The sequence below is a fragment of the Peromyscus californicus genome, unplaced genomic scaffold (assembly GCF_007827085.1).
Source record: "Peromyscus californicus insignis strain IS unplaced genomic scaffold, ASM782708v3 Scaffold_17__1_contigs__length_78620276, whole genome shotgun sequence".
Lineage (NCBI taxonomy): Eukaryota > Metazoa > Chordata > Mammalia > Rodentia > Cricetidae > Peromyscus > Peromyscus californicus.
This window is the reverse complement of record NW_026294469.1, coordinates 11,656,100-11,800,278: the sequence shown is the minus strand read 5'-3', so window position 1 is coordinate 11,800,278 and position 144,179 is coordinate 11,656,100. Positions and strand designations below refer to the sequence as shown.

General features: G+C 41.8%; 1 protein-coding gene across 1 annotated transcript; it reads left to right on the top strand.

Annotated features, from left to right (window-relative positions):
* Positions 1-33,080: 33,080 nt before the first annotated feature.
* On the top strand, positions 33,081-142,691 carry Klhl14 (kelch like family member 14). The gene is made up of 9 exons (XM_052741631.1): positions 33,081-33,789; positions 35,748-36,743; positions 64,992-65,113; positions 118,539-118,628; positions 125,744-125,822; positions 134,203-134,393; positions 134,474-134,632; positions 137,853-138,010; positions 140,459-142,691. The coding sequence occupies exons 2-9, from the start codon at positions 35,791-35,793 to the stop codon at positions 140,597-140,599; spliced, it is 1,893 nt and encodes a 630-aa protein (XP_052597591.1). The 5' UTR covers positions 33,081-33,789; positions 35,748-35,790; the 3' UTR covers positions 140,600-142,691.
* The last annotated feature ends 1,488 nt before the right edge of the window (positions 142,692-144,179 follow it).

Sequence of the window (144,179 nt, the reverse complement as noted above, 5' to 3'; positions counted from 1 at the left end):
TCAATGACAGCAGACTGAAACACTTTCATCTGTACTTACTCTGAAAGTCTTTATGTTCTAAATACTTGCTGACAAAATAATTGTTTTTGAGACCTGATGGCATGTAGCCCAGGCTGGCCCTAATTCTCTATGTAGCAAAAGATGTCCTTGAACTTCTGATCCTCCTGCCACCACCTCCTGCTGGGATTACCAGCTGGTCCCACCAAACCTGGTTTCTTGTGATGTTTGAGGACTGAACTGAGAGCTTCATGGATGCCAGGCAAACACTCTTCCAACTGAGCTACAACCACAGCCTCCAAAACAATTATGTTAAAAACTAAACTGTAATTTATGTAGTTGCATGTGTTTATATAGCATTTGATATAAATCAAAGCACAGGACTAATTCTCCAAACTTATGTTTATGGACAGTTTAATATGTGAAATGTAAAAAATGCACAATAAAAGTAGGGGCAGAGTATGATCACATCACAATCAGAGTGTGTGTGTGTGTGTGTGTGTGTGTGTGTGTGTGTGTGTGTGTGTGTGTGTAAAATAAACATTATCCTTGCCAGCTAGTGATGGAGAGCCAATTATTGATGATTAATTCCAACAAATTCATGCTTCATTTGCAATTAGCAGTGTTTATTTGCATAAAAGTAATTGAAGTAAAATCCACAAACATTGTGTCCTTCCAGTCTCTGGCACTGTACTCTGTGCTCTGGAAGTCATACAGAATGTGGTGTGGTAACCCTGTGCTCAGGAGCAGCTATTCTGAGGCACTAAGACCGTAACACACTGATCAAAGCAAAAGTACAAACCAAGACGACAGAGATATAAGCAAACAAAACAAGATTAATTTTATGATAATTTGTAGAGGCAACCATTGCTTTGGGAATTTAGTGCAGGGTAAGCACATTGTCAGGATGCAACAAAACCCATGAAGAAGAGTACTTGGAGCCACAGGAAAAGCCCAGTGGGAGCCAACACCAGATCAACTATAAGATAGCCCAAGACCTCTGCCCCAGACAGGTTCAATTCAGTCCAACAGGAGGAAGTCTTTTTACCATTGACATAAAAGCATCACCCAAACTCTCAGATAGGCAGAAATGTACAAGTTTAGAACTTTAACAAAATCTTGGTAAATCAATGTAATTTTCAGTAATTTTATAGATGAAATGTACCAAAGCTATATGGGAATCATTCCGGTGGAAAAGGTAAGTTTTTAGAGGGGATTTTGAGAGAGCGGCACCTGTGGAAGATATTGCATATATATGTCCATGAACAGTATTAAAATTCAGGCTAAAAAGTCTAGACTTAATATTTTCTGTGTACTTAAAGCCAATGCTTGCTTTTAGGTGGGTTACAGGTGATTAATGTTTTAGGGACATTTGTCCATTGCAATGCAATAACCAAAACAGAGAAGTGAGAGGATCTGTTCAGAGCATCTCACTGGGGTGCCACTGTAATAGTCCAGGCATGATGACTAAAGAGTATGGTCTAGGGCAACAAAATCTGGAATAGAAAGAAAAATACAAGAAAAGAGTGCAAAATAAGTGGAAAACTAAGATAAAAATAAGAAAGTCTGGAGGAAAAGAGATTTAGATTGCAATCAGAATTTTTTTTCATTTTGTGTGTGTGTGTACGTGTGCGTGTCTATACACACATGTGTGGGTGAACATGCACATAGGTGGAAGGACCTGTGAAGACCCAAGGTTAATGTTTGGAATTATCTTCAATCACTATTCTACCTTGTTCAATGATGCAGGTCTCTCAGTCAAACCCAGAGCTCACTGATACGGCTAGTCTCATTAGCCAGCTTGCTCTAGGACCCCCTGTCTCCCCTTCCCCAGTTCTGGGATCACACTCTGCAATGCCTGGCTTTTTATGTGGGTTCTGAGGATCTGAATTCCAGTCCTCACACTTATGAGACAAGTCTTTTCACCACTGAGCAATCTTCCTGGCCCTCCAGTAAAGACAGTTTAGCACTTAAAAGCAAACTTTCTTCTTTGGGTAAGTCATTTAATATTCTCTTTCTATACTGAACTAACTTGTTCAGCTTTTTTCTTTTTTTCTTAATAGAATGAACACAGATTTCCCTAGCTCTTGAAAACAAAAATCTCCAAAATGCTATTTGAGGGTAAAGGGTTGAGGTTTCACAGTGTTGTATGATGGTTATCAGCATGACATCTGGAACCAGACTTTTAGCTTTACATCACAGGCCATCACTTACGAATTACATGACCTCAGCCTTAGATAAGGTGCCTAGTTCCCTGTACGAGTCTTGATAACCTGTAAGAGAAGAGCAGCCATCGATCTCTTCACTCAATTATCATGAGCAATGAGCTAAACCTGAGCAGAAGATACTAAATGTGTGGCTAAAGTCTCTCTTCATTTCCGGTCTCTGCACTATCACGGGGAGCTGAGAAAATGCCCATAGCAAAAGCTTGGAAACAATGTTTCTTTTTCTCTGCATTTTTTCCAAATAATTCTAGAAGTCATAATCAGGACTCCCTAAGTTACCAAGATGGCCAAGCCCCTTCCACTGTCAGTGGCTTGTGAAGGAAGGACATTGAAGAGGTGAAAGCAGAGATGGAGAAACCAGGCAGAAAGCTAATCCAGGAGAGAGAAAACACGGTCTGAACCTGAGCTCTAATGGTGGAAGTGGCTATGGATGATGTAGGGAGAGATGAAATGATGCATGTGTCTCACCGCTGCACATCAGAGGCTCTGTAGTCACTACCACTGGTGACCAGATACATAACAATGTGCCCAGGTCCAACACTGAGGACTTTGAAAAGACACCATCGACACCAGCCACTGTTAGTGACTACCACTGCTTCCCCTACCTCAATGCTATCTCTAATACTGCCCCAACTCCTGTGGTCATCACCAACATGGCCACTGATGTCAACGATTCCTCCACCTAGTGGTCTTACTATCCCTCACAGATAGAAAAAAATGGGTCATCTTACTTTTATGTGGTCGTCCCTTTCTGTTTCCCCACCCTAAGGATTCAGGTTTAAGTCTTGATAACCAGCCTACAGACTCCTCTGTTAGACAGGCTCCATGCCACACTCAGAATTACCCCTCCCACTTGAAATCCACCTTTAATGTTTGGAGATCTTTGGGGAGACTGTTTGAAATCTCACTTTATCATAGAGGACATAGGGTAGATTCTGGCAGCTATACTTCCAGAAGTAAGTGAGATGTTCACTACAGTATGAGCTCAAGTTGGAATTCCTTGTCCAGGTAGTTAGGGACAGGGATGGGGCAGAGAAAGAGTTAAGCACAGTGGTAATCTTAGCACTTGGGAGGCCAAGGTCAGAGCATCATGTAGCCTGGGCTACCCAGCGAAATTCTGCCTCTTTCTAAAACTGACAAAATACTTACAAGCAAATATTAATGTGAGGATGTGTGCTTGCTATGACAGAAAGCTAGGCAGTGAACGAAAGGAGGGGAGGGTGGAAGTATTTAGGTAAATAAAAGAAATTAATGTGATGTAGTTTCAGTCCCCAGAGAGTGAGTGATAGATCACAGAACCGGAATCAGATGGTTGGTTGTCTCCAAGTGCCTTGGGAAAGTATTTCCTCCCGCAGCTTGTGGAACCATCAACAGGACCAGAGGCTATTCTGGACTTGGGCCAAGAAAATGAAAGAAGGTAAAATGAGTATTGTTAACATGGAAGCTAATAAACCCTTAGGGGAAAGTTATAACATCACAGATTGGAACACACTTCTGAGAATATTTGTGAATGGTAATAGAAGTATAAAAAATATTGGAAACGTGGAATGAGGTTGTTTTTTAAGTTGATTGGAATAAACTGTAATGGAAAGGTATGTAGTGCTGAGAGCAAACACCCCATGTTCACCGTCCTGAGATTCGATTCTAATAAGAGAAGTCAGTGTGGTCTCATAGAAATGCAGCAGCAGAAATAAAAAACAATTTCCTTATTTAAAAATACTATCTGCTTTGATGTGGAATTGGATTCCAGAGAATGATATGAGGGAAAGTAGCCATAGAAACTTCAAAGATGTATTTAAAATGTAGCTTCAAAAGACTCTATGTGGAATTACAGAGAGGAGAGATTGGGCCTCCATTTCTCCTGCTAAGTGGTCATGTTTTTCTTGGAGCCCTGTCCATACAAAGGCACACAAACATCTATTTTAACAGGGCCACTATCCTCAGTATCTATCAGAACAAAGTGTCCACATCGCTTATGGCACAGGACAGGGGCTCTGTAAATCAGCTTCCACTCCCTCTGTCTTTCACATTTCCTTGGCAACAGTGTGTCGGACATTAGCTCTCTCTCTCCCGTTTTCTTCCTCCTGTCACTAAAATAGTAAGATCTTCATCACCAAGTGAACTGTTAATATCCAGTGTGGCCACTAAGGAAGACGGGAAAATCAACATGGCCTAGAGAGATCTCTTGCTAAAAACCAACCAAACAACAACAATGAACAGAAACCCAGGCAAATAACCTACAGTGTAAGAAGCACTTTTCACCACTGAGAGAACATCAGTCCACACTGGAGTTGTAATTCTAACATTTAGACCACACAAGAAGTAGGCATGGGGGCCAGGGCCATAGCTCAGATGGTATAGCATGCTCACCTGATACACCGGAAGCCCCACATTTGATCACCAATACTGCTTAAAACCTGGTCATGGCAGCACAGTCCTGTAACCTCAGTACGCTATGCTACATAAGCTTGAGGCCAGCCTGAGATGCTGAAGGTCTGTCTCAAAGAAAAAGTTTCAAGACTGGGGCAAGTTCCCAGTGAAATGGTGATTTTTCTCAGTCTAGTGGGGGAAATGCAGACATCAGAAGACCGACGGATTCTTAAGTGTTTTTCAACCATGTTCTCGTGGAACTAGCCAAAGTGGTGGCTTGTTCTCTCTAACCAGGCTCCCTTGAAGCACAGTCTGGAATTCTATGGCATCTAAAGCACCAGCACACAGGCAGCACACAGGGGTGACCCTGAAAAGACACCAGAGTTGGGTATTTTTAATGCGAGAGCCCTGCTTGTATTCTTGGCTGACACAGTGAACTCAACAGAACCCCGTATCTGCCATTTTATAAGCTTCAGGTAAAATCAAAATGTAATGTTGGCCTCCTTTGTTCATAAAAAGCACTCTTAGCAGGGAAAGTTTCTTCTCCCACTGAAAATATCATTCGCCAGTTCTTTCCCACAGCATTTGCTGCTCTGAATACCATGGTCTCAAGACAGACCCTACTGATAGCAAAAAAGAAAACACATACACACACACACACACACACACACACACACACACCCCACTCAGCCCTATCAGGTGGGTCCTTCTTCCTCCTTGTACACCCTCAGTCTCTTACTCCTTTGGCTGTGCTTGCTAGCCCTGGTTTCTGAACACTCTCAAACTGTAGCACAGTAAGGCAGAGACAGAGGAGTATGTGGGGCATTCTGATGTGTTTATGTTGTTATAAACTTCATGTTACCTGGCTAGAAGATGCTTAAGCTGCTCTTCCTGTGGCTCTAGAGGCTACATCTGATGAGTACCCCTGGTCTCTTCCGACCACAGCTCTACCTTGTACTTATCCTTGACTGCCCTGACTTCTTCCCATCGATCCTCACCCCCAGCCCATTCCTACCTCCACTACGGCTGCTCAGGTGATCCGTTCTATACAGATTCTTTTATGCTGGAAGACCATAGTCTCACCCAGGACAAATTCTTTGTCTGGATATAGAGTAGGTTCAGGCCTCTATTCCTATGGAAAATTCCTCTCTGGTCCCTTAGAGGTCCTCTGTCCACAAGTGGCAAGAGACAGCAGTAGTTTCTGAATACAGTATAATTCACCTCCACTCAGCAGCCAAGCCAGCTTCTCCAACACACCTCTGCACACCTTTCCACTTCCCTGCAAGCTCGCAAAACCCCTTTGCTTCAGCGTTCTCCTGCCAGCTCCAAAAGTCCTGAGAAGAACCTTGCTTCAAAAGGTACATCTCAGTACAGAACTGCCTTTGGAATACAGTGTTCATTGCATAATAAAACCTTGTTCAAAACTGGTATTTGTTCACTCTGTTTCATTGGATGCAGCTAAAAGAAAAAAAGGAACTAGGAAGAGAACGTGATTTCAGGGTTTGAGGAATGTTGTGACAGGTTTGGGGAGCTATTCTACTCTAAAACATTTAGACGGCCATGTATTCACCCATTCATTCATTCATTCATTTATCAACATTGACAGACTATGCACCACATGAAGGCACTATATTCACCTCTGAAAACACACCAGTGAAGACAGAGTCATATCCCTGACGATGTACTTGACATACCATCTCCGAGGAAGACATCTGTTCTGTTCCCCTTTTCTTTTACCTCCAGACATTACTAAGCTCTTGTTTAGAGTTCAACATAGAAAATACAACATTGTCTTCCATAGCAGCCTGTGCAAGTGTACAAGGCAATTACACGTATAGGTGTGTGTGAGTGTGTGTGTAGCACACGTACATTGAAAACCAGTCCCTGCCAAAAAGAACTGCAATGTATGATATGAGATTGTCACTGAAGCAAAGTCCTTGCCGAGGCTCTGTGCTATGGAACCTGAAAGTTCACTTCATCACAAGTGTTCCTTGTTGAGCAGCACGGGTCACTAGGTGAGGCAATGGTGTGGAAAGGACACTGGGAACATGAATTTTAATTTGGTTCTGCCACTGACTGTGACCTTGATCAAGTCTCCACACTTGTGTCTCAGTTTCCCTGCTATAAAAGCAGAAGGGTTACTGTAAAAGCGGGTGAGTGCTGCTGTGGTGCTGTTTGCTTTTCATATAGAGGAGACATTGACACAGGCTTTGCAGACAAAGTAAGGTAAGGAGGCGAGCAGAGAGAGGAAAGGGGAGAGCAGAAAGGAGAAGACAGAGAGAGAGAGAGAGAGAGAGAGAGAGAGAGAGAGAGAGAGAGAGAAGGAGGGTGGGGAGAGAATGTTTCTGGATGCAGCCAGAGATTCAAGAGCCATCCAAAAGCTGGAACTGAGCATGTATAACTCTAATCTCTTACCTTGTTAAGTTCCTGGCAGTGTTAAATAGGAATTCAGTTTGAGTGTTTCTGATCTCATCTCCCTTCAACTGTCTTTCACAAAACAGCTCTGCCCTGATGTCCTCCATCCTACAGTTGAAAAAAATGTACATACATACACACACACACACACACACACACACACACACACACACACACACGCATACAAGCAGAGGGGGGGGAGAGAGAGAGAGAGAGAGAGAGAGAGAGAGAGAGAGAGAGAGAGAGACTTTTTCAGCACTGGGGATCAAATCCAAGACCTTACAAAGGATAGATAAGCGCTCTCCCGCTGAGGTCCATCCTCATCCCTTTGTCTCTGACACATGGTATCCAGGCTAGCCTCTTCCTTCCTTACCCTCTGGAACACACCTGGCTATAAGCTGCCTTTTGAATTACAAAATACAAAATTCAAAAATTGAGTATTTTTTTGCTGTGTAGCTTAAAAGGGTAGCACAGTGAGGTGGAACAAAACTTGTTTTGAGGCCCACTGGGTGCCAGTCACTATGTACAAGACAGTAAGATAGGCACTGAACGTGTGAAACACTAAGACAGTCACTATTACAACACAGTAAGATAGACACTGAACGTATGAAACACTAAGATAGCCACGTTATGGAAGGTCTACAACATGCAGGTTGTTCTTGTAAAATTTTCTTTTAACTCTCAAAGTAACTTCTCAGAGATAATGATTGCTCAGAGTGGTTAAAAATCTCCCCTAAGCTCGGACAAGTGAAAAAAGCAGAGATTTCCCCCAAAGCTTCCAACCCCAGAGTCCATACTCCTCACCACCAACTTACTCTGCCTTCCAAAGATGAATAAGATTAGACAGAACCTCCTGTGAAGAGGTTCACGGATGGATGAAGGAGAAAGATTCATAACTAACTACTACGGGAGTACAGAGAAACGCACAGCCAGATTCATGCAGGGCTGGAGCAAATGGGTCTGTAGGAAAGTGTCACAAAGTGGGGGAGACATGCGAACGTGGAAGACCAATGAGGGGTCCTAAATGGACGTCCAGAGAACCCAGCAAAGAGGTGAAGCCCATGAGTTTGTAAAGTATGTTAAGCTCAGGGTGGCTGCCACACAGCACCATCAGTTCCTTCTTTCTTAGGAGTCTCAGAGTGACCTAGAACCTGAGTGTGGACCTGAGGGTTCCCAGCCCTCTGTCCATGGGGGATCTACACCAGAGAAAGTATTGTCCATTTCACATCAGCCTCTGAGAACACACTCATGTGACCTGCTCCGTGCATCCATAGTCCAAGTCCCACCCTCGCTTATGTTTAAATCCCCAAGATGGCCTGTGTAATCCATACGTGAAAGAATTTTCATCCATTCTGGAACCAGCCAGATTGATTCGGACAATCCTCTGTCTCCCAGTATCCCAGCTGACTCCATACTGCAGACGATGCCAACATACAGGCAACACATGAGCTAGGGTTAGAAATGGAGCTGAAGAACTGGAGGTCAAGCCAGCAGACCAAGGAGGCAGCATCAGAATGCAGGTATAATGGCTGGGATGCGGGAAACAGCCTTTCAAAATTAGTTCTCAAAGGCGCATAATGGGTTCAGGCCTAGGCTGGAAAGTGTAATTTTATTCTTTAGTTGACATTGTTTTCACATATTTAATAGGATTGTAGAAGACTAATGCGAAGGGGGAAGAAAATGGATTTTATTTTTGTAACAACATCCATCAGTTTCTGTCCCAGTCTCCAGTTATAACTATATTTTCAATTGTAGCACAGGAGGGTTATTATAATAGTAACTAAATCAAAATATATTCAGAATGAATCCATAGTTGAGTACCTTTGTGTGTGTGTGTCTTTGTGTGTTGCGTTGTGTAGTATATCTATTGCGTGTATGTGTGTGATTTATGTACTAGTTAACGTGGGTGTGTGTACCCATGCATGTGTGTGCATGTGGTGTATGTACTTGTTAGTGTGGGTGTGTATATGTGTGTGTTTACAGGTGAACACATGTTTGTGTGTGTGTGTGTGTGTGTGTGTGTGTGTGTGTGTGTGTGTGTGTAAGTCAGAGGTTGAAGTTGAGCATCTTTCCTCAGTCAATTTTCACCTGTATCTTTTGAGATAGGATCTCTCACTGAACCTGAAGCTGAGTACACTCAAAATGAGTGTTGTTAACTTGATTTTCATATAGGGAATCCAATAACTCAGATAGGCACTTTTTTGTGGTTTTGAGTGTAGTCATGGTGTAATATTTTTATTCCATCACAAGTCATGCTTTAAACAAGATAAACAAAGACCTAGGTATTTCTATCCCTAGACATTCAGTCTGTTGCCGCCTCAACACAGGTTACTACATCAGCACACTTCTCAAAATGTAAGCCTAGAGATGTTGTCTACAGGATGTTTAAGTATATTTCCCATGAACCTGTGTTATTGTAGCCGATCAGGTCTAATAAGTAAAACAAACAAAAGAGATTAAGTGATCTATTCTAAAAAAAAATGCATCAATGTAGTACCCAAGCTGTTAATATTATAAAAGAGATACTCTTTGCATTCTCAAAGGGAAGGTATTAGAGGATAAAATGCCTAACTGAAAAGAAAAACCCAGGTTTGTAATGAGAATTATAATAATTCTATAACTAATAATTTTCATCTGTTATTTTCAAATGTTGAGTAGTTTGTGCTTTGAAAGAGGTATTTTCCTCATTTCTGTCTTGAAGAAACCATGCCTTTGGAAGGTTAGGTGCCTTTTCTGAGTACATGCAGCTAAGAAATAACATAACATGGACTTAAACTCAAATCAGCACGTTTTAAGGCCGGGTTCCAGTATTATACTTACCATCTGATAGTAAACAGGTAATAATGTTACACTCAGAAATATAAGTTTGCAGACTGCTTCCAAATACTACATTTTAATGCTCTCCCCAAACCCCCAGTTCTCTGTCCGATTCTCTCACAAGCTGGTCTACTTGTGTACTCAGAGAAAACCTTCCTTCCAGGCTTAGTTCAGAGCTGAGAGTCACACGTCATCAAACTCATGCATTCTGTTTGCTTTCTATGTTCAGATATCTTTATTGACTCCTAATCTTTTGATGTGTGTTGGTGGGTGTGTGTGCTGTTGTTGTTACTGTTGTTGTTGTTGTTGTGTATGTGTGCTCCCGTGTGTGTAAGAAGGTTGGTTCTGACTTGGACCCATGAACCCATGTGGCAAAAGAACCCTCTTTTGTACCCTGTGAACTTGTGTGTTCGGAATCCTAACCACACTGTCTGACTCTGGTACTTGTCTCCCTGGATATCAGGCTAATCTCTTGCTAATCTCTCCTTAGCAGACCTCACTGGAATTAATCAGTGATCCACCCGCCGGGTGGACCTTTTGTGCTGAACCAATAGCTCCCAGTCTTTGACTCCCTGGCTTTATCTCTGGTCCATTGTCTCCAAGGCTTTGAAGAACTGGTTTGATTTTTCAAAGGCCCCAAATCACTGTGAAGCTTTTTACAACATGTACCGAACTGCCCGAGTGAAGATGGTGATGTGTTGATTCCATGTCCACAGATCATGTCGTGAGTCACAAGAGGAAGGGAGTGGTGGGGAGCACTAGGCCCCTTGGATGCCTTACACTGTCAAAGTTGTCTTATCATTCCTAACTTGAAGCTCTTCAACAGAGATCTGTGCTTCTCTTCATCTTAGAATCTGCACAACACTCAACACAGAGCCTGGTCATTCAACCTCAACATTTACTGAAGTAGTTGAGTTAATTGACTAATGCTGGAGCAGCTGACAAGTGGGCTTTTCACCCCTGGTCCTCTTCACCCCGCCCATAAACAGGTAAATAATGAATATCTGTTGCCTTCTATAAACAAACATTGTCTGTCTCTGAGCCTTCTGAGTTTTAGAACCCTGTCAAGGACTGAAAATGATTGTCTTGGGGTCTGACAGTCATTGAGACTTCTGCCAAGGGAAAAATAAATAATAACCTAAAGACAGATAGAGAGAATAAGGCAGTTGTCCATATTGTTTAAGCAATTTTATGACAGTCTTTCCAGCTATATCTGGGCAGGTAAAAGTGAATTACAACTCATGGGACCAAGAAAAGAGCAAAGAACATTCTCAGTTGTAATATGCCTTTAGAATGAATGAGAAACAACACTGAGCTTGGCAAAGGACAAGGCTGGCCCTGAGCACTTCAAGATAGACTAGCCTTCCTCTGCCTAAACAATGGCACCTGACCACCAAAGAGATAGGGGGACACATGCATCTTTGAGAGTCCCTGATGTGTGCCTAAGTGAGGTAGGGGGCTTAGATGGGGGACTTAAAAGAAGACTTATATTGTTCACAGAGCCTTTCAAGCATGGGAGGGGTGGAATTCCATCTGTTAGTTCAGCTCGGTTCACTGAACCGGTTCAGTCTGAATGGTTCACTGGGTTGTGACACTGGGTAGAAATTACAACTAATGTTTAAAACAACCTTTATGCTATCACTTATGAAACTCTGTGGATGGGATTATTGTAAAGTTTTCAGCTCCCTGTCTTGCTATCTGTTTCCAGGGCGTCTCTCCTCTTGTTGAAGATAAGTAAATAAAAAGTTTGAAAAAAAAACTGTAAAAGAGGAATATATTTGCTGAGCTCTGTTTTGCACACGGACTTGATTTGTGCATGACTTCAGACAAGCACAGGAAGTTACTGAGCTTTCAACCAGGGTTTTCATTTAACTTGGTCTCCTGACCAAGAGCTCTTTGCACGTAGAAGTTGCTGTGGGGGCCTGACAGCCTTTGCAGCAACTTAGCAGATACTCTGCCTTGAGGAACAGGTAGAATTCCACTCTGTTCACTTGAACGACTCCCTGAACAATACCAACTTAATATGCTTTTCAGTACTGGGACGGTGATGGGGGAGGGCATGGTATTTGATATGTGCCCAATGGCAGCTAGGTAAGGTCTGTGGCTGGCCTTTGCAGGTGGCCAAAACCTGATCTGAAATGATCATGATCTTAGTCAGCTTATCATTTCCATTCACCTGAAGAAGAAGAAAAGAAACAGCAAGCTCACCCGTGATGTGAAGTGGCAGTTCCTTGTGGTTCATTTTGCACACAGCCCATGGGACAGCATGAAGCAGGCCCTGTTCCCACTGCACTTTTCAGAGCCCACCTCAAAAGTGCCAGATGTAATTTTTACAGGGTAAAGGAAGCATGTGACCTATACAGAGGGAAGTAATGACAAAGACAGCTTCAGGAGAATGTCCACCACATGTACTGAAGATCTGAGCAGGATGTAAGGCAGTATCTAAGGCAGATACTACAGCGAGAGGAGGTCCAAAGGCCTGGCCACATCAGTGATCAGACATTCACCACAATCACATGCAACTTAGGCTTTGTTCTTATCGGTAAAGTGCTCGCTGTGCAGGTGTTCAAGAACACCTGAGTTCAACCACAGAACGCAAGTTAAAAATCTTGCTGATATGTGCTCAGGAACCCCAGAGCTGGGAAGCCAGAGACAAGCAGATGCCTGGGGCTTGACAACCTGATTTGTGAGGCCCAGGTCCCAGGAAGAAACCCTGTCTCAAAAAAACAATGACACCAGAGGTCCTTCACACACACACAGACACACACATACACTTACACACATACACACACAGACACATACACACACACACACAGACACATACACTTATACACATACACACAGACACATACACTTACACACATACACACAGACACACACAGACACATACACTTACACACATACACACACAGACACATACACTTACACACATACACACACAGACACATACACTTACACACATACACACACAGACACATACACTTATACACATACACACAGACACACACACAGACACACACACACAGACACACACGCACATACACACACACATGCACACACCCTAAATTTGTTTACCAACAATGGAAAGATTGCAGTTGAAATGGAGAGCTTATAAAGGGGTATTTTGCCACCTCTCACTTCCGTTCGTCTCTGAGACTGCTGTATTTATTCTGATGTTGACTTTCCCATATTACTCCCAAGACTTGCCCTTTCCAACTCTGTCTCATCTTCCTTCAACACCACCCAAGGTGCCATCGCAGCCACACCAAAGAAGTTGGGCTCACAGTAGTGCGCCCATATCTGAAGCAATCTGCTTTCCTGAGGCTCATTCCTATTTCCACAGCAGTTCTTGCCTCTGGACTTGTGCTGTTGGCTGTCAGATAGATTTGTCTTGGCCTGGTCTGCTCGCATTTGACTCAAGCTCAACTCTCTTAATTGTACATTTCTCCATCAGAGAGACTGGCTGAGCAGTTTTCGACACTAGGAAGACAGGTTAGCAGCATAGTCTTTATTAATGCTGAGAGCACTCTATATTGTCAGTCTTAATTAATTTGTATTGTGTTTTCTCTTTTATTAATCTTCTTCCCTTCCAAAGCTTCTCATTTCACATAGCAAATTGTTGGTCAAAGTAATTTTTGTCAGGTGGGAGCTAGGTGATCTGTAAAGTCACTCATCTACTAACTGTGGACTGTGTACATTTCTACTTTTTTATTAAAAATTTTTATTCTGTTTTACATTTATGTGTGGATATGTATGTCCACATGTGTGTAGATGTGGGCATAGACCAGAGGAGGGTAGTGTAGGATCCCCTAAAGCTGTAGTTTCAGACAGTTGTGAGCTGCCCAACATGAGTGCTAAGATCTGAACCCAGGTCCTCTGCAATAGCAGAAAGTGCTCTTAACTGTTCAGCCATCTCTCCAGAACCTCTTTAAAAAAAATACTGCAAGATGCTTTGCATGCTAACTACTCCAGCAACCAAAAAATACCAGAAAAAAATCAAAATATATGATAGTTAGGTATGACTTTGTGTTAAAAGTCATAACAAAAAGAAATGCTTCTGTAGACCACAGGACTACCAGGAGAAAGTGATGAAACAGTCTCAGTGAGAGGCTCCAAGAACCCCCTGAAAATCACCGATCAGACACTGAGGTGTCTGCTGCTTAACTCTCGACTGTTTCCAAAGCTGAGCTGGTGACATTTAGGAAATCACAGCATGTTCAAAGATCGCCGGCAAGCTTTACAAGAAGAAAGGCAAAGGGAAGGAGGGTCACACCCCACCAGCTTCTTGGAATTTCTGGAAGACAGGACTGACCACGGTGACCAGCAGAAAACAATGAGCACTCTATCCTCTGAATGTGTCTTTTGTGGGAAAGTATTTGATGATAGCATGCATTAAATATTACACAAAGTTTTAAGACAGGTAAACTCATTAAGGTGTAGTGAAGAGGTTAGAAAATGTTGGATCGTTTTTTAAAGAAAAAAAAATTAAATGGGGCCCATTTGCCCATTCAAAATATAACACATGTCTAGATGTCTGAAACCTTCTGAATAGAAAATGGAAACGGACACTTTCCTGGACACCTCCTGTGTTCTAGGCATGCCACACACTTAACTCTCATTGAATCTCCACTCAGCCCTGTAAGGTAGATACGATTGTCCTCATTTGCTACGTGAGGAGGCTGATGCTCACAGAGATTAAACAGATCGCCTCGAGTCACTCAGCTGGGAAGCAAGAAGGCAAACGGAGGTTCAAGTTGAGTCCAGTTGCCGGGTGCCCATGCTCTCACCAGCTCGACACCGGGGCTCCTGGAGAAACCACCGCAGCGTCTCTGACCCTCACACCCTTCAAGCTTTCCTTCCCCATAGGCACGGGCCTCTACCTCTGAGCCACCTTCAAGTTCTGCCTCCCTGCTTTTCAGATCCCTACAGAGCAGATCCTGGATTTCTTCCCTCCCAGCAAGGTACCACATTTTATGCTACTGCTTTGTAGGTATTTGGATTTCCCCCAAGTGTCCAGCCTTAAGGTGAAGGGCCTGGGGGGCAGAAGGGGGAACTCTGGAGGAAAGAGGTTTCCCTGCTCTTTGAGCCATGCCCAGCTCTGCACAAGATATCCCTAGTGCATATGTACCTTTAAAGACGGGTGTGCAGTGAACCGTGCAGACTTCAGCAGCATCTTTTGACTAACTAGCTGACATTTTGGTGCTTAATAAAAGTGGACAGAGCCTGGGGGAGTCAGTTACAATAAAGGTACTGAGCTAGAACTTCACGGGAAAGGGAGAAGAAAAACAAAACAAAAAAGAAGTAAGTAGAGAGTTGAAGGAAAAGTGTAACAAGTCCACTTCAGTAGTCATTAGCTCCTATCATAACTAAAGCTCCTGCAACCTGTCCATGTCATAAAGTCCACATTATGACGGCTAGTATATTCTATACACCATATGTAGGTGGGTATACACACACACACACACACACACACACACACACACACACACACACACACGTCTAAAACGAAACCATAAGTTCAATGTTGATAAATATTTTTAAAATTGAAGTAAATTAAAGTTCCTTGACACTAAGTTTTTTATAATCATCCCTGGAGGTAGTTTTTACATCCTGAGGTATCGCAAAATCAAAGCACCTCGCGCTCCAGTGGTAGGGCTATTTCGGCCTTCAGAGAATAAATGGCCCGAGGAGTTTCCCAGAGGCACTTGCCCATAAGACAATCACTTCCTGGGGATCCACATGAAGCCCATTGGTGATTTCCATCACCGCCCCAGAGGGATCCTGATATTCAGCACAGCCCTGGCAGGCTTCTACATGACATTTATCCAACACGTTGTGATTCTGTGAAGAGAAGGTTGGGAAATCTAAATGTGACCTGGGGGTGTAGTTCAGTTCGGTGGTGTTTTTTTTTTTTTTTTCTAAAATACAGGAAGCTCTGGTTCCATCCCCAGCCCAGTATAAACCAGCTATGGTGGTACACTAGAATCCTAGCACCTGGGAGGTGGAGCATCTTCTTCCCTTCCTGCATAAAGAGAATTGGAGGTCAGCCTGGCCTACATATACATGAGATATAAAAGGGCCTTCAAATTGTTACCAACAGTCATTTTCTTGTACTTCATACTACTGCTTTTCCTTCCTTTTGCTTCAAGATACTTTTACATTCAAAAGATGCTGGGAGTCTGGGTGTGACGGCACACGCCTTTGATCCCAACACTTGGGAAGGCAGATCTCCTTGAGCTCTAGACCAGCCGGTACCACACAGTGAGACTCTGTCTCAGAAAGAAAACAAAACAAAGACTGAGTGTTTCAGAGTAATTTGATTAGATGCTTACTGATGTTTACTAGAAATAGAAGGAAGATATTTTAAAAATAAATTCGTTTAAAGGTAATAAACCTACTATATGTTAAAATAAATTACACTTCTATGAAAAGTAACTACACTACCAGAAGCAGTTGATCAGAAACATGGTATTATTTTCATCTGACCAAATAGATGGTAACTGTACTGGATTTTCATGTTCATTTTTATATTCATTTTAATATGTTACTATAGTAGGAGCACATAAAGACACATAGAAATGGAAAGGCCACTTTAATAGCCATGTCAAAAAATATTAGATATCTTTTTGATACAGTTCCAAAAGTCATCATGTCATCACCTCCTGGATACCCCACATCATGTGTAATGTGAAATCATAGTATTAATTAATACTTTATACTCTTATGTTAATACTTGGCCTTGCTTTTCATGAGCCTTTTGCCATTGTGTAATGTGATGTGTGTGTGAGAGAGAGAGGGTGAAAGAGAGACAGAGAGAGAGAGAGAGAGAGAGAGAGAGAGAGAGAGAGAGAGAGAGAGAGAGACTGTGTCTGTACAATCAAGTACTCATTTTTAGAAAAGACTGGGATACTATTCAATGGCAGAGCACTTACCTAACATACAGGAATCCCTACTATTACATGGGGAGGAGGGAGGATTTCTTCACTAATCTGTGCAAAGGTCCTAATACTGACATGCATCATTATACAACATAAAAAAATTACCCATTAATAATGTCCTCAATCTCATTAGAAAATACTTAAATAGAATTCATTGTGAAATACAAGTTTTCTGGGATTTTATGTATCATTGGTGATAAAGCTGTTAGTGTTATCCTTACAGTGGCAGGTTCATTTGTGGGAGAAAATAGTCTGAATAGCTTTCAGTCATAAAATCAAACAAAATCATCCTCTGTGAAGAGTGGTTAGTTTAGCTTGCAACTCCAAATGCACAACTATTTTTGGTTTTGTTTTTAACCAGACAACCACTAAATGTCAGTATACAGTAAAACTCCTTATATTTTTCCACACATAAATTAAAAAGTTATATATTAAAGGTCAAAATTTAACAAAGTGAATAAGTAATACTGAACTTCCTAGCGTGAAACTGACAGTTTCTTTACATTGTAAATGCACAGCACAACACTAAAGAATACAATGAAAACTCACTTGGTGAGTGACGTTGCTCTACTTTCCCATCAAGTCTATTGCAACTTCTTTTATTGTTTCATTAAAAAATAAAACTCAGGAGTTAAGTATTAGGGAATAAACCTGAGAGATCCAGGTTTATTGGATCACCTGCTCTCTGCTCCACCTTCCCTAATCAAAAAGTCTGCTCATCACCTTAGACCCCTCCTTATTCCTCCTGTGTGTCTCTCTAGCTTCCTCTGAGTGGGACAGAAAACTCTATGGTCCACTCTGGGCACCTTAGTGTGGACTACGCCCTCTGACTCCAGGTCCTACTCCATCGGCAGTCTGGGAGCGGCAACCAAACAAATCTCCCACAGCACAAGTCGCCAGCAATTTTTCCATCATTGCTTTTCCACAATCAATACAAATGTAAACCCAGGGAAAAGGCAAAGAAAACCCTTACACTGTTTTTATAAAAAGTTTGATCTCACGAATCCCTGATAAGATTTCAAGTACTTCTAGGTATCTATAGCCTATGGATTGAGAGCCAGAGCTCTGTAAGAAGAATCCCACTTCAGAAACAGTAGGACCCCGCAGCAGAAGCTCGGACTCCTTGTGTTTAAGCCTTTTCTTCTTGTGTCCTCTGTGCTGCCCCGTACACGGTATGCGTGCTTTAGGTGTTGCTGGGGAAGCGTGTAGCACTGTTTTGTCTGCCGGCTGCTGTCCCTGCCTGGTTTTAGGTCCTTAGCCAATAATTGCTTAAGTTCTTATCTGTCCTCTTGTGTCCAGCAAAGTTGGATTGCTGAACTGTCCCAGAGCAAATACTGTGTCTCATTCATCAAAATCCTATCACAGGAGACAGGGCAGGTTTAATGAAATAAATAATAAGAGAAGTGTTGGCTTCCAAAAAACTGAAATTCTGAACAAAGTTCATCTTCATTTTATGATTGCCATTGCTGTTTTAGGGAGAATACTGGAAGCTAATGGGAAGAAATCTAAGAGCCACAAATAGGGTTACTTGCAGAGACCACCATCCACTTACTCTACTCACTTTATTTCTCTCTTTAAAGACGTACTACCACCCTCCTCGTACTGAGAGACATATGGGCTTTATGAATACTCTTCCTAGTTCCTATTCTCTTACTACATCGAGGTCAAGGGCTTGCCTTTGAGTCACCAGAAACTGGTAAAGGACTTCCCACATACCAATGGACCTGGGAATTATCTCAGCTCTCATATGTCTTCAGCTGCATGAACTAAATAAAGTCATGTGATCAAACTGATTTAAATTCACCTAAACAGATGCTTTTACAAGATTCTTCAGCTATAAGTTGGTTTCCTTTGTTTCAGGTGAAAACTAACACATCATCCAGTATTTACACACCTTCGTGTGTTTTATAAATTTTTTATACCAACTTCCACTCCCTTTCATAATCATAACTCCTGTCTCTAGGGAACTTCTTTGCCAGTCATTGGGCTAGGGAACCGACACAATTCCTTCTGATGTTAACAAACACTTGTAAGCATAGTCACTCCCCACTTACAGATGAGGGGACTGAGACCTAGCGGGGACATGTAACCTGGCCATATAGCAGTAAGTCACAGAGGTAGGACTTGAGCATAGTTTTCTAACTCCAGAGTTTGAGTCTTTTCCACTACAGCACACTCTTGGAAATTTAATTTTTATTCTTCTTATTGAAAATATTCCAAATTCTTTATCAGAAGTTTGCCTCGAAACACTGTGGTTTGCGATTTGCTGTTTTTGGAAAGCTTACGAAAAGATTAAGAGTCTTAGGATTGATGTTATTTTTTTAAGAGTCTCAGAGCTAAAAGAAAGTGTCATCAAACCCTGAAATATTTGGTGAGAGTGACAACCCTGAAAAACTGCTTGGTTGATGCCTTTAATAAGCTGGTCTCTGGACTAGGTGCTAGGTTACTGAAAGATGTTTAGATTTATTGTTCCTCATAACCCAAGAATATTTTTATTTTTATTTTCATATAGTCTATTCAAAATATTACTCAAGCTGTATTTAGTAAACTACTGAAATCTAATATCCTGATTCATATCACAAGCATAATAAAAATGTCTTCAAGAATTTTTTAAGTAAATTTGTAAAGACTATAGCTGTATTCTTGGGAAAAAAATCTATTCTCCTTCTGTTGATATTTAATGGTGACGTAGAAAGAATATCGGCCTTGTAATTGTGATCCAATAGCTCTCTGGGTTCATGTGTTTTATTAAAATGAAGACAAGTCAATCCTTGCAGTGTATCTGTAGGTCAGTATTAACCTTTGTCAAATGTCTTGGTATTAAATTTTTAGTCAGAAGTTGAAACTTTTTTAATAAACTCCTTTCTCTGTGGAAATGAGTTTGACTTAAAACTCCTGTTGATTTTATCCCAACATCATTAATAAATCACATTTAAAATATTATTCACTTAAGCATTCATTTATTAACTATTTCTTTTGCAAACTATAGTTTTTGATGCAAGATAAGCAGCAATATAGAGGCAAAGAAAACAATAAAACACGATTTGGCGAGTGTTTGTGTCTATTGCCCTGTTCTTACAGTTAGCTTGCATTCACTCAGATGGGACATTTGAATCTACTGCATAATCAAAGCAGGTTTCAGGTGTCAGCACTTTGAAGAGTGAAAACAGGTATGATTATTAATGCTAAGACTGAGTCATGATGGTAGCTGACCCAGTTATCTGCAGACTAAAGATGCATGAGATAAAAGTTACATACCTAAATGTTCAATTGCCAACATCTGGAAATCTCACTAGTCTTTCACTTGGGTGAGTACATTAAGGAATAGTAACTTTCAAGCATTCTTAGTGTGCTGATGTGAAGATGTGACTGGACTCCTTCTAGAACACTGGTTCTCAGATGTGAACCATCATCACAGTTACCTAGATGGTTTTAAAAACGTAAACGGTTGCCCTCCTTTACCTCTTCCAGAGGTGCTAACTCAGTAGATGTGGGAGAGAGTCCAAGACTCTGCATTTCTACAGGTTTGGGATGATACTATCACTGATGGCCCAGTGTGGAGGACACTTTGATCATCTCTACTCTAATAAAACAAAAATCATACTAGATGGTGAGTTGCAATAATGCATCACTTATTCAAGTGAACTGTTACCAAAACATTAGTAAGTGTAGCAGTGAAGGTACTTGTACCTACAGCAGAATTGAGGGAAGAAGAAAAGAGGGACCAAAACCTCTATAAATGGCTTCAATAATGGAGCAAACACAAGAAGAGGAAAGAGAAGATCTCCATCAGCCCATTGTATTTCCACATCATCTCTTACGGTCATGAGGATGAGTGTCAGTGTGTCATCCCTGCACATGTCTTCATGGCGTCAGATTTGGATATAGAGGAAATAAAAAAATACTGACCGAATAAAAGAAACACGAAAGCTGAGGTTACACCTAAGTTTGAAGGTGCTTGCAGAGCAAACATGAGGACATGAGGACCTGAGTTCAGTTCCCCAGGAAGCCATGTATAAAACTGGATACAATAGCAGGCATCTATAATCCCAGCACTATAGAGGCTGAGGCAAAGAGACCTCCAGTGTTCACAGTCCAGCCAAATCAGTGAGCTCCAGACTCAGTGTGAGACTCTGTCTCAAAAAAGGTGGGAAGTGATCCAGGATGGCACCTGGCATTGATCTCTAGCCTCCACACATACGTGTACACATGTGCATATGTACCTGCTTATATCCAGGCACCTATGTACACAGATACACACACCACACACAGCGAGAGAGAGAGAGAGAGAGAGAGAGAGAGAGAGAGAGAGAGAGAGAGAGAGAGAGAGAGAGACTCTTCTTTCCCAAGCTAAAAAGGCTTTGGATAAGCGCTTTGAAGAACTTTAAGACACTGCCCTGCCTTTCACCCATGTGTAATAGTCCTAAGCTTAAGTCTGATGAAGGTTAGCTTCATGGAGCATGGACGACATCACTAAATGATCAATTGCTAGAAGAGATAGTCTAGATCCGTGCCTGCCCAGCTCTCTTTGGGGCTGCAGCCCTCCTAGATATCTTCATCCAGCTAGCCACACAAACACATCTGCTGTCTGTAAGTAATGGCAGGATGTACACTCCCTTTCTGAAACTGGAACTGATACCGAAGTTACTCTAATTCCTACCAGCACAGAAACTTACAATCAGTCCTCGTGTTCAGACACACCTCTCACAGCCACAGTCAGTAACACCTGGGGAAAGGCAATGTTGACCGAAACAATCCCAACATCCTAAATGAGTTCTCAATCAGTCAGAGATCTTTTTCAGCTATGGATTACAACAAACAAAATTCATCCTGATAAGAAATAAAATTTTTTGGTTGTGAGCCTAGCCTTTAATGGCTGAGCCATCTCTCCAGCCGGGCGGTGGTGGCGCACGCCTTAAATCCCAGCACTCGGGAGGCAGAGGCAGGCGGATCTCTGTGAGTTTGAGGCCAGCCTGGTCTACAGAGTGAGTTCCAGGAAAGGCACAAAACTACACAGAGAACCCCTGTCTCGAAAAACCATAAAAAAAAAAAAAAGAAAGAAAAATATTTTAAGTTCAATTTGTTAGGTAAAAGAGGCAGTCCAGAACCAGGGCAGTGGTTTCTGAACTCATCAGGAGCCCAGATCCCTTCCAGCTTCAGGACTGACCATCACAAGTGTCAGGCCTGTGTTTGTGATCTTGATTGTGCTGCTGCTGCTGCTGCTGGGCACCGGCTGATGAGAGGCGCTCTCTAGAGCACATTGGAGGACGGAACAAAGGGTGTGTTCCTAGTCCTGTTTAAAGAGACTTCCTACGTCTCCCACAGAAGCCCCTCTTGGACTCAGCTGTTGGGAAGCTTAGGAAATGTTAACTTTCAGCAAGAAACCCAAGCAAAAATTAAAATTCTGTTAGTAAAGGGAAGACAATATTAGATACTAACAGATACAAAGAAATTAATTTTTTTTTCTTTCCAAGACAGGGTTTCTCTGTGTAGCTTTGCACCTTTCCTGGAACTCACTCTGTAGCCCAGGCTGGCCTTGAACTCACAGAGATCCTCCTGGCTCTGCCTCCCGAGTGCTGGGATTAAAGGCGTGTGCCACCACCGCCCGGCTAGAAATTAAAATTCTTACTTTCCACCATAGAAAGTGATTGAGGCGCCCCTCCCCCTACCCCCAATCACACAGCAATATCACACGGCACAGAGTCTCACTGTTTGTGGAACACAAGAGCTCCAAAGGAATGGAAAATTCAGAGACCTGGTACCCTGGGACTCCAATTTAGCACTCCAGGTGGTGCTATTGACTGAGGGCTTGTGGAGACCACTGTCTGAGGGGCTCTACAACTTTGTTACCATTTGTCAGCCAGCTTTGTGCTGCCGGCTGGCATATTGTTGATCATCCCCTATTTAAAAACAAAGAACAACAACAACCAAAAAAAAACCACCTGCTTTGTTCCTCTTTAAGTCTTTTACTCTCCATAATTATTTCTGGCAGATGGGCATTGTCTCACTCCCTCAAGTGCTTGTTTCATTGATACAGAAAAGTCAGATCAATGATAGACGAATTTCAGGAATGTACTTAAGTCCTTCTTTGAAGGCAGGCAATAGCAAACTTCCCCCAGGAGGAGCTAACCTGAGCTCCAGGTTGGATCCAAGCCTTCTATGACTCCAGTGGCTAGAAATGGCCAGGGTCAGGCACCTCGGTCAATCTAACAGTGAGTGATTAACAGCTAAGTGCGGTCTCCAGTGCTTTATTCCAAGCCCCTGCTCTGCCTCCTCTTTAACACTCAGGTAAATGTCAAAAACGCACCCAGGGATTATATCTGACAGGGGGAAAAGCCTTCATGTTGTCCTCCAAAGGTTAGGGTGCCCCAGGCCCAGTTGGAAGCCCCAATCTCCAATAACCATTAATCCACTCTTTTCTGGTGGGAGTGAGCATATTTATGGCTGCACTCACTAAAGGGTGAAATAAAGATTAGTTTTTAGTTAGGAACGCAAAGCTTCTGAGATCAATACAAACTCACTGCTGAAATCAATCTAAAGTTTGGAATTTTTAAGTAAAGATTTACTAGGCTTCCTTGTACATTTAATTTTCCAAAGGGAAAATAAGCCCAGAAATGTAACATAGTAATCAAATCGAGTAAACACCAGCCACTCTGTAAGCTGACCTGGCTTATACACACATCAAATAAGTGAGAAAAGCAATAAAAGTGTCCATAATGTAGATTGTAAATTCTCTAATAAACAGGTAAAACAAAAACACACACATAGATTTACATGATAAGAATCCGAGCAGATCCACTTGTCTACTCAAAAATGTACATAATCAATAGACATTAATAATGAGGTTATTCATGCATTTCCTTATTACTGTGCATATTAAGTATTTCAATTATTTGCACATAGTTAGATAGATAGATGTACAGCAGTATTTTTACAAAAGCTTTCAGAAAGATGTAGAGTTTTCCTGAAAAACAAAAGCTACTGTTTGGCTGAAAGAGTAAGTGGACTGGAAACACATGGCTTGTTATAGTCCTCTGCTGTTCATGTTTGATGCATGTATACAATTTATTATGCAATTTCTTGAGATTTGACAAAGTAATTGTCTGGCAAACCATAGCTTTAATGACTTTTTTTCTGTTTCATATAAAAAGACTGTAGGTATTTTAGGAAAATGGCTTAATAGATCAACGTCAATAACTCCTCATCTGCTTGTTACATGTCTGTAGGTTAGGGAGATTCGGAGATTTTTCAGAGGACTATGATTCCATGTAGTAAATTTATTTCTTCAGCAAAGTGCATGAGGCTTACAGTAAGCTATAACTTCAGAAATTATTTAAACTACCCTTGAGCCTTTAGAGCAGAACTGCATTTCTTCTCAGTAGAGTGTGGAAGAGTGAGAGTAACCCCCTCTTCCGCCCCTCAACCTGTAGAGGATACCAGCAACAGAGAATCCCAGAAGTAGAGTTCATGGAAGTGGATGATAGCAGGTGTGGATGTACATATGCGGGCAAACACTTCATTGTTGACTGGGCTATTGTGATAAGAGCTGTGTACTGTCTGCAATTATTGGACTGTAAGATTATCAAATCACTTTCATCAGCTCTGCTGCCAAGATTTGTTTGGGACTGTTTGCCTGACACCGGAGTCAGGTTTCAAAGCCCTTTGTCTACAGTGTGTTCTGTCCACTCCCAGGACAGGTATTCTTATTCATGGGACAGTTGCTGCTCTCTCTGAAATATTTAGGGGGTAATACACTGCAGATGCTTTGTGTTAATATTGGCATCTCCTACCCGCTGCTACACTCTTTGGAGAATTCCAAAGCCCTGGAGAAAGCATGGGTGTATGTGCTTAAATGGGAGAATCTACACAGGTCGTAGGATATATGTGATACTGTTTGCTTCAGTAAAACACCGCTACATGGTGTTAAAATTATATTTTAACTGATGTCACTCACCAAAGATGGGTAAAGTACAACTTAAGTTTTACAAATTTCATGTACACATTATTTCCACATAGTACATATAGGAGAATACACACCAAGTAGTCTCATAAATATGTATATTTTCAATATTTGTACATATCCATATATTGTAATAAATTCCTTTTTACCAGAAGGTTCATGTTACAACCAAGATCCACTCACACACTCTGGAGGTTGATGTCACGGGGCCATCACAATAGAACAACCTGGAGAGAAGGTGATTGGTTGCCATCGTCAACCTGGGGATCTTAGGAAACAGGTTAGGAATTCCCATACCAAAAGAATATCTGGACTTCTGTGAATCTCTGAGCCATACTTAATGATGAGTCTCAGTGATTAAGCCTCATAACACCACATGCTCTTCCAGTATACAAAAGTCAAAGCATTCCTTCTAGGACTCAATCTATGATCACCTGAATTATGTAACACACACTGGATATTTTTGATGAATGAGTGTGTTGGAGAATCTTTATGTATCAGCCCAGTTGGAAACGCAAATCCAACTTTCCTGTCCCAGCAGTGACAGGTTCACTTCCCAAGTGGCTCCAACTAGTAAGTTGGACCATTGCAAGCCACACCATTTTCCAGGCCAGACAGGGAAGGAGATTTGCAAACAGAAGGAAGTAAAAAGAACAGAAGCAAGACCCCCAAAGAAGAGGAAAACTCTGAAAGAACAACTCCAAGAGAACCAAATTCATACTTCATAAGCGAATGTTCCTGAACTATAGAGTTCAAAAGAAAATTGATATTTAGTCCTATTTCTTTATGCATCCAAAAGATCCATCTATTTCCATGGGTACTTGTGAGAGACTTGGTAGTCTTCTCAAAGAGACAATGTGCCATAGACACATGGACAGATACATATTCTCTGTTACTTAATAAATTAAAAAGCTAGCATTACAGCGAGCATCACAAAAACCAGGAAAGTAGCATAAGGTCAACCAGTTAACTACCTGATGCAGGTCAACAACAATCTTTTCTTTCAATTTGACTATGTCTTCTTTGATTACTCAAAACTTTGTCATGCCATTTCCCAGGAGAAAATAAAACATAAATAAGTTTATTTTTCTTCTGACATGATTCATCTATTTTTATTATTAATACTTTGGAGCATTTATTTTTAATATTAATATTTTTATTATTAATAGTTTGGAACATTTCTCTCAGTTTCTCATCAGTAACGTGATGTATTTGAAAATACTTTCCTCCCATGCGAACTGTGAGATTTCAAATTTTCAGGGATGGGGAAGCATCTTAAATACCTCCATATTCTTCAAGGGATTTTGCAATAGCTGTACACAATCATGTCAGAACAAACAGCTCCCTGTCCTACACTTTCTTATCTTGATGATGTGTGAGTCGGCAAGTCCCAACAGTGATAAGTCAGAATAGATCATTTGTATGAGAGGCAAAAGGGAGGGAAGGGGACAGGATCAAGAGGGGTAAAAAAGTATCTGGCTTCATGTGACTGTCCGTAACACAACCACATTTATTTCTATAATTGAGCTTTGTTCAATATTAAGACAAAATGAAACTATTCAAATTCATATCTGTCATGTTGTATTAGCCATGACTGAATGTTACTGTGGGATTTTAATTTTTTTTTTAAAAAAGCAACATTTAGTTCATGAATTGCCTTTTAAAAAATCAAATGAGATACTCAACTTAATTCCTTATTAACTCAATCCACTAATACTTAAAGTGTATACCTGCTTTCAGATAATACTTCTACAGCATGACACTACTAAATATAGAATTTGAATAGCTTAAATAAAGTTCTATGAGTGTGCCATTATGAAACCAACGGTAGAGCAGGGGTGGAATAGATAGCTAAGAAAGATACAATGAAGAGACAGAAGAAACCAGATATTATGAAAATGGAAGGTGGAAGAAGTTTACAGTAACATGAAAGGAGTCATGAGCACACACAAAACTCTAAGATATAAACAGGTCTCCTTGGATCTAGTGTCCCAATGAAAGTGACTAATTCTGTAATATTATTTGATTATTAGCCTCAAAACTATTTCACTAAAAAATTTAGATGATTACTTTCCATGAACTATAAAAATTACTAGTGGATATTCTGACAGAGAGATACACATCTTCATTTTTTAAGAATGAGTAAAGGAGGGAAAATATTGTCACAAATAAAAAGAAAAATTTGAGGGTGGAGAAGTTGATTAGAATAATTTGCAACTTTGGGTGATAATTCTTTATGATAAAAATATGTTGTCCTGGGTATGAGGGGAACATTCCATGCTTTTTAATGAGCATTCAGAATTTGGCATACCTACAGTAAAATATTCTACAATCTTTAAGAACTTTTGATTTATGTAAAACAAATTTGGAAAATACACGATTTCTGTTTATACACTCAGAATACTCCCACATCCTCAATCTGCCGTCCGAATATGACCTAATTCTAAAGTGGTGACTGGGTGAATCCCTCTGGTCTCCAGCCTCCACGTTATTTTCAAGAGAGAATAAATACACTTTTCCCTCTCCCTCAACCTAAACTTTCAGCTTATTTTACTAAGGAAGTTCCCAACTGACCTTTGGGGACTGTTTTGTTTTTTTATTGTATTGTTTTGTATAGCCATTTATCTTCAGTTGAGTCCAAGAGAAGTAGTTAGATGAAGGGTATGCTCTATGTAACCCCACATGCAGGGAAACTGAGGCAAGCCCTGGAACAGGAAAATGACGTGTGTAGAGTCACAAGTGACATGAGAGCCAGAAGCCGGAAGGCATCACATTCTCTCCTGCCATGGTCACTGGCATAAAGATGAGTTGGCAGCAAGCTGCTTTTCAGAGTCAGGAATAAGATCATCATCCCACCATTAATAATAAATAGCCTTAATTTTTAAAGAGCTGAATTACTTAAGGCAAATATGAGCCGTCACTGTTGTCAAAGGTAAAGGAGTGATGACTCTAAACAGATAATAAACATGTAAAACATATACTATTGAAGAGCAAAGTCAAAAAATAGCGATACTTTTGTTAAAGGGATCAGTCACCCTTGGAATAGAATCATAAATTATTGCTACCCAAGGAAAAGCAGATAGACGTATTGTATCTTCTACCTAGTAATTATCGAACACAAGACAGAAAAGAAATAAAAGGAAAACCAAGACAGAATTCCCTAGCTGTGCCTGGATTTCGTTGTAGTTGTTTTGGATTTTTGTTGATGCTGTTGTTTAGTGTTGTTGTTTACTTATTTAGCAATCACCCATATGACACTCTCTAAGAAAGTGTCTGTTCTATATAACACATCCTTGCAAAAGTCCAACATCATAAAATCTTTTGAGGTAGGCACTGAGACAATCCTCTTCCTGAGGATGTTTAAATGCTAAATTATACAATGCAAAGTGCCAGACCCAAGGCTCAAATCTGGGGGTTCAAAACATTCTCAGAATGCAGCACTGAATTAAGTCTTAGAAGTAACTGTTCCCTAAAATCTCAGAGTGTTTGCTGGATGATTCAAAGATTCCTGAAGGTCCCATCAGGTGCCTCTGCACGTGCTGTCAGCAAAAGTTTCATGAAATAATAAACTTTTTTTTAGCTGTAAGACAACAGATCAATATAGTAAAGAGTTTGACTAATGCCACTCTGGTCAGATGCCTTAACCAATCTCTTTAACTGTAAAACGTTACCCATACGTTATTTCTTTCTGATAAATTTGAAAGCTCACTTTTAATAATCCAGTAACATGTTTATTGAATAACTATTTTGCATATAATACAGAGCTATGAACTGGGGAAGTTTTTTGCCAATTATGATACTTTCTATTTTGAAGATGGTAGTTTAGTTGTTATGGTAAAATAGATTTCCCTAAATAAGTAACTAACAAATAAGTAAATAATAAATAGAAAAAATACACAGATAGCACTAAGAAGAAATTACAGACTATCTTTTCTCTGCTACCCCAGTTTCTTATACATATATTAATTATTAATTTTAGTTATTCACTTACTTGTGTCTCATTTCCCTGTTTCCTTTACTAGAATGTTAACTCCTTGAGAACAAGAATCAGTTTTATTCATTATTCTATATTCAGTATTTGGTATGTTATTTGATATATAATAAATCTTTGATCTATACTTGATAGATGAAAGACCAAAAGAAAATAAATAATGAATGTTCGTGGGGCAGTGTTTAATGTAGTAGATTGGCTAACCTATCAAATCAGCATGTATTGGTTATAATCTCAAGTCTACCTTTGAAAATAGAAGATTCTGAAATTTATATCTGTTTTCTCTATTTTGGATTATCATCATTAAAATGATAATGGTATCTGTCCCTATCTGCTGATCTCACTAAGAACAAATCACCCTAAATAGTAATGACTTGAAACGACATGATGCTATTTAGCTGAGGGTTATATGGTTAAACATTCCAGGCCATCCTAAGTCTATTGCTTTGCCCTGGCTCTTTTGTGCATCTGTGTTCAGTTACTGGATGAGCTGAAGAATGTTTAGCTCATGTAGGGTCTCACCTTCCAACCAAGCTAGACTGGACTTTTTCACATGGCAGCTGTTAGAGCTAAAGTGTTGAACTAGAGAGAGTTAAAAGCATATAATGTCTCTTAAGGCCTAGACTCAGCACAAAGTCACTTCCAGCACATTCAGTTGGTCTAAGCAAATAACAAAGGCATCTCACATTCAAGGAATGGGAAATAGATCCAGTCCTCATGGAAGCAGGGATGCTTTTGCAATCTACCAAACTCAGGATTAGCCAGAGGATTAAGAAACCAAGACTTCTGAAGGATGCATAACAGTGTCCATCACACAGATCACAAATTCAATAAGCAATATTGGTTGTTACTACTTGAAGCTGCCTTCAAAAAGGAGAGCTAGCTGAGAGTTCAACATGGAGGACTGAAATCCTCTTCTAAGAATAAAACCTAGCCATAGGTGCTTTACACATGAGTCCGGAGTGTACAGAGAGCAGCTAGCAGTGGGCAACATCCCCAGAGGAGCTAGAACTGCATCCATACCTAGAACTAGAATGCCTAGAGCCAAGTCCTTGGAGCAACAGTAAACCTTTGGCTTTTGGGGAAATGCTAGCCAACAGCACCACTGATTTTACTGTATCTCAGGAACTCTTTGCTCTTCAGTACACCGCAGGTTGCTGATGACTTTGGGATATCTCAGACCATGTCTAACCGAGATTTAAAATTTTTAAAACCTAGAAAGCTTTGAATTGTGTTGGGTTTCTCCTTTCATCTTGAGGGAGCTGTGTGGTCCTTCTTTTACTGAATTTTATTCCATCTGTAACATGGAACATCATTTCCCCATTTTTGCAGGCATTCCACATGGCAACAATCTCTAGGACCAGATCTCATGAAGCAGTATTCATTACTAACAGACACAGAGGAGGCCAGGCGCTGATGTTTATACAATTTGAGGATCACTCAGGAATCTGAATTAGAAAAATCAAGAGGCAGGAAAATAGTTTCAGCACAGCGACCCCTCATGCTAGGCACCCAAACACGGCTAGAATAGCTTCACAGATATTCCTTATCCATCCAGCCCAACAAAATGGCTGTGGGCAACTGGAGATCCCATAAGCCTGGATCTCTGCCACGTCAGAAACTGACCAAAGCGCTCAGAGCTGTGACCGCTCTCTTAAGAAGTCAATGGTGGGTATTTCTGGGTCTTTTCACTGTACATAATTTAGTGCAGAATCTCTGATGAAGAATTTTGATAATTCTGCCAAAGTATGAAGACTGCTTAGATTAGATGACTGTATGATTGGATGTTTGTTATTATTGTGGTCGTTTTTTTTTTTTTCAAAGACAATCCTTGCTCCTCTTCTGCCATGCAAAATCTATCCTGCTGAGTGTTCTTGAAGAGTCACGACGCCCTTCCTGCCATTTTAAAAACAATGGTGGCAGAGTTGCCAGCCGCTGATAGTGCTCAGCAGGATAGATCAAACACACAGACTCAATTTCTGTATGCTGAACAGTGAAGTAGGATAAAATTCAAATACTTACAATTGCTTAGAAGCTACCATCTGATTGCTGTAAATTGAATCTTTCATAACAGGATTTATTGTAAACAGTGTCGTAGCATTTGTGGGTCCAGCAACCATTGCAGTCAAAGCCTATGCAAGACATTAGAGGTATGAGGTTTACATGATATACGTGTTCATTTGTGCACAGAGTACGAGGGGAGTTTTTTGGTTTGGGCATTCTTGGTTGCTTACAGAAGAGCTGTAGTTATTATTTTGCCTCTGAAAGTTTAAACATCATCAAATGTGGTAACTTTAAGATGCAGGAGAAAATGCGTCAAGCACTCCATCTCAACCCCTGCTTCCCAATGAGACATCCCCACCTCTGCTTCCTCTCTCTTCCAGCTAGACGCTAGATAAACAAAATCACAGATAGACACAAATTCTTAAAATGTGCTTTTTATGCTGCTGGGAAGCATGAAGACTCTAACACTCATAATTAGTGACTTATATATATATTAGTAGTAAAAAGAAAAAAAAGAATTCAGAAACTCGAAAGGAATTTGATCCTTACAAAATAGACTTTAATTCCTCTGTGATGCAACAGGAAGAAGGCTGTAATTTAAATTATCTGTCATTATTCATTGTTGAGTTGAGTTCCAAATATCTACTGGAAGTCCATAAAAGTCCAAAAAAAAAAAAAAAACATAAGGTGAGCATGCACTGTGCATGCATGAGAATTTGGTTAACACCCACATAGTTAGTACCTTTAACTCTTAATGACATAGAACCCCCAAAAGCACTGTGTTACAGTCATGTGGTCTTCCTTAGCAAGACCCACATAATAGAAGTTCAAAAATGAAAAGAACTTTGGAAGTGGTAGGACCAGACAACTTGAATCTGTTTTCCTTCTGTCCTTGGTCCTAAAGAGCAATGACAATAACCAAAAGAACCTGTCTTTTGTCTTACTGTGAGTTCGGTTTCACTGTTAAGTGGGAGAGGAGAATGCAGGACCTCAGCTAGATCAGAATAAAGAAGTCTCCTCTCAAATAACCCAGGAACCTGGGCAGCAAAGGGCCTGCCTTTGTAGGGGCTTTGGCTCCTTCCCCTCATTTATTTGCGTAAGTATCCCATATGCATGTTAATGTTATCATTCTAGCTGGGAAGTCCCCTGTTTCTAAGCTTCAAATGTTTCAGCCCCCCCCCACACACACACACACATACACACTTAAGCAGGTGTCTTTCCATCTCTCACAAATCAAGGGTGTGTGTGTAAAAAGACAATGCTTGGGTGATATACTTTAATAAGTTTACTACCCAGAGTACATTATAGTGAATCATTCTATATTTATTGACAAAACTCAAGTCAATTCATATCCAGTTTTCTTTTATATTCATTTTATTCAAGGGCATGCCTTTCTTTTTCTGTTCCCCTCCCAGTGTGCATGTATGTTGTGTGTGTGTGTGTGTGTGTGTGTGTGTGTGTGTGTGTGTGTGTGTGTGTTTCTTGGACACCTCCAGCTCTCATTGATAACTTAAATGAGGGGACCATATGTGATGAGATAAGTCTGGAGAACATATCCTCTACTAAAATGCTCATGTCTTTCTGGTGCAGCCGAAGTCCTAAGACTGAGGTTCATTCTGAATGCTAAGCAGGGTCAACAATGTGAGCCCTATGGGATGGCCCTTATTTATCAAGTGAACTCTGAAGTTGAAAGGTTACATTTGTAAAATTACAGCTGGGTCCCCTAACAGTTAATACTAGCTCCTGCTAACCAAAGACTCTTAATTGAAATACAAATCTGACAATATGATAATGTGTTAATAAAAAGCATGGTTTCTGTACTCTTATGTGTCAAAAGCTGACAGAGAACTTCAAAAGAGGTTGTTTAACCAGACAAAAATAATGAGAGAAAAATATGTTTTCCAACAAGATCATAAAGCTTGAATAGTACAGAGAGAAAAAATCCAAGGCCTGTCCTCTGTTCTCCCAGCTGGACTTCCCCCACCCCTGGTGTGTGTCCTCAGCCCTCCTAGGGTGAGGGCTGGTATCTTCCAAGTCAGTCCCACACCCTAGATACCAAGACAGGCTAAAGTGGCATCCTAGCATACTTTGAGATCAGGCAGCTTCTGCATTTGAGAGTGTGTGGGGGCTGGGGGTGGGAGGGAAAACCCAGCATACCGATGTTGTGGAAGCTGCAAACAACAGCATATACACAGACACAAAAAAAGTTTGCATATTGCACAGAGCGCTTGAAGATCATAAATCTATGCATGAGAAAGATGTAGTGGAAATTTTGGGGGGGATTAGAGTTTATTTTTGTCATCTCTGTGAGACAGCTACTCATTCATCCAGATCACAGCTAAGAAAAAAGCTGGTCACAGAAATTAGCAGTTTCAGCTCAGCAGCGAAGTCGCCAGCCTGTGAAGGCAGAGAGAAATTGACTAATTAGCAATGCGCACTAAAACTTGACGGTTCTTTATAGAGAGAAGAGAAGAGAGAGGGAGAGAGAGGGAGAGGGAGGGAGGGGGGGCTCGCTTTTTCCCCTTCTTTCTTCCAAAGATGTTTGAAATCGCAGTCATTTACGCTCGACAATTTTTACAATAGCCTTGAGCCATAATTTTGCGAGTCTCTCCAGCATCCATCCCCCTGTATGGTCTCTCTCTACTGGCCAAGCACGACCATTTCTCTCCCCAACCGTGGATTTCCTATTACTCTCGTTACGACTCACTGAGCCCCAGGCCCAAGGATAATGATGTGTTGTTTCTTGGTAGCATAATTTGTCACACGTACATTTTTTCTTCTTCTTCTCTTGCAGAAAGCTCTGCTCCCTCTCTCTCTCTCTCCCTCTCTCTCCTCTCTCTCTCCCTCTCTCTTTCTCTCTTTTCTCCCTCTCCTCCTATATTTTCTTGCTGTTGCTAATTCATGGTGATCAAATGATGTACGACAAAATAAATTGTACAGAGTGACTGCCTGGAGTTGGGAGCCAGAAGGTGTGTTCCCCTCCCAAGGAGAGAGCAAACCTTTAAAAAGGAAGGACAATTGATTTTGGGGGGAGCTTAAGTGAGCCCTGACTTTGCAGCTGGCTGACAGCAGGTAAGTTTCTGGCCTTGGGTCTACCTTGCCTGTATTTTCCTTGTCTTTTGGGTTGTTGTGGGGTGGGGGGAGACTTATGGGGGGGAGGGTTGTGGCACACGCTTATAAAGAATAAAACTCCCATTGCAAGAAATAAGCAGATGGGGGGGTGGAAGCAAAGGAGGAGAACAAGAAGGAAAAAGACTAGGAAAAGATGGGGGGGGGGGCGAGACAACGAAGCGGGGCGAGCTGGAGAGAGGTATGACCGGGGCCACTTCCAGGGAGGACTCAAGTGTTTCCCCCGCCAGCTCGAGCTTTAGGGGAGGGGGCTGCTGCCGGGGGAGGGAGGTTAGGGTCCACCTGGAACAGGATGGGAAAGTGAGTGGAGAGGAGCCGAGTCTGGTTGGAACGAGAAGCCGGCGATCCAGAAGCGGCGCCGGGCAAGGCAGAGTGAGCCGCAGCGGAAGGGGCAGGTCCGGCGGGTCCCTCGGAGCCGGGCGGCGGCGGCGGCGACGGCGGCGGCGGCGGTGGTCCCGGCGGGCGCGCGGCGGGACGCGGGCAGAGGGTCCCTTCCCGTTCAGCCCTGAAAGGTGCAATTACAGATTAAGGACTCGGCGTGTGGATTTCACCTGGCCTCCCCCTCCCCGGCCTCCTAGCCCCTAGAAGCGGGCGGCTCAGACTTTTTACAGAAGTACTTCCAGGGCTGGGGGAGTGGGGGTGCCCGAGTGGGGGACCTCTGGAGCTGAACCCCGGGGGTCGCGGGGATGCTGTGCCTACCCAAAATCCTTTTGGGTGTGGAGCAGAGACCCCCCGCACCGGACCGCGCCCCCACCCCCACCCCCACTCCACGGCCGCCACCCCTCCCCCAACACCTGCCTTCTAACTTGAACTTCTCATAGTTCCTCCAGTTAAAGCGACTGCTCCCGGTGCTCGAGAGGGAGACCGGTCCACACCAATCCCTCCTGGCCTCTAGTCTCCTGCTCTAAATCCAGCCTGGCACCCCAACTTGCCCCCCAGTCTTCCCCGGTGCCGCCCCGCACTGGAAGGGGAACTAGATGTCTGAACTTCCGTGCTCTGAAATAGCAAAGGTGCAGGGAGAAGGGGGTCAGGGGTGGGTGGGTGGTGTGGGTGGAAGGATTCTCTCTCTGGCCAGGTTTAAAGGCGTCTCTGGAAAATTAGCAAAACGGGGTGGCGGCGAGGGAAACCAACAGTTTGCGAAGCGGGGAAGCGGGCAGGGCCGGGCTGAGCGAAATGAGCTAGAATTGATAAGGACAGCTCCCGCCTCTGCCGAGTCCACTGAGCGGGTCCCCATCGCGCTCCGCTGCACTTCCCCGGGAGAAGAAAGGGCTTTATCTCCTCCCTCAGACTGTGAGCCTAGGACTTTTTCGGGGCAGCGCGGATAATCGAAGGTGTCCCCAGCTTTTAGAGAGCTAAGAATCGCCCACTCGCACGCCCGTGTTACCCCCCTTTTCCCACCCCACCCCCAAACTGGGCCAACTAAGAAAAGCAAAGCTTCCAGCACCAGTTGACCTGGAACCGCCGCCGTCGGTCGCTTCTGAGCTCTCGGGGCACCCCCTGACTCCCCACTCCCGGCCTTTCCCTTCATCCAGCCGGGCATGGACACGAGCCCACGAGGTGTCACGGCCTCAGCCTCCACTTTTGCCGCCGCTGCTGTCACCGCTGTCGCTGCCAAGAGAGGAGCCTGGGTGCTTTTAGGAAAGTGAGGGGTGAAGTGTGTAAGAGGTAGCAGGGAGCAGAACCGGCGTCCCGACCCCAGACGAGGACCCTTCAGGAGGCGCTCAGGATCCCGCGCCTTCACACCTTCCTCTTAGGGTCGGGTCCTGAGCGCACAGAGAGGGAGCCAAGCGGGGCTTTGATTGTTGTTCCTCTCTCCCCTCCACACCCTTCCCCACCCCGGCCACACCCCACCCCCCTACACCACCCTACTCCCCCTCCCATCCCCCACCCCTGTCTGCCAGGTTGGAGGAGGGTTTAAAGCCAGGTGCGCCGAGTCAGCTCGCCATGTCCAGATCCGGGGACAGGACCTCCACCTTCGACCCCAGCCACAGTGACAACCTGCTGCACGGCCTCAACCTGCTGTGGAGGAAGCAGCTCTTTTGCGACGTGACCCTGACGGCCCAGGGCCAACAGTTCCACTGCCACAAGGCCGTGCTGGCCTCCTGCTCGCAGTACTTCCGATCACTCTTCTCCAGCCACCCCCCTCTCGGGGGAGGGGTCGGCGGCCAGGACGGCCTGGGGGCCCCCAAGGACCAGCAGCAGCAGCAGCAGCCGCAGCAGCAGCCTCCACAGCAGCAGCAGCCACCGCCACAGGAGGAGCCCGGGACTCCTTCCTCCTCCCCCGACGACAAGCTGCTGACCAGTCCCCGAGCCATCAACAACCTCGTGCTGCAGGGCTGCTCGTCCATCGGGCTGCGCCTAGTGCTCGAATACCTCTACACGGCCAACGTGACCCTCTCCCTGGACACCGTGGAGGAGGTGCTGTCGGTCAGCAAGATCCTGCATATCCCTCAGGTCACCAAGCTCTGCGTTCAGTTCCTCAACGACCAGATCTCGGTGCAGAACTACAAGCAGGTGTGCAAGATCGCCGCCCTGCACGGCCTGGAGGAGACCAAGAAGCTGGCCAACAAGTACCTGGTGGAGGATGTGCTGTTGCTTAACTTCGAGGAGATGCGTGCCCTGCTGGACTCGCTGCCGCCCCCCGTGGAGTCGGAGCTGGCACTTTTCCAGATGTCCGTGCTGTGGCTGGAGCACGACCGCGAGACCCGCATGCAGTACGCGCCTGACCTCATGAAGCGCCTCCGCTTCGCGCTCATCCCCGCCCCGGAGCTGGTAGAGCGGGTCCAGTCGGTGGATTTCATGCGCACCGACCCGGTCTGCCAGAAGCTGCTGCTGGACGCCATGAACTACCACCTGATGCCCTTCAGACAGCACTGCAGGCAGAGCCTGGCCAGCAGGTAGGAGACAACAAAGAGGAAGGCGGGGTGGGATTGGGGGGTGGGGGAGAGCTGGAGAGGCCGGAGGGAGGGGAGGGGGCAGAGAGGAGGGGAGAACTGGGTGGGCTGGGCCGGAGGCTCCTGCACGCTGAAAAACCATCTCAAACAATTCAGCTGGCGAAGGGAAAGTTGATTTTAGAGTGTCAGAAGGGACAACAGGAACCTGGCCTAACAGCATGCCCGAGCGCTTGAACGCCCAGGTTCCCAAATCTTCAGGTCAGGAAACGTTGAAGGTTGCAGACTAGGGTTAAAGCTGAACAAGTAGGTGGGGCCCAAAGGCCTGGGCAGTTCAGAAGAGCAGCTCTGGACACATTTGCCAGTCAGGTCTCATTGCACTTCAAGGTGGACTTGTTCAAGGAGAGGGAGCCTGTGGTGACGACCTTCCTCTTTCCTGCTTTGGGCCAGGAGGAACTCCCAGACAGTGCCAGCCAAAGAGAGAGAACTTCATAGTGTTTCTGCCATGCACTCAAGTTTTTATTGTTTGTTTTGGTTCTGTCTGTGACTGGGGTCTGCTCTCTTCGTAGCCTGGAACTCCCAAAAGGCTTTGTCCATTCCTGTTGTTTGTTGCAACGCTGGGCATCCTGTGGCCAAGCAAACTTTTCTATCCTGCGGAAAGCTCTCCCTCTTCACTTTTTAAAGGAGAGCAAAGCTAACCATTTTAGGGTGGTGGGGTGAACCTTGCCTGCTAACTCTTGTCCCCAAGAAGAGGGAATTGACAGTTGGTGGTTGAGAAGGGCTGGGAGCAGAGTCCTGTACCTCCCTCCAGTTGATCTGTGTGCCTAGCGGGAGTCACAGGGAAGTTAGGGAACTGTTGATGCTGTCTGCCCTTGCCAGTTAGAAAGTGTCTGCAAACAGCATCTCATGTCCAAAGAGAGAGAAATGATGCTTTTGGAAAGTGTCGCAGATGCAAAGACTGCAGAAACTGGCAATGGTGTTTGATTGGCTCCCGTTTAAAAACCCTTCTAAAGGAGCCCTAGCAAAAGGCTCCTTTCTGGTTTTGGAGAAGAGCACGGTATCCCCTGCTTTTCATGATTAGGCATCTGGATTTCTGATGCCAGGCCACTGAGACCAGTGTAAACCTTCAAGTAGTACATAACAAAAGGGCATGGCTTGACAATCTGCCAAGGCATAGTCCCATGCAGATAGATGCCTGGGGTATGGGGAGCACTCCGGGCAACCTTAGGAGAGTAGATGTTTGGATTCTTTTTTTTCATGATGTTTCTACCAGTCTGAGGAAAAAAGAAATTTAAAGGAACACAGCCTATTAACTACAGTTGTTTGGGTAGCACTACCGTTAAGTTCAGGGCGACTGGAGGGATGAGAAATCCTGAACTTGTAACAAATCCTGTTGATTGACTTTTTGAATAGCTGTGGGAGACAAGTTTGTGTATCATGGTGTCAAAAGATGTCTATACCAGAAGCAGCAATACAACCCCTCCCTTACGTCAACAATGAGCACACAAGTCCAAGTCAGAACAAATTAGAAAATGGGTTTTCTTAGGTGTGTTTCATATGTCTAAAGATCAAAATGACGAGCTCACTGTGATGGGCAGATGTTGCCATGCCAAAGGGTATTGTTGAGTAACAATCCAAAGGATATTGGTAATAGTCCACTGTGTTACATTTTTTCATTTCTGACTGATCTATCACTATATTCATTTAGCACATACCCTACATGGTGAAGAATTCAGATCATATAGTTAAACTCTTGAGACTGCCCTTTACATTTAAAAAACGTAATTTAGAATAAATTTAGGATAAATCAGAAACCTAAAGGGGATAATAAATTTAAAATTGAACTTGTCCTAAGAGTAATTTGGGCAAATAAGCTTTGTACATTAGATCTGGTAAATAATTTCTGGCATGCTCAATGCACTGTTATATGTAAATATGTCCTAGGATTCAATGTCAGAGGAGTTCACATTCAAAATGCAAAACCTTAGTCAAACCCCTACCTTAGTCTGGAATCAGCATACCAGCTGGGACCTGCTGGCTCTGTCCTGGTGTATGGCTAAGATACCAGGCTGCCCGGCTCCGTGACAGCACCTCCCAGCTTCACTGGGCCACATCATTTGAAGGTTATGTAGTGGTGTCTGACCACTGAATGCTTACAAGTGTCACGGATGCTGCAGGAATCTGATACTTCTGCAGTAGGGGGAAAACTGTATTTTCCCTTAGAAGAGGAAGATAGAAAAGAAAATAGTTTACCAAACCTATTGGCAATCTCAAGAATATAATTTCAACTCCATTCCATTATTAGTAACTGGGGCATTTTCCATTTTAGGGACCAATCACATTATTCTAATTTGCATTCACAGAAGAATGAAGAATTTTAACTTGAGTGTAGACAGAAGTGTTCTAGGTTAAAACCCTTTAGTACTAAATGGGCCCTGTATTATAGCCAGTATGATAGAAAACTGTTTTCTCAGCCTTGTGCAGAGGTCAGCAGGAGGTTAAATATGTCACCGTATTGTTTTTTAGATCACATCACTTTTATTGAAGACAACTGAACAGAACGGCATTTTATTTATTACTTTCCCTCTACCTGTAATTTTTAGATCCCAAATATGAAGACACATCTCAAATTTAGAGAGGGTAAAGGGGAATTAAAATTGACCAGTTGATCAGAATGAATATAAAATACAAGCAAATAAAGTAGGTAAAAGAATTCACATGTTGAAATTATATATTGTATCTGTAGAAAGTAAAGATTTTAATATAATAAAACAAAACATGACTTTAAAGATGACTAAATAATTCTGAATTTGTATTATGTGGAAAAATGAGCAGCCAAGGAAGACTTTGCAGAAAAAACTGGAATCAATTTTACATTTTTCTCTAGTTGCTCAATTTTTCTGAGTATGTCATTTGAACTCAGGTTCATATTCTGTTTTAATAAAGTAAGCATTAGTTCAATAAAAGAAATAAGAAGATTAAGTTAAGCTACGTAATGTATTTATTACCTGACTACCTCTCATCTTTTTATAAGAATGTTAAGGTGTCTAACCTAATTTATCAATATGTTACTATTAACTGCACTCACTCTGCCAAGCAATAAACCACTAGGACTTATTACTTGTGTCTACAATTTCATAGCCTTTGTCAAGTCTTGTCATTTTAAATTACTAATTACTTGAAGATGGGGCTGCAAGTTTCTTATTTCTTTTATATCAAAATATAAAATTATGCCTCAAGATACACATCTTTCTCATTTTTATCAGGGTTTTTTCTTTTAATTTTTGAAGGTGACAGGACTTGAATACCCATAAAACATTTTAAGTCTGACGTCTTGACTGTTTTCTTTGGATTTATTAAGAGATAAGAATGTCTCTCTTCATTTGAAGGAAAGTATGAATTAAGCTCTGGGAAAGTTGGTGGGGGAGTCACTACTGAAGTCTTCTAAAGCTCGAACACTCCCGGGGATGAAGTCAGAGCTGGAGAGTGGCTGGGGAAGATGTGGAGACTAGTGGAGCACACACTCAGTTACAGGTCCACTTACAAGACCGAAGGCCTAAGTTCGCCTAAGTCACCAAAAGTTTCTTTTTTCTTTGTAGTTTTTAATTTTAATGCACAATTTAGTAATAATCTCAGATTGGACTGGAGTGGTTACCGTTTGTCTACATTTTCATTGCAGCTTCCACAATCTAAGTCAAAGGAGTGTTTTGCTTACTGACAGTTGAACAAACTAAGATCATGAAATAAGAAAGGAGGGGTGTCTCACTTCATCAATGTGTCAGTCAGGCTATAGTTAGACACCACACAGACAGCACCTGTAGTGAAAAACAGGCATGAAGATAATGAAGCAGCTAATGTATTGTCCTTTAGACAGCCCCATACTGAAGAGTATCAAGCAATTCTATTACATAAAAGACAGAAAGCAACCATATGAAGCTTTTACTTTTCACCTAGCATGGTCTATTTAAAGATTATGCATTAGTTAATGTGAGAATCTATTTAGGTACTTAGAGTCCTAAGTATCTTTTTTTTTTTTTTTTTTCGGGAGCTGAGGACCGAACCCAGGGCCTTGCTCTTGCTAAGCAAGCGCTCTACCACTGAGCTAAATCCCCAACCCCATGAGTCCTAAGTATCAATTCCCAAAATGTCTTACAATGCTGGAATGCAGTGGCATTAGCTAATATGCAAGTGTGGTTACTGGCCTGGATGCCCACACGCTGACTGCAGGACAGTGGCTTTATTGGCTCTCTTCCTAAGGACAGAGTGACAGCCTCAGCAAAGCAACCAATCTGCATTCTCTAAATCGCTGTTTCCCTTTATGCCAATTTGATACCCCCAGATTAGAAGTCGTTAGGTAGTTAGATTTTTGTATCAGAAGTTACTCAACCATTTACAATACAATTCGTTTATTATCTGAAACAGGGGCATTGATTACAAAATTGTATCACAGGTATGAGAGGCCAACAGTTCTTTCCTACAATCCAAAGGCAATTAGAGTACATACTGATGCGTTTGTTTTCTCCACATAGATGACTTGCTGACAAAAATGGACATCTTCAAATTTTATTTCATGCTTGGATTTCTTCCTGTGTACAAGCATATTGAGATTCACTCATTTACTTGGCTAATTTATTAAGTATCTGAAATTTCTTAACAGAAAAACACAGTTAAAATTGTATTGCCGTAGTTAAGTGTGGTGCCTCATGCCTGTAGTCAAACACTTAGGAGGTAGAGGCAGGAGGATGGTGAGTTTACGGCCAGCTGGAGCTACAGAGCAATACCTCATCCCAAAGTAAATAAATAAATAAATAAATAAATAAATAAATAAATAAATAAATAAATAAATAAATAAATAAATAAATAAATAAACTGTAGCTACTTATACCATGTGCTGTTCTAAACACTTCACAAACATTAGTTCTTATTTTCTCATCATTAGCCTGATTTTATAGATGAAATAGTTGATGCCCAGAGACCTTAAGCCTGATGGCCAGGCTTGCACAGTGAGGTCAGGCAGCATAGCAGTTGGGTCTGTTTTCTTCCATATACTGTGCACTTCTTACTATATCCTATTTTATCATATATATGATATATATATCATATATATCATATATTCCTATGCTATTCTGTGGCTGACCTTGGACTCACATCTACATTTAAAGCTTTCTTTTGGGAAGGGTCAAACATCAATGCATCTGACTCTAAAAATACTTAGGAAGGATGGAGGAGGTAGCTTGCAGCATGCACATTAGTATCTGAGTTTGATCCCCAGCACCCACATAAAAGCTGAATGTGGCAGTGAGTGCTTGTAATCCTAACACCAGAAAGTCAGAGAGCAAGAGAGAGAGAGAGAGAGAGAGAGAGAGAGAGAGAGAGAGAGAGGGAGAGAGAGTAAAGTGGCTTCTGCTTCCCAGCCAGGCTACCTGAATTGGTGAGCTCCAAGTTCAGTGAGAGATATTGTTTTAAAAAATGTAAGGATGTGTCTCGAAAAACCAAAAAAAAAAAAAAATGTAAGGATGACTGAGGAAGACACCTGACATTGGTCCCTGGCCTGCACATGTATGTGCACACAATGCACACGTGTACACATACAGGCACAAACACACGAATAGTACACATGCATAGAACACACACACAAACTCAAAGAGAAGTATCTTTCCTGTTGTTAGCAACTCTTTTTCTATAAAAAGTGAAAGATCATTTTTTTTTTCGGCTTTGTGGTCACAAGCCCTGCATTGCAATAATCCTACTCTCACAGTAAAGAGTGGCACAGACAGTGAATCGGTGACTAAGCACAGGTATGCAACAATAAAACTGCCTTTGAAGATAATGAGCTTCCATTAATTCTCATGTCATTATTTTCAACCATTTAAAAGCATGCAAACCATCCTCAGTTTTGAAGCTTCATAAAGCTAGGAAGCAGACTCACTTTACTCATTGGACCATGGTTTGTCAACCTCTGTCATAGGCACTTAAGATATACCAGTGACCAACATAGATAAACACCAACAGACATGCTGACACACTCCTGTGATCCTAGCATTCAGGAGGCAGAAGCAGGAGGATTGCTACATGTTGTTTTGGACCAGTCTGAGAGAGTAGAGAGTACCAGGCTAACCAGACCTATATAGTAAGACCCTGTCTAAACACCATAAAACAAAGCAAATCAAACAAGTAAATGACCTTATTCTAATGGAAAGATTCCCCATTAGTCTTCTGCCTTCCATTTAGAAGGGTTTCATAACTAATTCTATCATGCCAGGTTAGAATTTCATGTTTCCACGGTAAAACTTAAGAACCTAGTAGCAATCCTAGATAGCTATAGTATGAGTGAGTAAGTTACTCATCTTTTTCAAGTATATGAGATCCAGAACCTGCAGAAGGTGTACTCTCCCTCTTTTCATCCCTCTCCGTTTCCCTATCTCTCTGTGTGTCTCTTGGTCTCTCCTCCACCCCATCCCCAGTTCAAATAGTAACTACCACTAATTGAACACCTATTAGGAGCTTTACATATTACTTCTATTGTTCACATATAAAGAACTCATTCAGCCTTTTCAGAGGCTGGGAAATTAAAGCATGATTTGTCAATCATCTGAACAGTATTGATTTGTGAATATTCGGTGTGAGGAGGATACCCAGTCATTGTGAATGTGTATTGTTGACATGGCTAAAATCAAATGCTAATCTCTACCTTCTACATATTGGCTTCACCACGCCACAACAGTGACTGAAGTTTGCATCTTTAAACCTTTGCAGCTGTCCAGGCAAGGAAAAAGCAAGAAAATATGCTAGGAAGCCAGAATTCCAGCCTACTAGTCTACCACATTTTAACTATTAGTCCTGATAGTACGGGGCAAGAAAGTAGATGAGCCATTGCATTTCAAACACATATGAGAACTTTCAGTCTGAGTTTGAAAAATAATGTTGAAAAAAAAAACAGCAAAACCCTGGTGGTGGTAGTGCATTCCTTTAATTCCAGCACTTGGGAGGCAGAGGCAGACAGATCTCTGTGAGCTCAAGACCAGACTGGTCTACAGAGGGAGTTCCAGGATAGCCAGGGCTACACAGAGAAACCCTGTCTCCTGTCTCAAAAACAAACAAACAAGCAACAAAACAAGGCAAAAACAAAAAAGAAAGAAAATACAACAAAACTGCATAGCTAAAGTTTGAACCAAAAATCACTTTCTCAGGACTACTGTGGACGAGAGCACTAGAGAGGCAGCTTTGTTTGGGGAAGCGGGGATGCAACAGAATTCTATTCATGTGAATCATTTTTCAAGGAGCTGTATGCTATAGGTACAACAAGCCAGAACTGTTTTGGCATAACTGTTTATGCGTTCCATCATTCTAGAATTTCAAGAAATATCCATTTCCTATGTCCTTTGCATTAACTTCCAAGATAGTTCATGATGCTTAAATTCCTAGTGTTAATCTCTTTTTAAAAAAAGAAGGAAAAAGAAAGCAGTGGTATTTTGATGTAAAGAAAGAACTGTTAGTCTCACTATATATGACATACGGAACATAGGGATTTTTTCTGTAAATACCAGAGGGTTTTATCTCTTCACAAATAATGTGAATGGAAATGGGTTAAAATGGTTTGTAGTGTTGGAAGAAAAGCAGATAGGTAGCAGAAAGTTGACAGTGGAAGGGAGAGGGAAAGAAGTCATGGGAAAGAGTGAAAAGCATAAGAAGTAGAAAGAAAAATACAAAAAATACAGAGAATCAGAGAAGTCATTAAGAGACAAATTATGCAAGGAAACTCTAGATTATAACGATTTGGTGTTGGGCAGTTAACAACAACTCAAGAAACATTTGAATCCCCTACACACTCAATCTTACATATCTTAAAGTTATCAACAAAATCCATTGTAAAGCAAAGAACTATTATTCCTTAAAACAACAAAAAGGTAATGTTTACAAAGAAAAGTCTGCCATGCTGTCTTATCCTCTGTGATTTGATTCAGTTCAATAATTATAGCTGTCTACTAGGTGTTAAGTCATTAAAAGACTGAGTGACTAAGATGTGTCATTTAAAAAATCAAGCCTTTGTTCTTGTGCTTCATAATGCAGTCATTTTAGAAGTATCAAAGGTGACAGACAGCTTTGTCAAATATAGAAGATGAAAACAAAAGTGTAGTTTATGCAAAACTGTCTCAAGTCCCAGCATCCTTTGACCTGAAAAGCGAGGTGACATTCACCACCTTGGGTGGCTTCTCTAAATTTACATGTACGAATGGGTCACACCCACAAAGGGAGTTTTGAGTGAGGCACTGTAGCCTGTCCCTAACAAAAAGCTGTGCTGTGGAATATCTGTGCATTTGCAGTAGACATATGCACGGGCCCAATTCCATGCTGAGTTCCAAGATACAGAGTGGGACACGATGGATACATTCCTAGACTTTTGTAGCTTACAGTAAAAAGAAAAAGAGAAAGATGGGATCTTTGGAATCATGGAATAGAGGGTCACTACCTTGCCTGGCTAGTCAAAGAAGAATTTCTCTACAGAGAAGGTTAAGATGAGCCTTAAATGATGAGCTCTCCAGGGTAACATGGGCACAAGTATGGGGAAATCAGAGAGTATGCAACTTGGTAAGACAAAGTAAGGCAAACACACGCAAAGCCCCCAGGCCAAGAAGCATTGAACCTTCCAGGATCCAAAAATGAATACATGTGTCAGAGGCTGTAGACAAGACTGTCTCCTCACAGAGAAAGATGCAGCCACTAATAGGAGCAGCCACCACAGAGGCACATTCTACAGTGGAAAGTCAGTATGCTTTTGAGTTGAACTGGGAAAACAGGCAAACAATAATGCAAATGCTGTTGCCTTTGAATTCCTAGAGCTAAATGACTACCTTTGCTCCGCTTTAGCTGAGCCCTCCATCCATAAAATGGGTTGTAATATAGTTTGTTTTCCCAGCATTCTGGTTTAGAGCAACCAGTTAATAAAAATACAGAGTAGCAACAGATAAAGAAGGGAAAGAAAGAAGAAAGGAAGGAAAATAAGACATATGCACAAAACGCTACTTAAAATATATTTATAACTTATTTTTAAAGCCACAAGAACCCACAGTTTCCTGAATGCACATTTGCTCATCGGGATGACTCGGGGAGGTATTTGTAATTTCATCCCCAGCATGACATGTTAAGATCAGGAGAAGGAAGTAGAAGAGACTGAAAGGTGAAACCAAGGACATGAGCAAGTGAGAGGATTAGAATTCCTGGTGACTGCGACAACTGTACTCAGTCCATCAGAGGGGAATAGTGACCTTCTGAGACACAAGAGTTTCCATTTCATAGGAAAGACGTGTCTTCCTTTAGTCTCCTGCACTTCAACTGCACACTCCCCCCACATCCCCATGTCTGGTCCTCTCTTCTGTCTGTGAGCAGAGTCGGTAAACCGCACCTGTGCTGCTAGGACTCTGAACTTCTCAGAGCTCAGCTGGGCCACCGTCTGGAGCCTGGCTCACTGGAGGCTGCAGAGAAGTGAACTGGAGAATTACAGTCGGTTTCACTTCCCTGCCTTATGTCCCTTCAGGTGCCTCTGAAGACAGGCAAGGCCAGTGAAACGGAGAGAGGGAGGAAGAGAGAAAGCATCAGTATCCGAAAAGGAGTCCTTGAAAACACAGAAACATTGTAGAAAAATGTGGACAGGGTGGATGTATGCATGTGTTCCTCTGTGCCCACAACTAGTGTTGTTTGTCGGCTTCTGGTTCCCGTACAGTCACTTCTGTGACTTCATAAGAAAATCAAATAGATGTTTGCTTTGTTTATGTGTTGGACATGAGGTGCTGGTCCATTCGTAGTCTGTCATAGAGTCAGGGAATTATTGGGTTGGGAGAGTCAGTTTGTTGCCCAAAAGAAAATAGTCTTATTTATAAAATCCTCTTAGAACAAAGCAATAGACTGCAGTTTAGCCCTGATGTTCAGCATCCCTTAAAACCAAGTACCACAAATATACTGTGTAAAATGAAAGGACTGCAAGAGAGGAGATAAAATGAGGGAGTGGGGAGGGGAAACTTTGGAAGGAATGTTCATGCTGCACACATGCAGTTGACCCTCAGCTCTATCCATTTCCTGTGCTTTCACAGGGGTTTGCTGGGGCCGTGAAGCATTCTAGTCAGCACTGGAGTATTGCAGAGGCAGAAGTGTGTGCCTAGTAGCACAGACCAATTTGGTGGATTGGTTACTATAGCAACTGTACCATCACTGTCAGTGGCAATTTCTGTAATCTCCCTCTTTTAAGACTTCCACAAGCATCCGTTCCAAATGACAAAAGGGAGAAACAGAGGGATGTCACAGGAGAGACACAGGAAAGGTCAAGTTTATAATGCAAATATCCTAAACAGTTTTGTTGTATCCTCTGTGAGATCTAAAAGTCAGACAGACATGGGTTCAAATCCCACCTCAGTCTCTTATAAGCTGTCTCTACTTTGGGTAATTTACTTAACCTGTTTTCGGATTCCCCACCTACAAAACGCACATAGTACACCTTGTTTTGATTCTGGGTGTTGGGCTCTGGATGCACAATGTAGGCATCTTGGCCTGTGAGGCCTGGCCAAGAAGAAGTCTTGAGCCATCAGTGGGTTTTATCTTATGGAAGTAGCTCTCTATATATGCGAATATTATTTATTTATTTATTTGAGTTTCTTTCCACTTTTAGGTAGGACACATAACCTATCTAGCATAGAAAGCATAGCCTCACTCCCATCACTATGCTGACGGCAAGATGCCTCTGCGGAGCATTGCTCATTGCACCCACTGTCTCTTGATTTACATTATGTTCATTTTATCCACCTTTGAGTTGAGCCCTGGTTCATCCTGCAGTTAATTTGTCCTCTTGATCAATGTCAGCAGTCAGAAAAGCTGGACAAACCATGGTAGCTTCATACAGAGCGGGTTTATTAAGTTGTAACGTACACACTGTACAATTTGCCCATCCAAAGTATATCTTTGGATGGGTATCTTATGTTAGAAGTCATCACCATAGCTAACTTCAGGACATTTTAATCATTCCCTCTCACTCCTTCTCAACGAATCTCATACCTGTTTGCAGTCGGCCCTCACTCCTCCCTACTGCCCTCTCCCCTCCCCACAGCAATGTGAGCATTCGAATACTGTTTGACTATCACCTGGAAAACCTGGCTGTGAATACTCATAGTGGGCAACCACCAAGCTAACTTTTGTTTTCATGGATTTACCAGTTCTGACATTTCACATAAGAAAAGTGGGAAAATATGTAGTCCTCTTTGATCGGCTTCTTTAACGTGGTATACCATATACACATACCTGCAATGTACAGTTGTTATACATTGGTCCTTTTTATAGCTGAGCAGTAATCTGTTACATGGATGTGCCAGGTTCTGTTTTTAGGTTAGTTGTTGGACATATGGGCTGTTTTTGCCTTTTGTGATTATGAATTACACCGCTATATGCTCCCATCGACACACTTTTATGGAGCTATGTTGTGGGGGTTTTTGTTTTGTTTTTAATATTTGTTTTACTTTATGTGTATGCACGAGTCTCTGAGTGTATGCATGTGCACCACATGCATGCAGGAGCCTGTGTTTGTCTGAAGAGGCATTGAGTTCCCTGGAAATGGAGCTAACTGACGACTTTGAGCTGCCCTGTGGGGAACCTGAGTCCTCCGAAAGTGCTCTTAACCATAGGCTCTAGACCTATGTTTTTATTCAGTCATGAGTAGATTTGCTGCTGTCTCATAGTACATCAGCTACCCTAAACCAACCTGGGCCTTTGGAGGGACTGTGCGCCATTTTGCATGTGATCAGCAGTGTGTGACATTCCAGTTTGTCCACAACCTCAGCCACACTTGCATCTTTTGTTATGGATGCCCTGGCGAGTGTGAAATGCTGAGTCACTGTGGTTGATATTTCCTTACTGGCTAACATACTAAACACCTTTTCATTTGCATATTGCTCATATAGTCTTTTTGAGAAATGTCTATCCAAATCCTTTGGGCATTTTTGGTTTTTTTTGGGCTGTGTTATTTGTCTTCTTAACACTGAGCTCTGAGTGTCCTTTCAGTTTTTAGGAAAGCCACTTATAGCTCCTAAGTAGCAGCTGAGGCAGCTTTTGGCAGGAATTGGGGGTTGTTGCTGACAAGAGTTGACAAGAAAATTCATGTAGAAACACCGAGGAAGTTATCCTGTGTAGTCTTCTTTGGCACAGACGACTACTATTAAAAATACTGGTGTTCGGTGGGACCACAAAAGGCATTCATGATTGATGTTGGTATTGTTTGCTGTCATCTTTGTGTGACTATTTTGGCTTTGTGGATTCGGTCATTGTATTTCTCAAGTGCTAATCTAGACTTAGCTAAGCAAGTCTTTAATTGAAAAATAGATTATTTATCACACAAATCATTTACTTAATGCCCTTAAAGGCACACAAGTATTTATTCCAACAATATCTGTGTAATCATTATTCTAGAGAAGTGGAGTGCAATTCTTTGACCACTAAGACTTATAAGAATCACTCAAGGCTGAGAAGAAATAAAGTCAAAATAAAACAAAATTAAACCAGATTTTCTGAGTTTAGCGGAGATGCAGAAGCATTCCTTGTGGGTACCAGCAGGGCAGAAGCAAGGCATTAGGTTTTAATGGTGGTCAACTCTCCTGCTGAATTCACCATTGTCCTGTCCACCCAGGCAGATGCCGAGCTGGAAAAGCTAAGTTCACCATCACAGTATCTTGGTGGCTTCCTCTTGGGTACAGTCTCTACAGGTTTCCACAGAGACGAAAGAATCTGTAGATTTTTAAAAGAAATGACTTCTACTGCTCTCAATACCTGAGGTACTGCTGTGCCATGTGATTAGAGTCCGTGAGCACACGGGGGAAGGAATTTTGGAGATTTAATGCTAATATTTCTAGACAGAACAATTTCAGTTTTGATGATGCTATTCTGAACAAATGATTTTGCTTTCTGTTAAAATACACACTCTCACATTGCAAGAGTGGGATGTTGGTTAGTTTGTAGAGTACTTGCCTATATGCATGAGTTTGGCCCCCAGAACCGCATAAACCAGGCATGGTCCCACACTTCTGTAATCCAAAAGTAGAGAAGAAAGATCAGAATTTCATCCTCTGCTACCTACAAAAATAAAATATTCAAGGCTAGCCTGGGCTCCATGAAACCCTGCCTCAAAATAAATAAATAAATAGATCAATAAAATAGTAAAAATAAATAAAAGTATGTTAGGCTACTTTCATAGTTCTGAATTTGGGATATTGAGGGGTTACAATTTAAAATAAAAATTGCTTAATCTGGACATTCAAGGGAATAGAGTATTAATTAAAAGTAAATGATGACATGGTTTTTTTAATACATTACCTACATATGCTAAGGAAGCAAATAACCTGCAAATCATTCACGTTTTGTTATTGTTATGGTTTTGTGGTTGATTTGAGGGATTGGGTTAGTTGTTCAGACTGTAGAGAACATGGTCTACCCTGGACAGAGGTTACAGAGAAGTTGCCTAATTCCAGATAGAACACCTAGAATCACAAAAGCCTTAGCGGGCACTCAGGCCTCCTCAGCTTGAAAACAGAGAAAAGGAGAAAGCACGTGCTATAAAACAAAAACATTGTAATGCCACCTTTAACACATTTGAAGAAATTCAGGACTGGGATTTCTCCAGAACGAGGGGGTGGCAAGCAGAGGTAGTAGGAAGTAGATTAATGAAACTGGATTCCTCAGAAGGGGGAATCCCCTATGCAGAAAAGATGCCTGCTCACAGGGGCTCACAGAGACTGAAGTGGTAATCACGGAACCTGCATGGGTCTGTGCTAGGTCCTCTGCATATATGCTATGGTTGTTGGCTTGGTGTTCTTGTGGGATTCCTAACAGTGGGAGTGGGGGTGTTTCTGACTCTTTCGTCTCTTTTCGGAACCTTTTCTGCCTCACCCAGCCTTGCTATGAGGGCGGGCTTGTGCTAGTCTTACCGTAACTTGTTATGTTGTGTTCAGTTGATGTCCCTGAGAGGCCTGCTCTTTTCTGAAGGGAAATGGAGGGGGAGTGGATCTGGGGAAGAGGGAAGGAGGGGAATAGGGTGAACAGAGAGAGTTGAAACTGCAGTCAGGATGTAATGTATGAGAGAATAATAATAATTAATACTATAAAAAAGACAAGAGCCCTGGCACCTTCCATCAGCACAACCAAGCTATAGTCCAAGGGCCAGAAAACAATAGTGTCCTTTAAAGAATCTTCTAGAACATTCTAGAAAGAATTTTTCTAGAGAGTGCTTTGACTTTTTCTCAAGGAAATTCCAGCCACAGTTACAGTTTAAGAATCATTTTAAATTTCTGAAAGCTCAAAGAAATTCATGTGCATAATTTTATAGGAACTAAAATTCTACCACAGAAGCTTTTTATCTGTTCCCCCGGCTTTCCTCTCCTTCATCACGTATATAGAGCTTCAGGACCATGCCTTTGCATGTTCTGGGCACTCCCTACACAGTGCAGGTAGGCACGGCACAGGGCCATAAGGTGGTGATTGTGTGTGAAATCAGGAACTTTTCTCGAGGCAGCCATACACGTTTCATCAGGAGGGCCCTTCTCAGATGTCTGTTCCCAAAACTGAGGATGGGACTCATTCACCTGTCACGTCAGCCCTTTGTGTGGATGGGACAGTTCTTCAGGGAGGGTTGTATTAACCCATTTGGTCTGTCATAACCGAGCGACTGGAAGTTCAGAGCCAAGTGCCACCAGGGCTAGTTTAGGGTGAGCCTCTCCCTAATTGGAAGGTCTCCTTCAGCCCTCGTGTGGTCTTTCCTCTGTGTTTTATGAAGTCTCCTCTTCTTTTTCTTATCAGAAAACTAGCTCTGTCAGATCAGGGCTTCCCCTTCCGAAGACAATCAATCAACCTGATTGCTTTCCTAAAGATAGACAAGTGAGTCACATTTGGGTTTAGGATTTGGAGGAGACAATCCAATTCACTACAAGTGCCAAAACTAAGACACAGAAGTAGTAAACAGGAGAGAAAGTAACCCAGCTCAGCAGCAATTCCCACAAAGCCTCCTATCACCTCCAATAACGCAACACTTAGAAATTGGGGGAAATGCAAGCCGTCTCATCCAGCCCAGAAAACCCAGAACAAACCACACTCTTAAGAATCAACCCCAAACTTTCCATAGTAAAATATATCTTCTCCAATTCCACCCCAGAGTCCAAACAAATTGCTGCCTGGAATGGGGACCTTTAATAAAAACCTCAGGAGGTTTTTGCTACCAGTAGACTGAATCACACTGAAAAAACCACAGGGCTGAAATAATTTGTTTCTGTTTTCCATCTATCTGTAGAAGATAGAGGAAAGTAACAGTAGTCATTTATTGAAAGGTAAGTGTGGGAAAATCTGTATGGAATTTGTATCTTAAAATTCTGACTTATTAACTTGAGAAAAAAGGGGAAAAAGTCCTAGGGAAAGTTTTGAAATTATTGGTCTTTTGGAAATTTACTGCCTAGTGATGAAATTTGGGTGCCTACTGCCCTCCAGCATTTGGGGAATAATTCAAGCCTCACAGCAGAGTGTCCACAATTCAGTTTTAGGATCTGTAGTAAACTTTGTCAGCATAATTTGTTTCAAGGAGTCAGAGTTCTGATGGTTGGAAAGGTTATTATAGTGGATTGACTGAGTGAGTGGGACTCAGAGGCCCTTGTGAATGTCCTTCCCACAGGGTCCATGGGTAGGTCTCCTAGACAGCAGTCTTGCAGCGAGGGTTCTCTTTGGCACTAGCGCCCTTCTGGGGTTGGTGAAACATCCAAGACCCTAAAGAATTGGCTCCCTATAGGGGAAAAAAAAGGAAAAGAGGGAGATAAGAGATTCCTATTTCACTCACAGCAGCAGGGTGTCCCGGAGCTGGATCCCGAATGCCACACCTCATTGTGTCTGGAGCACACCCACCCGGGCTCCACTCACTCCCTGGTGACAGATCTTCCTCAAATAAGAACATCACCTTCCTTTACTTTAGCCCTGGGATGGCTGCAACAGAATCACCTCCCACCCGAGAAACACACCCTGGGCCTCTTTAGACGGTATCAGTCCAACTCCTTTTCGTGTAAACAGACATCTCTGCCTTGCTGTGAACTCCGGGGAAAGCCTGGAGTCCACATAGACAGTTCCTAACTAACTTTTCTTGCTGTCTCCCAGCATGGCCACTCCAGCAGTGACTCTCCAGCTGGAAAGAGCCTGTGTGGCAGGAGGCTGGATCCAGTGCCTCCGAGCCAGCTTCAGAGTTTCCACACGAGGAATGGGGGAATGTCCCTCTGGAGTTACAGTAACGGAGGAAACTGGGCTCCAGATCACACAGTGAGATCCGATCACTGTTTCTTTAAGGTCTTTTGAACAGTGGACTGTCTTTCTTTAGCATATCATTTTGTTAAAACATTGATTTTTTTTTTTTTTTACTCAGACTCCCAGAGGCATTGTGTTAGTGGGATACACTCAGTCCTGAATTTGATTTCTCTTTATTATTACATGATCTTGTGTCTTTCTGCGTCTTTTCGTGTGCACCAGGTACCATACTTTCTTCAGGTCAGAAGGTCACTCATGTTTCTTTTGAAAGACAGACAGACAGGAGCAAAAGAGCAAGAAAGAAGTCTCGGTAGCGAGACTTGTTCTTGGGAGGACACATAGACTAATCACTGGGTTTTCTTTGAGTTTTAAATTCAGGCATCACTTAGGAGTGCATCCCTAGGGTGAGAGCCATGTTCGTCTCCTTTTGTCTGTAAGCTACAAAGCTCAAATGGCTCCTTCACGAGTCTGTGTAGAACCTCTTCTCTCAGACAAGACCTCTCTCCTCTGGCTCAGGCGTTGAATGTTAGTAGTCAGTTGTGTGCCAATGAGTAGCGAGACCTTGCCTTGGAAATGGGAGGGGTGGGCTGAGAACTAGTGCTCACCATGCAGCTTCCTTCCAGGGATGTGGGGAGGATTCATGAGATGTTATTTCTGTTGCAACTGGTGCTCAGCACTACGCAGGAGGTATTGGAACCAAGAAGATACAGTTCACCAAGTGAAGGAGGTGTTCAGCTGTGTCTGGTTCACAAAAGCCCGAGAGGATGGCTCAGTCGGTAAAAGCTTGCCTTACAAACGTGAGGACCTGGGTTTGATCCCCAGATCCAGAACCCATGTACAAATGCTCTACGTGGTGGCATGCTCGTAATCACAGCACCTCAGGAGGATCCCTGAGGCTTACGGACTGCAATTAGCTTGAATGGTGAGCTTCAAGGAAATGAGAAACTCTGTCTCACAGGAGGTGAACCATCATGGTCCTTAGGGTGACACCCAAGGTTGTCTTCCAGCCTCCACAGTTGGGAGCGTGCACACACACACACACACACACACACTTAAAAAAAATCAATCAATCAGTAAATAATAAAATGTAAAAATCAAACAAGGCTTTTTTTTTTCTGGGAAAAGGGGAGGAGGGTACAAATGCATAAGAAAGAGTTGGTGGAAGTTGGACCAAGAACGGGATCTGAGGCTCTATCCAGGTGGATCTTCCCTGACCTTGAGAATTATGATTTAAGTCAGGAGCAGGGACTGCACTTCACAGACTCCGATGAAGACCCTAACCCTTTCCTGTCCCATCTGCCTCCACTGTCATCAGCCAATGTGCAGATTTGGTGTGCAAAGAGAAAGTGGTAAAGGCGGAAACGAAACACCCCCCATGTGCACGCTGAAGGTCAGTCAGGGACAATATGTGTCGGGGACAGTGGTGACGACTCCTGTGCGGTAAAAGTGGCCAAGGTGAAGAGTCAAGGAACATGGGAGGGTGGTCAGCTACACTTGCCATGTGCAAAGCTACAGCCCATAAGGAGCTGATCTAAGCCAGGCACACCTGCAATCCCAGCTCTCAGGGTGGGGGTGGGGCTCTGAGGCAAGGGCAGAATTTGAGGCCAGTCTAAGCTGTATCGTGAGGCCCTATCTCAAAAAAAACAAATCAAGAAACAGAAGTTATGGCTCAATTAGTAGAGGGCTTGCCTTGCAGACACATAGCCCTGGGTTCAGTCCCCAGTACTGCATAAGACTGGGCGTGATGGTGCAAGCCCATAATCCCAGCAGTGAGGCTGTGGAGGTAGGAGGAGTGGGTCAAATTCATCCTCAGCTCTACAGCAACTGTGAGTCCTGCCTGGACTACACGAGACCCTGTCTCAAAAAACAGACAGCAAAATCCTGAAGATAGTGGTGCTCTGGTGATTGTACTGTGCAGAGCTGGAAGTCAGTCAGGTTTCAGAACTCTGGATTTTAATTCATCCTGCTGCTGCTGGTGAGAAGTGAGATCATTCTGGGTGGTATGTGAGAAACCTTCTAACATACTAGATTGCGTATGGGTGTTGTTTAACGTCCAAGTCCGTGATCTTATAAACACAACTGCTCAAAACAATACTTCTTTACTACTGGCTACATACCAGGCCCGCCCAGGAAAATATTTGTATATGAACACAAACAAGCAACAACAACAACAAAATGACTTTGGGTCCTACCCTGGATCGTTACGGCAGGGATGAGATGCCCCCACCTTAGATGTTTTCCAAAAGTTCTAACCCGCCCTGGGAAGCACTATGGCAGGCTAGGGGGATGGTTTTAAAGCATCATTTAAATGAACAACTTTAAGTAAATCCTGCAGTATACATATGACATAAGAATACCACATATACAGTTTGTGTGTCCCGTGTGATGCCAACTGAGGTTTACTCAGTCTTGTGCTGTCATTGAGTAGCTCTCATTCTGTGAGACAAAGTAACCAAGAGGAACTGTAGGGATAGTGATGCATGCCTGTCACCCGGTACCCTGGAGATAGAGGAAGGAGGATCAGGGATTCGAGGCTGGTTTTGTCTGAATAATGAGTTTGAGGCTAGCCTGGGCTACATTTTGAATGTCAAAAAACAAAACTACCACCACCACCAGCAACAACAACAATCTCACCCAAACCCAAAAATAACGAGCACTGGAGAGAAGAGCAAATGCTCCAAACAAACAAGCAAACACCAGTCAGGCCTGGCCGCGACAACAGCAACGGTGTGCTCCTTCTCTAGTAAGAAGAAAATAAGAACAGTGTAGGGCAGTACGTAGTAAGAGTACTGGGTTGGACTCAGGAATCAGTCAATATGACTGCTAGTTTTCTGCTGAGACAGTCAACCTAAAATCAAGGAAGGCTTATTGGAGGTCCCAGTAGGCTTCAGTCATTCCTAAGCCTGTAGTTTTCCTCCGGGAGGCTGCCCTTCATAACCAGAAACACGTGCCCAAAGCAACTGCTTGCCTGACGAAACAGGAAGAAGCCAGTGTCTTATGTTCCCAGTCAAAACACACCCACAGTGACCGAAAACCTCCGCTAGGCCCCACCTCCTGAAGACTGCAAAACTTCCCAACAGCGCCTAGCAAGGGCCCAAGTGTTTAGCACTTGGAACTTTGAACAACATTTCACACACAAGCCATTCTTTCTTCAACAAATCGCCCCGACTTCCTATTGTTTGCCCTTTGGACCCTCCTCCCTTGCTTTCTACTCACTCGATCCTAAAACAGGTGAAGAGCCAAAGATATAATATAACCTAATGTGTTTCTGACTTAAACTGTACAAGGGACTTCTGTTGGCCCCATCCATTTTTGTCTTCATCACAGATTGGCTTCATCCTCACAACAGCATTTATTGAGCACCTTCCGTGTGCTGCAGGCTTTTTGCTTTTGTGTGTAGTCGGCAATTTTCTCAGCCTGCACTGTCATGATAGTGGGATCAACCAGCTCTCACACTTCCTTACACCCTAAGAAGTCTAGATCACGCACAGGACTGATGCTTCTCCGGTCATGGTATAGCCAGACTCATAGTGATGGGAAAGGGTGTCTCTAAAGCAGAGGGTAGGAAGTTAAGACACCACGGTCACCCTCAGAATCACAGGAGAGCATTGGGAGAAAACCCTGGGGACCTGCCGGAGTGAGATGAAGAAAACCAAGCCACTCAGAGACACTGGAAGAGGTGCCCCACCCCTTCCTCTATTCTTTGGTCTGTTAAATGGGGATAATGACACTGTGTTTACCTACCTTAGAGAGACATTATCAACTCTATTTAAAGGCTCTTCCCATGAAAGCTGCTGTGTAATTACCAAGAACAGCTATGATAAAGAAACCTAAATACAACAGCGAATCAGCTGGAACCGATTCTCCGGGGAGTTTACTTCTCTGGAAATTTTTAAGGAAAGGGTAGCAGCTCCTCTTTGGGGAGCGCCAGAGTCCCATTGCAGCCTTATGTTTCTGGAAAGCTAGCAGACTTCTGAAGCCTCCTCCTGCCCTAGTACTCAGGATCTTCCTCTGTCTGCCTTCCCCTACAGGCTAAGTGATTTCCATCTGAAGTTACCTTTTCATGTCTGACTTTTTTTGTCTTTTCACATCTTGAATAGCAAAGTCTCCCACATCAAAGACGGATTTCAAGCAAGGCATTCACCTATAGGATAGGAAACATAGATATACATAGATATTGTAACACAATGGAAAAATATGCACCTTACAGATGGCAGGTGACAAAATTATCTGAGGTAGTTTTGAAGAGGATTGAGGATTGGGTGTAGAAGTAACTGTCTTATTAAATAAGAAACACAAAGCCAATGAAAAGATGAAAGCCCAAGAGGTCAGAGCTAAGAGACCTCTTCAGCCAAGAGACCTACTTCCTGTCTGTTTGTCTTTATATAGACTTTCTGTTCTGCCTTCTCATTGGTTGTAAACCCAACCACATGACTGCCTCGTCATTGCCTGTCTGTACAGACCTCCAGGTCTTCTATGGTTGGTATTGAGATTAAAGGCGTGTGTCTCCAATGCTGACTGTATCCTTGAACACACAGTTACAGACATGAAACTGCTTTAATAAAATACTCAGCCTCCAATGGGCATGGTCAAGACCACTGAAATTTGAAGTTCATGGGGAAAATCACAAGTTCTTTCCATCTGTTCCAACCTCTAATTACTGGATTTGTTTTCTCCCCTCACAAGACAAAGACATTCCTTTTTCAGGGTATCATTCTCTAAGGGACTGCCGTTAGTTCCAAGTAGCAATCATTTACTTTCTCATAACACCTGGATGACTTCATCTAACCCTTGTAACATTGCTGTATGCAGACAGGTGGCACTCAAGGCCTGGGGTCAACTCAGGGATAGAAATGTCACACATGGCAGAAAGAGAACCTAAATATAGCTTGGACTGATCCTTCACTCAAACTTAATTTAGCCCTTTAAAGATGGCATAGTAACTATCTCATCTCATTTAGACTGTCCCTTCAAAATGTCTTGTTTTTTCTATCAAATCTTTGTCTAAAAAAAAAGAAAAAAACCACATACTTCTAAATATTGTATGCAAGGAATTACAGAACCAACTCCTCAATAATACATAGCATTTCAGAAGGCATAGTAGAATAATTTAATAGTATTTAATTAGTTGTAGCAGTATTTACTAATAATTGAAATAATCTAAACAGGGCTGAGGCACTGACTCAGTGAGTGAATAAATAGCTTGCTGAGCAAAAGTTATGAACTGAGTTCAAATCCCCAGAACCCATGTAAAGCCCAGGTACAGTAGTATGCACATGTAATTCCAGTGTTTCTATGTCAAATCTGGAAGCAGAGAGTTTAGAATCCCCAGGAGCTTAAAGGTCAGCAGTGAACAACAGAGACTGGGACCCTGCCTGAAGTTAGGTAAAGGCTGAGGACTGAGGCTGGAAGCTTGGCCTCCCGGGGAATGCAAGGCTTTGTCACTTCTAAGTAGGCTGATTTGGATGGAGATATCAAATATGCAGATGACACAGAGGAACAGTTTATACTGATGATGTCAATGACACAAAACACTGCTTGGCATAAATATTTAGTACAACTGGGTGTCCTGTCACAGACCTTTAATCCCAGCACTCTAGAAGCAGAGGCAAGCAGATTCCTGTGAATTTGAGACCAGAGCCTGGTCCACATAGTGAGTTTCAGGACTAGTAGGGCTTTGTAGAGAGACCCTGTCTTTAAAAGCCCAAATAAATAAATATTTAGTACAAATGGCAGGAGTAAGTTTTGGGCCATTTCATAAATTGTTGAAAATTCCATCCAAGTCAAAATGCATTTAACATATTTATTTATGAAATTCAAGCCAGCAACTCAAACAGCAATTTTCAACATCACACACTGTAAAACAATACCATCTAAAGGTATACCAATTAGAAAGTCTATGTTTCCCATAATTAAGCCATAACACTTCTAGAAAAACATAAAAAATGTGTATAGAGAGAAAATGCTGCAGGTCTTAACACCCAGCAATCAGCTCTGAGCTGAGGCATGCAGGCAGGTGCTGTGTGGCATGACAGCATCCACAGTACACAGCGCACATATCCAGTGCTCAGAACCAGGGCTGCAGTGAAGTCACGCAATGCAACATGGGCGAGCACTGCCCCAACACCAGGGATTCTTTATGAATTTGATTTTGAATTAATTTTTGGTCATTGTAGACTCAGAAGCCTTTTACTGTTGCCAATTTTTTTTTTTTGAAGAAGTTGCACTCTTGAAGATCTATGAGGGTTATTCAACTTACCATGGGGAATGTGTGAAATTAACACTTCCACTGCTTTCCACCAGACAGTGGATTGAAAAGTAAGGTCTATTTCACCATAAATTTCTAAATAGGTAAGGAAGATCTTTTATTTAAAAAACAAAAGTAAGAGTTGGAGAGATGGCTCAGTAGTTAAGCGAGCTTACTATTTTGCAGAGGACCAGGGATTGGTTGCCAGCATCTACATGGGACAGCTCGAAACTGACAGTAACTACAGTTCCAATGAATCTGACACTCTCTTCTGGCCTCTGCAGGCATCAGGGGCCCATGTGATGCACATGCATGCATTCAGGCAAAACGCCACACACGTAAAACAGAAATGAATAATATTAAAAAAAAAATACGCCGGGCGGTGGTGGCGCACGCCTTTAATCCCAGCACTCGGGAGGCAGAGCCAGGCGGATCTCTGTGAGTTCAAGGCCAGCCTGGTCTCCAAAGCGAGTTCCGGGAAAGGCACAAAGCTACACAGAGAAACCCTGTCTCGAAAAACCAAAAAAAAAAAAAAAAAAAGAAGAAAAAAAAAATACATTCCTGTATCATGTTGAGAGCCAAATCAAGTCAGCAGCCCTAAGTCTGGATGTGTAGCTGTTAAGATCTTCACAAAGGCTGATGTTGTTGCTAGAGTTTTCCTGCCTGGCCCACAGTCAGGACAAATCTCTCTCACCCGCCAGTCCCAAGCCGCTCAAACCCGATCAAGTAAACAGAGACACTTATATTGGTTTCAAACTGTATGGCCGTGGCAGGCTTCTTGTTAACTGTTCTTACAGCTTAAATTAATCCATTTCTATTAATCTATACCTTGCCACGTGGCTTGTGGCTTACCGGTACTTTACATCTTCCTTGTCCTGATGGCGGCTGGCAGTGTCTCTCTCTCAGCCTTCCACTCCCAGCTCTATTCTCCTCCTTGTCCCGCCTATACTTCCTGCCTGGCCACGGACCAATCAGTGATTTATTTACTGACCAATCAGCAACACATTTGACATACAGACCATCCCACAGCATGATGTCTTAGTTATTTTTCTATTGCTGTGAAGAGACACCATTACCAAGGCAACTTATAAAAAGAAAGGGTATATTGGGAGCATGCTTACTGTTTCAGAGCATGAGTCCATAACCTCACAATGGGGAACATGGCAGCAAACAGGCAGGCATGGCACTGGAGCAGTAGCTGAGAGTTTACATGTTGAGACAACAAGCACCAGGCAGGGAAAGAACCAAATGAAATGGCTTGGGTTTTTGAAACCTTCCAAGCTCATTCTCAATGACACGCCTCCTTCAACAAGGCCACACCTCCTCATCCTTCCCAAATAGTTCCACCAACTAGGGACCAAGCATTAAAATAGATGAGCCTATGAAGGCCATTTGCATTCACACCACCACAACTGAGAAACATTATTGATGTTTTAAAAATGTTATGTGTATGAGTGTTTGTCTGTATGTGTATGTGCACCACACACATGCCAGGTGCCCTGTGAGGTCAAAAGAAGCCATTGGTCCTCTAGAACCAGAGTTACAGACAATTGTAAGCCAATATGTGAGCACTGGGAACTGAATCTGAGTCCTTTGCAAGAGCAGCAAGTGCTTTTAACTGCTGAGCCATCTCTCCAGCCCCATATTACTGATGTTTTAAAAAGGCTTCATTCCACAGAGTGAGATCTCTAAGAATTAGAAACTGAGAGTCTACTATGAAGCTAAAATGTTTAAGCCCCTCAGGTATTCCTGGGAACCTGTCAAACTTGGGAGTCACTCAACTCCATAGCCTCGATGTTTTATTCCAATTTCGTGATTTAATCATTTGTACAACACTGCAAAATGCCTTGTTTTACAAACATGAAAATTATATAGCATCTATGAAATACATTTTGTGCAAATGCCTATAAACCTGCTGGATTTTTTTTTCACAGATTAAAATTCTGCTTGTAATCTCAGGAATAGGAACTTTTTTCCATGTATCCTGGAACAGATCACTTTATCTGGCCTGTTTCCCAATTATGAAAGTTCCAAATCACTGAGATATAAATAAATGAGACTTTACCACACTCAGAACACCAGTATGATGAAAAATTTGTTTACAACAGGAGGTTTTAGGTCATCTTTCAATCATTCATCCCCTGAACCAAAGTAGGCATGCGGGAGAGTGTACACGCACACATACACACACACCCAAATGTGACACATGGTAAATGCTGGGTGGTCACTGAGCCGGAATGAAGGAGACCTTCAAATTCCATCACCTTCTTCACCTTATATTTTTGGATACAAGAATCAAAGGCATCCAAATACTGTTGACATGACCTGCTCAGGCTTTTTGCTTGCATTTCTCTCATTTCTTATCTTTTAAATACTGTGCTTTGGTCCTGGTGAAGTTAAAGGGAGTAATGAATGAAATATTTTTAAGGAATTAAAGCTACAAACTGAATGTGTTAATGAAAACTACAGTAAAGCGCTTATAAAACTTATAGCAGCTTGCCCTAATAAGGAATTCTAATTCATGTAGTAAGACAGCAACTTGTAGATTTTGCCTGATCTAAATTTGAGCATGAAAGCTCTGCTAGAATTATTCAGGAAAAAAATTAATTGAAACTTCCTTCAGCTCAGTCCAAATTCCTCTAATTTTAGTTTTGCAAATAACAAGATATATATTTTTTTCATTGTGTATATTCATTGTACAGAGTGTTGAGTTTCATACAGATAATTCTTTTAAAGTATGTCATGTGCATTGACAGAGCAGCGTTTTACATATTATTTAGAATTAAAACTTATTGGTGCTGGGTAGGACAACTGAGTTACAAGCTTTAGAAATGAGTTGAACGAACATCATATAAACACAATAGTACAAAAGGTTTGAATGGTGCCTTTGTCATACAAGAAAGCTCCACATGACAAAACCAAGTTCTGTCCTCTGGTAGAAAACATATAACCAAGGAAATGGGGATTCCCTTTTCTCCCATGTAATTCTCCACTGCATTTCCAGTGGAGACCCAGATGGGTTGGGTGTCTGTCTCACTCGGGTAGAGTCTTTGCATGTTACTGGCTAGTCAGTCCTTCTGTTGTGTCATTGTTGACAAGGTTGGAGGCTTTGACCATTTGCCAACTGTTCAAAACCCCCTGTGGTGAAAGAAAGTTCAGTTCTTAGAGAACACATGGACATTTGAAGAGATGCCACAAAGACTCCAGGTCTTCTTCTCATCCTTAATCATGGACCAAAATTAACACCACTCTGAAAAAACACAAGCAAGATTGGTCCAGGGAAACTGGCTTTACCAGGAAATAAGAAGACTTTAACAAAAATACATGAGCCAAGCATGTAACTCACTTGGCCATCTATTAAACATATTTGAAAGCAGTACTTTAAAACATAAATACAAGGTATTTAAGCCAGGTGTGGTGGCACACACCTTTAACCCCAGCACTCAGGGTGCAGAGGCAGACCTCTGTGAGTTTGAGGCCGGCCTGGTCTACAAAGAGAGTTTGAGGACAGTCAAGGCTGTTACAGCTGTTACATAAAGAAACCCTGTCTCAGAAAAAAAAAATAAAAAATATATATATAATATATATATAAAGATATTTAGTATGACTACTTTTACTTTTTTTTTTTTTTTTTTTTTTTTTTTTTTTTTAGCAAACCCCACTTCCCAGAGCCCTTTCCTCCACATCAGTTATGTGTAAACTTGTCCCATCTGGACTTGGACGGAGTGTATATATGATGTTAGGACAGCCACAAAATTATGACTTCCACTGACCAGTCCTCCTTCACAGATTTACATACACCAAACTGCTTCCATCATGACTTCTCTCACACAAATAGAATGCGTGGTTATTTGAGCAATTTAAATAGCAATTTAAAGAAGATAAAGAGACCCATCTATCAATTCTGTGATCGCGCATTTACAAAATTACATGGCACAGGAATTACACGTGTGTTATTTCCAAATAAAGAAGAAGAAAAGCTTGATGTGGATATCCATTTGTCTCACCCGTCATGGGTGACTAAAATTCTCCACATACACTCATCTTTGTTATTGTCTTCTGTTTGTATGTACCAGCTAGTGGTCTAGAAGACATCAGGGCACAATTTGAATGTGTATTCACTTTAAAGAAATTGACTCTGAGTGTTTTTCATTTTGTTCAACTGTAAACCACAGGATGAGGGGAAAAAATGAGTGTTTCAAGCTGCTAATTGCATGGATCATTTATCTATTGGTCCAGCTCCCTCTATCGGTGACTAGTAGTGCAGTTCCTCCAAAAGGTACTGTTCCTACTGAGGCATACTCAATGCACTCACTGCATCCAAAGGCACCGGAGTTTCATTAAAGGAATCCTCTTGTTCCCTTCCTTCATATGGAAATGTCATTAACCGTATTAAGTTAACTCTCTGGGTATTAGGTTCCTAACCAACACGCGAAGCTTCTCCACAGGGCCCATTTCACCAGGCGTCACAGCTCTGAGTCATGCCATGGGTTTCGATTAGATTTAAGAGGAACTCTTTTGTATCTGTTGACTTTCCCCTTCAATCATGGATGTTCCATTTCTCCCACAGACAACCACCTTGAGTCTTTCAGGTAAATGAAAAGTTCAATTATATGTAAAGTGAGTGTTAAATCAGCAGGCCCCTTGTGGGGGTCTGGGCTTTCTCTCCCTGCTTCAGTGGCGAGTGTGCTCAATCCATTACTGTTCCTGAGGATTGTACATCCATCAGGTCATGTGGGCTGGCCAGGGTGCATCTTATAGCTTTTACTGCATATGAGACGGTGCAGGCCTGTTCTCAGGAACTGCCAGGCAGACTGGGACTCACAGTCACGGTTAATAGCAGCGAATTGCCAGCTCTTGATGGGTGGGTAGTCACTCCTTTCAGTGGCTGCCCCCTGGGGGAGAAGGTAGAAAAACAGAGGGAGGGAATTAGACTGGCTTTGCACAGTTGAGCAGGTTCATGCCGCTGGATCAGTGGCAAGCATTGGCAGGGCTCCACTCTGGGGAGGCTCACAACGACATCACAGTCTCATTTTTACCAATTGGTGCTGCTGTATTACCAGTGGAGCACAGGGGGAGAGCAGAGGGGAGGGCGAGCGGAGGTGGGGGGATGGGAGGGAGGCAGAAGTCTAAGCTAAATTAAACAAACAAACAAAACAAAAATGCATGCTCAGACCGGTTCGCCCACCCTGGTTAGCCCCTTACTAATTGTACAAAACTGGTATTTGAAATTCCCTGGATGATTAAAAGGTAGACTCCCAGACTCTCTGCATAACCTTAATTTTTTCAAGGTTCTTTGAGTGGAGAATGGCTTATAATAATGATTTTGACTAATACATTTTTTGACATGCAACTTTAATGCTTAGCCTGAGTACAACTCTAGAGCATTTCATGTGTACTCAGCTGTAAAGAGTGATGATTTAAAGGCCTAATATAAGGGAAAGGTCGTTCTAGAATGAACCTCTAACAAATTGCATAAAGGAAGCTTATTATTCCATGAGTATAGGGATATGAAGCTCTTCTGATCATTTTTTCTGCTTGGTTCAGAAAGAATTGTTGAGATATGAATGGGAGAAGAAGGAAGGAAAAAATGAAACAGAAATGTGCAAGCAAGGACCATTCTTTTGATGGTTATGATTCCGTTGCCACCTAAGACTCTACAATAATGTGGTTATTCATCTCCTCTTTTGTTTTGGGTGAAGAATTCGCTCTAACAAGAAAATGCTGCTGTTGGTTGGAGGGTTACCTCCCGGACCGGACCGGCTCCCCAGCAATCTGGTTCAGTATTATGATGACGAAAAGAAGACGTGGAAAATACTCACAAGTGAGTGTACTTATTTGTTTCCTGGCCTGTTTATTTCAGGCTGGAGTTGTCTTGGTGAATTAAAAAAAACGTGGTTAATCAAATCAGACACTGTATTGATCTGCTACCCTTTGGAGTTTTGTTTGTATATCATGGGAGATTTGGAGTAAGACTAAATTAACCTTGCCTAGGTGGCCAATTTAGTAGTGGAACAGGCCTAAATTAAAGCTGGCCTGGTTTGTGTTTCTGTGTGTGTTGGAACGGATGGGGGTGGGGCAGGGAGCAGAAATCGTCCCCTAGAAATGCTTCAGTTAGAGTTTTTGTTGTTGTTGATACAAAACTGAAAGGTTGTTTAGTCTGAACACTAGTAAGTTTTCACATGTCAAAATGGTAGGTGTTTTAGTTCATTATCTCTGTCACCAACATCCATTTGCCCTGTAAGCATCCTTGCCCACCTTTAGTCTGGAGGACCAGGTATTTCCAGAAATGGCCTCCTTAGGCTGCTCGAAAGCTTGATGGACAGATACATTCATGGCTTCCCCCAGCTGCATTAGACTGTGCTTGCCAACATCCAGCCAAGACTCTCCTCTCCTCTCCTCTCCTTAAAGGGTGATTGTGTTTTACAGCAGAACTCTTGCCTTGGGCACTGAGATTTGGAACATATTGTTGTATCAGTTACGATTCCTGATCTGATGCAGTCATGGAATCAAAAATCATCGTTTCTTGAGTGCAGTAGGCTGCTCACACCAGTCCCCTTGTGGGTACAGTGGCTGCACTGGTCAATAAAACTAAATTTTAACTGTCAAAATTGCCCAGAGCTGTATAGATAAAATAATAAATGAGCAATTTTGATCCATGAATCAAAGCCATACATTTAAAACCAATAAAAGTGAAAGTTAGCTTCCTTATTCTGTATGTCTTTCAAGCATTTGTGTATTTTAGCAGATTGTTTTTGTAAAATCATTTCCTTGGCTCTTCCTGAAAGACCTTAAAATAATAGAGGCAGGAAAAGAGTTTCCCTTAAGAGCAGAATAAGAGTGAAGACATATGAGGTGGGGACTTAGGAGCTGCCCGCCCCCCAAGACCTGCAGTAGCATGTCCAAGCACTGCATCGAGACGGCTCCCTGGACGCCACTATACTATGGTTGTAGTAAGGAAGTGGCTGACAAGAAACAGCAAGATTAAGCAGGAAGAGGAGGAAGAAAATAAGTTAATACGGTCTTAAAAAGGCTTTTGATTCTCTTTTGGATGAAAATGCCATTTCCCACGGTTTAGACATCTTCGTGAGTGAGCCAGCTGTATTTCAAAGATGCATCAGAAACCAGCTAAAGTAAAAACAGAGAAGCAATGTTCTGATACCACCTGACCTGACCAACAGAGAACTCCTGTACAGACAACATGCCAACTCAAAGGATAGATGGAGAAAAGACAAGAGATTTCCATAGAGAAAATCACAAACAGAGCATAAGAGACACCAAGATCTTCACCTCCACTAGTAAAAGATAACCACTGATAAACCCCCCTGCTTTCCCAAACACTTCACACGGCACCCAATTTGGGACTTATTGAGACCCTCCATGCCAGGGAAAAGGATTGTAAACCAGAAGGCATTGTGCTTGAATTTTTACATTTATTGACTTGGTTGTTTGGTGTGTGTGTGTGTGTGTGAGTGCACCACAGTGTGCATGGGCAGGTCAGTGGACAACTTGAAGGAATCAGTTTTCGCCTTTGATCATGTGTGTTCTGGGGATCAAACAGATCACCTGGCTTGGCAACAAGTGCCTTTATCTGCTGAACCATTTCGTCAGCCCCTTATCTTCATTTTAAGTCATGCTCAGAGATAGACCATCAGGTCTCTTACCCAAACTGGGACAGTTTTGAACATGAAAGGGGATCTATTAATTATGCCTGGACAATAGCCGTAGGCTGCAAAGCACAGTTGTCACCTGATCTAAAACTTTCATATTGCCTCAAATCCCTACTTTCATGGCTGTAAAGCATGAACTTTCAAACCTGGACTTGAACACGGTCTCTCACTTTGACCACGCCCTGCAAACAGTCTGGGTAGGTTTCTCTTTGTCAGTCACTTGAGTGTTTTAAAGTAGCTTTGCATGCATGCATCATCTAGCATGCTGCATGTACTCAATAAACTGTAAGTGCCTACCACTAGCTGTCGTTAACGCTACTACCAACGTCCGTACAAGAGCTGTGTCTTTATACTGGATGTGTGTCGATCACGGAACTTCTCCATACAGAGTAGAAAAAGAACAGTTCAACCTGCTGCTCCAGAGTAGGAAGCCTATTTTCCATAGTTTTCATGTGTGAGATGGAATTATCTACAGACTAAGAAATAATATCTGAAATGAGATAAAGATACTCACATTCTGACATAAACAAGTTCCTACAGTGAGAACATGCTTAAGGATTTTGAATCTTCCTTCTATCCCAAGGCACACTCAGAGCTCTGAAATGAAAATCTGCTTTCCTGATACTCTTCATGTCCTTGGGATTTGTGCATTAAAAATACACTCTATTCCCTGCCAGTCTGGGACCCTGTGGCCCCAAGTGACAGCGTGGCTTTCATATTTGTTAAAGAAATGATGATACTTTAGTATGGATAATTTCTGTTGGTTTCTATTTTTTAAACTAAATTTGAAACTCATCCAAATCAGAAAAAAATAAGTCATTGCCATTTCAGGGTCCCATGTTATTTGGGATATGAAATTATAAATGAAAAAAGGTCTCTCACTAGTAAACAAAAATATTCAAATTCTCCCCAAATCCAATGGAACATTAGGGATTGTAGAACTTCCCACTGCCGTTCTTTTGACCTAGAAGTGCTAAGCTGGTTCTCAGAGAGGGGCAGGATAGCAGTTGAGGGTGGGAAACAGTCTCCTAGCTCAGGGTCTGCTTGTTAATTGAAAGACTGTTCTCATGCAAACTAACATACCAGCCAGCAAGCTCCTGACACCTGGGATTAGCTGGAGTTTTGGAGCCTTGGAGTATTTTTCCCACTTAGCTGGAGCAAGCATTTCTCCATGTGTCTTGTAGACATGCCGCTCTTCCAAAGAGACCGCTACCCAGCCAGTAACACACACGCTGCCTTGTGGGAGCTACACCATTTGCATACATTATAGAACAAAGAGGAAGTAAAAGGATTTAGGGACCATTACCTAAGAAATAATAAGCTGGAGAGCACAGGTGAGTTGCAGGAGGGAAAGAGCACCAGTGTAACCCTGAGAGAAAACTGCAAGCCCTCTAGGTGTGTCTAGCGATAGAGCCCTTGCCTAGAATGCAGAAGCCACTCAGTTCAAACCCCAGCACTACAAAAGCAACCAATAAACTGCCAACTAGGACCTTGATCCACCCAAACAGCAACAAGGACAGTTGTTCTCCCCAAAAGACTGCCTTGCTAACGTGCTGGCAGACACTGATCTTTTATTCCTATTTAAAACAATTATTTATTGTAACATTATAGAATTGAGGTCTAAGAACATTGACAAAGCTCTCCCACCTCTGTCCCCAGAGTCCTAGAAACAACATCTGAAACTGACTTGCAGCCCTTTGTAACTGTGGCATGTTGGGTAATAACAGTAAAACTGGGCATTGTTGGTTCTTTTGCCCATTAAGAACAAAAGGGAGGGGCCGGAGAGGTGCCGCAGGTAGGACCACTGGCTATTCTCCCAGAGGAGGCAGGTTCGAGTCCCAGTGCCCACATGGTGGCTCACTACAGCTACAGAGGATCTGATGCCTTCTTTTGACCTCCATGGGTGCCAGACATACATGTGGTGAACAGACATGCAGGCAAAACATACACAAAATAAATAAATCTAAAAATAAAATCAATTAGTAAAATTAAAAAAAAAGAAAGAAGGGGAAATTGAAATGAGCTTTTATTCATTTTTATTTTGCAGAGTTCTTTCTTCTGTCTCTTACTCCTGCATGCAGCTTCCCATTCATTCTTAGCTTCTTAGAAAGCAGTACGGGGGCCATGAGTATGAAAGTGGCAATGTAGAAAAGCAGGCCTCCTGCCCTGAAAGTCCTCAGTCTTTGGCACAAAGGTCAAACCAATCAATTCCCTCCGCCACTGTGCACTCTTTCTAACAGTCCTTGGTACACACTCAAGTTTACACAAAGTTCACATGTGGAAGACCCTTCACATTTTTCAGGGGACAACCCTGAAAAGCTGGGATCCATTCATGGTCTCAGCAGGCTGGTTTCTTTGCTGATGGGTGAAGGTACTTCCCAGGAGCAAGCCCCCTTTTTGCCTACATTTCAGACAGAGCTCTTATTTATTATATTTTTTTTCTTGCAATTACAGAAACAATGTTGTCAGAGTTCAGATTTATGCTTGCAGGTGCCAGCGTAGACTCCCCCCTTGGTAACACAAGGATGAAAATAATGGAGTTGAGCTAGCTTGTTCCCTCTTTTTATCATTTTTAAATGCTTAAGTGAATTTTTCCCTCAGCATTCATTGTAATGGATTTTATTAATGCACTTCCGTACATATATCCCATTACATTTTGCTCTTATTCATCCCCCTCCCCCACTGCTCTCTTGCGTCCTTCCTCTCCTCTTGCTGGACCCTCCCCTCCTCCAAACAGCAACTTCGTCTGCTTTCATGTCATAGTACTCCACTGTCCCCCTTTTCTCCTTCTCCTTCTCCCTCTTTCCCTCTGTCTCCTCCATGAAATGGCCTTCTCTCCATTTTCATGCCACACATACACACACACATGCACACACACACACATACACACATACACACATATACACACATACACACACATGCACACACACATATACACACATGCACACACACACATACACACATACACACATATACACACATACACACATGCACACACACATATACACATGCACACACACACATATATACACATACATACACACATATACATATACACACACATACACACACACACACACTTTTCTGTAAGAAGCAAACAACTAGCAATGAGAAAACAAGCTAAACAACTATATATAAGACACTGAGCTTTGGTTCTCAGAGATAAATGAAGGTCTGATCATCTGCAATGGTGATGATGGGGACTGGTGTGCATGCTGCTCTGTTGGGGGAACACGAACACTGTGTGCAAACATATCCAGTGGGGCTTCTTCCCTTGATTCCATTTCTTGAGTGCAGTCAACTTTGTCCTTTGAGTATATTGGGAATAAAGTTAGTCAAAAAGCTAATAATCACTTTTTTTTTTAATTTTTTAGATTTTATTTGTTTATCGTGTATGTGTGTGTGTGTGTGTGTGTGTGTGTGTGTGTGTGTGTGTGTGTGCATGTGTGTGTGTTTTCACCTGTGTACAATCCACAGAGCATGTGTGGTCAGTATACACCTTGTGGGAGTCCGTTCTCTTGTACCATGTAGGTCCCAACTCAGGTTATGAGGCTTGGCACTGATCACCTTTACCTGCTCAGCCATCTCACCAGCCCCAATATTTTTCGTTTGTTTTTTTTCTTTTGATTTTTCAAGACAGGGTTTCTTTGTGTAGCCCTGGCTGTCCTGGAACTCTCTGCAGACCAGGCTGGCCTTGAACTCACAGAGATCCACCTGCCTCTGCCTCCCCAGTGCTGGGATTAAAGGTGTGTGCCACCACCACCCAGCTAATCATTGTTTCTTGTAATTACCTATTTTCAAGGAAATAAGTAAGCTCAGTTGTTTCATTGTGTTGTTTTTATATTTGTGGTTCCTTTTATTCATAGTATCTTTCTTACCAGAAAACCAAAACCACAAATTATTTAAAATAATCAAAGCCCTAGACAGGAGGATTATCCATGGGTAGTGAACACTGAATTTCAGTAGAAACTAAGAAAATAGTGAGATGCTTCCAGAATCTTCTGGGAAATACCCAGCAAGAATTTGGACCTACTAGCAGCCTTCACCCACTCCCATAGCAAGGAGTTACTGAGTACCCGCCTTGGATGACCAGGTGAAACATACATGCAATCTCTCCTCTCAGTAACCTAAGAGGGGTTACTACAATATACAGTAAGCTACAGGATGAATTAGGAAACACCAGGTTACTCTGGGAATACAAAATGGGAAGCCCCTCACCTAAACAGAGATGTTATGGAATATCTCTCTCTCTCTCTCTCTCTCTCTCTCTCTCTCTCTCTCTCTCTCTCTCTCTCTCACTCTCACTCTCTCTCACTCTCTCTCTCACTCTCTCTCACTCTCTCTCTCTTTGGTTTTTTGAGACAGGGTTTTTCTGTGTAGCTTTGGAGCCTGTCCTGGATCTCACTCTGTAGACCAGGCTGGCCTCGAACTCATAGAGATTCAGCTGGCTCTGCCTCCCAAGTGCTGGGATTAAAGGCATGAGCCATCACCACCCAGCTGGAAGCTCTCTTAAAGTGACCTTTTATTTTGAGAAAACAGGTAAGAGTTAACTAAGCAAGGAGTTGAATGGAAAAGCATTTTGGTCTCTGGAACGGTGTTTGCCTAGCTTGCCTTGGGTCCCTAGCTCCACAGGGAGAAATGAAAATGAAGCAATAATTTGAGTATGGTACCTTTCTAAATTTTTTATTTAGGTGTTAGTGAAAACATAGTGATCTAAGGAATTTATATCATAGCATGGCGGTTGTCTCACAGCTTGGAATTTGAAGTCATAAAGCAACTGTTCCTATGGCTTTGGGCAAAAAGAGAAGGAGGGGGAATTGTGCCTTGACTTTTTAAATACGTTACCATCTAATTTTACCTTCAATGAGCTCCTTCTAATTTGAAATACATGGCTGCGCATTGCTATATATCTTGAATTATTTGCTGCTGAAGATTCACGCGCCAATGCATTAGTGGATTTCTCATAGATTTTTTTTTTTTAATGTATGTGTGGTGGTCACTCCCATCCCTGTGTTTCAAGTAAGCTGGGTGCTTCAAAAAGCCAGTGGGCTTGATTTGACTTCCTTGTTTATTCCTGGCTTATACTTCCTTTAAATATAGTAATTGCTTTTTCTCCAGAGAGTAGCATGTGTACAAATAATTCCAACGCCTTCTTCACACACAGGAGGCTGTGGCATTTGCTATTGAGTGTGGCTTGGAGGTATGAGTCATGAGGGCTCCTTAAAAGTGGCCTGTATCATTTGTAAGTAGACTATAGACCTAGTCTGGGAACTTCTTAAATGTAAGCACTGGCTTACTGAAGTCCTCACCCAACCAACTTTATTCTCCTACCCAAAATAATTGATGTCTTCTCTGCTACACTGAGCCAAAACAGAGATTGTCATGCCCTTACCAAATTTAGACTTTTCTGAGCAAAACCAGCATTAACCAAGGTATCAGTGTATCCTAACAAAGAAAGACAGTGCTGTAGAGGAGGGAAGAACAGAAGATCTCAGAATGGAGGGGCCTGCTTCAGTTTAGGAGTTGTGGAGAATATCACCCTGAAAGAGGCATTTGAACCAAGAATTGAAGGCAGGCAGAGGTCCAGGTAAAGATAGGAAAAGAGATTGATCAAATAGTTAACGGTAAGTACAAAGAACCTTCCAGAAAAGGGTTGTGAAACTGAGGAGATGGCTCAGTCAGTATAGTGTGCACCGTGCAGCCAGGAAGACTGGAGTTCCATCCAAGCACATGGGTCAAAGAGATGCATAAGTAGTCCACATTGCAATCTCATCACCAAGACAGAAAGATCCCTGGGACTCACTGACCAGCCAGCCAGCCGAACCCCAAAGTGGTAAGGCCCAAGTCCCAGTGAGATATCCTGCCTCCAAAGGTAGAAAGGAGGAAGGGCACTTGAGGTTAATCTCTGGCTGACACATGCATGCACATACATGTGAACACCTATCAGCACACACAGGTGTGTAACAGCCCAAACACACATCTGCACCCATGCGTATACACACATAAGTAACATTTGGGAAAGAAGACGCATGGATAAACTCAGAGAGTAGGCTGAGGGGCCAGGAAAGATCAAGCTAAAGAACTCAGCAGCATCCAGTCACACAGGAACTTCCATGCTAGGCTCACAATTTTAGTCTTTACGTCACATGTAGAGAGGAGGTGTCATGCACAGAATCACATGTTCACTGCAGAGCAGAAGTGAGAACAATGTCCTCTGGGTCTCCATCAAACCATGATACATCAGTCCATCTGACTGCAAAGTGCTATTAGTCACCCAAGTCCAAGCACATGAGATTGAATCTGTGCTGACCCACTGTAGCCATGACAATCTACATGGATCCAACATTCCTGGCATAGCACCACATTTGTAAAACAGAACAGATACAGGCCAAATGAACCCAATCAATTGACGCCTATGGGGTCAAGAATATAATCTAGGTTTATGGAGTAAATTGTACATTCTGATGTGTGAGCTTTTACATACATGATCTCTGACAAGTTCTAATTCAATGCACTTTATCTGTATCGTGGAAGTTATGCACACACACGTGAACACTCATACATGTGCACACATGCACACACACAGAGTAACATCTTGAGAAACAGGTAGATCTAAAGTGAAACATATCTCCAGCATTTGTTGCCTGTAACATGCGTTTCTTACCCTCTGATCATTTTTTCTCATTTGCAAAATGAAGCCAATTATACTCACTTCACAGGATTCTTACTAGAATCAAACTATTCAAATAAATCTCCAGGTTCAATATGTAGATTGTAGCTGTTCTCAATCAATTTTTATCCTAGTTTAGTTTAACTTATATTCTTTAAATTAAAAATATTTTATATATGAGTGATTTTTCAGCATATGTGTCTGTGCACTATGTGTGTGCTTGATGCTCACGGACATCAGGAGAAGGCATTGGATCCCCTGGGACTGGAGATACAGATGTGAGACTTCATGTGTGTTCTGGGAATCAAACCCAGGTCTTTTGGACGAGCAGCCAATGCTCTTAACCAGTGAGCCATTTCTCAAGCCGAATTTATATTCTTTAATAATTAAGTAAAAGAAGCCGGGCGGTGGTGGCGCACGCCTTTAATCCCAGCACTTGGGAGGCAGAGCCAGGTGGATCTCTGTGAGTTCGAGGCCAGCCTGGGCTACCAAGTGAGTTCCAGGAGAGGCGCAAAGCTACACAGAGAAACCCTGTCTCGAAAAACCAAAATAATAATAATAATAATAATAATAATTAAGTAAAAGAAAATTAAGAGTTTGGTTCCTGTGTACACAAAGGTTTGGGAAATAAGACACACCATAGTGGATCCCTTGAAGTGTTGTGTGTCACTCATGTGGGCTTGGCTGCACTCTGGTGAGAAGGACTAACGTTTCAGAGACTGGGAATAACAAAAAATGAGCTCCTCACTCGAACTCCACATCCAGCACAGGTTGGCTCCAAGCCTCTGCCCCACAGCGTCATTTAGGGTCCAGGCACATGGGCTCCAGATACACACAGAGGAAAGGACGTGGCACCTTGACCTGTGTGGAGTAGAGGTAGATCTCATCAATTCTGCTCCATCACCAACTACACCACTTCAAGGCACTGCAATCCTCATGAGGTTTGGAGAAAAGAACCAGAGAATTTGACCAACTAGGCATTGTCCCGACTGTGATCTTCCAGGCCCCTCATACTATGCTCAGAGAAGCCTAATTCTTCTTCCCCCGGGGAAGACATTACCACAGTCCTCCAGTCTCCTCATGTGGAGAGCTCTGGGTGATGGTTGATCAACTCACCATCCTGCTTATTCGTAATTCTTCTTGATCTGGACATAAAAGGAAAAGACATATAGAGCTTTGAAGGGCATCCGTCAAGGGCTGGCTGCACTCTTCCAGTGGGCCCACCTCAACTGAGCTTCCAGCTCTTAGTTCTTTGCAATCAGAGGCTCCACTCCATGGAGATCAATTTTTTTTCCCATTCTCCTCCTTGGTTATACCTGAAGTGAGGCTGAGGGATGTGCTTTGGGGATGTGCTTTCCTGGGAGCAAAATAATTTCCTGGGTACATTTAACATCAATAAAAAATTAGGGGGCTGGGCATGGTGGCTCACACTTTTGTTCCAGCAGAGGCAGGTGGATCTCTTTGAATTCAAGTCCAGTCTGGTCTACATGGTAAGTTCCAGAGCAGCCAGGGCTACATAGAGACCCTGTCTTAAAGGACCAAAATAAATAAATAAATAAATAAATAAATAAATAAATAAATAAATAAATAATAGGGATAGTTATAATTTTAAATATGTAATTCTTAGCAGCTTCTTTGAACCATGTTGGTGGATTTGGGTGTCTTTAAGCCTTTAGATACCAGTGGTATCTCATGTTTCTGTCCACTCCATGACTTACAACACTATCCACATTTCTTTTCTGGTGTATTTTAAGGTTACTTTTTTCTTTTTCCTTCTCTCTCTCTTTCTTTCTTTCTTTCTTTCTTTCTTTCTTTCTCTCCCTCTCTCTTTCTTTCTTTCCTTCTTTCTTTCTGCCCCATTTACCTCCTTTTCTCACAAAGATACACATGTGTATGCACACATTCCCTCTAATGATACCTTCTAATGCTCTCTGTATATTTCTTTCTTTTTCACTCTGATTCTTGAGTACAAGTTACTGGGTATCCCATTCTTAACTGAAACTTTCTTTTCAAAAATATTTTTAGTAGCACATGTATATGTTTGTATGTGTTGGGGGTGGTGTGAGTGTAGTGTGTATGGAGTGTATTCACAGTGAATGTGTGGAGGTCAAAGGACAACTTTGGGACTTGGTTGGCTCCTTCCACCATGGGTTCCAGGGATCAAACTCAGATAGCTGCAAGAGCCTGGACCTCCTGAACCATCTTGCCAGTCCCCTTAATTGAAACTTTCTTCCTGACAGCCAAATTGGATGAAATTACTATCAAAAATATACTTTTAATTTTGCATTTCTCATGAATCAACCTTTAGTTTTACCTGTTTGTTTAAAATTCTTCTGTTTCATCTTTTACCAGATGGGGGACATTCAAAGCTATGTTCAATAACACACACACAAATACACAAATAAACACACACACACACACACACACACACACACACACACACACACACACACACAGTGAGAGACAGAGACAGAGACAGAGATTTCTGGGTTCTGTTTCCTTTCAGTCCTGTTTAGAAATGAGCAAATTATTTCCTGAGATCCTTTTTCAACAAGATCTTTTTTAATTAAGAAAAATTTTAATTCATTTTACATACTAATCACAGATCCCTCTCTTCCCTCCTCCCACCCCTCCAACCTTCCCTCATTCCCTTCTACAAAAAGGTAAGGCCTCCCATGAGGAGTCAGAAGAGCCTGGTACATTCAGTTGAGGCAGGTCCAAGCGCTTCCCTCTGCATCAAGACTGTGCAAGATGTCCCACCATAGGTAGTGGGCTCCAAAAAGCCTGCTCATGCATCAGAGATGGATCCTGATCCCACTGTCAGGGGGCCCCTTAAGCAGATCAAGCTACACAACTGTCTCGATTATGCAGAGGGCCTAGTCCAGTCCATGGAGGCTTCACAGGTGTTGGTCTAAATTTCATGAGTTCCCATCATGATCCTGATGTCCCTTGCTCATGGAATCCCTCTTCTCTCTCTTTGACTGAACTCCTGGAGCTCAGCCTGGTGTTTGGCTGTGGATCTCTGTATCTGCTTCCATCAGCTACTGGAGAAAGGCTCTATGATGACAGTTAGGGTATTCACTGATCTGATTACTGGGGTAGGCCAGTTCAGGCACCCTCTCTACTATTGCTACTAGTCTAAGCTGAGGTCATCCTTGTAGATTCCTGGGAACTTCCCTAGCACTCATGTTCTCCCTATGCCCATGATGTCTCCCTCTATCGTGGTATCTCTTTCATCGCTCTTCCACTCAGTCCCTGTTACAGCTTGACCACCCCATTCCCTTATGTTCTCATCCTCCATCCCCTACCCTCCATTGCCCATCTCTCCTTCCCAGTTTACTCATGGATATCTCATCTATTTCCCCTTCCCAGGGCAATCCATGTGTTCCTCTTTGGGTCTTCCTTGTTAGCTAGCTTCTCTGGAGCTATGGGTCATAGTCTGGTTATCCTTTGCTTTACATCTAGTATCCACTTATGAGTGAGTGCATACCATGTTTGTCCTTCCGAGTCTGGGTTACCTCACTCAGGATATTTTCTAGTTCCATCCATTTGCCTGCAAATTTCATGATGTCATTGTTTTTTACTGCTGAGTAATACTGCATTGTGTACATGTACCACATTTTCTTTATCCAGTCTTTGGTTGAGGGGCATCTAGGTTGTTTCGAGGTTTTGGCTATTACAAATAATGCTATTATGAACATAGTTGAGCATGTGTCCTTGTGGTATGACTGAGGATTCCTTGGGTATATGCCCAAGAGTGGTATAGCCGGGTCTTGAGGAAGATTGATTCCCAATTTTCTGAGAAGCCGCCATACTGATTTCCAAAGTGGCTATACAAGTTTATACTCCCACTAACAATGGAGGAGTGTTCCCCTTGCTCCACATCCTCTCCAACATAAGCTGTTATCAGTGTTTTTATCTTAGCAATTCTAACAGGTGTATGATGGTATCTCAGAGTCAATTTTATTTGCATTTCCCTGATGACTAAGGATTCAACAAGGTTTTCAAGTGCATGTGACCAACATTGTGTTTCCAACCTCTACCATAAAGGTGGGATTTGTTAAATAATTGATTCACCTTCCAACGAAGAGCAGATTTTACTGAATGATCTTTCCATACACCAGCAAATATCTCCATCTTTATTTCACCCCATATCAACTCCCTTATAACATTAGCCAATGTGCCTCTTGGCATCCACACCTGCATTTGTCAGTTAAGGCTCCATAATAACCTCGTAATTGTAGCAAGTCATGGACATAAAGATTTATTTCTTTACTTATCCCATAAGTATGGCAGGTTAAGTGGGGCCATGTTCTACATCTTATTCTTACGTACAAATTTCTGGAAACCTCTCATCACAATTAGCATGTCAGGGAAGAAGAAAATTTCATATTGATTCTTAAAGCTTCTCCCTCCTCCAAAATATCATATTGTTTCCCCAAAATTACAAGGCCACACCTAACTCCAAAGTGCATCAAGAAGGACTTTCCTCCCAAGGTGTCAGAAAGATCAAAATATTTGTTTTTAATCTTGTTTCTTCTATACCCTGTTTTAGTCACCCTAGTTACCAATGACTCCACACTCAGGAACAGAAGTGGTAAGCAGTGGTGTCCATTGACTCTCCTTCTTATGCTGTCCAAGTTCAAAGTCCAGGGATGGCACTGTTCACCTGTGGGGTGATCTTTCCACTTCAGTTATTCAATCAAGATAGTTTCTCATAGATGTGTCCAGAGGTTTTTCTCCTAGGTGACTCTAGATAGATCCTGTCAAATTGACAATCATTATTCTTCCTTACACCTCCTCACTATACAACTTCTATCTAATTTGGGGTGCGTGCGTGTGTGTGTGTGTGTGTGTGTGTGTGTGTGGTTGACAATCATTATTCTTCTTCACACCTCCTCACTATACAACTTTTATCTAATTTGGTGTGTGTGTGTGTGTGTGTGTGTTTGCATGCGTGCAACTGTTCGTTTGTTCTGAAGTGCTGGAGATCAAGCATAGGGCTTTGCACATCTAGGCAAGTGCACCTCCCCTGGGCTACACCTGCAGCCCCATAATATTTAATACCCTATCTTCATCTATGTTTTGTTGCTAATAACTCAATACTTTAGACTGGGTGGGTTCTAAAGAGGTTGAGTGTAGCTCACAGTTCATATCCAAGGTCAGAAGACTGAACTTGGTGGTGGACTTCTTGCTGGCAAAGTCCCAAAGCAACATAAAGCATCGCAAGTGTGCTCTGGCCCCTTCATCCTCTGTGGAGTCACCACGGGGCTCCCTCCCTGACAGCCTTATCCCAACCCCAATTACTTTCCAAAGGTTCCTCCCCTTGATGTTCCATAGTAAGACTAAGTCCCTACATTCTTGATGTCCCACAATGGGGATTAACTTTCCATATCAACTTTGGAAGAAGCAACCCATCTTCAAACTCAAATCATTATGACAAAGCATCCCATGTTCTGCAAATAGTGAGCTCACTTTTCTTGTCACATGCAAAATATTCTAACTCAATAAAAATTTTCAATAAATTTTTATTCAATAAAAATTTTTTAGTCAAAATAGATAGCTGTCTCATGCTCTTTCCGCATTTCTCGGCTCAGAATGACTGTTGTCAGGACTGGTGCCTATCGGCCCCAAATTAGCTGCCTCTCTAGTAAAGAAAAAAAGTTTAGAAGTACATTTCAAATATTATTATAGTATAATGCTTTGGGAACTAACTTTTCAAATATTCACTTCCTTCTAATAATTTAAATGTGTTTGAGTTTATACAGAGTCCTCTATTTTTACTATTTATCATGTCTAAATATGCACTATATATAGTCATATATACTAATATAGTCACACAAGTACATACAACCGCAGATACAAATTACACAGTTACACACAGTTCTTAAAGAATCAGGCAGGTCTCATTTAAACAGGAGCCAGGCACGGTGGTATGCATCAGTAACCCCAGCACTCAATAGGCTGAGGCAGGAAGATTAAGAGTTTGTGGCTAGCATGGGCTACAAAGTAAGATCCTGTACCCCCCCCCCAATAAAATAGGAATGGAAATAACTTTAACAATAAGTACCAAGAGTAATAAAAAGATGGTTTTGATGAGCAAAGAATATTTCATGCAAATATCTCCATAAAAAAGGTAGAGGTGCCAAACCTGGTGACTTACAGAATGCACTTTGCAGGCTGAGGCAGGAGGAGGACATGGGTTCAAGGACAGCCTGGGCTACACAGTGAGAAGTAATGAAAGCAAAGTGCATAGAGGGATGCCGTTGCTTTTCAAATCCATTAAATGACCCTACGGAGATGTCATTTATCAACCATGTCTGTTACAAAAAGGCACCTAGTTAGAATTTGAGGTTTTATGTGTCATAGGCAAACTGACTCCCATTCCTGGGAATGCATGGCTACTCTATTACCACACCTCCACTCTCATGAAGTGTTTTGAATGATATGAACTTCTGTGATACTGCAAGAGCCGCAAGAATCGTGTGTGTCTATATAATTTGTATCTACAGCAATACACGTTGTTTGCATATAAAATAGATGTGTGAAGACTGACCTTAGCTGGCATAAAGGTTGCTTTCATGAAAAGAGGGACAGACATGTCCTTACATCTATGATTAGCAAGCAAGGCAGCATACTGTTCCTCACCAGGTATTCTAATTCTTAATCCTTGCCTAGTCATTAAAGTCTTAATTTATTAAAGAAGAAAATTAAGATTGAATTCTAGTTATTTAACTAGAATGAAAATCATTGTGAGCTTCAAAGATGAAAATGTTGCCACATTTCTATGTTGAGAACTGCTAAAGCACTTTCAGAAAACCCTACTGCTAAGGCAATGATGTATCACTTTTACTTTCATTATATGTTTTTAATCAGAGCGTGACTTCACACTAGACAAAGCGATGCTTTATGCATGGGCTCACTTGTTTTTGCTAAAATCTTCTGACATGATTAATTTTACTTTAATGCTTTTGTCTTGTTGTAATGGTAAGGATGATGGGTATAAACCAGGCACAAATACATGCGTTTCCATTATAATGCCTCTGAGCATTAAAAATATCTTAGATGAAAGGGGAAAAAATCACAGGAGACTGGTCCGACTGGAATTAAATTTCTTGCTACCTGAACACACAGTGCATGAGATTAAAAAAAAAATGATTCAGTCATTGTTTTTAGTTTTATTTTGGGTATTTTTATAGCAATTTATTCATCTGTATGATGAGATCTGAGGAGGGAGAGATCGGAGTGCATGGATTTCGTGATCGAGTTCGTAGCTCTGCAACATTCACCTCCTTCGCAGTGTAAGGAGACCGCAGTGTTAACCAGTTCTATGCCAGGAGTACGTGTCACCAGGTCAAAGGACATTGGGAGAGAGCATCTCCAGGTGATGCTCCAGCTATTATATAGGCTAATTTTGCTCATATTGATTTCCCATAGAAAATAATTGTGTAAAATAGGTATTATTTGTCCAATTCACATAAAGCAAGGACTTAGGTGATTTGAAGAAGGAAACAATAGGTCATTCAACAAGTGAGACCTTCTTTGTGAGTAGCCATTGAGGGCTCGGTTCCACCGTAGTCATATTTTCCTCTCTCCCTAATAAATGATGGAGATGTGTCTGTAATAGGAGTGTAGCACCTCCTTCCTTCTACACAGCCTGTGCATTTATTTTACTTGTATCCCAAGTAAATCCTGTTCCAATAAGAACATCATCCAGCACCATCCAAGAGCACTTGGTAGAGTCAACTCCTCTACCTATGCAGTCCCACACGGTAGCTGCTAGCCACAGCTGGTTTCTGGGCTCTTAAATGAGGCTAATACGACTGAAAAACTGATTTTCTCTTTTCATTTTTATCATAATGAATTTAAGTTTAAGCTACCTTCTTATAGCAAGTGGCTTCTGTATCAATAACACAGCCCTTGGTAGTGAAAGCTGGGTGGTGGCACTCACCACCTCAATCCAATCTATCCCCCTAAAGGAAATGAGGGGGGAAAGTGACTGTTGTTATTTTATTTCTGTTGCTATGAAGAAATGTCCTGACAGAAAGTAACTCTGGGAAGAAAGGGTTTATTTGACTTATACTCATTCCAGGCTACAGGTCATTGTTTGGGGGGAGTCAATGAAGGAACATCACATACACAGCCAAGAGCAAAGGGAAAACAAATGCATCCTTGCTTGCTCTCATCCAGCTTCCCTTCCTCCAATACACTTCAGAGCCAAGACTGTAAGATGGTCCTGCCCATGCTGGGCTGCATCAATTAATTAACCATCAAGACTGCCTCCCAAGGCATTCCACAGGGAAACCTGATCTAGACAATTCTTCCATCAATGCTCTCTTCTTAGATGATTGTGGTTTGTGGAACATTGACAATTTAAAATTAACCATCCCAGTGAGCTCCATGTATACATAGTCTAAACTGAAAAGCACGAATAACCCCATGTGATCCATGGTCCTGTGCTAGGACTTCTCCTTTTGGCTTTTCATGATAATTTCATGAACCCTTGTGTTTTCATCTGAGGTACTTGATACATTCATTTTCAAGAGCTGTCATGATTATTGTACTGGATCCCATAAGACAAACCAAAAAAGCCCATAGATAAGTTCATGGGAGTTCACAAAAATGGATTAAGAAGCCAAGTAGCAAGGAAGAAACTGGTTTTGCCTTAGAGCAGTGGTTCTCAACCATCCTAATGCTGTGACCCTTTCATACAGTTTCTTATGTTGTGGTGACCCCCAACCATAAAATTATTTTCATTGCTACTTCATAACTGTAATTTGGCTGTTGTTATGACTCATAAAGTAAATATCTAATATGCAGGGTATCTGACATATGATCCCTGTGAAAGGGTCTTTTGATTCCCAAAGGGGTCATGATCCACAGGTGGAGAACCACTGCCTTAGAGCCTTTTGATGTCAGCATAGGAACTAGGCTGAACAATGTATTTGTTTCCAAGGGCTGACATGATAACACGCTAAGTATCTAAGACAACAAAAACATTTTCGCACTGTTGGGAAGCTAGAAGCGTTAGAGTACCTGCAGAGCCGTGCTGGGACCCAAGGTTCTAAGGCAGAATCGATTCCTACTTTTCCTCTGGTAAAGTGCTTAGCTTCTGGTGTTCCCTTGCAATGCTCGGTGCTCTGCAGCTTACAGCCTCGCCATCCAGTGTCTCTCTGCTTCTTCCATGCCATTCCTTCCTGTGTCATTCTCTACAGCTGAAGTTTTCCTCATTTCTCTTATAAACATAACTGCCTTTGTGTTTAGGGCCTACCCTAACCCAGGATGACCTCATCTGCCTTGGGTCTTTATCTTTAAAGATGCTGTTTCCAACTCAGGTCACATTTACTGCTCTTTGGTGTAAGAATTTGATCTTTCTTTTCTTGGAGACACAATCTACTTCCTGCACCAAAATCATGACACATCCAAGGGAAAAACAAAAGTCACTAATCACTCCACTCATATTTGTCCATTTAACTCTCACAATCGCCCTCCGCAGCAACAGGCATTAGTTTTATTTATGCTTCCGATGTCTATATGGAGGCACAGAGACATGGAGTGATTTGCTCAAGGTCACACAGATGGTAAATGGCAAAGCCAGAATGTATACCAAATAAAGCCCCAGAGCCCGCACCCTTGCTGCTCCTCATTACTCTGGTAATAGCAGAGCACATGCTGTAAGAGGAATTAGAGCTAGAACAGTCGACAGGCTCCTTGATCGTTTCTTGCAGAATAAAACTGAATATGCCCTGCACGAATAGAGTACGCTTCATCGTAGACAGGCTTCCTTCCCAAACCTTCCGTGCTCACATTTGTTTTTCATTGAAGACTGAAAAAAGACTACAACAATGAATTCTAGCAAATGCCTCTTCCATACCTCTTGACTTGGCCATCTGTTGGATGATATCTATTGTCTAATTTTCTGAATTATTCTGCTAATGTTATGAGTTACTTCCGTTTATTTGTACATGTTATAATTTCATTGCTTCCCTAGAATAAGTTAAATCATAAAATACCTTTAAAAGAAAGACGAAGGAAGGAAAGGGGAGCTTTGGGGTTATTTTCTGGTGAAAGTTATTTTAGCATAGTATGTTCCGGAAGTTTCCACCATCTTTTTCTTTGTGAACTTCCTCCCTTTAAAAGAAATCCTAACTGCAAGGTCTGTGTACCAAGACCTCTAAAGAAAATCTGCTTCAGCCTAATATGGTGGTGCACACCTTTAATCTCTGCATTTGGGAAGCAGAAGCAGACAGATGAGTTCCAGCCCAGCCTGGTCTACATATGAGTTACAGGCCAGCCAGGGTTATATAGTAATATCCTGTGTTACAAAAATATAATCTGCCTCATGATGTACTAATGATACAAAGGTACTCTTTGACTGTGAGATATTAGCAGACTTCAGACCTTTGCTTTGTGTTCATTCACAAATTTGTTTGAAGTTTCTTTATTACTGTAACCATTAACTTTACCAAGTATCAGGACCTGCTTTTATGTGTGCATAAATATTTCATGGGATAAAATTCCTTCTTCCATTTCAGAGTCTTTGGGGGTTTTTAAATAATAAGACATCCTTTTATTCTTTATTCTTGTCAAAAACCCGAGTCATTCTCCTCACCTGAGCAATAATCAAAAGATAGGAACAGGTGAATTAAGGGGAAGTGTAATGCTTGTTTGCTTTCAATTATATCATGAAATTTACAGAGGTTTGATATGCCATATTGTGACTGTCACAAATACATGCAAATGGGTTTCTAAATATAATCCAGGCAACAATCCAGGCTGGCTCTCATCATTGACTTGAATCTCTAATGTCCAGCTCAGTTGTGAATCCGGCATTGCAGCTTCATCCTCCACGCCTTCCTTCAGTTAGCGTCAGCCCTAGACTTAACAGTATCAGTAGACAGAGGTACAGTGCAAAGCCAGGAGGCTAGGACTGCCAAACCACTTTTCTATGCCAATAACTTTTGTTGACCTTTAGAAATGGTTAGATTTCCTATACTCTGTTAATTTAAAAAATGGAGCTAAAACGGGGTGTGATGAGATAATCATATTAAGTAAATTAAGTCAGTCTCAGGAAGAGAAATATTGTGTGTTTTCTATCAGTTGTGGGGCAGGATTGAGATGGGAGAGGATAAAGGGTTATTGAAGGAATATGCTCAAAATACATTGTACACATGTACAAAAGTCAATTTATGAAAGTCAATGAAATAAAAATTTAGAAAACAGAAATAAAATGCATATTTTTAAAGAATTGGCTTTTGTTCCTACTACTGACTCTGATTTAGTCATTTGTAAATATGATAGCTGTTGCCTGACTCTGGTGGACTGCATAAAGCCAGTGATGAGAGTTCAGTTCTTTTTTTCAGCTCAGCTGGCTTCCTGCACAGGAAAAGACCCTGTAAAGCTGTAGGCTGTGTATACCTCAACCAGCTCCTGTATGTACTCCCAACCAGGAAATGTGGCCGTTGAGAGCTTCAGTCTACTGAGAGACAGGACAGAATGGCACAAACCCATTAATGCCACTGGAAAATAACAGGACTGCTCTTCGGGTGACAGTGGCTCCCTAGCATCATCCTCATGCATGCTAATTTGCTAAGCAGAGCTGATGGGGACAGAGAGAGTCCAGGGCTCTGCAAGGGCATCTGTTTTCCTTGTTTGCAGAATACAACATGTCACTTGAAAGAATGCAAATAGCAAATACATGCACATAAACATATTTCCCGGGATAAACAATTCCGCCAACTTTTTCCTTCTGAAAAAAAACGTGTTAGTAGTCATTGTTTATCCAGTTGTCAGCAAAGATTTTCTGTAAAGAGCCATCTAGTAAATATTTGGAGCTTTGCAGCCATAAGGTCCCTGTCGCAACTACTCAACTTTGTCCTTGTAGCACAAAAGCAGCCATGAACAATCAATGAATAAGCACAGCTGTGTTCCAGTAAAACTTTATCAGCAAAACAGAGCAAGGGCAGGATTGAGCTAGCAGGCTGGAGCTTGTCACTACTCTCTAGACTAAGAATCTAGCAATTTATTCACAAATTATACCACTTGGTAGTGAAACAATGATTACTATAATATATTAATAATAAATATTTATTGTACTGCCCAAGTCCTTTGCATCTATTAATTCATTTAATGCTCACACCACACTCTAATGTCAGTTCAGTGGCTCCCATTATTTGGGGGGAAGACTCCAGGGCAAAGAGTAGTCAAATAACTTGTCCAACACCATGAGTCAGAAGCACAGCCATAATGTTCCAGAGTTCAGTCCATAAACCATGCAGGCCAGTGACTCCGAAGCAATTTTTTGACCTTCATCTTTAACTTCAGAGGCAGACACTGTTCTGAATACAAACAAAAATGCTCTCTTTTCCAGCAATATGAGGATAGATACTCTGTCTATCACTGACTGACTTCACTCCCCCATGCCTGGCTGGTACACACCCATCACTGAATCAGAGGGTTAGATTTCACGCTGAGCCAGGGCTCTAAGAAGTGCTAGAAGCAGGCAAACACAGGTTCATAGTGCCTAGAGTCCTCTAGTTGGGCAAATACAGATCGTGATGAGGCTTCGCGCCTTCAAAGGGCGTGTACAGCAGCTCAGTGGATGTAGTTACTTTATGCATTTGAACTTGCAAATATCTGTTACATAGCCCAAGCCTATTTGAGGAGTATGTATGCAAAAGAAGTAAGGGATGAAAAAATCAAGGAAGGAGAATTTTCATTTTAGCAATACCAAAATGGGTAACGAACATTTAACTGAACAGTTACGTGTCCAGCATTGTGTTAAACACATAGTAAACATCTTCCTATTTAGTGCTCATAGGCGGATGTCCATGAGAAAAACATACACATAGAGACACCCGATAAATTGTTCAAACTCAGCACATGTAGGATTCATGTTCTGGGATGGCATGAAACCCGTGTTCAGTCCTGCACAACACCCTTCCTGGGTGCCCTCTCCTTCCAGTGCCTCCTGGCAATGCAGACAGAAGACTTTATATGCAAGGCTTGTGCTTGCTGCTTCTGTGTGCTGTCTCACCAAGTTCTCAGAGAGACTGTGGGGTCAGTGGCACTACCCTTCCATCCTACTGATGAGAAGACTAGGGTCAAGTACCACAGGCACCACCGTTTCGTGGGGAGCTAGCCGAGAAGCCCAGGGAGCTGGGTCCAAAGCCTGCCTCCGCTCTACACACTTTTACATTGAATTTATGATTTGTAAAGACTTTGAAAATCCTATTTATTGTTTCTTTTTGTCATGCTCGTATGTGTGCACACATGTATACGTGCTCATTTACTCACATGCTGCAGTACCGTGTGGTGTGGTGGTCAGAAGACAACCTGAGGAGTCACTCCTCTCCCAATACCATGTGGGGCCCAGCCATCAGATTGAACTTGTATCATCAGATCTGGCCACGAGAGGCTTCATCCACTGAATCTTCTCACCAGATCTTGCTTAGGACTTTTCTGATGAGGGTAGACAGGTATGAAGGACCCTCAAGAAGTGTGCATGCTTATTTATTGGATAAAGTAAATCTTCATAACAACTCTAAGTAATGTTATTATGTCTTCTCAGTTGCAAACCACTTTCAGGGCTATTATTCAATGGGTACTCCCTAATAAGCCATGAGATAAACAGGTCACCATTTATTACCCTTATTTGACATTTGTGGAAACTGAAGTTCAGAGTGGTTAAGTGACTTGTCAAGGTCACACAATAACTGATGAATTTGTGACTCAAGCCCTTGGCTTCTGACCTAATTTGGCTCAATGTTCTTTCTATTAAGCCCAGCTCTGTAAAACCTTATTAGGAATCCTTTGACCTGTAACTGACACCATTTGATCTCTTTCTAACATGAATTTTCCCCAACCAGATTATTTAGAAAACGATTTCTATATCAGAAGTTTTAAAGTCACCCTATCCAAGTCAGGTATTGTGGTGCAAACTGGTAATCCTAGCACTGGGGAAGCAGGGACAGCGGGAATGCCTGCAAGGTCAAGGCCACGCTCGTTTACTTAGGTAGTGAGTTCCAGTCCAGCCACAGCTACATAACAGGACTGTGTTTCCAAACGACCATAAAATGAAATAATCACCAGCTTGCAAATGCAAAGGTGAACATGCACAGTGTTATATTAAAATTCAGGCACCCTGGTGGTTTATAACTCAGCTTCTAGCAGGAAACAGACAATATCCTGTAGTAGAAAAAGAGCTACTTAGAGAGCTGTGGTAAGAGGAGGGCACACTGCCCCCCCCCCCCATCCAGGGTTAGTAACCTCAGGGCACTGTTACCACCATCATTCTGAAAGGCAAGTGAAGGGAGGAGCTTCCAGACTGGACACAGACACAAGTGTGGAGAGGGCCCATTCACACAAATGAAGACAGCCTGAAGAAGGGCCCCAGGAGAACGAAAACTCTGCCTTTCCCTCATCACTCCATCGGTCTAAGAATGCACCTAGCTGTGAGTTAGCAGCCACAAGACCAAAAGGTGCTCAGTTCCACTGCTCAGGTCACCGAGGAGAGTGTGGTTCTGTGGGGACAATCAGATAGCCAGCACACTGTGTGTGACTACTACCCTATGTCAGAGGCCCCAGTCAGTAACTGCGAATGTAAAACTACAGATGTATTTTCAGTTCTTGGGAGCTGTGTCGTCGTCCGGTTTGGCTCACTTAAGCTCCTGAAAATCTTAGCAGCTTTAGATTTTTGTATTTGGGACCAGTTGTCCCAGTTACAAATTGGAATTGAAGGAGGTAGAGGAGCAAGTCACAGGAGGACTGCACAAGTGACTGTGTCCACAAAAAGATGGGTGACCAGTCTGTCCCGTGGCCATCCCCTGGAGCAAGAATGACCACCAGTGTTAGACAGGTTTTTCCCCTTATACCATGTTTTTTTTTTTCCTTCTAAAAGGAAGGTGATACCCAGAGTTCAGCATGTGCTTTGTGCACATTAAGAACTATGGACTGAAACCTCAGTGGCTCAGCTTTACAGAGTATGTCATTGTGTCTGCAGTGAGCCTGGTGCCCTTCATCCTACAGCAGTGGCAGACAGTTATCGGTCTCTCTCATCTATTTTGCAGAGCACAGCCTACCCAGCATACAGCTCCATTGGTCCTGGTTCTCTCCTCACTGTTGCTTGTATTAATTTGACTCTGACCAAAGAAAGGCAACATATCAGAGGGAGGGAACAGGCTGGAGCAGGGAACTTGTGGTAACTATCAAATACTGAGGGAAAAACCAGGGTATCAGGTCATTCCCAGAGAGAGGCACAGGACCTACATTTTTGGTCACATGAGTATTTGTGGCTGTCCACAGGTAAGCAAGCAGTTCTCTGGTTGTTATCTAAAGGTGGGGAGGTTTTGGGCAATATTGCCCCAGACTTGTTTACCTAGAGAATTGAGAATTGAGAGCTTCCTTTTCCACATAGAAATTTTCCAATTGGTAACTGAGGAAATGCAGTCATGTGCAAAAGAAGAGTTTGAAGAAAAGCTTGATTAATTAGCCATTCAAAATAAATGTGTCAACAGCGTTAGTAAAGACCTATTAAAGGGTCAAAGGGATGAAATCTCTGGCCTGGATGGAAACCTAACGTTCTAATCAGCCCAACCCGTAAGTGCTAGTTCCATAGAGCTAGTCAGTCACCTGCCTAAGGGACCACTCTTCAGGAAGGAGAGACCACCACTAGGAAAGCAGGCTTGCAAGAAGCCAAGGCTAAAGATGTAGCCATAATAATTATCCCCTTAATGAGATAATGCTCTTTTCCATGCCAGAATTCCTTGCCCCTTAAGACAGTCCCTGACTCACAAGAGCATGGCTTTTCTTCTCTCTCTCTCTCTCTCTCTCTCTCTCTCTCTCTCTCTCTCTCTCTCTCTCTCTCTCTGTCTCTCTCTCTCTCTGTCTCTCTCTGTCTCTGTCTCTCTCTCTCTCTCTCTCTCTCTCTCTCTCTCTCTCTCTCTCTCTCTCTCTCTCTCATGCTGGACAGAGCATGACCTTTCTTTTCTCTTTCTCTGTCTTATGTTGGAAAACACTGCTGACTAGTCAGAGGTCTCAGCCTCCCCCATGGCTTGGCAGCTTATCTGAATAAGCTCAGCAACACGGAGCCCCCTCACTCCAGCAAAGCTTCCTGCTCTCTACCTGCCCTTATCTGGAGAATGGCCCTGGGCCTGGAGGGCTGACCTTATCTAAAAATTATCTCTAAACCAGATGCCTGTCTCTAAACCAGATGCCTGATTCATCTTTAGCTTGACCCTTGGCACAGATCCCTGCTAAGAAGACCTGTGCTAGGAGCTCTGCTATAGAAACCTACTGCCACATACTAAGCCTTGTGATAGGAGCATGCCACTTAATGAAAATTAGAATTTGTCCCCAGGTTCCCCAATCCTATATATTCCTTATCCTCTGGAATAGAATTGAGCTGATTCATCAGAATTTGCTCCTGGAAGGATGTCTCTATTTGTGCTCATGGGCCGGGAACAAAACTTTCTGTTGCCCCTTCTGCCTCTTTCTCCTCTCAACCTGGTGGCCACCTGACCAAGAGGGAAAGAGGACCCCAACAGTCTTAGCTCCTGTTCTATTGCTATGAGGAGACACCATGATCAAGGCAACACTTGCTTACAGTTTTAGAGGCTTAGTTCATGGCAGGAAGCAGACAGGGATGGTGCTGGAGCAGTAGCTAAGAGCTTTACATCCTCATCCACAGTCAGAGAGAGAGAAACTGGGCCTGGCTTGGGTTTTTGAAACCTCAAAGTCGACCCTCAGTGACAGACCTCCCTCCAACAAGGCCACTCTTCCTCCAGCATGGCCACACCTCCTAATCCTTCTCACATACTTTCACATATGATCCCATGGGGGCCACCCTCATTCAAACCACCATCTACTCCAAATCTCCCCTCTCCATCACACTCCCCATCGCATCTAATCAGCCATCCTCCATGTGGCTGCCCTCCCTCCTGCTTGAACTCAAACTCACAGCTATTTTTTTTCTTTCTCTTCTTTGTTCTCCTCCTCTGGGCAACTGCTAAGATTTATAGTCTTCCTGCCCTGGAGTTTTTTCTTTTAAGCTCTAGTAAAATTGTCCTCTAACTTCTGTTTGCGCCCATTCTTAAATTCTTTTAGTATGAGACTAAGAACTCCAAGAGGGGGACTCCAATTTCCCTGGTACCATCTGGTAACCCAAACAGGACTCCAGGTCTGGATCCTCCCCACTCCTTCTCAAGGACTCTGCTTCTTTTCTCGTGGCTTTTACTCTGAATGAACTTCGGCTTTGTTTGACTTTCGAAAAGAAATGTGTCAAGGTTATGAAGGGGGTTACCTCCCTTGTGGGAACCGAATACAAATGACCAGATGTTCAGGGTTGTCAATGCTCACATGAAATTGCTTTGACATGCATGTTAACTTTAATAACATCAAATATCAAAGTCATCGTCTGAGACCTTGTCTCATTATATAGCTCAGGATGGCATGGAGCTTGCTATGTAGCCCAGGCTGGTCTCAGACAAATGATTGTCCTGGCTCAGCCTCCTTCCTGCTGAGATCACAGGCATACAACACTACACATGTTCTGAAAGTCCCTATGAAATAGATGGCGCCCGTTGGACAGATTTACCCTTGCCAGTCAGGCTTTCTTCTGATGCCAGGCACTAGGGCATCAGGGAGGCCCTTCCACACGCCGCCAGCTAGATCTCACACTGGCCACAAGTAACGCTGCTCTTCAGTCAACCATAAATACCCAGGATTCCTCAGGGCAGGACTTCAGGGGCGGATTTTGCTATCTTGTTGTCCACTACCTACTTGTAGTGCCCAGAGACTTGGGAACAACGGTACTGTTGTCAGGGAAGCTCAAAAGCAGCCAATCTTAGTGCACCAGTGCGTCCTCACTCACAGGGCAGAAAGCCTCCCTATCCAGAACCTGCTTCACTTATGTTGGCATTTTCCTTATCCATCATCTTGTCAGGTGCCCAAATGTCCAGTCTTAAATTCCTCACATTTCCAGAGGACTAAATGAAGAACATGAGAGAAAAGGAGAACAACAGCCATTTTGAACATACGTGAGAAAGCATGGTGGGCCTGCCTGGAAGCCAGGAGGAGCAGTGTGTGAGATGGCCATGATGTCTGGTCCAGAGTATCTTTCTGGTATCTTTTTCTGCTTAAAGTTCCTGTGTTTAACAAAATGCCATCCCCAGCCCCCTCTTCCCTCTGCATACTCTGTCAGTGCCAAGGCATTGTAATAGCTGGTGATGATTTTTCTGTCAAATCCCCCTCTCTTGAGACATACGTTTGTCCTGAACATTTCCATTTGGCCTTGATATTGGTACCAGGCCTTCAGTTCCACTCTGTCTTTGCTGTTCTCTATCAAGGAAATGGCATCTTCTCCCCATCCAGAAAATTTGTGTCATCCCCAAAGCCTCCTCTTCTCCAACTCCTGCAGCCCGACAACAGATGCTCACCGGTACCTTCCACATCCATTCTGATCCACTGCCTCAGCTCGATTCACACTGTTAAGCCCAACAGAAATCTATCAGTGAGTCATCAAGACACTCAAGATGAAACCCACCTCCTCATCACAGCATATCAAACAACTTCCATCGGTTCATTCTCTGCTGTTTTGACTGTTTTACATCATTTCCCTTCAGTTTTTCCAAACTGAAAACTGACGACTGCAAGGGAGCCCTCCCGATACCCTGGACCACTGTCCACAGCCTCTTCTCTGTGTAGAACATTTTGCCTATTAGTTTTCAGGTTACGATCTCTGCAATTTTCACAAACAACTTCTTTTCTAGAACACCAAGCTAAAATAGGTGCAGGGTGTTAGGGAAGCCTGTGTGTTACATTTCATCCTATTAAGGTACCAGGGGACCCTGACCACCTCCACCAACAGCATCTCTGCCTCCTCAGTCTTGTTACATCCCTAAGCCATATCCCCTGACTGTGCTTGCCTTGGAAAGATCCCTGTTTGCTGCCCCAGTCACTCAAGTGTCTGCCTCCCTTCCTGAACGGAAGGCGAGGATACTGTACCTTCCTTTTTCTTACAGCCATTCTGTGTCAGGGGCATGTAGTAATTACTGAAAATCTGAACAAACAGTCCCTAAGCAGTAAGACCAGCTTAAGTCATCCTTGCAATCAATAAACTGACATCCAAGTCATCTCACCTCAGCATCTTCTTTACACAGTGATGAATGTGTATGAGCATTACATCGAATTGTCTCATCTATATAAAATGTTGTACAGAGAGGCTCAAAATGTTGTTAGCAGTGAGAGAAACATCAGAAGTTCATCCTAATCTTTGGCTCATTGGGGGATTCATGAGATATAGACACACTTGCTGTTCAAGTTTGAAACTTGTGGGTAGGCTTTGAAATGTCCCTGTGGACCCTTCATCGGGTTCTCACCATCATTTCACAGAGCAGGCACTGTTGATAGTACAGCCTTCCATCAAACTATAGTGCTATATATGGTGCATTTTGAAATTAGTAGGTACTATTTTTACAAAATGTTTTGGAATCTAGATAGGGTGACTATTTTCAGTAGGTCGCTATTAAACTGTAAAAATTGGATGGAGAGTATCACATAGGCTATGAATGAAACATTGACATTATGTTTCAAACTCTTTACAAAACTATATAACTTAAAAGTTGGCTGTTTGTATAAAAGAATTGCTTAGATTAAAATATGTAATATTGCCGGGCAGTGGTGGCGCATGCCTTTAGTCCCAGAACTTGGGAGGCAGAGCCAGGCGGATCTCTGTGAGTTCAAGGCCAGCCTGGTCTACAGAGCAAGATCCAAGACAGGCACCATAACTACACAGAGAAACCCTGTCTCAAAAAAATATGTAATATTAAATATTGATGGAAACCTGTGTTCTGAATCTATTTTCCTCATCCCCATCTGGTGGTGGTGGTGGTGGTGGTGGTGGTGGTGGTGGTGGTGGTGGTGGTGGTGGTGGTGATAGTTTGGTTGGGTTCATTTGATTTCTGCTGTCTACTGGAATTTAGTCTCTGGGCTTTCCAGCTAATTATCAGTATGGTTAGTTTGCTGGGTAGGTCATCTGCATATTCAGAACCATGCATTTTATCAGCATTAAATTCTGAGGAAGAAAGGGTCCCACAAGTGTGATGCATTCTTACTGTATCCAGCAAAGAGAGGACAACCTGAACAGAGACAGCTTGTGACATTGAATTTTCAATTTAGGAAATGGCAGAGTTGGGAACTGTTAAAAGGTGAGTTGAGATCAGGTGTAATGGATTATATGAAAACCATTTGGATCTTATACTGCAGTCAGTAGGGAGCCACCAAATATCTTTGAGCAGGAAAATAACATAATTTTGTGTTTAAGAAGCTAATTTGGGATGAATTGGAAGAGGAGAGATTGGAGCCAGGATAACCATTTATTGTATAACCCAGGCAGGGGTTAATAAGGGCCTGATTTACAGTGATAGCTACAGAAACTAAGACTAGAGAATATGAAGCTAATTTCACAAGAGGAATTAAATATCACTTGCTAACTGCTAGGCATTACAAGGTGCTTTGGTTGACCAGATGGAGCTGATTCCATTGAGCCAAAAAGCAAACCAAGATGTGGCATGTTCAGAGGTAGGAAAGATGGGTTTGATATTGGACTTGTTAAGACATCTATCTATCTATTTATCTATCTATCTATCTATCTATCTATCTATCATCTGTTTATCTACCTACCTATCTATACATATATATATATATATATAACTTATATATATACACACATACACACATATACACACACACACACACACACACACACACACACACATATATATATATATCCATCAAAATCGGCCTTGTGCCTGGAACTTTGGAAGCCATTCAATAAACATTTTGTTCATGTACCAATAAAGGAAGAGAGAAATATTGACAAAGATATTGGAAGGAAGTTTTCCCAATAGGTCTAGAAAATATATTTATTCAACAAAGGAAAGAGTGCTAGAAACACAAATTCAGAAGTCATCATGTGAGCAGACAACACCACTGGGATCTGGGAAAAAGAATTGGGTAGAAGGAGAGCTAATGACTCACCTCTAAGAAAACCGGATTGTGTATGTCCATTGCTTGGTGTAAAGAGTGGATCCACAAATTCTGTGACTATATGAAAAAAAGAATGAATGAATACTGATTTTTTCTAAGGTAGATAAAGAGATGAAGTAAACTGAGATTTAAAAAAACTAACCACAATTTATAACATTTTTAACCTAAACCATCACATTCTTTCTGCACACAAAACAAAAACCAAAATTTTGTCATAGTTGATACCTGACCAAGTTATTCACATTAACCACTGCCCTTTGCCTCTGTCCACTCTCGGAAGAATTAGATTACCAAAGGACAGGGCAGAAGGAGGCAGCAAAAGAAATACTAATAAATGATGAATTGATGAAGCAGGCCACTGGTCGGTCATCGAATCATCATAAGTTGACTGTATTTTTAAAACACTGTCATCATTCATCATTATCTCATAAGAAATCCTGTTTCCCACTTAATGAAAGCATTCCCCTTAAAATGATGTCTAAATGTCAGATGAATGCAATTCAGAGGATGAAAACATAAAATTAGTGTCTGCTTTCAGAAGCACCATTACGGCCTTTTTAGTAATCTTGCTGACTTTTCAGATCTTTGCAATTGAAGGTCCATCTACAGGCAACACATCTCATCTCATCAGTGTGCACTGAAGACGGACTTGGAGCATCTCTGGTCGGCCCACACGCTCTGGTTGGCTTGAGAACGATTTTCTACATGAAGAATGAGCACACAGATATGCCACAGTCATCTCTGACCGTTAAAGACTCAGAAAATTAGTTGTGGCTTCAGATAGGAGGAACAATCCATAAAGGATCTAGGCTGAGATGGCAATAAAGAGTAAAATGTACCTTTAAAATAATTAATTAAAAAACATTAGGGTTGAAGAGATTGCTCAGTGGTTAAGAGTGTTTGTTACTCTTTCAGAGTACTAGAGTACAGTGCCCAGCCCCCAAGTGACATGGTTCACAAGCACCTGCAACTCCAGTTCCAGACCTGAAATCCTCCATCAGTTCCAGCATACAGAGAGAGACAGAGACAGAGACAGAGAGATGAGAGAGACTCACATATGAATAAATAATAATCAAAGGATATCTTAAAATATATCATGGTTGAATATATGTGAACTGGTAAAAATTGTGAGAGGATGCTTTTAGATAAAGAAAGAAACATGGCCACTTTAAATGCCAAAAAAACCCTGTAATTTACCATATAAAAAAGTGAAGTCGGTAAAAGCAAATGAATCCTGAGGTTACTAAAACATAGCATCAGCAAGCAAATGTCTGTACATGTATAAAATCAGAGAGATGCTTCAAGGCAAGGACTAGGACTTTGTCCTGTCATCTTTTCTGAAATGTTGATTTTTTTCTTTTTTTTTGCATCTTAGTTTTTATTTTTAATTTTTAACTTTCTTTTTCATTTATTCTTTGTGTCTTTCACATCATGCATCCCTATCCCACCCATCTCTCGTTCTCTTGCATCCACCTTCTGTTCCTGCAACCTCCTCCGAAAATAAAACAAAATAAAAATTAAGATAAAAAGGGGGAAAGAAAGAAATGGAAAATCTCATTATGGAAGCTGCAGTGTGACACAGTAAACCCCTTTATCCATACATCTTTACATGCAGGCGTTCATCACAAAGAATCCTTGGTCTAGTTGGAGGCCCCTGGTCTCTGTTGCATCATTGACACTGGGCCCTCACTGGGACTCTTAAGCAAAATCAAGTTGCCATTTTAAACACTGTATTTAATGATATTTAATTCTTGAATGGAATTATTGCCTAAGAAAGCAAATAAACAAACAAGTTAAAGGCAATGAAAGAATCATTGTTCAGACCATTACATACAATGCAGAAAAGCAGATTTATATTGGAACATGGATCAAAGTTGCTTATAGACCGGATGTCAGCATTATATTCTAGCTTATTTCATCTCTGCAATGTAGATATCACAGGACTTAATCTTAAGATCTTCCAAGATATTGGGAAATGCGGTCTATTTTTTTTTTATTCTTAGGGCACCCATGCTAAGGATCAGTCCATATAAGCTTTTGAAAAAAAATAATAACTGTCTTGTGTTGCTTTCAGAACTATGATATTAAAAAGCAGGTTGCTGTGAATATCTAAAGAATCAGAGATAGATTTTGGTTCCATTCAAATATTTGGAATTATTTAGGGAGATAAGGAAAATAATATTTAACAGTATTGTCCAACTCAGGATAATACACATAAAAATAGGTAGACAGGAGACTTTCTGATGCATCCCCTAAGTTCTGCTTTACCGGTGAATTCCACCCTTTTTGTTGTTGGTTGTAGTCTTGGAGTCTGAGCATAGTTCTCGATACGGTTTCCTGGGGGGCAAGAGAAGAACAGTGTCCACCATCTAGTGGCTCAGACCGGAACTGCAATAAGAAAGTGTATTTGAACAGGAAGCAGGAATGGGTGTGTGCAGACGGGGCAATTAACAAGCTTACTTCCTACTTCAGCATTTCTTCTGGTACCTGAGAAAAGCTAAGATAATTGCCATGATTTCCAGCATATCAGGAAGATGAAATCTAGGAAGTGAAGTTAAAATCCCACTTCGTTTCCACCATGGATCTATAATTACTCTGCCTGAATGAGAACCTTTTACAAGTCTGCTAGTAACAAAATTAATGCTGCCACTATAGCACTTTGCTGTATCATACAGTGAAGAACTTGGATGAAAGAGAAAATGGGTTTCTTTTGTGATCATGTGCTAAGTGGATTCCTTCTACAAATCCTCACCACCAAAGCAGTGACTGCCTGTCTGTAAGCTCCTACAAGAATACGGAGCAAACACTATGTGTTTCCTTAGATCCACAGGCTCAAGACACATGCTGTACAGACTCAATATATAATGTCACCACGTAAGCTGGACTCCTGCTTATTAGTAAGAGTCCAGTTCTAAACTACCTATAATTTATTTGTTGCATAATTTCATCCTGTAATGTGCAAAAATGTGTTGATCAATATTTAAACATGTATGCAAATATAACAACAGTGTGTTTTAAAGTATGCAATGACCTTAGTGGTTTTGATTTCTGCAACCCCACTTTGAGATATTACTAGAGAAATAATTATTCACATATTACAAGATAATCTTCTCAGTATTGATTGTAAGTGCAAGATTTTGTTCTTAACTTGTTTGACTATCATGAGACTGCTGAATAAGCATAAGTTTAGCCATAAAAAAGGTAGTCTCACACCATTCAAAGCTGCTGAAGATCTGTATTTATTAAAATAAAAGTTCACCATGTATCCATAGTGACAGAAAACAAAAGCATAGGTAACATGATCCATTTTAGGTATTTTTGAATAAGCACAAAAAGTCTACAGTGACCTATTTTTACCAGAAAAACATTTGGATGAGAAACTCAGGGTATGTTTGAGGGAAAGTGTGTTGGAGAGCCCTCCATTAGCTGGCACCCAAGAGTATCTATGTTGATATTTTTCATTCCATGTGGCTGGAAGATCAATGAAGGCAAGCAAAGTCTTAAGGGCAAGCCATAGTTCAGCAATTGAGAATACAAAGAGCACTCAGTAATATGTAAAGTGGGATGGAGAGTCAGCAAGATGTCTCAGTGGGTAAAGGTACTTGCTCCCATGCCCGATGAGTTCAATCCCTGTAGTTCACATGGTGGGAGGAGAGAGTCAACTCCCAAAAGTTGTCTTCTGACCTCCACACACACGTATCATGGCATGTGTACCCATATATGTACACACACATATACACAATAAACAAACAAACAATTGTAATTTAAAAGAATTTAAAGACAAGCCGGGCAGTGGTGGCACACGCCTTTAATCCGAGCACACAGGAGGCAGGGGTAGGTGAATTCCTGAGTTCCAGTACAGCCTGGTCTACAGAGCAAGTTCCAGGATAGAGAGGAAAAAGGAAATTTAAAGCCAAGCGCAGAGAAGATCTATTGTGTAGAAAGAAGAGCCAGAGAAAGTCCAAAGGGAAGAGTCTGCTGTGTCTATTGCATCAGATCACGTGAGATGGTCACAGAAGATTTAGAAACCTAGAGGTTAATGTAGTAGTAACTGTTTCAGTAGAATGATGGAGCTAAACATCTCATTAGAAAGGGCTGAAAGGGGAGAAATTGGATGCTCTGGATAAAGACAACTTTTGTGATTTACGCAACAAAGAAAAGGGAAACGAGATCAGCAGGGAGAAGAGAGTATTGATTGAGGACCAGTCCTTCTTTGAGGTGAGCTGTAGCAGCACGCTTCTGTGCTGCTAGGAGAGGGCTGATAAAGAAGGAGAAGTTAATGATGCAAGACGTGATAAAAAAAAATGGTGGGAAAAATACCCTTGAGTGGCTGAGAAGAAATGGGGCTCGATGCACAGCAGAAGACTTGACTTTGGGGGTAAACATGGACCGCCCATCCCCGGTAACAAAAGACACAGCAGTGTATAATGACCCTGGTAAAGCTGTAAGTATGAGGCTGGGAACCTGTGCCAGTGTGTTTTCAAATGTGTCTGTCTCCTTTAGTGAAACAGAGGGCAAGGTTTTCAGAGAGAAGTAAGCCAGGCAGCCGAGGTTACAGAGTTGCAGAAAGAACAGATGTGAAAGGGTAACCAGATCGAAGTGAGCACACTTTTTCTGTAAAGAACAAACAGTAGCAAATATTTCAGACTTTGTGAGAGGCTAAGTCTGCATGGAAATTATTCAGTTCTGCCATGGTAGCACTCATAGACTACAAAAGCTATTAGGTGTGACTATTAGCTAATAAAACTTTATTTATAAAAATGGGTGGTGGGTCACCCGAATCATAACTGTTATTCATTCACACTGTGTTCGTTGTTCATCAGTGTGACAGAAGACTTTAGGAAAACAGCTTCTGATAAGAAGGTTTATTTGGACTCACAGTTTCCAAAGTTGCAGTCTGGAATGGCAGGGCATGATGGAGCCAAGACCTTCGGGCACCCAGAAACCAGGGGCAGAGTGCCTGAGCTGAAAGGCTTTCTCTTGTTCCTCTTTTTCCATTCCATCCAGCATCTCCAGCCTGTGGAATGGTACAGTCCAGCACCACCACCCCCAACTATGGGATGGTACAGTCCACATTCAAGAAGGGCTTTACCTTCTCAGTCAGCCCTCTCTGGAAACAGCTTCACAGACATACCGAGCACCAGGCTTTATTAATACCCTAGGAACCTTTCAACCCAATCAATCTGACCATCAATATTAACAATCACATCAGTGCAATCTTCTCCAGCTGCTTCCAGCTGTGTGAGAGCAGGCACGTGATTTCATTTTGTCATATAGCCGTGTAGAGCTTGGAAAGAGACACAAGGGTGAAGTGTGTGCACCAGAAAATTACTCTAAAGAAAAGCTGTAGAATCTAAGCTGAGTTATGAGACAAATAAGGGCACAAGGGGTGATTCAGCTGTGAGCAACAGCGTAAAGGAACCAGGCCTGATAGATCTGAGCTTCACTGCCGTCTTGATGCTTAGATACTTTGCAGAGGAAAAAGGACAGTTCATTAGTTGTTTTATTAAAGAGTAAATGCTAAGTAGCAATTCATACATTGTCGGGTGGCAATGCGTATAGCAGAGAAGATACGGTGTAACTCCTCATTTGTCAGTGTGAGACTCGGAATGGAGTTGGAAATGATGTCGGAATGACATTATTTACCGTAATATCTGGTTCCTTAGTTATCAGCAAAGCTTTTTTTTTTAATTGCATGAAAATTTTTGTTTGTTATTTTCCTGAAATATTACATATACCCATTCTTATGAGTTAATGTTATCTATCATTTATGCTTGTATGTATGTATGTATCTATCTATCTCTCCATCCATCTATCATCTATATCTCACCCTCTCATTTCTTCTCCTCTTAGTGTTTGCATGTGGCTGTTTTTCTTCAGGCCAACATCTAAAGTTTGTTGGGTTTTTTTCACACTCTTCATCCTTTTCCTCATAGAGGCCTTTCTCTCTTTTGCTGGATTTCTAAATTACAAAATGATGACTCTTATTTGAGCAGAAGCAATGCCCAAGTGACAGAAGAATGTTAGCAAGATCTAAGGAAAGCACCTAACCCCTGTTTACATGGCTGCATTTTATTCTACCTCCAACTCCTCTGTGCTTTCCAGACCAATCCGACAGCAACAGCGTGCTTTGTGCTGAGGGGCCTCCTCCACCTGCTTGGTGCTACTTTCTACCCTACATTCCATTGCTCATCAAACCATCATTTCTACCCAAACCCTGAAAAGCTGGCGAACACTTCCCCAGGCACAGAGCCCTCATGCACACTGACAGCAACCAAAATCTCAAGCCCCTCTCTGTCACGTGCTATTCTCTCTTCAAGGACTCAACACAAGTCCACCTTAGCCGTTGTTTTCCAAGATAACTACTTAGGGGATGTTGTGTTGAACACCATGACCACGGCAACTTACAGAAGGAGGCGTTATATGGGCCAGCTCCAGAGGGCTAAGAGCCCATCACCATCATGGCAGGAAAGCAAGGCAGCAGACAGGCACGGTGACTGGAGCAGCAAGCTGAGAGCTCATATCCTAACCATCAAGCAGGAAGCAGAAAGACCTGACTGGGATTGGCATGGGCTTTTGAAACCTCAAATCCTGCCCCCAGTGACATACTTCCTCCAACAAGGTCATACTTTCAAAGCCTCCACAAACATTACCACCAACTGGGGACTGGAGAATATGGGGACATCTCAGCTGAGCCACCACAGTAACCAGTTAGTCCTGTCCCTTGTCTTTCTCTGTACATTGGACTTTGATAGCACTATTAATGTCACTTGCAGTGACCTTCTATCAGATGAGAGACTGCAATGGTCGGGTACCACACATATGACTCTTTTCTGTTTTATATACAATACCTAGTCAATGTCTGATATATTTTTGTTAAATGAAATCCCTTTCCTTCTCTTGCAATGAACATTAAGAGGTGAATTAAATGACTTTATATTGACATTGTCAATATAACTCTTGAAGATTGAGACTCTGCGTCATTTCACCCTCCCCATGTATCCAGATGTGACCTCCTTCTGGAAACTCTATTCTTGCTCCAATAAGTAAATACTGTATTTTGTTCAGTTTTACTCCAAACCTATGGTTACATATCAAACCCGCTGTTGAATAACTGTGTATCTTTAGTACATATTTAATATCATATCAAATCCACTGATGAATAACTGTGTTTCTTTAGTACATATTTAATATCTTTAGTAAAATATTCTTACTTGTTTGGAGATGGTTTTCCTTTATAAAATCAAATGAGGTAAGACTATTTGGTGGAGGAACTAGAGACAGAGGACGACAAAAGAGCCACTTCTTATGGCTTGTCTGTAATGAGCCTTGTGCTTTACATAAGTTGCCCAATTTAATTGAATTCTCACAATAGCCTCATGAGGTGCATATAATAATCAACATTTTACTGATGAAGAAAATGAAGACTCCTAAACTTACAGTTAAATTATATAAAATGTGATCTTGGAGTGAAGTGTACCTCAGTATGTGCTTAGCATGTTTAAGGTCTTGAGTTTAATGTTCAGCATGCAACACACACACACACACACACACACACACACACACACACACACACGCAACACACACACACACACACACACACACACACACACACACACACACACCTTCCACTACTAAAAGCAAGATATACACACATATTTAATATTGAGCCACAGCCAGGCAGTGGTGGCGCACGCCTTTAATCCCAGCACTTGGGAGACAGAGGCAGGCGGATCTCTGTGAGTTCCAGTCCAGCCTGGTCTACAGAGTAAGTTCCAGGAAATGCTCTAAAACTACACAGAGAAACCCTATCTCAAAAAAAAAAAAAACCAAAAAATAATAATAATAAATATTGAGCCACAAATACTAAAGCTGTGTTTTTATCAAATTACTATTTCATCTTAACTAAATCGCTTACTTGATTTGAAATTTTAACTTATTGGTTCTACATAACAAGACTCTAATCAGTATACTAAAACTATTGTGCACTAGCTTATCAAGTGCTCCCTGAGGCTTCCCCAAGGGCCAAGTATTTTTCTAGGCACCAGAGATTGAGCAGTAAGGAAGACAGCCCCCTTCTACTCACACTGGTCACAATCCATGGTGGTTGAAGGAGATATACAACGTTTGAACACTCCATTCCCAGGTGATTGCACAGTTTGGTGGGTTTAGAACACGTGGTCTTGTGTGTCACTGAGGAAGTACGCCACTGAGGTAGACTTTGAGGTTTCAAAGCCACACACCAGTCACAGTTCGTTCCTGTTTGGTGCTTGAAGTTCACTGTGCGAGCCTTCAGCTTCCTACTCCTGCTGCATGTCTTTACTCACGGCTTCTAACCCTCTGAAACAGGAGGCTCAAGTAAACTCTTCCTTCTCTATGTTGCTTTGGTCATAGTGTTTTATGACAGCAATAGAAAAGCAATTAATGCACAGGCTAATATAGAAATAGGTAACAAAGGGGAAACACATGTATAATTATGGGTATCATTAAGAAAACACAAAGCAACAATGGCAGGGGAGGCCCTTCTAGAGGCCAGTCTCTTTCTAAAAGAAACTTGGATTAAGGGATAGAGCAAACCATTGGGATATACAAGAAAAAAAATTACCAAGTCTCTGAAATAGGAAGGTATCTGGGAGTTGGCAAAAAATATAGAACCCTGAACAGCTGGAGCTCCGACAGCCAAGGGAGTGGTATGCCATTTGGTCCACACAGGGTATTCTAAAACTTTAAAGTGTATGCCAGAGTTACGAGGAGTAAGGAATGATGGGAATAGAATTGCTTGTCACCCACTGACTCGAGTTAAGTATACCAAAAAAGAAAAGAAATAAATATTGAGAAATCAAATAGTCCAAACAGCAAATAGGATAATGAAATGAACAGAGAGTTCTCAAGAGACAGATAATAAACATATGTAAAACTGTCCAACTTCACTAGCCATCATAAAAATGCAAGTGAAATTATACTGAGCTTCCACTTCATGCCAGTTAGAATTCCAGTCATTAATAAACCAAATAACAACAAATGCCATGGGGATGTAGAGAAAGGGGAACTCACACACACTGGGGACCCAGAGAAAGGGGAACCCTCACACATTGAGGATGCAGAGAACGGGAACCCTCACACATTGAGAATGCAGAGAGAAGAGAACCCTCACACATTGAGGATGCAGAGAAAGGGAACCCTCACACATTGAGAATGCAGAGAGAAGAGAACCCTCACACACTGAGGATGCAGAGAGAGGGAACCCTCACACATTGAGAATGCAGAGAGAAGAGAACCCTCACACACTAAGGATGCAGAGAGAGGGAACCCTCACACATTGAGGATGCAGAGAGAGGGAAACCATCACACACTAAGGATGCAGAGAGAAGGCAGCCCTCACATGTTGCCAGTAGAAATGTAAATGAGTCCAGGACTATGGTAAGAAGCTTCCTCAAAAATTTAAGAATAAATCTACCATACTACGCAGATGTGACACTCCTGCATATTTACGTGCGGAAGTCCTTGTCAACACATCACAGAGAAACATGCACATCAATGTCTGCTGCAGTACTATGCACCAGAGGTAAATTAAGGAACCCAACTAAGGGGTCCATCAGTACACAAGAAAATGAAGTTTATATACACATGGATTTTTTTAATCCTAAAGATGAGGACTAACAAGGGGGCTCAGGGGAGGAGGAAAGGAAGGTAATACAAGGGAAATGAAAAGGTATTAAACTCTAGTATGGAAACGTGTGTAGCCCAGTACAATGTACAGTGAATGTATATGAATGAAAAGGGAAAAATAAGGACCATTCTGAGTACTTCATGAAGAATAAGACCAAACTGACACGAAAAGCAAGGAGAGCCAGAGAGGGCTACAGCCCACCTCAGAGAGAAGCATCAACGAAGAGGGCGGGGGCTGTGCTGACCTTTACGACAAAGAGGCATTTCAAACTTCCACCAGGACTATCTCTCTGTGGGTCTCACTGCTCCGCCCAGCAGGAGCCCCGCCTTTGTCCAGGTCATTGTCAAGACATAGCCAGGACATGGAATGGAAAGGAAAGGAAAGGAAAGGAAAGGAAAGGAAAGGAAAGGAAAGGAAAGGAAAGGAAAGGAAAGGAAAGGAAAGGAAAGGAAAGGAAAGGAAAGGAAACCTTCTCCCTTCATCACTGGCATGACCAACCCATGGGAGTGTCTGCTGGATAATGGCCCCATCCACAAAGCCATTGCTTACCATGTCTACTGCTGTGTATGTGGCTCTGGTTTTGGGTCCCAGGACATGAGACGCTCTAGCGATTGATAGAAAGGACAGCAGGAAAGAAGAAGTTTTTTTTTTTTCATTTTGTTCTGTTTTTTAAACTAAAGCAACGGACCCAGGGAGGGCAGCTGAAGTAAGTAATGGCTGGGGACAGACTGAAGACGGCACATCGCTACCTATGCCACGCACCAGTGACTTCTCTTTTCTCTAGATTTCTTTGACATGAAACCCCTGTGCCACTGTACTGCTGTATCCAAATGCTCTTGTATATGTCTACGGCAGTGTTTCAAATAGAGAAGTAAGTTTCCCAAGGAAATAAAGGCTGTGGTGACATGACTCTGACAAATCTCACCGCATCAGGAACCTCTAAGACAACTCCCAGGTCCTATGACAATCTTAGCCCACAGGAAGGTCCCGGGTACCATCACTCTTTTGAATACAGATGTAAAGGCCACTTCTGCCCTAGCTCTGCTTTCACACTCCCACCACAGTCGGTTCCCACCACTCTCTTGCCTCCAGATCTCCCCCTCATGCCTGCCTCCCAAGTCCCAGGAAGCATAACACCTGGCTCAATAATTATCTGCTTCATCTTTGGATGGAGGATGGGAGAAGCATTCTCTTTTCTTCTTGAGGAAAAAAAAAAAGCAATGACCCCCTTCACACAGCCACTCTCTTAAAGAAAGACTAACTCATTGTCTTTGATAGCATTGTATATATCAGCTTAATGCATATGGACGTGAATACACACACTCATACCACAGTGCCAGTCAAAACCAGTTTGGGGGACACTTCTAGAAAGACAGAGAGTTTGGTGCACACCTTAAGAATGAGGGTTTCCACCTGTGTTCCAAGGCTGGAGAATTGCAAAGTATGTGCAGACCTTTATGACTATTCATAAACATATCACTTAATATGTAATGGATATCTAGTTTTGCAGTAAAAACAATGGCAAACTGAGAACAGGGATTCCTCATAGTGCTTCCATATTACTGTCCTCTGATCTGTACACAGACATAGAGATCATAGAAGAGTCCCAAGGCAGCTCTATGTCACCTACCACAGCCATGGCCAGCACCTGGAGCTCATGTGCCTTGTGTGGAAGAAGGTGTTGACTCAATATAACCTTGACCTCCTGGCCCAAATGCTCTGGTGTTCACATGCACATGTGCACACCATGAAATTGCCAACAGAGGACTGTGGAACCAATCCTTCTGGAGCCTTGAAGCAAAATGTCTTGAAAAATCAAATAAATGCTAAGTCGCCAATAGCACACTGAATGAGAATAAAATGCAGGTGATGGGTAAACATGAAGGAATAAAAGTATTACAGTTTCCATGATGGTACCAACTACTTCAGGAAGAATACAGTGTCTCTTTACATGTCAAGAGAAGTGTGCAGAGGCCATGACTGCTGCATTGTTCCTGAAGAGAATTTGAGTAGGGGAGAAGAACCACTGTTTTCAAAGACAGCACAAAGTCCATCCTTTTAATTTGCTCCTTTCTCCAAACACATTTTCTCACCCCTCCATAAAGGTTAATATTATAATTACATTATTACTATAGCAGTAGAAAATTATGACTACAATATGATAATGTTTTAATGAATTTCACTTTAATCGAGAATTTTTTTAGAAGTGACCCAATTAAAATCAAAGTCACACATGATATAGCTTAGCCCAAGCTTGGTACATGGTAGGAGCACAATAAATTAATAGTTGTTGAAGCAGTGTTACCTTTCCTAATAATGACTTTTTCTTCTATCACTGTCTGGAATAATCTCTGCGACCTGGCTTAAAGCCACCTTCTCTTTGGACATTTCTTCACTTCTTCCCCTGAGCATATATGCATATATTACCCTGCTCTTAGCTTGTGTTCTCTGTCTCTGTCTCTCTGTGTCTCTCTGTCTGTCTCTCTCTGTCTCTGTCTCTGTCTCTGTCTCTGTCTCTGTCTCTCTCTCTCTCTCTCTCTCCATGAGCTTTGAAGTACAGGAATGGTGTACACATTCAGAGCTCAGCACAATAATCAATAGTTAATAATACTTTGGAGTGTGATGAATGAATGAAGCACCATCTGCTACCTCATGGGTTTCCACATGAACCACTGGTGAACACTTTCCAGCACGGAGGCCCTGTGATCATCAGAGGAAGTTATCACAAGCCCTGCTGTATGGACTGCTTCCTTCCCTTCCTCTTGCCTCAGGAAGAGAATTAAAACAGTCATTTTTGCTCGCCTGTTGCCCTGTTATCTACAGTGAAAATGCCTTATTCTCTTGATTTTTTGTCAAGCTCTGTAGCTTCAAACATTTAAACAATATGTTGCTACTTCATTCATGGAGATATTTCACTAATTGTATTTAAGTAGAGAAAATAAAGCTGCCATTTCTGACTCCTCCAGGAAGATGTGGCCAGCCAGCCAGTATTCTGGGGAATACACAGGCATCCAAGCACTAAATTTTTCTTCAACATGTCTCTGAAAAATGTGGTGAGAGATGCACAGCAAAGCAAAAATAAGACTTATCTTTGAAAAGGATGTCTGTTTTCCTTCTCAGAGATTTGTTTTTGCCCTCTAAATGTAAAAATAAAACTGTGGGGCTGAAGAGTTGGTTCAACAGTTAAGAGTACTTGCTGCTCTTGCAGAGAACCCAGGTTTGATCCCCAGCACCCATGTGGTAACCGTCTGTAACTCCAGTTTAGGGGATCTGATGCCCGCCTCTGGCCTCTGCAGACATGCACATGATGCAGACACACACGCATGCAAAACAACCATACACATAAAAAATAAAGTGAAATAAATTATTAAACAAATATATATTTAAGTCATAACTAGCACAGCAAGATGTATCAAAGGTAAGATAGTTGAGGCTGTAATGATGTAACTAAAATTTGGGACCATATTAATGTAAGTGTTGTAACTAAAATAAAGATATGACTCCAAAAGCCAGTTTTGTTTAAATCCTTAACAAAATCCTACTTTAAATTGCTGGGGAATGTAGCTCAGTGATAGAGTGCTCTGCCCAAATGTATGAGACCCTAAGTTCAGTCCTCCATAGTGACAAAAGAAAACAAGAAGCCATATTTTCCTGTTTGAAGTTTCTTTAGTCTTGTGGTTGTTAGCACTTCCCCAAGATGAATAATCAGAGTGAAACCACAGCAATAAGGATATATTGAAAACCTCCAACCATAAGTAGGAGCCATGATAATTCTCGGAAGAAACCTATGACCAACCATTGAAGAATTTCAGGTCCTCCTTTGATTAAAACAAACATTTGTGCTCCACAGGTATGTTTATCTTAGACATCACAAGATTCTGCTCTAAGACACATGTCACCTTTTTCTGTTCTTCTCTCCCTTCAAGTCATCTGAGATACATCACCTTTTCCCTTATTTTTAATTATGTGCATGTGTCAGTATGTGTGTGTGCACACTTAAGTACAGGTGCCAGTGGAGACCGAGAGTGATAGGTCCCTTGGACCTGTAGTTACAAGTGGTCACAAGTCACTAGATATAGGTTCTGGGAACAGAACTCAGGCCTTTGGGAAGCTCAGCAAGTGTTCTTAACTGCTGAGCCATCTCCCCAGTGCACATTTTGTATAATTTCCAAAGAAGTAAATCACATAGTCTTTCTTTATCACAAACATTCACTCATTCTTGCCACTGGTATTTATTGATTCATTAATATTCTGAATATTTTGTCAAGTGTAGCAGCTAGAGGGATTCCAGAGGTTTATCCAGTACTATGTCCCACGGTTCTATGCTAATCATGAAGTTACTAAGATGACACAGTCTGGTTCCAAGGAGCCCAGAGATCCTTTAACAAGCAAAAGACAGCTACATTTCATATCCTATATCATCATGTAGGAAATGCTACAGTAATGGCATGCATTTATGATGATACTCAGAGTACAGGAACCGTAAAACAATCCCTACAGTCAGGAAGATGCCTTTAGACATAACCTTAAACTGTGATAGAGAACAAAGCTCTCTTGGTTCTCATGTGCCCCTAAACCTAACACACGCTTTTGTCAGATTTATGCATCTTGAAGCCACTTAAATAAAACTGTAGTAAGTGAGATCCCCAAAATTGGAAATTTGAAAATCCCAATTTGCAAAACAAATTGGGGTTTAGAGAGAAGGTGTTGGCAAATGTCTGGCTAATTAGAGAACCTCCCAAGTATTTGCTAGATTCAGGCCATGTAGATATTCTAGAAGGCTGGTTTTCCAGACTGTCCATAGTAACTAAAGTACCTACAAATGTGCAAAATTCTTCCACTTATTTGTAGTGTCCAGGTGTAGCACAAGCTAAACATAACAGAATAAAGTAGAAGAGTACGGCTGGGCTGTGACTCAGTGTGGAAAGAGCTTCCTGTGCCAGCAAGAGTACCTGAGTTCAGATCCCAACACCCGTGTAAAAACCCAGATGTGGTGGTATCGGTGTGCAGTTGTAATCCCGGTGTTGGGAGGTAGAGATTGGAGGATGGAGGGCTTGCCAAGCCAGCTGGTCTAGTCAATCATGAGTGCCAGATTCTATGAGAGAGACCTTTCTTTAAAGAACAAAATTGACAGTGTTTGAGAACAAAGCCAACATCCACCTCTGACCTACACACATACACACACCCCACATACAACATTTAAAAATACATAAATAATTACATATTAATTACTCAACAATATGTATAAAATACCTGCTAAAGTATAACATTTTGCTGTGTATGCATTCTACTTCCCTAAACATTGGCCAAGTTGCTAGACCTTTTTGGAAAGATTGAAGAGTAAGATGAAAATAACTAGTAAATTTTAAAACATTTGTTTTTCAATTGTGTTTACCATAAAATGAAGAATTGAGGTTTTTTTTAAACCCTTCAAGATTTGATGACAAGGATTATTCATTCACTATTGTGAAAGTGAGGCATCCTCCTTTCAATTTACATTTGTTTTCAACAGCATGTAATTGCTATTTGAATTTGCTTCAATGAGTAAATATTTTACAATACATATTTTAGCAATACTATGCTTCCAAATATCATTTACTTTTTTCCTGTTTAGATAACTCCCTAGGGAAAAAAAGACACCTTAAAAACAAAAATTATGTATTTATATATAAAACAAAATGTATCAGGAAATCTAAACCAAATGGAAGAATGTGTAGAATACAAATGGATTTTAAATGTGTGACAATATTCTCTTTCTCTGCCTTAATAAATGAATACAGATTTGAATTTTAACTAGATACCAAATGCTCACTGTCATCCAACTGGTCATGTGATGGAGTGCAGTGTGACAGGTTTGTCCACATGTGAAAGGCACTCATTTGTTGGCTTAAAAGTTTCATTTGAAGGAGTTCAACATCTAAATTCTCGTGTGTGTGTGTGTGTGTGTGTGTGTGTGTGTGTGTGTGTGCACTCAAAGCCCTCAACATATTACTGTGTACACACAGTACACAATACAATAATAGCAGCAAGTATATGTATAGATAGATAGATATATACATACACACACACATATATATATATATTATATATATATATATATATTTGTATGTACAATGTACATCACAACCAGCATGGAATGACTATGTTGTTTTATTCAGTGCACTAGAGCACTATATGACATCATATAAGAAAGCTAAGTAATATAAAAGCAGTTCCCAAGCCGGCATGGTGTAGTAACAGGAGAAGACACCGAGGCAAGGGGCTTGCAGATTCTCTCCTTCCGAGGTGGGGTCTCCTGCACCTTTCTTGGCCTCTTTGGACCTTATTCTCTTTCTGAAACATGCACAGTAGCATTGTAGTGATTTTCAAACTCAGCCAGTGTCAATTACCTTATTTTTAAAATAGAAAACACTGTAGTCCTTCCCTTCATGGACCTCGCAGTTAGGAGGGAAATGAAAATGCTAGCAAAAGATGGCAGTGAACGGGACTAAAAGTCTTGTGCTGGGTTTTGGCCCCAGGTCCCTGGAAAGTTATGGTTCCCAGTTGTTCTGTCCCTTCATCAGTTCTAAGCAGTTATCAACACACATCCCTTCTCTGCATCCATGGTCATGTCTCCATCACCATTCAGCTGGGCGATGGAAGATTTTCCTTTTCTGTTCTTTCTAACCAATACTAACCAAGGTGGTGCTTTGGAACCTAAATGATGTCTCATCCTTCCCCTGACATTCCTCAAATGTCTTCCTATCCTACTTAGAACAAGATCCACAAAGTTTTTCCTAACTCATCATGACCCCCATGCCAGGCTTCAGCTGACTGCTGACATCATCCCTTCTCTTAGGCACTCCCTACCCATAGTTCTCTCTATTTCTCAGACCCATGAATCCCATCCTATGTCTGAACCTCTGTAACTCCCTTCCCTTGCATTTTGACAGGTAGCCTCTTCTGACTCTTTAAATTAAACTTTAACTATCACTCGCCTAGAAAGACCTTCATCTGCCCTGCTGGTCTTGACTGTCTCCATTAGTTTGTGTTCTTTCTCCCTGTGAGACAGGGATGGCGAACCCTGAGAGCAGGGGTATTTGACCTTCACTCATTACCGTGTTATCAGGAGGAAAGTATCTTTACATAAAGAATATTTAGTAAATGTTTACTGAAGACATTAATAAACAGCCATCAGTAACGAGCAAAAGATGCAGGGAAGACAGGAACAGTGTTGTCCTCTGGCAGTACCCTCCAGCATCCTGTGAGCTGCTCTGCATCTGTGTCCTAGGCCTGGCCTCACATTCCACTGCACTGGTGTCCTATTGCTCTGTAGACATCTCCAACCAGTGCCCCGAGGCCTCTGCACTTGCTATTCCTGCTACTGCTCCCTGCACAGTGTCTTCACTCACTACAGCCCCTTCTCTTCCTGGAGGTCATCTACTTGGTCATTTAGAAAAAGGTCATCTTCCAGCCTCTGTCAGAACTCCCCACCTTCCTCATTCCCTCACCCCAGCCTTGATCTCCTGATCTTCACTGTGCTTAACTTTGGAGACAAAAAGCTTGTTTTATTGTGTGTGATGTGTGTTCTCCGAGGGGACATCTTCTGTTCCCAGGACTCCTAGCGGGTACAGCTCTGCCTGGTCTGGAGAAGACACACGGCGCGTGACAAGTGAATGGACATGCCTTTAGTACAAAAGGGCAAAATGCTGAGGAGTGCATCTTAGGATGTTGCTTCTGTTTGTTAGAGCAGAAATGCCCCCAGACACAGGCCTGGGATTCAGCTACCGGAGAGATGGTGGCAGGAAGCTAGCAAGTTTAAGGACAGTTTTGGAAACTTTGTAAGACCCTGCCTACAAACAAAAAGTAAGAACTAGAAATGGCTTGGACATAGCCTGGTAGTAGAATGCTTGTCTAGCATGCACCCTGGCCTAAGCTCAATGACAAGTACCACTAAATAAACATACAAATAAATAAGCCTAATATGTGCAATCTTTCTGAAAGGAAAAGCCAAGGACACAGTTCCAGTAATGCCCTCCATGACAGAAAACCAGCTGGAGAGGGTTCAGGAACACATAGTTATTTAAAATACATATATTTAATATATTCAATATAATATAGCATATTTAATGTAGTTATTTAAAATATAGACATAATTGTATTTACCATATGCGTATATACACATATATGGGTATATATCATGTATTCATATGGTAAATAAAACTATATATATATATTAGTACATAATTGATTTTCTAAAAACTTAAAATATGCAATTTTGGACAGGTTTGTAGTCTTATTTATCTGAAGCCAAAAGGAAATCAAGGCCCCCATAACTGTTACATCTAAACAAACAAGCCTCCAATTCCCATTGAACTGGGAACCCCATATTCTCGGCTTGGCTCCGAGCAACCTCTCACTGGATGTTCATGAATGTTGTAAATTCTGAACAATGTCTGTGCTCCCTACTAGAAGGTGCCTGTATTTTCTAGAGCTAGAACACTGGAGGAGACAGATTAATGTGCATTTCTAGGAGAATAAGGCATTCATAGACAGAAGCAAGCTCTCTAGACACTTGCTATAATACGAGAGGATTCCTGTACCCCAGGTACTCCAGAATCTATATCCAAGCTTGAAACAGGCACTACTTGTTTAAAAATAGTCATAACCCATTGTCAGTAGACTCCACCTAGCTTCCTGGGCTGGTATGTTTTGTTATTGTTGTTGTTGTTGTTGTTTTGACTCCCTGAAGCAATTGTACTCAGTTTTAGTAGGCAAATTAATTGAATAGCCTCTTTTTGAATGAAGAAATATAGTGGCCAATAAACAGATTTTAAAAGGGTTCAACCTTTAGCCATCAGGGAAATGCGAGTCAGAATGAGATTGGGATTCTGTCTTGCTCCAGTCAGAGTGACTGTCACCAAGCAGACAAGAAACAACCAATGTTGAGGAGGGTGCTAGAAGTGAGGGCTGGGGTGTGGGAGGGATAATTATATCACTGATAAGGATGTGACTTAGTCCAGCCACTAGGAAGTCAGTAGAGGGTCTTCATTGTGGTGATACTTTGTTTGTGCTCTAACAACTAAAGCTTGTCTGGAGATCAGAGTGTGGAGCTAGCCATTAGTTAACCATAGAGGTCTGTAAGTCTGTATAGAGAGGAGACAGGAAGTGATATGGCTGGAGAGAGAGGAATATAAGGCAGGTGGAGACAAGAGCTCAGCCCCTTTTCAGTCTGAGGAGTTGTGGAGGTGAGAGGTGACTTTGGCTGTTCCTTACTTCTCTGATCTTTCAGCATTTACCCCAATATCATATTCCAGGTTTTTATTATTAAGACCAATTGGAATTTGTGCTACACTTCATTCATAAAATGTCCATAAGACCCAACTACTTACAGATATTCACCCTCAAATCATCAAAGGCAACATGGAATACAGCCACCTGTACCAATCATGCTTGCTGACGCAATGATAGCCAAGTCATGGAATCTCCTGGGCGCCCAACAGCAGACAATGGATGAAAAAAATGTAGTGTATATACACAGTGGAATCTTATTCATTCAAAAGGAACAGACTGTGTCACCTGCTGGAAAAAAACCACACAAGTGGGGATAACTGTGTTAAGGGAAAGAGGCTAGACTCACAAAACAGCTGTTGTGTGTTTTCTCCCAAATATGGAATACAGAGAGGGTAGGGAAGGATTGACATTAGAGTGAAAGGCAGGGTATTTAAGATGTACAAATGGAAATGGGGGAGAGGGAGATAGGAAATTAAAACAATACAGGGCACAGTTAGGATCCAAATACACTATGCTCATGGATTAAACATCACAACGAAACCCTTTACTTTGTACAGTTAATACATGCTAATAAAAAATGTTACTTTAAGAAAACCAGTCTCTTTAATATTTGTATGTATGGAAGATAATTTAAAGTAGCACTTGCATTTTAAAGTATGATGCAGTATAAAAATTATATATGAATTTCAGGGACACTATCATTGAACACTCAGGTACTCAGTAATTATTTTCTGGTTGGCTGAACACACCTATTGAAAGTCAGTAGAGTGAAATGCATAAGAGCGTGGATTGGGGTCCAGACATTCCCATGTTTTAAGTAGAGCTGTGGTATTCATTAGCTGAGTATGACCTTCAACAAGTGACTTAACCTCCCAAGGCCTCAGTATTTCTCTTAGAAACAAGGTGGTTGAGTCATGTCTGACCCACAGCTAAACATATAAAATGAAACATGTAAATAAATATAGGTAGAGACATTATCTGTTACTGTGTATTTTTACCATACATTGTAATATCATAAATCAGTCAACACATCTGATTTTTTTTTACCTAAATGGGAACAAATGAATAGCAAGTGCTAAACACACATATTTTCAGAGATACAATGGCAGTAAACACACAAACATAATTATGTATTCAATTTAACGTGTGGCGCATGGTCAGTGGTAAATGGTGGTTATTATCACAAAAAGCAACACATTACACAAAGAGGATCCAATACTCACTTCTCAACCAGGTACAATTTTGTGCACAGCATCCTCAAGCATTTTATTGCAGTGGTCCAGGGGCGGGGGAAAGCCTGTGTGGCTGAGATTTATATGGCTTTAAAATCGTGGGAAAACAATTAACAGGTATAGGAGTTCATTGTAGCAGAGACCCCACGTGTAGCAACTGCTGACATCTGTTTTACGTGTGATGATCAGTCATTTGCAGGGTCAATACTGTGACTAGCTCTCTCTGAGTTTACAAGTTCATGGTATCGCCCTACTGCTTTCTACTTGTTTAATTTAAAATATTAAATATTAGCAAAAGTTTTATTGAATTCCTCAGATCAGAATAGAACTTCAGGTGTTTGGCATGGGAAGAGCGGGGGTCGGGCGGGGGGGGGGGGGGGGAATGGTATAAACTGCTTCAGACTTAGAGACCCATCGAAGTGCTCCCTCAGGTGACCAGAGCATTTTCTTCTGTGATTTTTCTGGCTTCTACCCCATTTTTCCTTCTAGCACGACTCGTTTGTGTGAGATAAAGTTGAGACTCCTCGAGAAGGGCCTTATAAACATGTGTTATTCGATTTTAAATCTGACTTGAAAGTGCCTCTCTCCTGCTCCCTCAGAGTAAAGTGACCTTTTTAAATGGAGGGAAGTGGCTTCAGATGACAGGCTTGATAAATGCGGTCGTGTTCACTCAATAAAATAAGGCCCAGTGCATTTGAGGATAAATCAGTGGAATGTACAGCCCCACCTGTCTGTCTCCATCATTCATTTCCACTGTCACTTTCACAGTGCCTGATGGATCACAGTTGCTGTAAAATTAGACAGCCTTTAATCTCATTTCATCCTGATTAGCTCCTCTGCCCCTTTTCCCTCTAACTCACTGACTGACACGCTAAAAACTCAGGGCGGGCTGTGCATGCACACGGAGGGCCAACCTCCTCCACCACCTGCTTGTGCACACACACAGGTGTCCACCGCTGGAGAAGGCTGGGGAGGAGAAGGGGTGGCCTTGGGGTGACTTAAAAGAGAATGGGTGTGTGCGGGGTGCAGTGGAAGGCTGGGAAGGAGAAGGGGTGGCCTTGGCGTGACTTAAAAGAGAATGGGTGTGTGCGGGGTGCAGTGGGAGGCTGGCTCTTATTCCTTGCCCTACCTACTCTTGCTTTTCTTCCGGTTTAATAGGAAGTCAAAGGAATTAGAACTGTTTCAAAATTCAAACATGGATCAAATATTTGACTTGTAATAAATTTGAGAGCATTTTACATTCAATGATAATCTCAAAGAGTCATTTGTGTCTATTTATAGCCTTCCATTTCACAGCAAGAATTCAGAAAGGATAATAATTCAAGAATGTGAATACTGAAATGCCCAACCAAGAAATCTAATATGCAAGATTATCAAGCAAAAATAAAAACATGTGGAGAAAAAAAGAAGACCATCACAAACCCATTCCATCAGGACTTGAAGGAACTCCCCTGCCCTGATTTTGAGGAGTCAGTTTAAAGCTATAGCTTCATTTGTTGGCACAAAGCAGAACAATGGGGGTAATCAAATGAGAAAGAGGCTTAAGAACAAATCGTGTATTATTTCCTTCACTTAATTTTTGCCTGAATGGGAACAAATACAGAGCAGGAGCAAACACAAGTGTGGGTACATTTTCAGAGCTTTTGTCTTATTATGAGGCTGGCCTATGGTTAAAAAGAAGAAAATCCTAATTTTTCATTTTTTAAAAAAAAGAATTGGACACCGAGCTAATCAAAATGTTAAAGTAAAGCATATGAGGCATGGTGGCCGACCATGGAGTGAGTTAACTGAGCTGCTGGCTTCTACTTCTGCACAGTGTCACAGCATGCAACTAGATGCATGTGATGGCAGCTAATACTGTGTAAGTCCACACAGGTCAGAGGGCATTATGTCAAGCTGCGACAGTCAGCACATGATGGGGTACCCCAGGGTAGCCCAGTCTCCTTTCTGGTAGGCTGTGAAAGGTTTCCTCATCATCCAAACTGCAACAGTTTCATTTATTTGACTTTAAAACACAACTTCAAAACATAATCAAACTTAGTTGCTCAGTGAACCTAACAGGTAGCCCTACACCAAGGAATTCAGAGTCATGGCTCAACAAGATCTACCAGTTGAGAGCATCCTCCAAAGATTAAAGAGAGGATTGGGGGGTCTAAGGACGTTCTTAAGATGACAACGTCCCTGATGGAACTCATAGACTGCACAAGCCACTTCAGACCCCTTTTCTTCAACCCCTAAATCAGGCATATACACACGCATTCTTTTTCTCTCATGGCTAATAACTTCAGAAGACATTAATATTCACAGTAAATATTAATTAACTAATGAATCAGAATTCCTACAACCTCTGGGTAGTTTAGTTAGAGACTTAACAGATGCGCTTATGGAACTATTTCCTGAGTTCTCATTCTCAAAGCCATGCCTGGTTCTTACTGTTTTTATTTCTATACATTAGCCAGTAGAAGTCATCTCTGAGAGAGCTAGGAGATAATTAAGGCAAAATGACATGAGAGATGTATGTATAGCCCTCAAAATAAGTCAGGTATAAGATAGGTTCTCGTCTCTCTCTCTCTCTCTCTCTCTCTCTCTCTCTCTCTCACTCACTCACTCACTCACTCTGCACATTGGCAAAGGAGCTCAGAGTAAGAATTGGCTGGGATTCATATTGATTTCCCACTGCACTGGTTTCTCAAGTGCTCTGTTGATCCGTGTCAAGCAATAAGTTCCCTGCCTGAACAGGCACTTCACCTCCCCATTTGTCCTCACCTAGATTTAAGGTGCCCATATGATGAGCTGAACAAGGACATCATTTTTCCTCCTGGTGTCACTGGGCCCAAACCACCGCGTGTCCTATGATAACTAATGCTGCATACATCCACAATCACCCTATGATATTATCCCAGCAGAGACCAGTACTACACAACACCCTGCTTGGTACGGCATGACTTTCCAAAGGAGATGCAAATGACAGAGAAACCTGGCTCTGGGGGGGGGGGGGTATGAATAACACCCCTCTTCACAGCCTCTGCAGCTAGGTGCCGGGGAAAAAACGAGAGTGGAGGGGAACAGATATGCACGACGCTCCTGACAGTTCTCATCTTTGTCACAGAAGAGCTCTGATGCAGATAGATGGAAAATGTGTGATTGTGCTGCTAACGACATTGTACAGGAAATTAAGCGTATACATTTGGAGTAGGCATTAAATCAGCAGGACCTTAATTTAAAAACTTAAAACTGTATGGAAATTCAGCCTGCTCAATGCTGTGGAGTAGAAAGCCACCCAGCACCCCGGTCTGTTTGGGGAAAGATTGCCAGCAAATGGTTCCGCATTATTCAGAGTTACTTCTTTCAGGAAGTAGCTGCCAGCCCTGACCATTTGGGAGTGTCAGTCATTGCCATAGAAACCTATCCCCCATTGGGCCAATGAGGAGAGCTCAAGGATGGAAAGCCGCATGCAGGTTGTTCTTGACTAATCTGTGGAATAACATTATGTAAAATTAATCAAAAGAGGTTGGGCTTGAAACTGCTGGAAACACACCACTGAGCCAGAATGTATGTGGCTCACAGGAGTGGTGGGTAGCCATGCTGTTGCCTGTTGATGGAGTCTCATGGTTTATACAGTTTGCTGAAGTACATAGTTGGTAAGCTGGTATTGGAAATTTTTATATGTCCTTTTTTCTTGATTCCAGTTATGCCTTACAACAGCGCCCACCACTGCGTTGTCGAGGTAGAAAACTTCCTGTTCGTGTTGGGTGGAGAGGACCAGTGGAATCCAAATGGTAACTATTGAACAGTTTTAATCATAGTTGCTTTGTACAACTCGGCTTTGTGCTACTACAACGAAATACCTGAGGCAACTCACTTTAAAGAGAAGAGATTCACCGAGTTCACATTTTGGGAGGTACAAAACTGTGTACTCAGTTCTAATGGGGTCAGTAGATGATGGTCCACTGTGATAGAGTGAGCAAAAAGTAATTATACCATCAATGGGGGCAGAAAAAGAGAGAGGATAGGCAGGATCTGACAATATCTGAAGACATGGCTCTGAAGAACTTAGGACCTCCCAAAAGGTCTACCTCCTAAACCTCCCATCTGCTAATACAGTCATTTTGCGAAACAAACCTTTACCATGGAGATGAGCTTTGGGTGAACCACTCAACTAGAGCACAGCAGTGCTGAACAAGTACACAATGTAAAGGGATTACTAGCCATCTCTCTTATACTTAGTGTTGAAAATACATTTCTGTGCAACACGGGAAGAGGTCATGAGGTCAGCTGATGGAGAGAGGGAGAATACTCATGGAGCTAGCTGAGGACATATGTAACAGAGCATTCAAGTGCCAATTCCCCCAGGGACTTAGCTTCACAGTGATGCCCAGCCCTTGTCCTTATCCATCCCTTGAGAAATGCCACAAGCAGAAGCAAGGACTCCCAGGGGAAGGTTGAGTTAGCTACAGCTGTTCAGATCTTCACCCACTACTCTCCTCCCACTCTGTCTATATGGGAACAAGGTTGCTATAAGCATTCTCTCACTCATGCAGCACGGAACTCTGGTTCAAGTTCTTTTGCAGCAGGAAGGACCAAAAACCCAGTGCACCTCCTGTCTTCTCTGCAGCTTTTTACCTGTGTGCCTCCCGAAGGTTGTCCACCCTCTTTCCCATAACTGTGATTCCTTCCTAAATGAAATTAAACCTTTCGACACACATCCCAAGCCAAATGCAAGAACACTGTGTCTTGCAGAATATGCAAAATGATTGTGATGTGTTTTGAAACTTTGCAAGTGAGGAAGGAGCCACAGCTGTAGCCTTCTGTGTTAGAGAGATAATTATGAGTGAGAAACCATAAAACAGCTTGCAGGTACACATTTTTACTTTAAAAGCCCAGAACACCCCACTGAAATTACATAGACTGCATATATTTTATTGTGAATGCTCTCTTTCAGCATCTGCACCAAGGCAAACTATGTAAAAATCATAACATCTGCTCGCTCTAGAAAATCCTAAAGGAAAACAAGCCAGACTGTCCACTATTAAGAAAGCGGGAGAGGGCTGAGGAGACAGCTCAGTCAATGAAGTGTTTGCCATGCAAGCATGAGAACCTCATTAAAGCCCCAGATACTAGATTAAAAAATTAAGAAAAAGGTAGGAATGCTGTAATCCCAGCACCAGGGTAAGGAAACTGGAGATACCTAGAGGTCCCTGGCTGGTCAATGTAGCCTACTTGGTAAATTCTAGACCAGTGAGAGGCTCTACTGAAAGATTAAGGTGGACAGTACCAGGGGAATAAGTTGAGGTTGTCCTTTGATATCCACATGCAAGTGCACACAAATGCAACACACACACACACACACACACACACACACAGAGAGAGAGAGAGAGAGAGAGAGAGAGAGAGAGAGAGAGAGAGAGAGAGAGAGAGAGAAGATCCCGTACACATTGGAGATGCTTTGGGGTTCTATATCTTTGTTGTACCTCAGTATTAGAAGTGAAGGGACCTGATCTGTGTAGCATGCATAAGTAATCACATCACATAGACACTGGACTTATTTAAGCAAAGAATCTGTAAAACATTCTTGGGAGGGCCAGATTAAAGCTAAAACACTGGGTCCACATGGTGGCTTAGCCAGGAAAGGCACTTTTTGCCAAGTCTGATGATCTGAGTTCAATCCCTATGGACCTACATGGTAGAAGGAGAGAGCTGACTCCCACAGTTTGTCCTGACTTCTACAAGTATACTATGGCATGCATACCACACCCTTAACACATTCACTTGCACACACACACACACACACACACACACACACACACACACACAACACACACCACCTGTTCAATGAGCAATGGCCAAGAAATATAACTTGTTATCTGCTTGCTTTTCAACTTCAAATAAAAAATGTATCTGAGAGAACTAGACTGGAAGTTGGGGAGAATTTAGAGGATATTCCTATCTCTAGTCAAGAGGATCAAGATTTTATCTCTGAATTAATTCAGAGACCCATATACCGCCACTGGAAAATACTGGTTTCACTCTACCTACACCTGAAACAAACAGCACTCAGGATTAAAATTCTGCATGAACACACTCTAGCAGAAAGGCTATTCATCCACAATCACACTCGCTGCTGGTGTCACTCACTGGAACCTCAGTGCACGTCATATGCAGACTCACATGGCAGTTTCTTGTCAGCCCAGAGTGCCAGGGCATAGTGTGCTCGTGTGTGCATGATCAGCACCACTGATTGTGCCAATCAATGTCTCTTCTCTGTCTTATCCGCTAGGAAGCTCAGAACAAAATTTTAGTAAAGCTTTATGTATTGTGTGTTACTTTCAATGTTATCCCACTTACGGACCTGGCAGCTCTCTCTTTCCATAATATTCCTTTTTATAATCTTTGGAACTTACAGATGGAAATTTGGCTTCTTTAAACAGAAAGGAACTGGATATAACAGAGGCAAGTAAGCTAGCCTTTGGTTCCCTTTGTCAATTAAAAGAGTATTATAATTAAAAAGCTCTCTAAAAAGTCATTGGCTACCATCTTCTCCAGGCAGAAGATAAGAGCAGAAGGTAAGGCAGGCTGTTCAGTGAGGGCTGTGTCTGTGGCCATGATCAACCAGCATTACAACTAAGAAATGGCTACATCTATTTCTAAGGGACCTGGGCTATGTACTATAACTGTCTACCACAATTCCATAAATACTTTGCATGTAGCTACACATTCTTTTCATCTGGTCAACCACAGTAGACTCCAATAGTAGGAATGCATTTATTATGCATATATTCTATCAGAATATATAGATACTTGATTTACATTTACCACTTAAACTGACTCCCCAAATGACTTAGAGGGGGTTTTCCTTCCCAAATCTTTTCCTCCACATCATTGACTGGAAACTACATCTGTTTCCTCACTTATCTCTTCACATGCTAATAATCATCTCTGGTGTCTGGGGATGGGGCATCATCACAAGAAGAGAAGCCAAGGAAGAGTCAGAAAGAAAAGAAAGACCTAGCTGTGCTGGGGTAAGCCTGGAATCCCAGCCCTGTGGAGGGGGAATAGAAGGAGCCAGGGCTTGAGGCCAGTCTAGACTGCTCCTGAGACCCCGCTGGAATGGAAGATGAAGGGAAAGGGGGAGAGGAAGGAAAATGGGAAAAAGTGAGAAAAGGAAAGGGAGTAGAAAGGACAGGAGAAGATGGGGAGAAAGGGATGGGGAAGAAAAAGGAAAGGAACTGGAAATGGAAGGAGGAAATGGTAGGGGAGGAGGGGAGAGGACGGGAGAGGACAGGAAAGGAAAGGAGAGGAGGGGAAGGGAGGGGAGGAGAGGAGAGGAGAGGAGAGGAGAGGAGAGGAGAGGAGAGGAGAGGAGAGGAGAGGAGAGGAGAGGAGAGGAGAGGAGAGGAGATAGAGATGAATACTTACAGGAAAGCATGGAAGAGGGGAAGGGGAAGATAGGTAGAGGGTAGAGAAGAGAGGAGAGGAGTTAAAATAGAATTCCATTATATGTTGCCACCCTCTCCAGCCCCTAGAACAGTCTCAACAGTAAGACCCAGGAAAGTAAATAATAAGCCCACTTTAACTCACTTTCAGTTTTTCTAAGGCTCATTGTCTCCATTGCCACTCTCAGAATTCCATCCTTCTTATCTTCCCAGGCCTCCACCTGTACCCCTTTCATGCCTCCATCCCTGCCTCTGGAGATGCTCTCTCATCTCAAACCTCTTCAAACCAGGCTCTCCTGAGCCTTTTCTCTGAGTCAAGTCCACTTCCATTCTACCAGAAATGAAGACTTCTAGATTGTGCCACTGCTGCTCAGCCCATGAAGCCACTTCTCTGCCCCAATACCAAAAGTGGCAGATCCCTTCTTCCTAACAGAAATTCTGAACTAAACTTCATAGAGAAATAGCCTTAACCATGGTGAATGGGTTCTGACTCCTGTGGGCATTTTTAGTCTACAGATGCAGTTTAAAATTAACCTTGAAACTTTAGTACCAAAGATAATATCTTTTCCTGCAGGGAAATTATGACAAATTAATCCCTTCTCCCAAATCACTCAAAAACCAGCTCTGGACATGGTCTACTTGAGTTAGAGCCTCCCTATTTGAAGTGCCTAGGTCATCCTTACCGTTTTTATCTTTCTGTGGATCACCTGATAAAATCCAATTTATCAACAGTTGTCCTGAACTACCAACACTTCAACATGGGAAGGAACTCCTGACCACATCCACACAATCCCTAGAATCCTTTGAGTGGCTTTATCAGTTTCTTGTCTACTCAAAACCAGGGCGCCTTTGAAAAGACCGCTTTCCCAGCCACCCTTTCTAGTAGAGACCTAGTTTCTTCCTTCCACATAGTACTAACCCACTCAATGATAAGCTTGTCACTAAAATAATCCATTGATGACATTAGCACCCTTAAGATCCAATCTTCTCCCAAGAACACTGCCCACTGGGGACCAAGCCTTCAACACACCAGCTTCTGAGGATAGTGTACTGCTACATAACCCAATTTCTTCTTGTTGCCCTTTCTGTACAAATCTAAGGTCTTTTCCTTGGTCCTTCTTGCCAGCTCAAGAACTTTTCAGTATTTTTGAGCTTAAAAAATTGAAAATGACCACCAAAATACCCCTACACACACACACACACACACACACACACACACACACACACACACACACACACACACACTTTGGTTTGGTTTGTTTCAAGACAGGGTTTCTCTGTATAACCTTGGCTGTCCTGGAACTCATTCTGTAGACCAGGCTGGCCTCAAACTTAGTCATCCACCTGCCTTTGCCTCCCGAGTGCTGGGATTAAAGGCATGCATCACCACTGCCTTGTAGCCAAAATACTCCCTTGATGCTGCGTCTTCTAGTTTAGTCTTCCATTAGGCTTTAGAAGTCTGGGAAGCATTATGCACCTCTTACCCCTCTGTCCTTGTGTCTTAGTCTCTCCTGGGTTGTCCCCACTGGCTTTCCCACCATTAGTTCACTGAAGCAACACTTGTCAAGGCCACACACACTCTTCCTAGTCTCACCTTCTTGCTTCCTTCTTTCAGAAACACTACTTGGCCTTCAAAATGCTGTGCTTGCCTTTGTTGTCTTAGCTTTTCCCGACCCCAGAGGTCACTCTTTCGACCCTTTTTCTTCCCATTCCATCCTCTTTTCTTCAATGGTTCCATCTAGTCCTGTCCATTTAAATAGTAACTCTGAACTAACGCCTCCCAAATTTGCAAGGGTAACATTACCCAGCCGCTAGCTTAGCAGTAGCCTCCTTTAGACACCCTGTAGGCTTCTCTGGGTTAAGGACAAAGCTGACTTCACAACTTCTCACCTGAGTTCCTATTCAATCCCTGCTTGGTCTTTGTCAGTCCAACGAAGTGTGTGACCTTCCAGCTAATCCCTCAGGCTAGACCCCAGACAGCCATCCTTAGTGGCACACTTTCTCTTATATGAAAGGAGATGGTATTTAGCCAAGCCTGTACAATAGATTTCAAACTTGACCGTATCTCAGCCACGTGAGCACACACGTGTACACATTCTGTTTATTTCCGGCGTGACAGCTGGTGCTCAGTGCCTAGTTACAAACCTTGAGCAAAGGCAGTATTTAGGGTTGAGGCCTCAGGTGTGAGTTGGTTACCACCTCCAGCACTACATGGAAAGTATAGCATGCTCTTTCACTTCCATTTCTCACTTTGATGTCAATATGTATGCAAAATAAGATTCATGTTAATACCTTGGAAGCGCTAATGTGCTTTTTAAGCTCAACAGAGGGGATAAGCTGGCTAAGCAGCTCAGAAGACTCACGCTTGCTCCCGTTCCAGCAAATGCTCTTGTGTTTACGTCACAGCAATGGTGCATCTCCCAAATGCACACACAGAACTTCTGTGATAAGCATGATACAAGACTCATTGTCATGGCTGCTGTTATTTCCATGGAGAGACAAATGTCTCTACTACAGTAGGGTTCTTGGGTCTGTAAAAATAAATGCTAATAATGGAGAATTAGGCATGCACAGGGCTTACTTATATGGGAAATATTTTTTTAATTTTCTCTTAAGTTTGCTATTATCATTACTTTTCTAAAAATAGGTTTTAATATTTTTATGAACAAAATTTATTAAAAAAAAAAGACGGGATCGGGTGTTTAGCTTGCCCTCAGGCAGTGGGATTGGGACCTATCTCTAGTGCATGAGCCGGCTTTTTGGAGCCTAGTGCCTATGGTGAGACACTTTGCGCAGCCTTGGTGCAGGGAGGAGGGGCTTGCACCTCAACTGAATGTACCAGGCTCTGCTGACTCCCCATGGGAGATCTTGCCTTGGAGGAGGTGGGAATAGAGGGTAGGCTGAAGAAAAGGCTGGGGAACGGGAAGAGGGAGGACAGGGGAATCTGTGGTTGGTATGTAAAATGAATAGAAAATCTCTTAATAATAAATTTTTTTAATAATACAAAAAAGAAACAATTTTTAAACATAGGTAAAAAAATAAACTATGACGTCATTTAAAAAAGAGAGAGAGAGAGGGAGAGAGAGACTAACCGGAGATATCACACAAGGAATTCTCTAAAATGGAGAATTTTTGGACAATAGCTCCTTGTTTTTAAAACATAAAAATATCAAAACCCAGGAAAAATTATACTAATATTCTGATCAAAAAGAAGAATTTTAGCAAACATCCTTGCTTTTGGCATGGTTGACTGGGTCGAGCCATCCCACAACAATAAAAAGAATGAGGGAAAAGAAACAAACACATTTGAGGAAATGCCTCCCGGTCTCTCACGCCCTGCTGGAAGGTCCCTTGACTCAATCCATGCTTGTTACATCTGACGACAGAGATTTTAAAAACAGAGAAGTGTACAAATCAAGAAAGGGATCTAAGTATTAAATGTCTGAAATGTGTTTTTACAGGAAAACACAGCACAAATTTTGTCAGCCGGTATGATCCCCGATTTAATAGTTGGATCCAACTTCCGCCCATGCAAGAAAGGTAAGTGTTGATTTCTTTTGTTGGAGACATGTAGCAATGCTGCACAGATGCATGGGTACTATGTGATAAGGAACGCTGAGCAGAGTCCATGAAAGACACAGAGGCAGAGAACTAACCGTGGCTTTCCCAAGTCACATCGCTAACCTTTTCAATACAAAAGAGAAGAAGAAGTCATTTATCTGTTCTAACATAAAGAGAAAAATTATGCACCTTATCTTCTTTGACTTTAGTGATCACATTTTTGAACAGACTGTTTAACCACTAGTTATATGGTTACTATCAATGGTAGTGTATCTGAGTTCTCAAAACACAGAACACCATCCTCACAGTGATCTGCATGTCGACACAAAAGCCTTTATAGTAAATGTTGAAGTATTCATTAGTTTTAATATATGACATTAAAACCTGAGATTTAATTTTTAAATCTGTATTTAAGTTTAATATTGCAGGAACTCAAATCATTTGTATGTGCCTCTTCAAGAATTGGTCATAGGTTATTAGCTTTTTTAAAAAACAGGTCCTAGCTGGCCATGCTGGCACATGTCTTGAGAGATGGAGGCAGGATGATCAGAAAGCTCAAGGCCAGTCTGAGTTACATGAGATCATGTCTGCCAAAACAAAACAAAAAAATTGCCATCCCATATTTTTCATACATAATGTTTGTCTTGCCCTAGTCTCTTAGTTATCAAAGGAAAACATGGGTAGTGTATGGATAGATACTTTATTTCTCCTAGCTGTATTCAGTCATGATGCCATGTCTTTGGATGCATATGATAATGTATATGAATATAAGAGTTTAAATACTTGACTCTTTTGACCTCCTTTCAAGTAAATTGCCCAATAAGATAATGATAATAAACTACAACTTGTTACCTCATCGTCATCAAGAATTAGAGAAGAAGCAATCGGCTACGTTTTTTCTTTCTTGTTCAGAAAATGAACTCTTTTCACATCTATTTTATCATTCAAGTAGACTGCAGTGAGATCAAATTATATCTTTAGCATAAATTTCCCGTTAAAAGCAATCTTCATGAAAATAGCATATACTCCAAAATGGGTGTTTCTACAGCAAGACAGGACGAATCTTTTTAAATGTATTAAGAAGCTCAACTTCTTCCCACCCCACATAAATGAATTTAACTCCCCCCCTTAGATGGGCACAGAAGCATATGTTTATAATTCCAGCACTCAGAAGCCTGATGCAGAAGAATCATGACTTGGAGGCCAGCCTGGGCTGTCCCGTGAGACCCTGTCTCAAATATGCAAATAACCCTCCAAAACAATAAGATAAAAAATGAGACTCTTTGAGGAGACTGCCCATTATAAACTGGAAATGTCCAAACAGTGTGTTAAGCACCATGGGTTCATTTAAGAAAATCCCTCACTCTCTCCACTGTGCCTCAAGAAATATTGCCAAGTCAATCAACATCCTAAGAAACTTCAGGAGCCACAACTCTCTTGCTGTCTTTCTCCAGAACACTCCATCCCTTTCTGGTGACTGTTAATATAACTGTCTTACTTTGCCCTCTAATCAAATTCATTTTCCAGAAAGTTTTATTTACAAAGGAGTTGTCAACACGTTTGAGATGTCATTCTCTCATCACCACTGTCCCCTTTGCTGGGGGATGTACACCATGATAATTAACCTTCATGCCTTCAGCTTGGGAGGCATAACTCACGTCGCGGTCAATTATCTCACTATAGAGCCCCTAAGGATGGAAAGTATTGCTACAAAACCTAATTAGTAATTTTTTTGTAGAATGTGTATTGTTTACTTGATAGTCTATAATGACTTCCTCTGAGGCAGGGTGGCCTATCATGGCAAGGTCCTACTTAGACAATTTTTAGCAGCTCATTGACCTGACAGAAAGACCTGCCACGGTCTGCCACCGTCTGGCAGCCACCGTTGACAGGATGGACTGTTTAGTGTTTCTCTCGAAGTCATTATGGTATATCATGTCAGGTCCTCAGTAAAAGAAGTTTTCTTTCTTTCTTTTTTTTCTTTCTTTCTTTTTTGTTTTAAGATTTAGAACAATCAGCCATTGGTTCATAGTTCATGTGTTTCCATTCATTTGGCTATTTGTCCCTGTGCTTTATCCAACCTTGGTCTCAACAATTCTCGCTCATATAAACCCTCCTCATTCTCGTTGATTGGACTCCCAGAGATCCACCCAGGGCCTAGTCATGGATCTCTGCATCCAGATCCCTCAGTAGTTGGATGAGGTTTCTAGCACAACAATTAGGGTGTTTGGCCATCCCATCACCAGAGTAGGTCAGTTCGGGCTGTCTCTCGACCATTGCCGGCAGTCTGTTGTGTGGGTATCTTTGTGGATTTCTGTGGGCCTCTCTAGCACTTTGCTTCTTCCTGTTCTCATGTGGTCTTCATTTACCATGGTCTCCTATTCCTTGTTCTCCCTCTCTGTTGTTGATCCAGCTGGGATCTCCCGCTCCCCCAAGCTCTCTTTCCCTCGACCCTCGCTTCCAATGGCTGAGGGGTCCACACTGGATCAGGCCCTCCGAATGGGTGAGACAGTTGATTGGCTTGATCTGTTTGGGAGGCATCCAGGCAGTGGGACCAGATCTTGTGCTCATTGCATGAGTTGGCTGTTTGAAACCTGGGGCCTATGCAGGATTGTTTGGCTTGGCCTGGGAGGAGGGGACTAGACCTACCTGGACTGAGTCTACCAGGTTGACCTCAGTCTGTGGGGAAGGCTTTGCCCTGGAGGAGATGGGAATGGGGGGGGGGGCGTTGGGGGGAAGGTGAGGGGGACGGGAGGGGGGAGAACAAGGGAATCCGTGACCGATATGTAGAACTGAATTGTATTGCAAAATAAATTAAAATAAATTTAAAAAAAAAAAAAAAGATTTAGAACAATCAAGCCAATACAGCAAATAACTCCTTCCCAAGCTGAGTAGGAAAACACAGATCTCACCCAGTGGCCTTCTAGCGCGTCTCTCCTGTAGGATGGCTGACCCAGGCAGTGATCTATCACTCAAATGAAGTGTGCCTTCACCATTGCCAGACTTCCATTCAAAATACCAGTGGCCACCAGTGCTCTAAGTGATGGTTAAAGACAGGAGGAAGAAACCCAAGATAGATGAGGAACTCAAGATCAGAGATACTTATTGAAACATTTAAGTTAATTTTACAAGACATAGATCATGAATCAAACCAGAAGTTCCTCATCTACCTGTTCCTATTATTCCCCTGCCAAACTGCTGAGGCATTCTTATGCTGAGAAGTTACCAGATTGACTGGGAATAAGAGAAACGTGTTGTAAGTCATCTCAGGGGTAAATCACCCTTACAGAGCTGGGAATAGATTCCTAGGCTATTTTACCTAATCAAATCTTCCAGCAGAGTCTACTCAAGTTGTTGAGTGTCCTTTCTGTCCAGCAGGGAGCTAGACATACAGCTTCTAGGCTTACTTCAATCATGGGTGAGCTCATCAATTCCACACATTCCAGTTGTGAATTTACAAGCAAAAGACTGAATGGAAATACAGTTTTAAATGCACACAATGGAAGTCAATGACTGCTTTCCCCCAGAATCCTCCACTAGCCAATAGTTCAGCAAGGAAGGATAAAGTCCTCTAAGCCCCTTCATCATCTGTTTGGCTGATCACAGCTCCAGTGGTGTACCCACATGTGAGCCTGTCAGGCTCCAGTGAGCTGCTCCAAACCCATCCTCACATGGAGGGCCCTAGTTAAACTCCATGGGTCACAAAACAGAACAAAAGGATGTAAAGTTGGGAAAGGGATTTGAAGGGAAGAAGGAGTTGGGGAGGGGAGATAGGAGAGGGAAGGGGTAAGAGTAACCATTCACATCATACACATCCATGAAATTGTCAATAGATGCATTTAATAAGAATTATAATAATAAAAATGAATGCTGATTGGCTATTTTGGTCTTAGATTTAGGATTTGATTCTGCAGCAAGAGAGAAAAAAATTGAAAACTGGCCGGGCGGTGGTGGCGCACGCCTTTAATCCCAGCACCGGGGAGGCAGAGGCAGGCGGATCTCTGTGAGTTCAAGGCCATCCTGGTCTACAGAGCGGGATCCAGGAAAGGTGCAAAGCTACACAGAGAAACCCTGTCTTGAAAAACCAAAAAAAAAAAAAAATTGAAAACTTAGAACAAGAGAAATGCTTTGGTAACGTCTATTTTTAAAGTAAAATGGGCATATTCATATTTAGTAATAAAGAAGCATTTTTACCCCCTAGCTAGTCTAAAATATGGGGGAAGAAACAGTTTGGGGAGCAACAACAGCCCTCTATTTCACTGAGAAGCTAGAAGCTAATGTGCCCAAAATATTCCCAAACTTAAGTACTATTGGAGAAACTGTGAGAGACAATATTCAACTTGAAAAATCTGTTGTTTTTAACTTGATGATGTAAGTCAACAATTCAAACTAAGTTAAGCAATTCAGTCTTACGCTTTAGCATAGATATCATTTAATGCAACTAGATGATCAATATGTAGCTACATAAATAGATAGATGATAGACAGGTAAATGATAGATAGATAGATGACAGATATATAAATGACACAGATAGATAGATAGATAGATAGATAGATAGATAGATAGATAGATAGATAGATAGACAGACAGATAGATATGGCTTATTGGTAGATCACCCTGAGGGTTAGCAAGAACTTTTAAAGATTTTAAAATAAGCAGAGTTTAAAGTATATTTGTAAAGGTTATTAGTCAGCTTTTTAAATCTTATCTCAGAAACATTACTAAATACTGCTGCTCACAGTGAGAGCAAGGAGAAGTGAGAGGAGGAAGACATGAACAATTTGAACTTATAACATGTGATTCCACTAAGAAATATTTAATAGTCTTAAGCTTACTTTAAAAAAAAAAGCACAAGCCAAGTGTCTTCTTTCTATGGAGTGCAGGGGAAATCTAGTCTGGTCATCTCAGCCTGTAGCAGGTACTCAGTGTTGACAGACCACCAAGTTCTTGTTCTGTAATGCATTTCAGGAACACATAAGTTGGCCATGAGAGGGAATCTGGGGTGACTCACCATCATCACTGTAGGAATTTCTACTCAAAAATAGCATTTTGAGCCAGGAAGTGAAACCTGCTGATTCTTTCCAATTTAGACCCTAAGTCCACTGTGTGCCTGAGGCTGGGAGCACAGGTGGATCATCAGAGGGGTTCACACTGCCTGAAACAGAAACCAGTTCAGACAGGTCGACTTGGTGTCGGAGGGCAAGGAACCAAGTCAGTGCAAAACTATAAAACTGAAATAGGGACTAGAAAAGTAAACTTCGGACTGACAAAGGAGTGCTCCCCTGTCCTTCACAATCTCAACCAAAGGGAGTGCTCCCCTGTTTTTCATGATCTCAATCAAAGGGAGTGCTCCCTTGTTCTTCACGAGCTCAACATCCATCATGATTAGTTGTCATCTTCTGGATCGGTACTGAGAAGAACTGACCATTTCTTCCTTACAATTAGTAGTCCAATTCTACACCAGTGACTCTTTAGTGCAATCAGTAAATGATCCTTTCAGAGACCTCCACGCCCATCACAAAACCATCTAGAAGAAGTACACTGACCTCTCTGTGTCCATAATGAAATGAGATGTGTGTCTTTCGAAGACCCCTGTCATTCTTTTCAATGAAAGATTTTAAATTGAAAATAAAATAGCACTAAATAATTTTGACAGATCATATTCATTAGAAAGTAATTAGAATCTGTTTATTCAAGTGGAAGAAGTCAGTGGACCAGCTCTGTGAACCTTATTTTGCAGCTTTCAAAATCCCAATTTTATACTTAGATGAGATACACACACATGCACACACACACACACACACACACACACACACACACACACACACACACGCTGTATCAAGGTTTCAGAACCCAAAAGGTAGTCTTCATTTTATGAAATCTGACTCACCTTTAATTTTTTTGTCCCACTTTTCTCCATCTAATTCCTTCCACTGTTTCTGTTCTTTATCACCTTCCAAATCATTTACAACACATACTTCTTTAAAAAATATGGATGAAATGTAGAAAAGAGAACATGGTCAAAATATCAGCCTAAAATGATCAATAATGGATATCAGGACAATGTAAGACTATCACAAAAGTTGAATACAGTATCATCTCTAAAAAGTATTACACTTAGTGATCAATCACTTGAGCAAATATGACACTTTGGCCATCACTTCAGTATCACAAGCTGAGCATCTGTAATCTGAAATTCATCCAATGTGATTTACACGTGACTTCAGGTGGCATGTTCACAATAAAACAAGCACATTGAAAGGACTGTATAAAATCACCAGTATGGACACTCATAACAGGTAAAAGTGCTAAGAATAAAGAACTGTGCGTGCCCAGCCATATAAATGACATCTATATCAACCCCCCTCCCATCAGAGCTCAGGAAATGTTAAAGGTTGGGGGAGAAGATTCTGAGAACTAGAGGATGGAGAGGAGTACTATGAAATGCTGCCTTCTGAACACGGAGTGGCTGTTGCACATACAAACTCACAGTAGCTGTATTTGTCCACTCAAGACCTGAACAAGAGCAAGCCAATTAAAACCCTCTAGCACGAATTGAGAGGGTTTTCAAAGCCCCAACCCTAGCTAAAGAGCTACTGGTAGTTGTCAGCCGGGAGAAGAAGAGTCACGTTTTCTAGGCATGTGGCCCATATTCCAGTGGGTGGCCTCATACCTATGCACTAACTGGATTCAGTGGATCCTATAAAACAGAATATTTTGTGCATGTAAATACTTGTTTAAAGACTGAAAGAAGAGTAAGTGTATAAAGTTCAAATAAAACCAAAATGCATTTTGTGTTTAGATTTGGGTCCCTTTACCATCATATATATATATATATATATATATATATATATATATATATATATATATATATATATATAAATTTCTAAATATAAAGATTCCTGAAATCCAATATATTTATGTCCCTGAGCACTAATATGAGAGCCTTGGACTATATAGGAAGAGTTCATAAGAGCCAACTTTTAAAAGCTTTTTATTGAGGTAAAGACTGCCTGACAGTTCCTGAGAATAAGCAATAGTGGACACTGATACAAGCACGTGAACATATGCACATACCCCATGGGAAGGTTCTCTTACTGTCCCCATGTTACTGGAGAACAATCTGAGGCTGAGAGAAGTTATGTAGCATGTCAAAGGTCACATGCCTAGTAAATCATACCAGACAGTCTAGTTTTGTAAGTCATATGTTTCAATACTTCATACACAGAACCTTGAAAATCTCCACATACTATGTGTGACCTGATAAAAATTTCTAGCACTGTCCATATTGTGATTGATGCTGCACAACAATCTTAGCATCAATTTCATAGAGTCTATTAATTAATCCAGTGTAAATCATGTCCTTCAGGGCCTTGGCACTTACCAATAATATTGATTCAGTACTGGACCACACGTATGCCATCCTGGTCATCATAGGTCTGGTCATCATAACTCTGAATGTCTTAGACCTCTGAGCCGTTCATCTGTCTTACTTCTCATGTCTTACTGGTTATGTCTTCCATCTACCTCCATTAACACAGACTTATTTCACTTCTTTCCATTTCTTCTACTGAAAGTCTAAATCCAGCTTCTCAGTATCTCCTTCCTAAATCATGGCCTACCTTCAATCAGTCACCTAGCCTTTCAATGAATTTCATACACTTTGCCTTTGAAAGTGTAGCAGTCAAATACTGCCAGTAGCCTCTCTTGAACAGAGAACTAAAGTCATCCAGAAGCTTTATTAGAATCAATACCAAAAGCTCCCTGGACGAAATTCCTGCAATTGGTGTTAGAAGAGCCAAATATATATGTTAGAAGTCAAATATATAGGAACACTATACAAAGTTCACAAAAGTTATTCTATTTGCAGTCGTACTAGGAGGGGAAAAATGATAATTGAAGAGAAATTTTGATGATGCAGTTTTCTAATAAATTGGGAACAATGACCCTTGAAGGACCATAAGGAAAGTGAATGTCAAGATAATTTATTATTGTTACAGTATCTACCTCATTTTTCACTTTGTCTTACTGAACTATGATATCCTTAGAAAGTACCAAACATCCCCAACATTAATGAACATTTTAGCAGTGTATAAAAAGCAAGAAGAAAAGAGCAGGCACAACGCATTAGTGGTTTTCTCCCATCTTAGCATTTCAACATCAAAAGTGCCAACTGGGTGGGTAAATGCATAGGATTGCCTTGGACAGTCTTGGATTTAGAAGGCAGATCAGTAATGGTCACCGGTTTGCAGCCCTCTCTGGAGACATACCCGCCTTGCACAGGCTGTTTGAGTACCCCTTATCCCATTGCAAAACTGATATCCCACAGATACACTGAGAGCTGCTGTTTTCATTGCAGGAGAGCCAGTTTCTATGCCTGTCGCTTGGACAAGCATTTATACGTGATTGGCGGGAGGAATGAGACCGGCTACCTGTCCAGTGTGGAGTGCTACAACCTGGACACCAACGAGTGGCGCTATGTGTCCTCTCTGCCTCAGCCGCTGGCAGCCCACGCGGGAGCGGTGCACAATGGGAAAATCTATATTTCAGGCAAGCCATTCCTCCATTTTTCTTTATAAAGCTCATTGTCCGGGGCACTTGCCTGACGCAGATGTGTCCGTCTTTCACAGGGGGTGTGCACAATGGAGAGTACGTGCCGTGGTTGTACTGCTATGACCCTGTCATGGATGTCTGGGCCCGCAAACAAGACATGAACACGAAACGTGCCATCCACACTTTGGCTGTGATGAATGATCGCTTATATGCAATTGGAGGGAATCATTTGAAAGGTGTTTTCCTGTTTGTTTGTTTGTTTGTTTGCTTGTTTAGGGGTTTTGTTTTGTTCGTTCCTATCCCATTAACATTTGCATGGCATGCTCCTTGTTTAGGGATTTCTTGTTAGATAATCATAGTTAACTATGTAAAAAAACATGTTGACCAAATATAATCTACTGTGTGTAAATTAACAGTACCCTGGAGCGAGCATTTACTGTGTTTTAATTCTGCAGATAGGATTATGTTTAAGTTACCACACACATTAAAGAAATGAATAATGATGTCTAAGGGGAAGAAACAAGACCATTAATATCTGAAAAAGCACAATTTGTCGTAACAGTGAAGCCAGCGAAATAAATTATTCCTTATCTCCAAAGTTGTCGTAATGAATTGTCCTCCAGAAAATTGTTTTTTGCTGCAGTCGTAAAGAACTGTACTCACAGGTTCACAGAGCTAATGTATGGATTTTTTTCTTAAAGCAAAACATGGTGTCTAAATTTAGAATTATTTCTTTTAAGTACTGAATATCAAGTGATCTATGATTCTCAAGTTGAATTGCTTTTTTTTTAAATTTAAAGCATTTTTAAAAGACGATGCTTGCCTTCTTTCCTTCTCTGTATATGTTTATAACTACAACCTTTTACAGTTTGTGAGCACTTTATAAATTTGTGGGTGTGCATCACACTACATTTGGTGGGAAACAGACCCACGGTACTGAAATTTACCTGACCTACTTTGGGCCTCGGTTTCCTCATCTCAAAAATGAAGAAACTGGTCTAAACTGAACTCCAAAATCTCCACCAGCTCCTGAGCGCTATGGAAACAGGCACACCTGTGTTATTACTAGTCAAGCCAATGTGTTCACTTATCTTACTGCAGTGTATGAATCCAAGAGTAGGTTAGACGTGGAAAGTTTTTCTAATCCGCATTTACACATAAATTTAATAAAAATCGCACAGGCTAACTTTCATATTTATATTTTGAATTCATGTTCAGCTAAAAATCTGATGCTCTAGGGTGTGCCTGCTGCTCATCTCCATGCCCGCCCCACCCCCAAAATAGAAGAGGACTGTCTCCAGCTGCACACAGTTCCATTCTTTCTGCTCCTTCCAATTTCAGTACACACTCTGTTCCCTCACCTCAATGTTTTATACTAATTCTGTGGCTTTCAAAATAAAGCATGGCTTCTTCTCCTTTCATTTTCATAAGACCTTACCTATATGTCTTAATGACTTTTATATTCAAGATTACAATTGGACAGAAAGATTGTGTTCTAAATAAGAAAAAGTGTGAATGTGCACACATAAGAATGGACATACATGTATCAAAAGTAAATGGTTGAGGATGTAGCTCAGTTGGTGGTGTTTGCCTAGCATTCATAAGGCCCTGGGCTCAAGGCCTGCGTCACAGAAAATGGACATGGTGATTCACACCTATAATCTCAGCACTGAGGAGGTAGAGGCAGGGGAATTAGAAATTTAGGATTATCCTTGGCTACATACCAAATTTGAAGCCAGTCTGTGCTATATACCCTGTCTCATATACATATATGTACACATATATGTGTGTATATTATATTATCTACATATAAATTAAATAATAAGTATATAGATATAGATATATAATTTCAGGAGACATAAGGACAAAGGAAGGTTATGGTTTGGATCCTAAATAAATTATATGTTGTGCCATCCTATTCAAGACATGGATTACAGCATATCTGTAAAAGATGGATACTGACCATATCCTTTTGTGAGACAGGTACTCAACATCTATAGCATGTATGGAACAAGGGACAGAGAAGGTGGACATGCCCCTAAACAATGCCCTAGAAGCCCAGAATCTAGAATTCTCCCCATACGCTCCTTTGAAGCAGATAGAAAATTCGCAGTGGGCATATTGCTCTGTTGTAACACCGCCTGTCTGGTTTATTTGTATGAGCAATTAGTGGCCTGAAATAACCTGTCCGCTTTCTCAGGAATGAAAATTCGTCCTTGGAACTTGTTTTCTCAACTATGATCGAAGAATCTGGATATTAGTTAATGTATGCATATAGATTGTCAGCTAGAAAATATCCATAGCATGCATTTAAGTAGACAAGGTATCATTTGTACAGCCTCCTCTTTCTTCTATGTAGCCCAGGCTGGCCTTGAAACCATGATCCCATCTCAGTCTCCCGAGTGAAGGGGTTACAGCCATATGCTCTTACTTCTACCTCTCAGAAGATTTTTTTCACAACTGGGCTAGTAACAAGGTCACCAAGAACAATGTAGGTTCTGGGCTCTTCTGCAGGAGCCCTGCCTGTAGGTCGGGGATTAAAAAGCCTCAGAGGAACCTTCACGGTATCAAAAGACAAAGTGGGTAGCGCCTGAAGAATGATATCTGAGGTTAACCTCTGGCCTATACACACACACACACACACACACACACACACACACACACACACAAGCATACATACACAAGCACTCTCACATACTCACACACAAACACACACACGTACACTCATACATACTCACATACTCTCTCTCTTTCTCTCTCTCTCTCTCTCTCTCTCTCTCTCTCTCTCTCTCTCTCTCTCTCTCTCACACACACACACACACACACACACACACACACACACACACACACACAGGAGAGCAGGGAGACAGCAGAGAGGAAGAAGACCCTCAGAGCTTAGAACCCCAACTCCAAACCTTAACCCTTGAGAAATTCTCTGCCCATCATTGAGGTTGTTTATACATAGTCGGGTTCTAGGAAAGGCTTAAGATCCTGAACAATGGATTTTCATTGATTAAACTATTTTAAGAGAGTTAAATAGTCAAGAAAAGCAATATAGTTTAGCCTGTAGAAGTCTGAGTTCTGATGCCCATCCCTCTGTATACAGATGTCACTGTTAAAAACAAAATTGTTTTCTTAAATCTTTTAAAATAATGTTATAATAAATAATTTTAATAAGATCTACCCCCATGTAATCAACCATATGATACCTACTTGGGCATTCTTGATTTGAGTTAATCCAAAACACCCAAAGTCTGTTGGAGTCTTTTGGTGTTTTTTTTAGAAGTTTCCGACATGTCTCCCAATTTCACTAATATTTATGCATTTATGTCTTCAAAGACACAGTTGTTTACTTCTTAGCTCCTGCCCTCCTGGTTCTTTAAAAAGAAGCTGTAGCCTTAAACAGACTATGGGAGTCACTCTTTTCCTCCACGTTTGCCTTTTCCTGTCCCCTAGGTTTCTCCCATCTTGACGTCATGCTTGTAGAGTGCTATGACCCAAAAGGTGACCAGTGGAACATACTCCAAACCCCCATCCTGGAGGGTCGAAGTGGCCCCGGCTGTGCGGTGCTTGATGACAGCATTTACCTGGTCGGGGGCTACAGCTGGAGTATGGTAGGTGTCTGTTTCTGCGTGCTCCCCTCTGTCCGTGTTTCTCTCCTCCTCCTGTGTGTGCTCACTTCCATCCCTGTTTCTCTCCTCCTCCTGCGTGTGCTCGCTTCTGCTCATTTCCCCCGGAAGTGCTATCATCCTACATGTACCCTTCAAGAACATCAGGATCTTGTGGTGGTGGCGTGGCACCGTGAGCAGGCAGACTGAATGGGCATGGGTGCAGTAGAAATGGGTTGCTACCCATCGACTGCCCCACAGCAGGGGTTACATCCCCAACTCCCTCCTGTACCCATGTGCTTGTAATTCTGGTTTCCAACTCCGAGCCAAAATGAAATGATTTTCCAAATGTTCTGTAGAAATTGAATAGGAAAATCTGAATGGTTTCTGAACAGAAGAAGCAAAACATGGAAATTAATTCTTCAATGTCTGTGAGTTGTATTTAGGACATGAACTTGCTTTTCACTCCCCCTCTGGTCATGAAAATTTCCAAACATAAACAAACACTGAAATGATGGTAGTCCTTCCCTTCCCCATCGTTAGGTCTACCATCCATCAACAAACCTTTCCTTTTAAGTTTAACTGAAAAAAATGTGAAGCAAATCCCAAATGTCCTATTTCACCCTAGAGATCTCAGTATTCATCTTTTAAAAAGTTATTCTCTTGTGTAAAAAAGATATTCTTTTACATGATCAGTTATCACACCCAAAAAAAACTGTAATAGTAGCTTTATGTCCAATCCAAATTCAAATTTTTCCTTTTGGCTTACAAACAGAAAGTTGTATCTTTCAAATCAAAACATTCAAATCAAGATCCAGTAAGTCTCACACGTATTTGGTTATTATGTCCCATAGACCCCTCTCAGTTTAGAACATTAATTACCTCTGCCTCACTTTGTGTTCCCTGACTTGTTGACAAAATAATCACATCTGTCACCCAGAATACCCCACATTGTGGGAATGCTAATGACCTTCTTGTGTTGTCATTTAAAATAGTTCTTCAGACTAGAAGTCTGAAGTTGATTAGGTTAGTCAGGAGTTGATTAGGGTCAAGCTTTTTATTATTTATTCATATTTTTTATTTTGTTTATGCTATCTTTTGTAAAAAAAAAAAAAAGAAGAAGAAGAAAGAAAGAAAAGAAAAGAAAAACAGTATCTTGGAAAGGAGACTATGTGTTTAGATTACATCAAATCGGGAGAGACCTCAGGCCTAGGAGTCAATTTCATTACTCTCACAATGATGACTATTTTGATATTGCCTTATTTATCTGTGCTAGTTTTATAAGATCAATTTGTAGTTTTAATAACATTCATTTTATTTATTTTGCATCCAACAAGTTTATGATACAAAGTTTTTAAAAGTTAATTATATAAAGGCAAATACAAGTTGACTTATAAACCTGGGTTTTCACACATGTGCCTGTTGTCTGGAGCAAATTGTTCACTACAAGAGCAGAGATGCATTCAGGCAGACATCAATAATATACATTCAGAAAATAGCATGAGTTTTGTTGGGGTTTTTATTTGTTTCCTATGATTTAATTTGGGAAGGAAATTTTTACTCAAGCATTAGTGTTAAAGTTGACAAAGGCACCACAATTAAAGCCATTGTTCATTTGCTGTGTGGCCTCTTGAAAATAAATAAGTCAATATGTGGAGATGTTTTCAGTCTACTTAAAAATGCCTCACTCTTTTGAGTCTCATTCTCCACAGTAAAATATAAAAATAAAAACAAAGACATGAAGCAACAATCTAACATCCACTTGACTTCAACCATTTAAATAATAATGTGTGTCTTTTTTTTTTCTTTAATTTAAACCTACTGGAAAACTCCCATTTTGGAGCCAGTTATTGGAAAGTGATCACTGAACATTGAAGATGTTCTAGGTATTTATTTGAGTTTGATCACTGGCTGTCAAAAATATCCCACAAGGACTAGGGAGGGGGCTTGGTTAGCAAAGTCTCATTTTGCCTGCATGAGGACCTCAGTTTAATCTCCAGGAATCCCATAAAAACAAAAGCTCTAGATGTGATGGCTTGTGACTTTAGTTAAGCATTGTGGAGGTGGATGAGGCAGACACTAGCCTACTTGGCAAGTTCCAAGCCCAGGAGAGATCCTGTCTTAAAAAGAAAAAGTGGACACTTGAGCTAAGCAACACTAGAGTTTGTCTCTGTCCTCTACAAACATGTGCATGCAAGCATGCTCACTTGCACACATATACATGCTCCTGAACACACACATGCACACACACACACACACACACACCTACAAGATTTTGAAATGTCAGCTTCAAATATTTCCTTGGAATACAACAGTTGAAAACCCATTGAGCGCAGTTGAAATGTTTTAGGCTGAGCAGAGAGTCGGTCTTCCCAGTGAAGCTGTGAAGAGTGACACATGGCCGTTGCTGCTCTGAGTATCTTCCCCTAAGCACTCCCTGCTCTGCCGTTCCAGGGTGCCTACAAGTCATCTACGATCTGCTATTGTCCAGAAAAGGGAACCTGGACTGAACTCGAAGGCGATGTGGCTGAACCCCTGGCTGGCCCAGCCTGTGCGACAGTCATCTTACCAGCCTGCGTTCCCTACAACAAATAACAGCAGGAAACCCTGGCACAGTGCCACATCGAGGATGCAGTGACAGGTGAGGCTGCCGTCCGGCATGAACCATGCATTCCAGTGGTACACGGCCACAAGCCACCTTTGCTTCCTGACTCACAAGTAACTACAAAAGAAAGAGGCCTGCTCTTGAGCAGAGACTGTTGTCTGCAACTCAGATCACACTCAGCTTGCGGTGGTAGCAGACTCTTCCATATCAGACTGGTTAACTTGTTCCACCTTTACACAAAGTCACAAGGAGCTGAACTTTCAAAGAGAGAACAATAAAACCCCAGAAGACTGGCCCCAGAGACCTAAGATCCATATTGTGCATTGTGTCCTAACTGCATGTGATAGACGTGGACATTTGGAGGATATTTTGTACATGAATGATTCAAAATCCGACCCACCAGAATGTTTACCCTGCATTCCAGAAATTGCCACTTGATTCTGTATCTGTCACGCTTGGCTTCTTCACCAACTCCATAGGTAACATACAACCAAAAACCACAGAAGATGGAAGACGGGCATCTTTGTTTCTACACAGTCATAGTTTGTATTCCTTACAACTCGCAGGAGATCAGGGAAAAGTAAGTTATTGGTCTCTTTAGCAATTGTTCTCCGCCAGAGTCTTAATTTCATGTCTTTGATTCTCCTTGAAAATTAAAACAAAGTACACTCTGTCGCTCTTCAGCTTCCAGAAGCTTCTGCTTCTTCATTTCTTATAGCATTTTATGTAGTGAACAAGGACAATTTGCCTCGAAAGACAAGACCAACAAACTCCATCCTAGAATATTTCAGAAATTCTGTTGGATAACAGTTTGTCCCAAATTCAATCCAAAATAAAAGCTGACAAGCCACTTTCAGGAATTCAGGCACACAAGGAAAACCTTCTCTTGCGTACAACCTCAGTTATCTTTCTGGTTCTTCAAACACATGACTTACAGCTGAAGAGATTGCTCAGTGGTTAAGAGCACTTGCTTCTCAGGCACAGGACCTGGGTTTGGTTCTCAGCACCCACATGGCGGTTTACAACCATCCATAACTCTAGTTCCAGGGCATCCATCGCACCAGGTACGCATGCAGTGCACTTACATACTTATAAACAAAACACTTGTACATGTAAAATAAAAATAAATAAATATTTTAAAATAATTAATAAAAATTTGCAAATTCATAGCACCTGACGTACACTTCCTCACCTTTAGCTGGCTTCAGACACTCAATTCTCCTTAGTCCTGCTCTCATCACCAGAGATGCCTGGATGCGCTTGCGTGAGAATTGATACTTGTCTTTAGGAACTCAAAAAGATCAGGAGAGCATGACGTGGTCTCTTTGTGGCCAATCAGAAAACAAAACCAGCAGGAACATGAATTTGACTTTCAAGCTCATCTGAGTTTGATCAACAACTGGCACTTATAAGCGCCTAAATGTTTTTTTTTAATCACAGAGAAGTGTCGAACCCTTCAACAAACGTGATATTCAAAATACCAAGTAAAGGAAGCCACAGATGAGAACAAATGCCTTCATGGTAAGCTTTCATGAGCACCTCAAAGAGGGCTGGGCACACCAGAATCCAACAATGTTTCTACAGAAGAGTGCAATCTTTGTTGTTTTTATATTTATTTGTATGTTCAGATCCAAAGGATCCGTTGTAAAAAAAAAATATATATATATGAATATATATACATAACCAGTGCAATCAGCTTTCTTTTTTTTTCCTTGAAAACATACGAATATATTAAAGAAAGACAATAAGAATGGGGGAAACTCCCCCTGGCATCCTGAAGAGCACATGCTGTTTCAGAAACCATATTCTCAGCCATCGCCGTTTCTTCCAAAAGTCGTTGTTTATACAAGCATTTCAGCTTTCCTTAGATTTGTTCTTCGCTTTATTTTTTATCACTAGCCAAATTAAATAAAAGCACTTATGAGAACTCTAAAGCTTTCTGTATTTCAGAGAGATACAAACTTCTAGAAAGTGAGAAGGGACTAAAGTCACAGAGAATGTAAATTTTGTACAGTACTAGGATGTAAATGAAGCTTGCTTGGAAGGGGGAAAATTTAAATAAAAACTTTATGTACGAATTTATCTGTCTCTCATGCTCCTCCTTATAAACACATGTGTAAATTGGATTGTTTGAAGGTTTTTAATATATAAATGCCTAAATATTTTTATTCTACAGATATGCTTTGCAGGTCTATTTCACTTTCTCATAGTATGCAAAAGCATATGGTATAGACAACATAAAAAATTATTAAATGCTTCTAGAAAATGATTGTGAGCTGAAAATTACATGAGTGAATCTAAGTTTTCTATCACAATCACATTACAAGAAGACGGAACTTATCCAAGATTGAATAACTGAATGTATATGGGAATTCTTATAAATACCTTAGTAACCAATAGTGCATGTAGATGTGTATTAAAACAGCTGCATGCTTCCTAAAGAATAACAGGAGTCCATATTTAATTAAATCAATTATATAAATGCAAAGTAGTTAAGCTGATTTTCCTTTAAAGCAAGTCTGACAAAGAAGTTGTGCATGGAAATTAGAGGGTCTATGGGTGAGACAGGGGGAAAGCAGACCCACAGCTAAGAGGGGCAGCTAGACCATGGTCCGAGTGTGCTTTCTATTGCTATGATGAAACACTGACCAAAACCAGCTTAGGTAGAATAGAATTTATCGGGCATACTCTTCCACATTGCAGTCTGTCCCCCAGGGAAGTCAGGGCAGGAAATTAAGGAGAAGGGAACTGGAGAAGGGAACTGAGGCAGAGGCCATGGAGGAATGCTATTTACTCACTTGTTTCTCATGGCTTGTCCCCTTTGCTTCCTTACATACCCCATAACCACCTGACCAGGGGCAGTACTACCTATAGTAGACTTGGCGCTCCCGCATCAATCATTAGTCAAGAAAATGCCCTACAGACTTGCCTACGGGCCAATCTTATTGAGGCATTTTCTCAATTAAGATACCTTCTTCCCCGATATGTCTAGGTATGTGTCAAGTTGACAAAACCCAACCAGTACCGCCACTCTCCTGGCAAAGAACTGGGCAAAGTCGGGACCTAGTATCTGAAGCCTGCAAGCTGGGGAGAACTGACTCTGACATTGCCCAGAACGTTGTTCCCATGATGACATTCACAAAGGACTGACAACCTTCCACAGTATCTCCTGAGAGCAAGAGCCATGGATTTCTTTTTCCTTCCAATGCATCTCCTCTCCTGCATACTTAAAACAAAAATCCCTCTCAAATGCAGCCTCCACTGGCACCTCGTAAGCCAAGCAGAAAAGCAGGGCTTCTTCTAATACCCCGAGACCAACTTTCATGGGCAGTTGAGGACATGCTTGTCTTTTTCCTAATCTCAAGGAACCTCCGAGTTTGAGTCCACATGTAGGCTACATCGTTTAACATGTAGTTTAACATGTAGTTATCTAATGCTTGGTCAATTCTGAGGTAAAAAGGAGAAATATTCTGGAGAACAAAAATACATTCTTTCCAAGCATATGCCTCCTAACTGAGGAAAGCCAGGGGAATAGGCACGGGGAGTGCATTTCTCACTAAGTAAGCTGCC

Bases quoted from the DNA above. Each gene is read 5' to 3' on its own strand.
- Klhl14 (XM_052741631.1), top strand. From the start codon at position 35,791: ATGTCCAGATCCGGGGACAGGACCTCCACCTTCGACCCCAGCCACAGT. The intron at 118,629-125,743 runs GTAACTATTGAA...GTGTTTTTACAG, and splicing joins GGACCAGTGGAATCCAAATG to GAAAACACAGCACAAATTTT. The intron at 138,011-140,458 runs GTAGGTGTCTGT...CTGCCGTTCCAG, and splicing joins GGGGCTACAGCTGGAGTATG to GGTGCCTACAAGTCATCTAC.